The sequence below is a fragment of the Molothrus aeneus genome, chromosome 3, assembly GCF_037042795.1.
Source record: "Molothrus aeneus isolate 106 chromosome 3, BPBGC_Maene_1.0, whole genome shotgun sequence".
NCBI classification, from domain to species: Eukaryota; Metazoa; Chordata; class Aves; order Passeriformes; family Icteridae; genus Molothrus; species Molothrus aeneus.
Genome location: NC_089648.1, coordinates 50,837,685 through 50,981,863, shown reverse-complemented (window position 1 = coordinate 50,981,863; position 144,179 = coordinate 50,837,685). Strand labels below are relative to the sequence as shown.

The window sequence follows — 144,179 nt, the reverse complement described above, 5'->3', positions numbered from 1 at the left end:
CTCTTTGTTCACCTCATTCTTTGTTTCCATGGGCTTTGCAGGAACTCACGGGAGGGATACATGGTTAATACCCTGTGGGGCATTACAGGGCAGCTCAGGAGAAATGTTTCTAATAGATAAACAGCCAAGGATTTTTTTCATCCCAGTCACAGACATAAAAAAGATTGCACAAAGATTTTTTTATAAAAACAAATGGCTGTTCTAGATAGGTTATAGAGAGGCTGGACAGAAAGAATGAGCAGCAGGATACCTGGATGTCAGCATTATGACGTCCAAAGGCCCATCTGGTATCTATGCAGTGGAGTAAAAGGAGATGTCAGGTAATCAGGGTTTTGAGGTATATTCAGAAGGCAGAATATATATATTCAGAAAGCAGAAAGGAGATTCTGAGTTGGGATAGGGAACACAGAAGAATCACTCATGGAGGGAGAAGGAGGGGAAGGGCTAGTCAGAGACTTCTCTATCAGGAAATGGTTTAGCAGAGCTGTCTTTGTGAGGCAGAGCTTCTTTGCTGTCAGTGGGGAAGAAACAGCAAAAAGCCCAACCTCATTCTTACAGTTATTTTTTCTATTTCATCTGCTCATGTCTTCAATACTGAAAATGAGTTCACTCACTTGAATTAATTACAGAAAAAATAAAGAAACAAACTTTTATATATTTCTGATGTGTTTGACATGAATGTTTCTTCCTCCAGTTTTTCATTTGAGAGTAGAATCAGAAGTGGTAGAAATCTCAGCATAGGGTTGTCTTTGTAAGATTTCTAATGTCTTTTTCCCTTTTTCAAGAAATGAAATATGCAGGAAACTTGGATGATCTTTCAGCTGTTTGGATGGTTGCTTGAAGGAAATCCAGTCCCCAAACCTTTCAAGACTTCTTTGCTGCAAATGCATATTGACAAATAGACAGCCAAATGCCACAGAAATAGGCTCTGGTAATGCATGTAATTGAATTATTATACCAGAAGAGTGCTGAAAAAGAGGGCCAAATAAATAATGTAATCAGTCTGAAATGTGTAATCTGTTTTTAATCAAAATTACTCTACAAAAAGCCTATTCCTTCATCCTCATGTGAACCCCTACTAGTATGTTACTCCTACTCTTCCATATTCGTGGACACAAACTTTGTAAGTCAGAGTCAGATTTGTGGACTCAGATTCTTATTTGATCTACTTAGACTTGTCTGGCTAATTGAGTAATGCTCTTGAGATGGACAAACCTCAAATAGAAAAAGGAGGAAAGTTTAATACAGAAGATAACATTAACTTTCTATTAACAAAACCTACAGTACTCATAACACACCCACAGGACATGACAAAATGCCATTTTGTTCCTTCTTTTTACCCTGTCCAATCAAAACATATTTTAAGAGAGACCAGCAAAGAAAATGCAGAATTTCAAATTCCAGCACATTCACCTTGGCAGTGGAGGGAAGGGTTCCTTAATGCTTTGTTCTTACCAAACCATCCACTGCTGTGTCAGGTGGTTGAGAAGTTTTGCTTCCTGAATTCCAAAACCAATTATTCTTTGCTTTGAGACAAAAAGGTGGGATTTTATCTGACAATGAGTATTGTCAAAAAAGGGGGTTATTTTGCTCTTCTGTGACCAGACCTGAGTATTTAGATGGCTCTCTGCAAGTGAACATCCCAGTTAGTGTGTTTAATAAAACTGGTTTCAGGCCACTGTTTTCACTTTGTGTGATCAGAATCTGCCTACTGAAAAATGGCAGGAAATAGAAGAGACTGAGATATCATATTTTCTCTACATCCTTAGAATAAACTGGGTTTTTTTAGTTTACTGCAGACATTTTTTTATAAGTGTATCCTTCTTATTAGTATTTCTGGGGAAGTGTAAAATCAGCGAGATGAGATTAATTCCTCAAAATTAGAAAAGTCCACAGAACAAGATTACAGATTACCAACCCTTTGTACTGAGTATCAACTCATTAAAGGGTTCATAATCTCTAGATAGATTCCTACAACATATAGGCCCATTTTTTTTTTCTTTTCTGCTCCAATCTCTTTCAGGAGGGGGATGGATGAGGATGTTTTGATAACTGGCAATTATCAGTACAATGAAATAGGCTTCCAAAATATAATGAGGTTTCTGTGCTGGGGATAAGGCAAGATTCTTTAAGTGAAATGAAAGAACTCTACAATTACACACTGAAAAATCAATATATTGTTTCGCTTTGCTTGAAAAAACATCTTCATTTTTTAAGTCCCATGACCACAGCTGAAACACATAAACTGAAGAGCTATAAAGATACAAATCTTCGTAGAAATCATACCTTTTTCATGCCATTATTGCTGCTCCTTAGCAAAACCATGCAGTCATTTTCTATTCATTTAGAATTCAGTCAAGTAGGATCAATTCAGGCTTTGCTTGTCTGTATCCTGTGATGTAATTCCAGCTAATGAAGCTGCAAAGTATAAAATCTGGCTTCAGCCAGCAAGGCCATTACAATGCTCTTCCTTCTGTTCTGACCTTTCAGTGTCTAAGGCAGTGAGGGTTGCCTGTTACTAGCACTTGTGGCACCATGTTGAGTGCTAGTTCGGATGAAGGGTCTGCTGCTATGAATCATCTAGATGACAGTATCTAAGAAAATAATTTATTTCAAATGAGAAAACTTCATTAGGAACAGTAAGACTTCCATGCCAAGCATGCAAAATTTAGGAAATGAGGAAATGGTAGAACTAAGATGAACCATTCAGCTTCAGTTCAAGTCCCCAATATCTGACATGTCATGGTTGCTTTAGAAGGTTGTCAGAAGCTCATACAGGATTTTCCCATTGATGTGCTCTGCAATGGAATCCTAGTAAGTACCTAAGATTGTTCTCCCTCTGCTAAAGTGTATGCAAAGCTCATGAAGACACAATCTTAATGTCAGACTGTACATTTCCTGGTAGATTTCTGCTACATGCTAAGAAAATCAGTGTCTCAGAAAGACTGATGGACCTCTTGCCATTCACACACCTAGTCAGACATGCAGCCAGGTAAGAGCATTTGTAAGATTTGTAAGATGTGTGCTGTGATCATCACGTCTTTATAAGGCTCGTGCAAGGCAGAGACACCAATCTCCTTGTGCAGTTCCCATGGCATTCTCCTAGCCACAGAAATTGGGACACCCTGGTAGAAGTGGTCCTTTCACTTTGTCCAGCTTTGCAGTGCAACACGGTCAGTCCTCTTCAGGCTGCCTCCCGCGTAGCGCAGTCACTTCTGGAGAACTGATGTTAGGACCAAATTTGGGCCAGATTCTGGGGTCTACTTGATGTCTTCTCTATGTATTTTGTGTTACAGCAAAAAGGTGCTCAAAAATTCTAGACTGAACAGTGTGGCTGAGGACAAGATTTATTAGAAAAAGAAAAGGATGACGAAAACAAGTATGCCTCCCAAGTGTGATACAAACATCAAGCATTCCTTGGGACAAGCAGGGGTATAGAATAGGTGAAAATTGTTTCCTCTGCATTGCAAATAGAAAAGTCAAGGCCTGGAATGAAGAAATCTGCCAAAAATGATACAGAAATCCAAGGCCAAATGGGAATTAGGAGTTTTCATCTCTTATTTTCTGTGTTTATTCTTAACCAAGCTTCTTGTTGTTATTCACATATTGTCCTTTATTTTTCAGCATCAGTGCTCAGCCTTGACAGAGAGCTTTACAGAGACACTTTGCAGTCAGCTGGAATCTGTTGCGCACAAATAATTGCCTTGTGAATGTGTGGCATTTTCTGGCCCCTTTCAGTTCAGCACTGTAAATCAGAGCATCTGCACAGTGACCTGCTGTGTGTATTACTGTGGGCCAGGTCAAAATTCTGCATTAGTAGCTTGGTTTTATGCAGTTCTGTTTGCTAGTGCACTTTTTCAACTGGCTATGCAAAGATGGTAAAAACCTACTTTAGCAAGCAATAATGTAGGATGCACTTTCAATAAAAATGAAAGAATTTTTAAATGCAAATATTTTCCCATAAAAAAAAGAAGGAGCATAAAAAAAGAAGGAGCAACCAACTCAGATCAACCCAAAAAAAGCAAACTCAGCAGTAATCCAAACATCACTTCCAGGAAAAAATCACAATTACTTTGAAGTGAAGGTTATAACTTTGGTTGCATTTGATAGACAGAATTCTACCACTAGTATCTACATTTATGCAATGAATTTATTGGGAAGCTTGCCTGGAGTAAAGAGAAGAGAAAAGTGTGGCAGGTGAACATGAGAAATTGCTTGAGAACAGTTTGTTTTGTTCCAGCTCAAAACATGTTACTTGGTGCCACAGGACCCACATCAACTGCCACCCAACCCACATTTGTTGGGTGCCACCCAACCCACATTTGTTCCAGCTCAAAACATGTTACTCAGGACCCACATCAACTGCCCATTGCATAAATTCTCATCATGTTGAGTAATTTAATGATTTAGGCTGCCCATCTAACTTATTACAGATGAGGCAGCAGAAAATGCATTTCTGCTTTCTTTTCTCTGACTTAACACTCCACATTTACATCTGCTGGAAGACCAAAGAATCACCTGTTACTTAGATTTCACTTGCTTTTAACAGATATTAGAACCCAGCTGTATTTTCTAATCATCCCTTGGTCTGCATTATGTTATCTCAGGGCAATTTCCACTTCCTTCGGTGTTGTTTTTTCTTTAGTGTTTTTTTTTTTTTTTTTTACAATGCTCAGTGAGACACAGCAATCAATAATCTCATGGAAATTGCTCAGGAGATTAAAATGCTAAACAATTTTTCATACACAATCCCCTTCTGGAACAAACATCTTAAACCACAAAATTATCTCTCTGAAGCACCATGCCAGTAGGCTCAGATGGCTTCTCCTAGCATTTACATTTTTTAAAATCTGCAGTAACTCCAGGGAAATCAGAAGAGGCACTTTGCAGTGAGTAGGATTTTACACAGTGAAGTTAGACAGGAAGCTCTGGTATCCGGAGATACTCTTTGGTAGAGTACACCCAGAGAGGTTCAGCCAGCGGAAATTCCCACCATCCAGGTTTTCCATTGGCAGTGGCAAGTGTTTTTTTGGAAACCTGTGCTCAGTTTTTTTACATTCTCTTCCACTGAGCCAGCTCACTCAGAAAGTTGTTTGGAGGGAAATTGCAGTGGTACATGGTTGTTAAATATTGTTTTATCACATTTATGTGTCCCATGTGGCTTCTATGACTATGTCATCATTTGATAGTTCTATTGCGGGCTAATAAATAATTTTCATATCACTCCTTACTAGTCTCCTAATTTCTGAGAAGAAAAGAGAGATATGCGGATCCATCATCTTGGAAGTCTTAGATTTACTAAAGAATTTTCAAAACATCTCCTCCAAATAGACTCTGATGTCTTGATAGCAATCACTTCAAAAAACCCCAAACAAACCAAGACCACCCCAAAACCACTGAATCACACAGTTATTTATCAAATCAATTTTCCTCAAATAACCACAGATCAGGAATCACATGGCAGATTGTGATGTAGAAGACCAAATATAGGGACAGGTAAACATGTAATGTCATATTTTCTAAGTTTGAGGGGATGGATCAAATTTGTTTTTCTGGGTCTTTAGGCCTGGTCCTTTTCACTCATTCTGCTAAAACTTTATTCCTCTAGGATGAAATCTCCTCTAGAAAACTTTCTCTTGTGGTTCATCATTATTTTAAGTAGTTGGCCAAAAGGAGAGGGTTTTTTTTTTGTCCAAATGTGTATATTTTTTTTTCACCTAGGGAAACTCTGTGGCCTTGCAAGTACCTATCTCCATAGCAGAGTGCCTGAGGGCCCTGGCACTGCTGGTGATCCTAGTGACACAGGCCCTGGAAATTCTCTTTGCTTTCCCATCAGGTCCAGCTGTGGGACAGCATTACCTGCATAATATGATGACTTTCATTAGTGTCTTCCTAGAAGGAGATCTTTGGAAGTGAGGTCAAATAAATGTTCTGTGCACAAACACACAAGTGGCTTTTGGTACTGGTAAATTGATCTGCATAGTAAAGTGACCATTCAAACTGATAATAACTAAAATTATTCCAAACAGATAAAAATCAATTTACATTATGAGTGATCTTGCAAACCAGAAAAGGTCCAAGATTTTATTATTTGGCAACTTTACATCCAATTTTTCTATCTGTCTACAGACTTTTTAGCAGAGTGGGCATTTTCCTTTCTTTTAACATACTTATGCAACCATAACCCCGAATCTGTCCAAAATTGTAATGTCAATGTTCAAAATGTGATAGACATCTGCTCTTGAAGTAGAAAATTGCTGACAACTCTTTCTCTCAATTTTTGCAATCAGATATTTGACTCCAGTTCAGACAGTGAGATTCTGTATTGTTTATTCTTTTAATATTGATTAATATATTTCTAGTAGTTTGAAATTTTCAAGTGAAAAGAATCATAGGAAGCTAATATGATGTGAAAATATGATGCAAAAGCAAATATTTATTAATAGCATTTTTGTATTTTAATATTTTAAAAATCCCAGCAGAACCAAGTTATTGTACGCTTTTAAATCCTCAGTCTGTTATTTTTCAGTTGAATGAAGTCTTAGCTCTGAGGACCTCTATGATACTATTAAAGCTGATCCAATCTCCTATGCAGTCAGTGGAAGAACATCAACTCTGGATCAGTTTCCAAAAAAAATTACTTGGAAAAATATTGAATGCTAAATTTCTCTTTTGTACCTTGGACCCTTTATGTCAGTAGGACATTTCAGAATAAACCTTTATTATTTTTCCAACAGGGTTGGAAATCTATCATGGCCTATACTATAAAGCAGCACCTATGGTTATATTGAACTAAGCAGAAGCTCAAAGCATTAACCAGAAAGTTACTCATCTTCCTTGACTTTAGTTTAAGGATTATGTAATTTTAAGGATTTTATCTTTAAATTATCCTTGTTTGAAGGTTACTTTTAAGGATTACTTTGGTGTAGATTCATATTAGATCTATTGAATCAGCCATATTCCGTGGCAAACATAATTTCTAGAAACACCCCCGCCCCTTGCTTTTTTATCCAATTAATGTTAATTAATCAGTAGATTATGAAGGACAATGCATACAAAACAACACTGTTTGCCAGATAAAATTTAATACACAAGTCACTGGAAGATTTCTCTGTTTAATGGTGGTACTTATGACAACTAATAATTTAAAAAGCCAATATTCTAAAATAGATGATTTTCTTATTGAAACTGGCATGGATTCCTGTGTCTATTGATTCTTTAGGCTCTTACATAGAAAAGATTATGTTGAGATAAACCAAGTCTAATTATGATATGACATTTTGTGACGCTGTGACACTTCACAGTCAACTAAGATTGTGACTCAGAAACTAATGTTTCTGCATAGCTCAAAGTCTGGCATTCAGGAATTCCAGAGTTGTGCAGTCATAAATGGAAATTCAGTTTATGACTGGGGGTACAAATTCCTTTGGTTTAGAATTAGTTTTCAATGTGCAATGCCTGGAACTGACAAGTCCACCCTAGATCAGAGATGTCTTCAACCCATCCTCATTTTAGAACAGATGTTCCTGGACTATTTATTGAATAAGTAGGACTTGTAATTTTTTTACCTGAAATACTTCTAATTATTTAAATCATGAAAACCTGCCATTTTATAAAACATCATCAAATAAAACAAACTTCAAGTTGTTATTTTCATATATAATTCTGGTTTCTTATTATGCACTACTTATCATATAACTTATGGCTGGCTAAAATGGTCCAGATTCTACAGGCCTAAATAGCATCCAAACAGTTTAAACTTTGGCACATCAGGACTATCTGATTTTAAAGCTTATCCTATCTAAGACATTGCATGGGCTGTTTGAGTGAATGTCTGCATCTTATCTCTGTAAACTTACCAAAAGTTCTGTTTCTGCTTCACTGGAGAAGGCAAGCTGAAGGCTCTGAGCACTCCAGGTCAAGAGATATCCATGCTCTTCATACTTCCATATTTCCAACCTCTAACAGCAGTGTCAGTGTCATCTATCCATTTTGTGCTATGGTGCAGTGAAGGACTGTTTCTCTCTTTAGCTAAAATCATAGCATTTATTTCTTACTTTTGTTTTTGCAATATTTTTGTTTTGTAATTCCTTTAAGAAGGAAAGAAATTACTCTTCATTACATGAGTGCTAAACCTAGCAATAAAAACGATAACCCAAAATTTCTAACAAGTACCTATCATTATAATGATTATTAGAGTTGCATAGTTATGCATTGCTAGCAATAAGTATTTTTGTTCCTTTCCAGGAACTTGCTCCTCATGCAAGTTTTTTGCCATATGTTAGTGCACCATGCTTAATGATGTCTGGAACAATGAAGCATAGTGCAGTACAATAATAATGCTAAGTTCTCTTACAGATCAACCTCACATTAATTTTAAAAGAAACTTTAGCTATTTAGGGACTGCAGAATTAGGCTAACTATTTAATGAGCTTTGTTCCAAAGTCTGTCCTGATATCATCAGCAATCCTGGTTTATGGTTAAGGATGCAAATAAATAGAAGGGAAATATTTTTCCAGAGCCATTAAAAATAGTAGGTAAGAATAAAAAAATGCAGCAATGTGGGGAAATAAGGTGATTTTTTATCAAAGTATATTTTGTCAGATTTTCTCAGCTTTCATGCTACTGCAATAAGCATGAAGTTATATGAATTACTTAAAAATGTCATTTTGAAAGCTGACTTAACTTCAGTAGTACATTGCTTACCAATTTTTTTCCTCATTATAAGGCATTACATTTGCTGCTGTCCATTGCAATGGTGATCATCGCTGCTTGTGATTAAGTATATATTGTAACTAATTCATTGAAACATAAGCATTAGGTAAGACATTCTGGAATACTGTAAATATTGTACTAAGTGTATGAATTTACTCTCCAATGCCTTGGCGGACAATTTAAGAAGTGAGTGGGGAATTTTATTTCATTTCTAAAAGTACAAACAATGTGCAAGAAATCGTCATTGTGTTCTCATGACGCAAGTGGTGCTTACATTTTTGTGGGGGATGCAGAAGGAGTTAATCAAATTTAAAACCCAGTCAGGATATGAGTGCTAAATAAATGTAGACCATGGAAGTGGTGGTATGACATCATTGCTAGTGACGTCTTGCATCACGAAAACTGAAGTCTAAATAGGAACAGCAAATTCTCATCTTGCTTTCAGATGACATCAAAGGTCCATGGGAAATTTATTTTCATAAACATGTTCTTCACTGATGGCAGTAGGAAAAACATTACTTTGTCTAGAAAAGACAAATAAGCATTTTTTTAAAGTACAGAATATCCTTGAGTTTTTTAAATTTAAAACTTCTTCAATATATGCTTTGCATTCTGATGCATTGGAGACTTCAAAATCATTACATCACATCTTTTCATGCTTTCCTTACAGTGTTGTCACACAGCCTTCCCTCCCTGCCCCTTTGCTTGCATCTAACTGCAGCTGAGACCTCAGCTCCAACATCAAGCATGAGGTAAAGCCTTCACTGGGACTCTGTGGCCATCACAGAGTGTGAAAGATGTTCACAGGACCCTCAGTTTGTAAGTGAAAGCCTGAATATTATCTCAGCTCCCTGGCAGTCATTCCATTGGAGTGGATTTTCAGGACAAGGCCTAGAGGAATAGAAGTGACAATGGTAGGGCAGAGTGAGAAGAAAGCATGGACCAGACTGCTGACAGCAGCATCAGAGAACACCTCTGTCCCTCCTCATTCCCTGTCAGTCCTCATCTCTCTGTGCTGAAAATAAACCAGTGGTCATGAGTGGAGCTGCAACTCATGACAGTAGCCAGAGACTGAGAGAAGGCAAATGGAGCAAGGGAACAGATCTGAGAAAAAGAAAAAAGGACAGAGGCAGTGACACATGAACCACTTTGATAGGTTGGATGGAGCGGCTGTAGGATCAGATACAGGACCCTCAAACTTCCCAGCCCTGACCAACAGGAAGATAGCTCACATGGAAGCTGAATTCAGATGAAGAAAAATGGTCTTCACTTTGTCTAACCCAAGAGAACCTTGAAGCACGGCCGCATGTTTCCCATGTGCTTTAACTGCCAAACTGAATTTGCCTGCAGGATACCCATGGACAGAATTAGATTTTGTGGGCCCCAGGAGACCTGGGGATGGGGTGGGTGCTGCGAAGCTCAATAGACCAAGGTTTTGGGAGCATTGCATTGCCCAGAGGCAGATATTTAGAGGCTGTGGTGGTAACTAGCAAAAGCTAAGGAAATGCAACATGGCAGACTGAGCCTCTGCTTTTTCTCTATGTGTCTCACCTGTGCTCACTGCTACCTGCAAATCCTTCTTTTCTCAGAGGCAACTGAAAAAGATTTTTAGTGGTCTGTTTAGCATTTTCCTGCAGAAAAATGGAGGTATCCCTGATTTTCTCTTATTTAAATTTTTTACTTTATATTTTTTTATTAACTCTAAAAACACACCATAGAAGAATACAGTAACATTCAGGATTCTAAGTCACAAAGCAGGGTTTGGTCCTTCAAATCAGCTAAATGCTGTTATACAGTCTATCCTAACCATTCCTTTCTCTTCTCCAATGGAGTTTACTTCTCTTTTATGTGCAATGGGTAACAGAAACAGCACAAATATATCTCCTTCCAGTCTATTTTTCTCATTTTCTTCAAGTTGAGTCCCTCAGTGTTTGAAAATTCTTTTCAGGAGTGGATTTTTCATGATGTATGTTAAACATGTAGCAAATGTATCAATAGCCCTAGATTGAACTGCGGGGCATCAAAGAGAAGGATTTACTATCAAAGGGCCTAAAGTTATTATTATTATTATTGCCATTTTGGTGAAAGAGAAGCTCTGCTTATGCAAGTGTTTAAATTGACCAAGCAATTACTTTTAATGCCTTTATTCCTATTCCCCTCTCAAAAATATTTGCTGGAGACTGGTAGTTTCATTTCACTCAAATAAGCACCAATTCCTTCAGGGAAAAGACTGGCTCTAGGCAGATGCTCTGCTTAGCCAACTTCCTTTCTTTGGAGGGAAAAGAAAAAGATGTCAACATAAACACAAGTCTGTGATTGATGAGATGTTTTAGGGCATGGGGGAATATTTCCAAATTTAATGTTTTTCCCTTTAATGATGAAGAAAATAGGTGGATCCTGAAAGCTTATTTAACTTACATAAACTTACTTATTTGCTGGACTGCTAAGGGCTAGACCTTGGCCGAGGATAAAGCAAATTAAAAAAAATATTTCTTCTGTTGAGTTAGGGATATTTGACTTTTAACTTAGTTTTCAAAAGGCATTATTTGCATTAGTATAGAGATGGCCTTATAAATATGAAAAAGTGTGTGGGTAACGAGTCCTTGAACATAGTGCTTTTAGGGTTTTTTTGACCAGTTAGCTTAGCACAAAATTGACAGTTCCTGTGGGCAATGTCAGCTTGGAGACCAGTGGTCACCACAACTCAGTGGTGCCAGTGACCGAAGTCTTGTGTATTTTCTTAGAAAATCAGGAATAATTTCCTAGGAACAACTTTTAGGGGATAGGTCTCTCCTGTTAGACTTGTTTCCTTGTGATTAGTAAGGTTCATTAGAAAATGGATTTGAACCTTGAAAGCTGTCACTCATGTCAATTCAGATTTGTATAGATGAATTTATGACCTTGTCATAGAAAAAACACATTTTCCCTTAGAATTTACATGTGTAAAGAAGGAAAAAGGAAAGGATTTTATGTCATCCTAATACTGGTCTTTCTCATCTAGAGAATCCTCTGAAATCTTTCTCAGACGACTTTCCCAATTCTTAATAAACTACCTCCTTTTCCAGGTATTTGACTTATTTACTTGATCATCCCTTAGGAAAATATTATTTTTATGATTTTTTTTTCCATTTGATTTGCTAAAAAATTACAGCTGAAAAATTATTGGGGTTTTGCCTACCCTTTTGTGTTTAAAACCTCATTCAAAGGGAAATATTTTGGAAGGATCAAAAATTATTCCTCTACTGTATTTCCTGTCTGGGTTTTGATTTTATCTATGTTCTCTTTTTAATGTTGCAATAATTCTTATAGTACAGTATATTTCATTGGGAAGAAGAAAAAGAATAAAAAAAATGTTTTCTTTGCTCTGCATGTCTAGTGAATGATCTTGATTTTCATCTTTCTCATTTTTATCTCACTTATAGACCTGTAAGGTTTCTTCTGTTTCATGACAGGAAAGTGTCCTAAGGGGGCACATAAGGGATGCTGCCTTGGCTCATGGCAGTTACAGGAAGGAGAAGGAATGAGGAGGGATCATGCTGACAGGAGCACCTGTGACAAGCAGAGCTCCTAGTTTGTGCTATAACTCTTAGAACACTCTGGGCAAGTCGTTTTTCAGCTGTTGAGTCTGTGCTCCAAACAGTTTCTTTGAGAATAGGCAAGGTTCAGCTCAAGCCTAAAGATCCCAAAGTGGATGGATTGTCTAAGTCTGAAAGTACTTGATGTGTGAGACATGACAGGTCACATTCTACTACTTCCAGTCAAGCCCTGGATCATTGTGCTTGACTTCCAGCTGGAATCTCTTTGACTAACAGGAGAATAATTTCCTCATAACCACTTGTGGTATCATTGGGAATTGGATTTCTTGTTCTGTCAGTAACACCTTGCAGTCCCACCTTAGAAAAGATTGGTTTTACACTTTAGTGTCTCTTGCAATGCAGAATTGCCCCTTTCTTTTACAGAAGGGTATTCAGCAAAGGTGTCAGAAATTTGCAAAAGTCCTGTCTGTGGGCGCGGTTTCAGTAAACTCCCTTGTAAAATGTAGAGCTCTCCCTAGACACTTCTCTGCAGCCAAAGACTTAAATATTCAAATAAATATATTTAATGACTCGATGGTTCTCTTCTTCACTGGTGTGAATTTTCCTTTACATGCCAGAGAGCTAACAGGAGAGCCAAGTGGCTTGAATCATGATAACCATGTTGCCAGTAAAAGGCAAGCTCTATGTTTTGATTGGCAACAGCACTAAGGAACATAGCAGCTGTGAATTATTTATTCTCCCCAAGTAAGGGGGGTTTCAAGGCAGTAAAAAATAAAGCCAAATTGCTGTGCACTGGGGATGATAAGGAAGTTGAGGAAAATACTGAAAAGAGCTGAGGAAAGTCCAGAAGGAGCTCCCCTGTGTTGTTCAAAATTATGCATTTTTGTCATTTATAGTAAAGCTACAGACTACTCTACACACACCTCTGAGGAAGAAAGAGTGGGTGAACCTGAATGAGGACAAAGACTCAGGAAAACATGAATCCATTCTCCCAACATAGCCAATATTAGATTTTCTAAAGAAGAATGTGCATGTGGGGGAAAGTTGTGAATTAGCACTCCTAGAAAATCTTAGTTAAAGCATGGAAGCTGGAGCTAGAAAGATCCTGTTAATCCATCTAATTCAGACTTTTCACTCCAGGACAGCTCTCTGATGAGATTTCTAGTGACTCATCTAGCCATGCTTAAATTCATATCTATGAGGCTATTACTTCCTCTTGCTATTTAGGCATCATAATCATAGAAAGTGGGAATCCAGGCTTAATTGCTAAGAAATGGAAATTTATTGCAACAGAGTGCATAGTTCAGCTCCAGCAAAATACTCCCTTTTCCTTTGTAATTAAAAAATGAAATTTTTTTTCCTCCTGATCCTCAAATGTCTTCATTTTCCAATACTCTATAAAACATGCCTAGATCATGGTTTTTTCGGATAGGCTATTGCATGACTCCTTCAGTACCCAGTCAGGTGTGGGACACCTATGGGCCAGCACCAGTAGCTGACCTTGATAAGCACAGACTTCATGGGCATTACAGATAATGCTGAGGCTGGAGTGGCAGCATGTATTGATTATATATAGATTTTTAGGGGTGTGATGATAAATGGCTGGCTCTGCCTGGGGTGTCTTGTAGCCACAAACAAAAAGCAATTAGATTAGAATTGAGAAGGTCATTAAACCATTTTTCTCCTGATGCCATGAGGTAACAGCCATGGAGAGAAGGCTGGCCAGACACGGTGAAGGGCCCAGGGATGGACTGCTGCTGTGCATCCATTGGAGCCAGCTGCATGCTGGGTGATGCTGTCTGTGCATTGAGGCACAGCCTGAAGGAAGGGAGGATCCCAGAAAAAGACATAATGCCTTTTCCTTTCATAGGCTGGAGAATGCCTTAGACATAAACAATAAGACAGACTGTAAAAGCAGAAAACCCCACATTTTTTTCAGTTCAGGCTACTATGCAAAACATAACAGAATTTCTTGGAGTTATTTCCATTTAGGCTTTTGAGGGAAGAAGGACAGAATTTACAGATCACCAGGACTGGATACTGATGGTGCCATGAATTCTGAAGGATCTCAAACATAACATTACTAAACTATTGCACATGGGAATAATGTGTAGTTTAAATCTTCCACAATACCAAAGAAAGGAAAGCTGACAAAGATAACTTCAGTCACTGAAGAGTGGTCTTGGAATGTGTAGACAAGTGGGTCTAATTTTTCATTCTGGAAAATTAGTAAATAAGCTTCAAACAGATATTTGATAATAAATACATGATTTTGATAATACATTACAAACAGGAACAGGCAGTATGCATATTATCAAGGCAGTTATGCCTCACAGAGCAGTTAGAGTCCTTAATAAGCAATATATGTGGATCCATGTAGAATATATGGACTTTCTACAAGCTTTCAGCAAGACCATTAGCCAAGTTAAAAACCCTAAAAACTCTTAAAACTCCCTGCAACTAGGAAAGAAGCCCCTTTGGGGGAGATAACTGCTAAAAGATAGAGAATGAAAACTTTTAGCAATGGAATGAGGTTACTAATGCAGCCCCATGACAGACACATTACTGCAGGCTCTACTGTTAAATATATCCATACAAGATTTGTGAGCACAACAGAGATGGTGAAGCCTGAAGGTGATTTGGGATGCTCAGGGGAAAGATGACAGTAAGAAACTAGAGTGTGATATCACAGTATGGGACAACAGAGGAATAAAATTATAGATTAAATATAATGTAGAGTACTGCACAGAGAGTATGGGGAGGAGGGGGATACCAGCACTCACTTCCGATATGGCTTGTTTTATATTCTTTTTCCCAAAGTACCTGTACATGTCTTCTGTTGGCCAGACAACAGATGGATGAATAGTCAGTCTGGCATTTTGTTGTGATTAGAAATTTTAATGGAAAAATTGGGAAGAGATGCAGAATTCATGAAGCCACTTCAAATGTTTTCTGCTTGCTTAATCCCTCTGCACTGGTGAATTTAATCTTAAAATGTTTGAATCCTGGCTACTATAATAATGGCAATACATATAAATACAGGCCAATACCTATAAATTGTATCTTTCTCATCACGTAATCAAAAAAGCAGAGGAAACTCAGATATGTTGTAAAGGTAATAAGATTTGGAATAGAAGCATATATAAGTACTTTAATGCTTCTGTTTTACATAAGACAAAAAATCATGGTTTAAGTTTCTTGAGAATTCACTTCTGAACTTGTGAAACACAGGCAAAATATTATGTTTTGGAAAAGAAATGAATTTTAATACTGTCATGGCTAAATCTAGCATAAATTATTATATTTTATTTGTGCAAACATAAAGCTTTAACCTTTTCTCTTAGTCTTTTTTTTTTCCTCACAGTACTCTTTTGTATTTCTTTACAGATGCTGTATTACAGTTATATTTATTATATTCCCTTGCTGCTTTAAGAAGTTCCTTTCTGTGCTATTTGAGAAAGATCGAGGTTCTCTGGAGGGAAAGAGTGAAAAACATAATCATCAGTGTCTTGTTCAGGGCCTTTCAGTGTCGTGCTGTCAATTTGTCATACACCAAACCCCATCTGGTTGTGGTCTTTATGCACCAGCACTGACGGTGAAAGGAGAAGGAGTGTGGGAGGGACTGGCCACTCCAGGACCTCAGTCCTCCCTCAGGGCTGTCTTCTAGAAAAGTCCTAGCTTTCCCTTCCCCTCTGTTGTAGCCCCTGCACAGTGTTGTGTGGAAAGGTGACATCAAGGAGTTGTATCTACCCTCAGAGACAGAGAATTTCTAGCTTCTCCCTAGACCACGCTCCGCACATGAAAAGCCACAGTAGAAGAGATACTGTTTACTCTGGCTGGTAGTACCATGAAGTGACAGTCACCTTCTCTCCCATTTCTTTTATTTTTAGAGGAGATTTTTATTTCTCCTCCATGCTCTTCTCCTAAATAACATCAGTTCTATACTGGAATGTGCTGCACATGTTTGAAAAGCATTATCAGGAGCTGAAGTGCTGCCAGCATTTTGCGATCCTTGGGTGGCAGTGAGGGGAACCTGGTCTATTGCTGAAACAGAACCTCTGGAAAGGGATGAAGAATAAACCAGAAAATTGCTTCTGTCTGGTGAACTAGAAGAAAAAAATCTATGGAAAGAATTCCCCTTCATAAACTGTAAATTTTAGTTGTACTCTATTGAGCCCAGATATTCATGTTCTTTCTATTACAGCTCATGAACTCACAACTGGAATTTGGTTTTTATAAAAGAATAAAAGAAGAAGAAAAGATGTAATGAGCCAGCCCATAAAGCAGTTTTGGACTCTAAAATTATATTAAAATTGGAATTTTTAAACTTATGTAGGAGCATTACTGTGTTAAAATATCTGAAATGAGGTATTTTCAACATAGAAGTTAAACAAAAAGAAACACCAGTAGTTTAGGGCAGGAAATTACAAATTGAAGCACTCAGTTTAAAAGGTATTATGGCTAATGCAAAATAGGCCTTTCACTTAGCACTTCTTTGCTATTCTGTCAACCAGGCAGCAAGAGACAGTTACATTATTTGTGGCTATAAAATGCTATGAGCAATAAAGTCATGTTATAGGACTATCAAGCTGAGAAATCAAACCTTGTGAGGAGTTTGCTTATATCACTTAGACTTGCTCCTGCCCCAATAAATGTGATAGAGAAATGAAAACAAGAACAAACTCCCTAAAATGGGGGAAAAGCAGTGCCAAGACCACAAATTATCTTCAGTTCTTCCATTCTTGGGTCTAAGCTGGTTTGTTTGATGAGAGAAGAAGGAACAGGTCTGGACTCCAGCAAGAAAAGAGCACACAGAGTCCTCAAAATCTATTGAGAATGGTTGGGTCCAAACAGGGAAACATGAAAGGAGTCACAGCTTTCCCAGGCTGGGATCCAGCAGTGTCCCCCCAACCTTGGCCTCCCAAGTGACCCATAAAATAAAAGTAGCAAGTAGAGCGAGACAACCAAAATCAAGGCAGAATTAGCAGAGAGATAGAAATGGGTATGTTTGGACTCCTACAGCTGTGTTGGTTGCCCCATGTAGGTGCCTATCAGGTCACTGGAGCCTGTGGGGCTAATTTTGACCTAACCTGAGATCTTATGGCACTGCTGTTACACTGCAATCAGTTTGGTGTGTTGCAAGACCACAGTGAGACCCTAAGTTAACTTCTTAAGGGCTTAAGGTTTTGAGAATATTTGGTACAAGTAGTTATAAACACTAGAAGAGGACTACTTGCAGGGACAAATACTTTAGCCTGCAGCTGCATCAGTTATTGTTCAAGGCAAAGGGTTCAGGCTGAGGAAAAATGTAACTGTTGTTCTTTGCAACAATTCATACCTTAATTCTTTAGAATTTATTACAGGACTGGGAAGCAGCATGTGAGATTAATGAAGTGGGAAAGAGATGTATGGGAAGAACCTGTGATTATTAACTGAAACAGTTCAGCATAGACTAATTCTCCCAGTATGACTATGCTGATTTATGCCAACTGAAGCTGAGATTGTTTGTTTGCTTGTCTTAATTGCATTTAAAAAGTAAAGCATTCATTTCTAATCCTCATGTTTGCAGAGAAGTGCTTGAAAATGTAAGTGCATCTAATTGTTCAAAGAAGTATAATGCAATTAGAAGACAACCTAGTGGTACTATTTAATCTTGTGGTACTTAGAGAAAATTATTCCTATTTTTGATCAGACTATTTTGAGAATTTGATTGGAGTTTTTTATAATGGCAATTTCCCCTCATTTTTTTTTTGTGAGTCTCTCAGTGTCAAAAAGCAGTAAACATTACTTAAGGTAAGCAATCTTTAGCTTAAAAATTAGGCAAGTTTGACAGAATCAGATCGAGTGAATATAGTAAACAAATTATGCTCTGCTTATCTGGTGGAATTGATTGGTTGCATCCTGTGCAAGTTCCTAGGAATTTTTGACCCTAGAATTTGCAAATATATTTCTCAGAATTTCACACCAAAATATTTGAAACCTCTTTTGACCTAATGACCAGAAGGAAAAGAACTGAAATGCATGACCACATTGAAATTTATTGCAAACTTTTAATTCTTTTCAGGAGGAAGTTTATCCAAGCAATTTAAAGTTGTAGAATGTGCTGGTTTGGCCATACTAGAGACTGAATTCTCCATTCACCAGCCATATACAGGGCAAAAAGAAGCATGTACAGTCAACCAAACCTTTTCTTGCTTTTATGGCTTGTCTTAAGTGGTATTCTGCCAATGTTCAGTGAGTTATTGCTTTTGCTGCTGAGTCAGGCTATCACAAATATCTGTTTCCTATGGATGTTTTTTCTGGGCTCCTGTCCTGGTTTCAGCTAGGGTAGAGTTAATTTCTTCTCCGTAGCTGTTACAAAAGCTGTGTTTTGAGTTTGGAATGAGAATGGTGTTGATAAACACTATTAAGGAAGAGAAGCAATTATTTTCTCATCCTGCTCAAAGAATGTAAACCTAAAGAGGGTGAACTCAATGAAGAGCTTGGATGTGAGATGGGGGGCACAGCAGCTTTGCTCTGCACCTCTGTGCATCATGCTGTCATGAGAAGCCTATCTTCTGCACAGAGCAGTCTACCTGGTATGCTAAAACCCCCAGACACTATGCAAATACAGAAGAACAGTCAGTGAAGTGGCAAAAATTGTCACAGATGAGCAATAACATCAAAAAGACATCTAAAATTTATTTGCCTAATATTCTTAGAGAATTAAAGAAAAAAAAAAAGAAAAAGAAAAAGGCTAAAACTGACTCTGAGGTAGTTAGGACCCTTCAAATCACAGCCAGGTGCTCAAGAACTGGGGGACCTTGCAGTTGCAACTAATCAGGCATTTCTGGTGCAGCTATTTATTATTCAGTTGCTCCATATGGATTTCTTTTTCCCCTGCTTTTTCTTGAGGATGTTCCAATTTTTCTGAGCCCAACAGTTATCCAACAGGAGGTAGCAGCTAGAGGGTTGACTCCCACCCCTTCCCCCCAACACCAAACAGTAGTGCCCCAAGGAATGGCCTACAAGAAAAAGGTGTTTTGGGGTGACAAGTTTGAAGAGTAACTTGCAGGTCACACTGCTACAGGAGCTAGGTGGCATCCCTGCAGTCCTAGTGCTACGTGGGAATTAGATGCAGGCAGTGGTTTTACCGATGTGTTGGGAATTGAGTTTTGCATGTACAACACGTAAACCCAGTGACTCTGCAGATACTAGGTGAGACAAAATTCATGCAAGCAAAGAGCCATATGAAACCCTATACAATAGACAAGACTGCTCAGAAAGCTGCCTGAGGGGATGGCAGGAGGCAGAAGTAGCTCTGAGACTGACTACTGCAGCCTTACTTGTCCACTCAAAGGACAGTAAAATTATTATTTTGTATTCAGCCATAGACTCCAGCCTGCAATGCCCTCAGTTGTTGGATCTCTGCACTGAGTTCAGAAAAAAACTTCTGCTAGTGCCTTAAGTTATTAGATCCTCTGGTGGAAATTCTCATTTAAATAGATTTTCCCTCTATTAAGCAGGAAAAATTTCCAGAACAGGAAAAATGTGTTATCCCCAGCACTGTTTGCTGTCCAGCGGCACTGCTCAGGCACAGAAGGGCTTCTCTGAACTCAGGAGAGCACAGGCTTGAAATCAATGTGGAATAAATAGTGATTTCTGACAAAAAATTGTTGTTTTGATCACTATTTACCATACTAATCTTTTTTCAGAAGCATAAATATGTAAAAGTAAAACATCTGTCAGTGTCTGTGGGTTTTTGTATATACAGGTTTTGTTTGAAATTGAAAAGAGATGCTGAAGAATTAAAAATATAGAATTTGTTAACATATTCCAGTAAAAAAAATGAGACCTTTTCAGCGTTTTCTCTGGCTTTTTTTAGTGTCTTTTTTGCCCTATAGCTTATGCACCAATTTTACCTGGATTTGAAGCCAATTATACCAGAGGTCTTTCTCATTTGTTGTGTGACAGATTTCCTAGGAAAAGCTTTGGTCATGAGTTGGGATCTCTTTAGGGTCATGGGTGAATCTTAGTGACTTTTGCCTCGCTTTCCGTCTATTGTGTGTTTTCATGAACTGCTGCATGCAGAAGTTGAACTAGATTTATTGAGCCAAGCATGTGGCAGCCCTTTTCACAGAGATGAAACAAAGCAAAGAAAGATAAAATTTCCACTTTTTCATTTCTGACACTTCTGTGGCTACAGAAGGAAAATGAGCACAGCCAGAGCTACAGCTACAACCAGCAGCATGGCTTCTGGTGGAAAAGGCTTCCCACATGACTTTCACTATTTACTCCGCGGCTGCTTATCACTGACTATTCCTCTACGCTTCTAGATAGGATTTTTCCTAACTGTTTCAGTCCCCCGGGCCTGAGGTAGCTTATTTTTAATTATCCGCCCATGCCTGAGCATGCCCAGCTCCCCTCAGGCCTGGGCCTGCTCGGTGGGACGCGATGGCCACGCTCGGCCTCCTTCCCACGGGCAGCTTTGTGCCCATGGCCGCAGCTGCCGCCGGGGCAGGCTAAGAATAGAGCCCTGCTCCCGAGTCAGCTCTGAGGAGCATGGGGAGTGAGGGATGTGCTGAGGGTCAGGGATGGAGCCTGGGGCCGGGATAAAGAGCAGGAGGATCTGAGGGTGCCAGCGGGACGCTTGGAGAGCAGTGCGTCCTTTCTGCTTTCTGTCTGCCTCCAAGCACTGGTGTGCTCACGGGGAGATCCACGGGAAGTTTGAGGACAAGATGAGAGTTGGAATAATGATCTTGCAGAAACTGAGCTCTGCTTAGCGTGGCTGTCAGGAGGAACATTTTGTTTCAGTGGCATAGCAACCACGAGATGAAAAGGGCCAGGAATGAGAGGGAAAGGGGAGATGGTGTCCTGCTCTGTAATGCAGTTTCCTGGTGGGGAAATCCTGTGCTGCTCTAGGAAGGCTCCCACTGAGCAGGTTGAGCTGGGCTCACGGGACTCAGAATTTATCAGTGCTCTATTGCCCTGGTAATGCCGTGGCACCTGTCCTTTGTCAGGCCCCATTTGGTCCCAGCACAGAGTGCAGCAAGTCTCCCAAATCTCCAGTAAGGATTTACACAGTATCCACAAATCTGGCTACACATGAAATAACTCTCTTCTCCCTCACTTCCCATTTTTCAGGAGAAAGGTGGCTCAGAGCAGTGCACTGGCAGGTCCCTTCCTCAGAGGCCAGGCCATGTGCCAAGCCCCTCACCAATACAAATTGTCCCAGCAAGATCATGCTCCAGGCCTGGACATCTCACTGTAACTCTGATTAGTGAGATGCTAATAAGTGAGTCTGCCTGGTGCAATGTCACAGGAGTCACCTGCCCCCCTCCTGGGACAGCCTTTGGGATCAGATTTGAGATGGCTTTTACATCAGAGTTTCATGTTTTCAAGAGATAAATGATGTAACTTAAGGCTGCTCTTTGCCTTGATTTTTCAGTTTTGGCTAATACCTGAGTCCTTACTATAAATTTGCTATTGGTTTAAGGTATCTGACAGTTTCTTGCAACTGATGCATTAATCAGGACAAGTGGAGATGGTTGATTTCAGTAAGCGTACTTGCAGATGTTTCAATATCTCTCAGAAAGAGAAGTGCAAGATGTGCTGTTCATTCTCTCTTATGCTGTAACTGGTCAGATGCAATTCCCTTTTCTTTACTCAGGACTTTCATCTTAAACTCCACTGTCATAAACCTGGAAGCAGCATTCCATCTGTAGATAAAAGTATGATAAATCCCATATGATAAAGGAATTCTTTCTTTTTTTTCTCCTACAAAATATTCAGATATTTTTAAACACTACATATATATTATCCAATGGTCTTGTAAGTTGATGTTATGCCTTTTAAAATGATTATTTAATTTAAATTCAGAGCTAATTTAGCTATAAAGGGTGCAAATAGCAAATACTCTTTCCTCATTCATCTATTTAATAATTTATTCTTATGACCAAAATCATCACAAAAACAAGCAATCCTTTATTGTTTTTTATACCACAAGTACACCCAGATTCACAGGCACAAGAGGAAGCCATCAGTAGCATGTCACAATTGATAAATCAGTGCATTGAGATCCTGAGTACAATGCTCTGCTACAGCAATTCAGAGTGCATCAGCTGAGTGAGGGCTGGCAGCAGGGAGCTCAATTCTTAACTTGTCACAAGTGAAAGGTGAAACATTGTGGAGAAAAAGAGGTAGATGAAGAACCTTCACCTTGGCAGCCCTAATGACTCAGGAGGATAGGGCAAACTTCTTAAATGACAATAACTTCATCCTAAGTCTGAGACCCAAGATTTATGGAAAGGGCAGTCTGAGCGCTTGAGAAAAGTCCAACTTTGTGGATATGAGAGGCCAACCAAGAAGAATATATGTGGTGAAGCATCCACCCGTGGCTTTAAGCTTCTGCTATGTCTGCAGTGAAAATATATGCCATGTAACTACTCCAACTTAAAAGCTATCACTGTGTACCTGAACGGATCCTGACAAAATGTTAAAGTGGATAATCCGTAGTAATTGTTTGTGCTTTTTTGTTGCAATAGATGAGCAAGTTCTGGGGAACCACAGCACTAATGCCCCACCCATGGTAGAAACCCCAAAACTGTATCGTGAGGCCGTGCACAATACTGGCTCTGGCTGTACCAACATCTGGGGAAAGTAGGAGGGCTCTGATCAACCTGAGTGAAGCTGATGTTCCTCATCCTCTTACATAGTGTGGCTTAAGAAATAAACCGCAAGTGTAGTAGGGCAAAAGAGTTAAAGCATACTGGTCCTGATTTAGCTGATATGAAGAAAACGACCTCTGTGAGTTTCCTACCTTACGTGTGGGTGTTGGTTGGTTTAGTGGATCCTATCCATACCAAACCGGACAAATGAAACTGTACAAGGCAAAAAACCTTTGTTTTCCGGACTCAGGCACTTAGTCATCAATAATTAATTACTGCAGGTAAATGAGCCAAAACACTTCATAAAGCAATATTTTTTTTGTTTCTCAGCTACTGCATCTGCTGCTTTTCCACAACCACCTTAATATTAAAATGCTTCTCTTGGCATTGTGCCAGCCATGGGAGAAACAAGCTGGTTGAAGTAACCACATGCCAATCACAGTCGCAGGGTTGCTCTGCACACATTGAAATGTCTGGTTTATGGGAATAAGCTACTGCAGGTCCTATCATCAGGCAGCCAAATCTGTCATGATTTGTGTGCGCCAAGACAATTCAAGGTTTGTGTGCATGAAAGTCCTGTTAGGCAGCGATTGAGATCTAAGGAGGAAGGACTCTCTGCCAAAGGGAGATTTTTTTTCCTGTGGTATGAAAAATAAAAAAAAAAAATCAAGTAATTTAATTAAATGTCTCAGTGTGTGGAGCTGGGTTGATACACTTATTTGCAAATATCCTGGAAAACTATCTGTTAGTTTCTGTGGCTTGACTTTGGGACAATTCAAGCTAGTGTTTTGCTTTTGTGATGGATTGTGTACATAGTGGTTCAGGAAGAAAAGCAGAGAACAAACACACGGCCCATTTTTCAGAGCTGTCGGGGATGTGTATATGTGCTGTATGTGCAGTTTGTGTTGTTCCTTATATCCTTCCCATCCCATTGCCTGATGACTACCTGCTGAAATGGCTGCTTAAACAGGCTGCTTAAAACTGCTGCTTAAACTGCAGCAGACTCTGTGACTGCATGCTCAAGTGTTGAAAAAGTTAATTCTTGCCACCCCTGGCAAAGTCAACATTTGAGTCAACTCAATAGTTTAAGTCAAACGTCTTTGTGTGAACATTATCCCTGAAGCTTCTTTCTCACCTTCTTTTCTTAACCTAACCAAAAGAAAACACTGAAATGTCTTTTGCAGCATCTTCAGTAATGGATTTATTTCTTTTAACTGGGGAAAAAAAGGCCTGTTGATTTTCCTGGCAGAGTCAAAGGAGGTGACAGCTGCCATGCTCACAGAGGCAGCTGCATGAATTCGTTGCAAAGGTTAAAAAGTAAAACAAATACCTAAAGCCCTGGCACAGATTTAACCTGGTCCATAAAGCTGCCAGAGAGGAGCCCTGGTTTCTAGTGAAAACAGCCCACAAAAGCCTGTACTGGACATTAATCTAAAGGAAAATGGAACCAGAAAATTTCTCAGGGAGGTGTCTGTTATTCCTCCCTGTTAAAAATCTCTGTCAAAATCAACCCTGAGATACATACGCCCAAAAGCCTAACCCAGAGGTTTGCCAACCCACTTCTAAAAGGGACCAGGACTCAGGGGTGATGTGGCAATGGTGCCTGCACCTGCTCCTCCAGCACATGTGCAGGTCACAGCTGCACCACAGCACCGTGCCAATGCCAGGGTGCTTGAGAGCTGGGAGGTGTTGCTGTGTGGCCATCTCTGCTTTACCCTACAGAGGGTGTTTCTCCAAGTAAAGGGAGAAGGGCTGTTGCTGCAGTGGGGATAGGCTGGTGACTGGAGTGGTTATTGGCAGTGTGGGAGTGTGATGGGGTCCTGTGGGGTCCTTCTTCAAAGGGGTGAAGCTATTTGGAGGATGTTGTTACAGGCAAAAGGTTTGCAGCTAAAAAATTGAGGGGAGTGGATAAGACAGGAGAGAGGGTAGTGATGAATTTATTGTGGGAGCACCTTCCTCCCCAAATGGTGTACTGTGTGAGTAAAAATAGCTCCATGTAATTAAAGAGGATCATCACAGGGCAGGAGGTTGTCTCTCTGTCACCTGATACTGCTGTCAGTGTTGATGGTGGCATCCAAATGTGTGGGTTTAGGAAGCCCAGGTTCAGCCTGTTCTTAGACATCTCCAGTGACAGAGGTTCTTCTCCTGAAAGTCTTCTAGTGCTTCACTAGGATATATCCTTCATCCTTGCCTTGTTCAAGAGGCAATTCATAGATTGTCTTTGGATTAGTCCCCAAGTGATGTCCAGTCTGACTGCAGTGAAAGGATATCCTTTTATGAATATAGGAAACTTTATATACTACACGAGGTAGTATAAAATATGATTGGGGAATTGCCTATTTGCTTTGAACTATAGCATGCTTCAGTTTGGGAAAAGCAAGACAAAAAGTGAAAAAGACTCATCTTTGAAAGACACTGAAAAATCAACGAAAATAAAAGAGCGGGATGTGTTAAAATCAGCTGGCTGTAACCCAGCAGCAGTATCCAACAGTTGCACTCTCAGGGACAGGCTGCTTCTGCCTGTGCTGATCTTTTTCTGGTTGATCTTTTCTGAAATGAAATGTGCATTTGGCTTTTCTGTCAGTTCTGCCCAGCCACATCAGGAGTACCATGACAGACTCACATCACCATACTTCCATCTGAAACTGGTGCAAAAATCTGGAGGATCTAATCTAGCTAAAATAAACACAGGTTTATCACCTCTGGTAAAAACTACCACCTAACCATAGCAAGGGGTAGGGGCTGCTTTGGATGGCAATTTTAAGCCCCAGTCTGCCTGAAGCAATTTTAAGCCTCAGTCCTGCTAACATGTGAGAAGTATTAGCTGCACTGCTTCAAATCTTGCTCCATAGTTACCACCATCTCTAGGCTACACCAAAGAAAGGGTGGAAACGATACTCATGGGTTGAAGTCCATCAAGGCTGCTGGAACTCCATCCCCTTGATCTGTCCTTCCCACAGAGCTCAGCCTGGGCCTGTGCAAACAGAGAACTTCTCCGAGAGCTCTTTTAGTTGCACTCTGCATTGAAAACCACAGTATCTCAGCTTTACAAATGCTATTTTTCCATGCTTGTTCTCCTTTTTGGAGCATCCTCACTGTCCTATACAGTTGGTTGTGGTTCTGTGACCCATGCAGATCTTGGTCATAATCCCCAGATTACCCTGTACCTTGGTTAATTCTAGAAAATTATTGTATCTGAGCAATGAGATGTTTGCAGCTAGACTGAGGGGTATAGTGACATGTCTGCATTCCTGGGAAGTAAGCATTAGTTTTAGGGAGGACAGAGAAATTTTGGGGAGCTCATGCTGGCTCCTGCCTTGTTTAGAGCTGTGCTCTTGTAAGGACACCAAAAGATGATGCACCAGGAACGCAGCTGTGCTGTAACTCTGAACTTGTGCTACACCACAAGTCTTTGGAGAAATGATGGTGTAATGACATCTGTCACACTACTCTGCTCTGCTGTGTACACCAAGTCCTGACCCTTTGTGGGACTCCCTTCCCACTGCTCCTTCTTCCCACAGCCACAGCAGCCAAGCTCCAAAAAACGGAAGTGGAGCTAGACCAGGCCATGTCCTTCCCTGCCTTCCCTGCTCCATCTCCCCCAGGCAACTTCTCTCCCCTTAGCTTGGTGCTGGTACAGTGTGCATTCAGAGGGACATGCCAATGAGAGTCCAGGGACAAGCCAGAATTGCAGATGAGACATTTTAATTTTGACAGGGTGCCATTTTCCAATGGAGCAGCTTTCTGGTCAGTCCTGCCCTATGACAGAATGGCCTTGAGGCAGCTGGACAGCTGGGTCTGTAGCCCAGTAGTTCTGCACCTTTCTTGAGCTGACTGGGTAATATGTGCCATGGGGAAGGAGTACGTGAACAGAGGATCCAGCTGACAGCAGATCTGTTCCTATGTCCTTGATGGAAAAAGTGGTAGGGAGGTATGGATCTGTGTGCCACTGTCAACAGAGAGCTGCTGGAGTTTTTCCCTCCCTGGACAATTATGCATACAGTGAATTTCTGAGTCACAGGCTGACATTCCAGCAGATCAAATTGTTTGCCCAATAGTGGAATAAGTACAAATGTACCAGCCTGAAATGGTGAGCTGATTCTGTTTGCTCAGCTGACAGTAGTGTAGCAATTGCTAATTCCATTGCATCCCCTCAAAGCAAAAAAGGAGATGTAACAACCAATGAGAGAGAATTACAGAGAGACTCTGTATTGCTCTTTCCACTAAATATGCCCAAATGCAGGCAGACAGCTCTCTCCCTTCACTTCCCTGAGTGCAGAGTGTTTGCTTTATCTGGTGATGTAACTGATTGCTAAATAATAGACAAACCTGGTATGAACTCTCCTACTTATTTCTGCGTGGGTGCACATATGGAGGAATCTTTCTGCATTTTTCACTGGATTTTAACAGATTTATAACTAGAAATATGCCACTGCCCTCTGCTGGAAAAGCAGGAGCCAGACAAGAAGAAAAGAAAACCAGAGCAGAATCTTGTAAATGCATAATATTATTGCATTTACTGCATTTGGTGCTGGAGACACATGAAATGCAGCAGGACAGGGACAGTGGGAGTCTTCTGACCACTAGACAGAGCAGGATCCACTCCCCTACCATGGCTGTCTTATCCTCTCACTTTGGAGGGCACCCAGACTGGGAAAAACCTGGCAGTGGAAGAAAACATCACACCAGAGGTAGCAGCATTTGCTCTTTCATACACTTAATGTATGGAATACAGTTTGAATTTTTGAGAACCCTTTTCTACCTAAAGGTATGGTTTTTAAGAACTCCTACTAGAATAGTTGGGATAAAAAGTGCCCAGTTCAGACTATCTGTTACAAGCTAAAGAATCAAACTTGCATATATTTTGTAAGGTAAATCACTCAACACACCTTGAGAGAACTTTGTCACTAAAAGGGCTGTGGTTAAGCACAGATGGTTGTGGTTACGCAATCCGTATGGACAGCACCACAATGTGCACTCATCATGAGTACTAAAACTACTCTCTAGTGAGAACAACAGCAGCATCGGCTTTGAGTGAGCAGATGCATCTGGGGAAGGGTTATCCTTCCAGAAAACATTTCCATGGGATTTATTTAGCCATTTCTGGTGTGGTGCTTATCAGTCTGATTTCTCACCCTGAGAAGGATTATCTTCTTTATGAACTACAGAAATATTATTCTAGATAAGTCTCCAAGCACGGAAATGCTGCAATTGTTGCCTTGAAGAATCTTGAAAGATTTTCAACTTAAAGCTGGAGAATCAAAACCAGTAGTTTACATTGACAAATGCACCAATAGCCATGATGGTGTGTTCTACCTACTCCAATGGCCTTGTCCCCATTGTTGGCCAGGGCAACACAACCTGGGCAAGGGGCAAAAAATCATGTGAAAAGTATAAGATGAAAAGCAGGCCTTGGCAACTACCTTTTCCCTTCTTTCAGTTTCAGTTTCCCTTTCTCCTCTTTTTTTCCCCTCTCTTCCTTTCTCTAGCACTACAGTAAATGGTTGTCCCAAGGATGGAAGTGTCACCATGGTTCCAGGAGCTCTGACAAATAAATGGACTGAGTAACCAAAGACCAGCTAAGTGGAAGGTGAAGGGGAAAGCCTCCTTGGCACATCAGTAGCTGGAGTGCTGGGCATGAAAGCATGAAAGGTCTGCTCCACAGACTGGTTTGCATGATTGATTTCCCTGGCATTAACTTCCAAACCCTTTGCCTAAGTTGTTGACCCCAATGTGGGTTTACATCTTTATATACAGCAAATGCATAAAAACTTTTTATAATGAATCCATGAATGACAGATTGCTGCCCTGTAACTCGGTAGCTGTCCCTGAAGTTATATAGATGTGTCTGATTATAGCTCAGCCTTTCAAAAGTAATAAAATGAAGTGGCATTTTATGTAACTCAATGGGTTACAGTAGGAAGCTGTTAACAGTAGAGGATTAAAATAAAATTGTTCTTGGTATTTAAAAAGTGAAGAAATGAGGAGAAAAATAAATCCACCCCCAAATGCTGCAAATCACTCCTTACAAGTTTGGCATCTGCCAAGATTCTACTTGGGAAAAAAAACCCGGGCTCCTTCCCTTAGAGAGTCCTCCCACACTCTTTGAGGCATAAAGCCCAAGGGTAGTGTTCACTGTCCACAGACACAGACAGACAGATTGTACACAGGTGCACCCAGCAGCCTCATTATGAAATGCCACTTTTCCCAAAGGGTTTTTTTAATGCTTTCTAAAAGATATCACTTATATCAATCCTTGTATTCTGTGCATTTTCTGTGATGAGACTTAAATGCAGGGGAGCAGATCTGACACATTTCAGCATATTTCCATCTTCTTTAGAGGTAAGCAAGAAAAGGTAGGCCATTAGTGTGTGACATTTATTGTTTATACAGTAGTGTGTATTTATCAAGTGATTGGCTGAATCAAATTTTTCAGCGGTGATAAGAGTATTATAAGTTGAATGAAAATATTGATAATGAGGAACTACATCCAGCTGGAGAGAAACAAACAGAAAGGAATAACTCCTGAGTTTTAAATTATTCATTTGTATTACTTTAAAATACCATCCCGGCAGATTGTCAGTTGCCATGATTTTATTCTAATTTCTATGACATGACTGCCACCGTAAATAAATGAGATTGCATAACTTCCAGGTCATTCACTGAATGTGGCATTGAATAAATTACAAAAGGGAAAGGCATATTCTGCAAAATGTGTTCCCCTGATGAGATGGAGTTAGTCTTGCACATTTATTTCCAGCATTTTGTCTAGGCGTGTACCTGTCTCAAGTACTTAAAAAAACACAAGATTATTTTCCAGAGTTCCACTATGTAATTTTTGCCATTAAACACTAAAAAGGAGAAATAAAAGTCAACCATTCACTATTAAAAGACTTTAATTACTTGGAACACTAACATAAAAAATGTTTACTTGAAAAGGTTTCTTTCCATTTTAGTCCATCTTCAAACCTGTTACACTATATTTCACTGACTAGTATCACAAATTACACTGACAAGTTTCCTCAAAGTTGCAAAAGATAGAGCTACAGTAAACTGTTTCACAAGTTAGAAAAAGTATATAAGAAATTATTCTTTCCCTCTTCTTCTATGATGAAGCAGAAACTTAGCATTAAAGTAACAAGAACAGTCATTTTAGTGCTAAGTACATTTGACATATTTAACCTCACAAATAAATAAATATGTACAAGGGAGGTTACAGCATGTCAACTACAAAACAGAAAGCTTTACATTGTAGAATTGAGAGCATTCAAGAGCAGCTAAGTGACACAGACAGTTTAAGATTACTACATGGTAGTAAAAAAAGAGAAAAAAATCTTAATTCAGCAAAAATACAGGTAGATGTACATTAAACTGATAGGTTACAGCTCAGCTTCATTCAGGATGCTGTAGGGTTTTTTTATTTATATATTTTTTATCTGTTATATTTTATTGATTCCTCATTTTTTTCAGGAATGTTTGCTTTTCCTTCTCTTCACTTTTGAACATCTTAGTCAGGTAGAAATCTCACAGTAAGCTGCTATATGAACACTATTACCTACAGTAGTTAAGCAAGTGGGAAGATAAAATATAAGTTCAGTAAATGCTTGTACATAATCTCTCTGTAAATTATTTCAATTATTAAAGATATCTGACAACACTCCTCCCTGTTATTAATTACAGTTTGAGTGAATGGGGCTGACCTCCATTCATACACCACAAATGTATTTGCAGTTATGAGACTGAGGTTTTGCTCAGGTCTGTGTAGTGACAGCAGTGCTCCTGGGTGGGATCCATCGGGACATCCTCCTCCCACCAGGTGTTTGCAGCTAGGGGAAATGTGCCGTTTGTGCGGTCACAGCATTAAATGATCTCTGCACACAAAAGCACGTGCAAAGAGCAGAGAAAGCACAAACCCACATCCCTCATCACTGAGCATCCACCTGCTTGGCAACCAAAAAATCTCAGCACAACTTTATGCTCTCTGAATTCAAATAATTAAATACGTGGCTAAAAATATTTTGGTTAAAAAAAGGGATAATTAAAAAATTAAAACCTCCAATCGGAGACATTCTCCTCTGAATGTGGTACTTGAAAAAACCTTTTATGTTTCAGCACATGTCCTCAGAAACATGTGCAGCTACAATTTTTATAAAGCTTGTCATGGGGTGGAACATGGTTCATGAGGAGAGATGCCCTTTTGGCACTCAAGGTCACTTGCTAATATGTCACACATTTATAGAGAGTAAAACAAGTAAGCATTTTATGCTTTTGTCTATTCTCTGCACACACACCCCCCCACACACACCCCTCAGTGTCATGGAGACAGCATAGCAATATGAAATTCCTTAATATTGCCTGAAGATTTAAACTCTGTGCATCCAACAACCTCAATCATGTCATCCAACAGGGCAACAAAGGGATACTGATAATGTTATGTGCCCAGAAAAATGAAAAATGTTATTTATTTTTGGTAAACATATTCCAGGCTATCCTAATGTTGCAATGCCATCTGATGGAGGTGTCTATACATACAGTATATGTGAAGTACAGAGATTGACACTCATGGGTTTACAAAGAATTCATCTTGCATTTAAATATTTAGACTTAAATTTTAGCACCGTCCATAGTTTTTAGATTGTCTCTGGTATACACAATCATATTTACTGTGTGTATTGTTATAAAAAATATGTGTAGAGAGAGTTCTAGGTATATATTTGTATAACTATATATAGTTGAATGCCTTATTGTTATTTTGTTTTGTGAAAAAAGAACACTAAACACAGACTTGAGATGGAAGACACTGCATTTCATGCATACCAATCAATAAATGCTGAGACACAACTCTGTGAAGACTGTTTTTCTATGTATATGGATACAAATTTGCCTGCATTTACAGCATATGCTGTTTTGGTGAGTAAGGTTTGCATGATCAGGTATATTTAGGCAAAAATGTTTTAAAATAACCCTTTAAGTGGTGGTAGGGTTTTATTCACTCATGAATAAAGAGCACTAGACATTCAAGAAGCAAGAATCTAACAAGTGCCATAGGGAAAATCCATATTTTTCAAAACAAAAAGACCATCATAAAATTGCTCAATAAAAGCTTGTCTGTATTGCATGACATGTCTGCTATTTTCTCCAGGAGTCAAGACTTGCTTCTGTTTGGATTATATTATTTTAAGTTAGGCTTGTGGCTCTTCAGTCTTACAAGATTATAATTAGCTGTCCAGGCATCATGCTGGCTGGCACACATTTAAAAACAGCTCAATACCATGGTAAAAAACTGTCGTTTTCCACAACAGTAAAAACTTAAAAAAATCAGTCCTTAAGTGGAAGCTGTTTGCAGGAGAACACTATAAACTGGGAAAAAATAACTGAACAGATCACATTTTATGACATTCAATATTCTCAATTCCAGGCAGACATTTTGTATTCCTTTGATTTAAAAAACCAGCAAATCAGAAACCCAGTTAGAACTTTGTGCTGCGACTAAATGTGTCGGACACAATATTTTTATAGAAGCTGTCGGAGTGAGGATTGCAGTATCCTTTGACTTTGTCAATAACCTGATGGACAGGGATGATTGATGTCTGTTCTCCATCCTCCTGGGCAAATTTTGAAGATGGCTTGTCAAGAAAAACTTTCTCTAAGAGGAAGAAAAAGCAAGAAGAAGTAGTTAGGGCCTCTTAAGCAAATTTACAGTTTAAAAGATGTGTCACTCCCACATTGATATGCCTTCAATTGCCACTACTGCTGAACTAAATTACTGCCCTAAAATAAGTTTTTGACTTGAGATGGCTTCTTCTAAATTCTTTTGAGATGTCTGGTTTTGTGGGCAGATCTTTCAGGTATCTCTTGAAATTATCCCTCTATTATTTTGCCTAAAGTGTTACTGACTCCTATGACCTTTTGACATATTAATTTACTGCTGATGCTCTGAATCTTACAAACTAAAAATATTTTGATAGCACTGGATCTCCATAAATAGTATCTCCACATAATAAAGTACTGTAGAAAGATTGAATTATTTCAACAGTGGATACTTTGAGCTATGCACAGAAATAATATAATCTGTGCTGAATGTAGCAGAGGATGTCTTTCCTCCTAAAGCAGATAACCAGAGCCAAAACTTTGTGATTGCCTAGCCTCACCTTGTTTTTTCCATAATGTGCAGGCTGAAAACTAAGGAGGAAAGGATGTAACAACGGGGTCTCCCTTCAGAGTCCATGAGCTAGAGGACAAGGGTGAACTGAAGAGGTAAAGAAGCAAGGCAATTTCCAGCCAGACTGGGAAAGTCTGCTTCAGCGGCTCGCATTCCTGCTGTTCAGAGAACGGTCAGTAGGTAGAGCTAACGTAGCGAGAAATGAGAAGGAGAGAGCTTGTCTCTCATTTTCTCAAGCATGCTGTTCTAACCGAACTCTCTTTCTATCTCTTCCACGCAGTGAAGCTGGAATAAATTCCCTGAACCTGGGCAAAATCTCTACCACTGCAAGCCAGCAGTAAGGTGGAGCACCCAGGGAAGAAATGTCTTCTACAAGTGATATTTTTGATGGCTGTTTACAAGAGCTCGGTGAAGTCATCTCCTAAACTTCCTTGTTAAAGGATCATTTAAGAATTAAGCATACTACTTGAACCATGACTTCATAAAAAACTTTTCTTAGAAATAAACCAACTAGAAATAAAAAGTAACCCATCCCTGGAAGAGTCATGATGCCAAGCCATAAAAGAGCACAAAGGAGAAATGGATTGCAGACAGAGAAATCAAAACAGTTTCACTCATAAAAACAGAAACAGGCATGTTGAGGCTTATCAGGATGAATTTTCAAAGCCTGCAAGAATGTTCATGAATTACAGTGAGTAACTCCACGTCCAATGGCAAATTTCTGAGTACTGAGAGCCTTTCAAATGTATGCATTTACTAACCAATGGCTTCACATCTAAGTACAGGGTCAAAATCACGTATCCCTGAAGTGTGAGCTGTATGACCAAATTCTCTGCAGAGATCATCTTAAATTCTGATTCACTGAAGTGTTACAGAGGATATTTAAGTACTTTCTACAAGCAGTTTGGTTTGGGCTTGTAGACAGCTGGGACACAAGATGCCATAGTGACCTCTTTTGTTCACCCATGAGGGTTGATGCATTCTGTACTCAAGCAGCAGTTCATAGATTGCCTTTCAGGCATATATAATTCATCATTAGGAGTAATTTTGGGTGCTAATGGATATAAAAATCTCAATGTCTAGAAGACTAATCCAGTAATGGCCACATACCAAATATAAATATATTAAATTTTCTGTAATAACTTTGATAAATACTAAAGAATCATCTGGAACCCAATCAGATTGTTTTTGCTTTTTAATGTATACTTCATGTATGGGTAATTTCAGGATAATCTCCTTTCCCCATACTACTGCTCACAGGCATTAATTTCAGGACATTAACATCTATTTTCTAAAATGGTATCTTCTAAATGCTGTGTGCCCCATGCAGAGTGCAGACACCCAGAGTTTGAAGCATGCTTGTCCTTTGATTCAGCATCAGTGGTGCAAGATGTAATAGAAATAAGCAGCGTATCTGATTAGCAAAATCCTCTGCGTCAATGAGGACATCATGCAAGAAGCATCCCTCCACCCTGTTACAACCATGCATTCAACAAAAGCAATTCTCACTTTACCTGTAATGCTCCACCACTGATGAGGAAAGGGCCTTAGAAGACATTATCTACACCACAAACACATGAATGCTTGTGTCAATTCCAGGGAGCACATTATTACCATATGTATCAACAAGACTTGCCAAGACATGTAGCTATGGCATTCTTTGCCTGCAATTTAGCTAAGTTGGCAAACTGAGAAGTTCAGCTGTATTAACAATCAGAATCTGAATATTATTTTTTATTACTTTTATTATTTTTACACATGAGAAGATATGTCAGTATTTAAAAACCTAGTGTTATCAAAAATTCCCATAGAGTATCACAATAAGAAGTGTATTTTGGAGAACAAAGTGAAATGTATTAAAATTCCAAGAAATAAAAAGAAAACTCTTGTATTCTCTTAATGTCCAAAAATTCTTCATATTAAAAACTTTGATTGCATTAAGAACTGCAATCCTTTTAAGCAATAATTTATGCATGGGATTAAGCTAATAATTTTTGAAGAATATATATGAGCAAGTTTCTTTTAACTTTACTATTTCTTATCTGGAACAGTTTCTTTGTTTTACTTCAAGAATAACTTGCAAAAACTCCAGCACTAAGTCTTCTTAACTGATAGCCTGATATTAAAGATGCTGTTTGTGGAAGACTGCTGGCAGAAGTGTTCCTGCAGGGAGGAGATGAATGAACAGGGCAACCTGGGCGCACCGCACACTGAACATGACCTGGCAGCAGGGACAGGCAGCCCAGGGAGGCAGGCACCAGCCATGTGCTCCCAGTGCACTTGTGAACAGCAGTCCTGAGAGCAAGCTCAGGTGCTATCAGTCATCAGGAATTTCTAAGATACTTCTCATTTTTACTGTATTCAAAGCAGATGTACTTCCTGTATGTTCTCAATAAAGTTTTAAACCTTTAAAATGCCTGATGCACAATCCCTCATGCTAATGGATGCACTGAATCTTGGTCAGTGAGAAAACAACAGTGTAATTAATTTTAAAAAAAGAAGTGTTTGTGCCTAACTGAAGCAGGTAATGATCATCAATTAAAATAATAGAAGGTATTTCCTGGAAACTATGCCATACATCAAGAAAGGTGAGTGTCCCATCATAAATGAGACATTGGGGGCTTAACAAAAATAATTAATACTTAAGAAATAACATAACTTGCATTCTAGTGAAATCATCTACTTCATATCTGAACATTTTTTTCTGATAAATATTTTAAAACAAGTAAACACACCTTTGAGTTAAATATGGTCTCAGATTTTATTTCCACTATATTTGTAAAAGAGTATTGTATAATAATGCTATGTGACTTTACACAGGACAAAAACATGCAGTCACAAAATCAGAGTAACAAAAAAAATCTGAACTATATAACTGAATTTCTGAAATATTATCTCAGACACAACCAAACTTGCAAATCATTCCAGCTGCTCTCTTTCTCTGCTCCCTAATTTTAAAGTCTTAAAATTAGCACATTTTCATGGTATGAGTGGAATACAGATGATGCTTTTTATTACATATACCATTGATATCTAAATAAATAAGCAATAGATATGGCTATTTGTAGAAGGGCAAGACAATGCATACTCTGGGAACACAGTATCCATTTCCGAGTAGGCTCCATTTGTCGTTTTACCCATAAATGTTTTACAGTTAGATGAAAGGAGTTTAACCAAGACAATCAGCTGTGGACTTGGACTCTGAAGACTTGATTCCTATTTCCAGCTGTACTGCCAGCTTTCATGTTACCTTGGGTGAAGAACGCCATCTCTCTGTGCTTTGGCTACCCTGTGTTTACAATAGGATAATAAGCAAAATTTGCTTTCATCAAGCCTATTTCATTTAGTATGGGAACATACGGAGATCAGATCTATATATTGGATGTACTGCACATTAGGTAATGGTTCTTATTAAACAGTAACATATATTTAAACAATACTGGCACTATATGAATTGATGAAATTTTCTCTCTTTAACCTTGGGGTAGAAATGCTCGCTGTGCCTTTAACACAAACCTGTGTGCTCACAGATGCACTGGGTTGCAATGCAAGAACTCACCTGTATGGCTGTTTCGTTTGCAATATGTATTCGTTGTAGATTTTGATTTGGATGTTAGGTAAGTTGAATTGGAGCCAATGGAACTAGAGGATAAGGATTTCCCAAGATTATCGGAACTCTTCTTTATAATATTGGTTGCTGTTTTGCTCCAATCTAAAAATGATTGAGAAGTTTTACATTAATAACTACAGTAATAAATGCCTAATTTATTCAATTATGATTATTTCAAATATCTGATGCATTTCTTAGTACTGCTTTTAATAAATACCCCATCCTTTTCCTGTTAGGTATCCTCTTTGGTTCTTAAGAATGATAAAAGTATTCCAACTTGATTTACTCTACTAAAACAGTTGAAATTGTTTCAATTTGGTGGTGGCTCTAACATCTAACAATAGTTTGTCTGGACAGCAGAACTGCAAGTATGACTTGGCTTTCCAGAATGCAGAAGAGCAGAGGACCTGTGTAGCAGTATAGGGATACCAAACTTTCCTGGCCTGAAGAGCAAAATCCAAAGGTGATAGGATCATTTACAATGATCTTATCATCTGAGGGTTTGAACTGCAGCTGCTGCTGTGGAAGATACTACATACTAACAACTAGCTTGTTGTTTGGCATGTTGGTGCACAATTTACATAATAAAGTTTATTCAGTAGTTCATGTTTAAAGAATTTGGTCCAAACATTAACACAATAGGCTCCTATGCTGGAACTTCTAAAATGAAATTAAATAGCTAATACCAATAAACTGACTGAAGAAAACTAACACTTAAAACCTCACCACAAATGTCCCAATACCAGTAGAATAAAAGTAGCTAACTACTTTTGTACCATGCAATTTTGGTAAGTGCAGGAGGTTTCACAATTTAGTCATCTTGCTGTTATTCACTGTTATTTCACTTCAATTAAATTCACAAAATGAAAGAGAAGTCCAAGCCAAAGACATGTGGGCCACTTTAGTCTTGATTTAAATCAAACCAAATTATAGTAAATTATTGCTAGAGTGTTTAGGTATGCAAGTTCACATTTGATTTCTATTTCACTGTTCTGCCTGAAAACAGTGTCAGGTTCATGGAGATTAAAACCAACCCATGGAGATAAACTCGTTTACGCCAGACATAATGACATCACATTAACTATGCCACCGAAATATTTAAATCCTTCATGTTTTTATTTCTACCATATTCATATTTATTTCTACCTTATTCACAAGCTGTCCAACAGCAGCACAAAAAAAAAAAAGTAAATAATTTGATCTATCTTTGTTTATCAGTTCAGGAGTTATAGGATTAATCACATGGAAACTGAACATATGAAATAAATTGGATGTCTGATCAGAATGAAAATGATTTTCCTAGTTTGTATTAACCCTTTGAAATAATGAATGAAGTTTTTTTACTACAAAATGAAAGCTTACCATAGAAAGCAATGAGCTTATGTCACCTTACACCAGCTGTAGATTTAACACTGGTCATTGAACAAGAACCATATGAGAAAGAATTATATGGTCCAAATCACCACATCAGACAGCAAAGGAAGAGCCAGTTGCCTGAACAAAGCAGTTTCATGCCATCCAAGATGGCCAAAGGTGCAGGAAACTATAAGTATAGTGGCCCAAGCATTAGACTTCTCATGTGTCCAAACCAACGTCTCTCCTTTCACTCTGATTGTTCCAGATGAAGGTTCATTTCTAGAACCTAATAGGCTTCTGTTAAGGGAATTTTCTACATTTCTGAGTCTCTAATAGTCTCTGAATTCAATGGCAAAGGACAGGACAGTTTAAAAAAGGCAAAAATAAAAGCAAAAGAAGTAATATTTCTATGCAACTTTTTAGAATTGCTCGTACATCAGCTTAACCATCCACGCAATTCAAAGTCAACATACTTTATTATAGGAGAAAATGAGTAAGACTGGGCTTGGAATGACAAAGTTTGAATCTCTGGATTTTTTTATTTTTTATTTTATTTTTAGGGTCTGATGGGCCTTCCAAAACCATCACCCATATATCTCGCTTACCTTGTATTATATTAAAATAACATAGCAAGCTGTTTGCCTGGACTTTTATAGACAAATGCAGCACCTAAGGAGGGGAGCTGTGAACTGCCTTTACCTGAATTGTCTGCCAGTCGGAATCTGCCACAACAGAGATGTCTCCTCCACTGTTTCTGCACATTTTCTTTCATAGCACAATGGAATACAAATATAAACAAACCTGTGACAAAAGCAAATAAACACCAAATGAAGCATGTGTTTATAAACTGAAAATTTCAGATTAACTGAAATTTGTAATCAGAAGACTATGGAGTACAAACAAAAAAAAAATCTTAATATTTTGTTATTGGTATCCATGCATCATTTAAGAGGTATGGAAATTAACTAAAGTTTTCCTATCCTCTAGCTGCTATGTAAGTGTCTGGGATATCAGAATACAGAGATTAGGATGCCTTTTATTGGCATTGTTGATTTAGCTCAGTGTTCATATTTTTCTTTCCTTTTTTTTTTCTTTTTTGCTTAGAGGGAAATGATTGAAAGGCCTTTTCTTTGAAGCAAATGACTAATTCTGCACCCAACAGGACTGCAAGAGAGAGACTGCAAAATAAATACCAACATTATTATATTAGCAAGGAGATATTTTATCTCCTGGATATGGTTCTGTATGTACAGAACTGTGAGCTGTATTCTTTTAAAACCAGACATCTTGTAAATGGCACTTAGGGGTGTCCTAATGTAGTGGGTTGAGTGCTGGCCAAGTGCTGAAAAAGCACACATGGATTTATGTGCATCCCATGCATGTACTTGAATGATTATGAAAATGAATATGCTCACGAGTTCTAATTAGGAATCCAGCTTCTTGCTCCCAAAGAAAACTAACAGATTTTCATACTCAATTGTAATAAAGGTGTATAAGAATGTTTTTGTGGAGTTGATTTTTCTCATGGAATTTTAGAGTTTTTATTTTCAAGACAGGAGATAAGCATCCTACCACATGATAAGGTAGGTCTTAACAGGGTGTATGATATGTTTTCATCACCTACAGATGTACTTTGGAGCTAAATATAGTAGTTGGAAATGCTCTTGAATCTTCTCAGGCTGGCACTGGCTGTGGAATCTTTGGTTGTTCTGTGGCTTAGCCTGCTTCTTGTTTTACTTGTACTGTCTGTGAGAGAGCCAACCTGAGGCTGAACACCTGACAGCAAAATGCTATTGCAAGATCCCTAACGATTTTATCTTAGATGTGAATAAATGCTACATAATGCAGGCAAACATGGTCAAGTGGCTTCCTCTAAAACCATTCCTTTATGATCATCATGACTAGTTCTGAATACTAATGTCTACTATGTTTCAGCTGTCAGAACACAATGACAGGGTATAGCTCAGATTATAATGTTTTGGAGAATCAAATTATCTTCTCTCCTCCAGACTGCTGAGGCCTAATTTTTAGTAATGCATGTCATTGAATTGGACTTGTATTTGCTTATCAGGCCAGGTTGAGACCTCTGAATTCAGTTAACTTCTGGTAGGGGTTGGGTCATGAGACACAATCTTTCCAAAGTTTTTCAAGAGCTGATGGGGAAAAAAAGAAAAAGCACATTTTAAAAAAGGCATGACCTAATGCATCTCAAATGTAACCTCTCTTGGATCATGGTTACTGCATTTGCATTTAGTAAAATATTTTTCTATATGATTTGTTTAAAGCACAGAGCAAGTCCGATGCAACCACTATCAGCTCTTATAGGGCTGGAGATATGAAGCTGTTTGCGGCCCAAAGTTCTTCTTAGGGCTTTTACACAGCTTACAAACTTAGTAAATTGATGCTTAATTAAATTGCAGTGAATGTTCTGAATATTTAAAAAGAAAATGCATATTCCACAGTAATGCAAAACAAATGTACTGCATTAAGTTCTTTGCCTTTGCCCTGTCTGGGCTTGGTCTCCAGAATTTTTTTCTCTGTGTTTCATTATTCATTAAGTTTACAATGTGCTTTTAGTAGTACAGCTTTCATTTTGGTTCCCAGAGACAAATCAGATCCTAGGCTTGGTTCTAACTTGGCTCTGACTTGAAAGTATTTGGCTTGCCCAGGCATATATATAAAATGAGCAGCCAAAAAAGAAATGTTCCCATATTTTTTACTCTGAGTGTCAAGGAGAGAGTGTCAAGAATTTCCTTTGTAGATGAAACAGCAAAGTACAGTAACACTAACAGTTGCTGCAATTTGCTTTTTCATTGCCAGTGCACAGAAAACTGCTGCTGGAGGCTGCTGGTATGGCTTGAAATACTCATGCAGCTTTCAAAAACATGAGAAAGAACAGATGTATTTACCAACATCTCCATAATTAAGCTGCTAATACTGATGAAAGACTTGCCATATTGAAATGCTTTTTGCTGCTAGGGAATGCTTTTTGGTACAGATTTGCACCATTCCATCTCCTTACTGCTACATGAACACTGCACCAGTTATATAGGATGTTAAACATCCTCTTCCTTTATTCTTTAACTTTGTCTAGCTCTTTCTGACACAGCAATAAGTACCTTCAGAGAGAAGATTTTTATCTCCTATTGCTTGATCTGACGTACCAGAGCAGAGACTGCATCGTCATTGCTACCACCATCCATGAAAATCTCATCACTCTTCTTTTTACATTTACTTCTCGTCTTTTTCAGTTTCATCTTCTGACTTAACTGTGTTCCAAATATTCATCTTCCTTTAAATAGTGCCATTACCCCTCTTAGGCAGTGTTGATCAACCTTGCATGCACTCTGCACATACAAGCTTAATTGATTGCACTGGAAATTCTGGTTACAGAGAACTTGTTCAATTTGACCCTTGGCAAGGTTTTCAGAATTTAAGTCTTTTTTCATGTTCTTTCCATACTTCTGATCTCTCTAGGCCTGTCTGAATTTCTAACACAGACACAATGCTGTAAATACTTCATTAGGCTGCTAGGGGAGTATCAGAATATGTCCTTTGGAAAAAACAGTCTCTAGTAAGAACACCACATACAAATATTTTTTGTGATTTTGCTTAGCATTTTAGGTTGAAACTGACCCAAACAAAAACCCACAACATGATTCTCTTTCCATGAAAGCTCAGTAAATCTTTCAGCACAGTAAATGCATCTCAACTGTATCAGATAAAATCGGCACAGAGAGATATTAAGTACTTTTTCCGTAAAGAGAAGATATTTTGCTGACCCTAAGAAAATTTCATTTTTATCTCAATATTTGTGTTGCATAACACATTTCCTTCAATGACATTCTTGAGCTTGCTTTTTGGGGTTTTTCTGGGTTCCCATCCCCCTCCCCCCCTGGCAAGTTTAATTTTTATGTCAATATGTGTATGGCATAACACATGGACTTCCAACATCCTCAAGGTTTTCTCTTCATTGCATATTTAGTTGTTCTTTATAGGTGGATAGGGCAAGCACTAGTAGAGAATTTTATGGCAATTGAGACATATGCAAATTTTAGCTCTGAGTTAAATTTTTATAAATATTGAAAACTTGAGTAACAGAAAGAAAAATAATCTGACTGTAACAGTCACTGGATTTTTCTTAAGCAAAGAATATCCCATATATCTCTGCTATCTCTCCACAATGAGACAGACTGAATTTTATTTTATGAGTTTCTCACGCCTTAATAAAATATTTATGAGTTTCACAGATTCCCTACAGAAATAAAGTAAGGAAAAAGGCTTCCTATATTTGTTATAATCAGTGAAAGGAAATGCTGAAGGTCATATAGCATGTATCTCAACAGAGAACACTGCCAACTGTTAGCTAGGGAGAGCTCTATTTATAATATAGCTCATTTTATGGAAAAAGACATTGAAACCATAATTAATTTACATAAGATATTCAAACCACCTGTAGTTGATATTATTATTCCACATAAGGGGAAACTAATGATGGTTTAATATCAAAGGAAAACCTGGAGAGACTGGATATGAGTTTCCTGGTCCAATCACTGGGCATAGCATGCCCCAGAACAGCAACAGATCAAATATTATTCGTTCACAGAACAAAAATTCAGCTTACCTTGCAAAGAATTGAAAATTGAGAAGAGGTACAGGAAAGCAAGAGTTAAGGGACCCCAGGCAAAAAAGGCAAAGCCCCATGTCATGCCCAGGAGGAAGGTCAGGCTGACCACGCTGCGGAGGTTCCTCAGGATCTCTTCCTTGAGGCTCCGGTTGGTTCTTTTCCCATTCCTCCCACAGATTTGCACCATCACCACGATAAACATGGCGACATTCATTAGAAACATGATTCCAAAGTAGCCGGCACAAGTCACGTAAAAGACAACTTCGTTCTTGATCCAGCAGCTGTAAAAAAATTAAAATAAAATAAAGGATCATTTTTGATTAATGGAAACTATCCTTCCATTAATCATACAACCAAAGGAAAATGAGCCAATTTCTGATACCACTGATGCAAAAATATAGTGTAGAATGAAACATTTGTCCATTTTCTGTTTGGAAACAGGATGAAGCCCAGAAGCATCTTAAGTGACTATGGCCTATAGTACTAAAATGTGAGAAATCTGAGGGTTGTATCACATTTTAGTTAAAACTAGTTAGAAAAAATGGGAAATGGTGGGAACTGCAATCCCATCATGAAAAAAGTTCAGACTCAGTACGTAAAAATTCACTGCTGTCATCTGTGTGAAGCACTTGAGTGCTTTAGAAAAGGAATGGGCAAACTTAGATCTTCACTGTCAAAATCTCAAGTTTCTGCCACTGGAGCTAAGGAAGAACTTGAACATGACTGGAGAAGAAGCAGGACTTGTGAGGTAGCCATTTGACAGTCAGCCATATGAGAGTTCTAACTAATTCCTCTTGCAGCAAATGGCCTGAATGCTCAGCATGATACTATTATAAAATTCAAAAAATTAAAGTTTTATTTATCATAATGAGGCTTTGCCAGGCAAGGAAAAGAGCACTCACATAAAAATTTTGGCATTTGCAGTTATTATGTGGACATCATGAGAAGAACATAGAGGACTATTGAACTACATTGGCAAAAGGCTGCTTGATTTACAAAGGAAACTATTTTTATACAAATTCTTTCTTTGCTCTTACCTAGAAAATATACTTTTTATTTAAGACAAACCAAAACAAGTATTTTTATTTTATTTTCATGAAAAACTTTTGCCAGAGGCATGTTTGTTCCTAGCACTGGGTAATGCAGATTTCCCTCCAATTTTTCTAACAGCCTTCTTCAGGTTACAGATTCTAATCATTCAGGGTTTTGCCCCTTTTTGCTTGTTTAATGCACCATTGACTTTTCCAAAGCAACTATAAATGCTAAATTTCAAGAGATCTAAAGAAATACTCACAAGTCATCTCCTCCTTGCCCGCTTGCATCTCTGCCATATAACTGCTTGCCATAAATACGACTTGCATTTGTATTAGCACTTGCTAAAACAATTGCTATCACCAGAGCTGGCAAACCTGTAACACAAGAAAACTCACGAGCTGTCAAATCTCCTAAACTTTCAAATTCACCGGGCTAAGCTGAATTACTGATATCTCTATCCCTATTATTTTAGTGCACAGCATCCTGAGAAAACTGCACTGAGAAGGTAGAAGGAAACAATTTTCCAAACAGTACAAATATATAGAACTATCAAAACAATTAACAGGCATTAATGAATAAGCCTTGTAATGTTCTGTAAGGTAGGAGAAGTTTGGTATGTGATAAGGAAATTAAAGTAAAATAATTAACTAAAGTAAAATAATATCCCTTAATTGCCCAAAGTTAAATTTGCAGCTGCACACAGGCTCTCATTATACAATGAAAAGATTAACAAATTATTCCAAAAATGGGATCTAGTGGAGGAATGGTAGTAGGAATTTTTTGAGGTGTTTTTTTGTGCTAATGTGAATTCATAAAGTTGCATAACTGGGGAACATGAACTTAAATCTGTAATTTCTCCACTGCTTCTCTCAACCACATTATATTATCTACACCATATTAGATATCTTCTACAGCACTATACATATTATATGTGGTCCCCTTGCTTCCATAAAGCAAACTATGTATTTCTTAATAAAAAAGTAGAGGGTGTATTTGGGAAAATGGACAACTATGCAGAAGAAAACTCTGCAGAAAGGTACAGCTCACACAAAAGAAATGCATGTTTCCTGATATGCCTTATTTACATGTCTTATCCTTGCTATAACAGAATAGATTCAAAGGGGAAGAGGTTAATTTGCTTTTCCGACCACTCAGTCCTTGTCCTCTGCTGAGGTTGCCAAGAGGATGCTAGTTGCCAATGGAAAGACATCAATTATCAGCTGCACTGAGGTCAGTGTTCTAGCCTAAGGTTAATGGCTTTGCATTGTGTTGTATGATTTCAAACACAATATGTGCATTCAGGGAGAAACCACAGATTCCTGATACAGACAAAAATGAAGAATAAGTCTTGCTGCCTGAGCCTTGTAGTTATTTTTCAGTATTACTTTTTCCATTTCTGTCCTGCTGTGTACATTGCTTAGGGCAGCCAGAATCTCTTGGTGGTTTAAACACAGTGCTGAATCTCAGAAAATTTTGGTTGTTTGTGATTCCACAATAGGCTTTGTGCTTGTTGGCAAGAAAATTTAAGCTGGAATTAAAGTTTTTGAAAGTCGATGCAAAACCTCCATATGCTTTGCAGTAACTACAAAAGTTTCTGCATTCATTGTGTGACACAGTCCTCCATCTCTGACACAGCACTCACATTTCCCCTCTCCCACTCTGGCCTCTTTGGAAAACAAGACCAGTTTATCTGGTCTCTCCACTCATTCTGGGGCTGGGAGCTGCCCTGGGTGGGGAGTGCCAGTGAGAGTGTATTTACACAGAAGCACAGGGGGGAACTCGGTGACAGAGAGGGCTGGCTGCATGCCGGCACTGCTGCAGGCTGGGGAAGGAAACCACACACTGATATAAATTCTACTCTGTATTCCTGATAGAGAGCTTTTATATAGCAGCATTTACGAAAAACATTTTATACAACAGCATCCATCCTATGTAAATATTGCATCTAGTGAACTCACCCCAGCCAATGATGCAAAACTTCAGTATGTATCGCCGTATGTACGTGTTGAACACCTTCACTAGAGCAATGTACATGTGAACAGCTTCCAGTCCCATCCATGTAAAGGTGGCCAGAAGAAAAAAGTGCAAAAGTGCAGCCACAGCTATGCAGAGGCCATCAATATCAAAGGATGCAATCCAGCCATCAAGCAAAAAAATCAGGTTAAGAAAGAGCAGGGCTGTGCTCAGATTCATCAGGATTTTGGATGGATAATCTCGTCGTAGCTTCCTAATGAGAGAAGCACACGTGCACATGATTAACTTGCTGCAATCACATGAACCACCTCCTGCAGCTGGGCTTACCCCTTCACAAAGTCAATAAAAGCGCAAGGAACCCCTTCCAGCTCAGTTTGTGCAATAAGACATAGTGGTGTGTATCTCTGTGTGGGATTGTTGAAGGTTTCAGCTGTGTGTGGGGGTAAGCTACCAGTTCTTTGGGTCCATGATGAGCTAATTAACTGCTACAATATTTTAACAACTGATTTTTTTATTAAAAAAACCCCAAACCTTTAAATTAAATATAAACCAGTACTTTTTATTTTAAATGAAAACAAAAAAAAGTATAGCTGACCAGAAGGTCCTCTGTGTTCTATTCATATTTGGCCTTATATGTTAGCTTAGTTTTTGGAATATATTGTCCAGTGGATGTGGTGTTCTGTTTGTTTTTAAATAGTCTCTTAGGAAGAGCGGAAATTGTAATTTTTTTAAACTGATCCCCACTGAAATCTGCATAATAAGGGGCAGCAAACAATTTCTACCAACTTGAACCAGAACACCATACCATAGGTAACGTAATAGGAATGCAATCACTGAAGATATTTAAAACTTGAAAAGTCCCTTCTTCAGCCCCCTTCCCCCTCCTGTCCCCAGAAAATTATCCTCCTTTAGCAGCTACTATGTCCTGCCCTGTTACTGGCATAATGCTTTCTTTGTGTTGACATGACTTCATTTTCTCTTTTCACTGTTCACAGAACTGTAACACTTCAAAATTTTTGCTTTCTCTTGAGTCACTTTCACACTTCAGCAGGACTTCTGTTGAAACTGTTTTAACACTTGAAATTTATGTTCATTTTATCTCTTCTGACTTCTGTCTTAAGGGCTATAGAATGTAATTGCTCTAGTTGGAAATTTCTCTTTTTAAATTTGGAAATTGTTATGCTCACATAGGCAAGCTTTGGGGTTTTTTTTAATAAAAAGCCTGTTTGACAATTTTAGAATAATATCCATCTGTTCAAAATCTAGAGGATTCTGTCTTGCCAGAAGGAACATTTTGATACACATTCCTCTTATTCCCTGGTCTGAGCAGCACAACACATTAGAAACTGGAAGAAAGACTCTGAACTTCTGTCCCCTTGAAAAAGTTTCCACTTTACAACACTGTGACCCTGATTTTGCAGGTTTGATTTTTTTCTTCTGCCATGGACTTCCCCTCCTAGGGAAATAAACCACGCTAACCACGTAACTAACTTATTTTATTCTGCACATACAGGTACTTCTTTGTGATGTTCTTCACAGAATTAGTACTTACTCAAACGCAATGTATGTCAGAAGAGTTGCAGCTGAAAATATAGCAGATATTCCACAGCCTATGTAAGTGATAAAGGTCAGGACCTTGGTGTTCTGTGGGTCGATTTGCGTCACGGCTCTCTGCAGGTCCTGTGAGAGAGAAGGAAGAGACATTGGCTGTAGGCAGCACTTCTGCTGTGAGCACAGCACTCTTTCTTGGTAATGGGTCGAGTAAAACTGAAAAGCACTCTGGCAATACCACTGTAACCTTGACACTGGGGTTCATTTTTGCTGCGTGTTCTCGGTCTATAGTTGTTACACCTCTCACTTCCTTCCCACAGCTCTCCAAAACATTGTGCTCTAAGTATTATAACTTCTGGGAACAGCAGATAGAGTCTGATTCTGATCCTTATAATTCAGTACTAGGAATTGAAATGTCCTTCTCAGGAAAAGTCTCCAGTGTCCAAATTTTAATTCTGTTGCTTGTATACAACTCTTTTTCAGAAGATGTAAGATTTAGAAAAATGTAACTTAAAAGTATTCACACTGAAATGTGCAACATTGTAGGGAATTTTTGGCCTTTTTGTTATAGGAATCGATGCAACTAATCATGTACAGGTGAAACCAAGGGCAAACTATTGCATTTTGGATTTAGAGTCTGTTTTGATATAAGAACTACACTTTTAAATATAATTGGTCAGAAAAGTAGTGATAAAGACAACAGGAAAAAAAAACTGGAAATGAAGCAGGATTCTGCTTCACAAAATTCTAAGGATTTTCTTTTTTTTTTCTAACTGTAACTGTCACATGGTACCATCTGAGAATGAATGTCAGTGTTATTTCCTTTTTTTAAGAGTGTTTGGATTTATATCACTGTGGAGAAAATGTGTGCAAACACTAAGATTTGGTTATGTCAATTCTACAGTCATTTTCATTGTTGTCTCTAGCAAAAAGAAACATTAAATGCTATAAAACTTTGCATGTTTTGTAGGAAAAGGCAGGAGCAGGTTTTTCTTACTATCCATACCAGCCTTATATGACAGTTTATTTATACATAAGGAGATTGTTTTTTGGAAATAACTTAGTATCTAAATTAAAGTCAGAAAAAATTATTGAAATGGAAAAGCAACTAGAATGGTCAAAACTACGTAAAAATCTATTGGAATGCAGCCCAAATTCAAAGACCTTCTGCCTTATTTCCTACTGCCACTGAAGCATTCAGGGAAGAGAAGGGGCTCATTGAATATATCCTAAAGAAAGCCTTTTCTTAATCCCTTTGGGGATGAAAAGTGGAACAAGACCATAATTTAGCTTGCAAGAAGACAAAATTTGTGGCTTTTCCATATCTACATCTCAGCATGATGTGACGAGAGCAGTTCTATTAAGAAGGGTCTGGAAGGCCAAAGCTGAAAAAGTCAGGGTATGTGGCTCCCTTGTGTGGTTTAAGTCCTATTTGACACTGCCACATGTTACTTCTAACCCCAAATACTTCCACTTAGGAATTATTCCTGCTGTGACCAGGAGCCAACATCTTTTCTGCAGCTATGTTTTACAGGCCAAAGAATGTTAATTTCAGCTGGAAAAAAAATGTATCAGCCCATTATTGAGCATAAACAACAACCAAAAGTTCAGAAAAGATAGCACTATTCCATTTTTTCCTGTTGGGATTTTTTTTTCTTCTGGAAAACACAAGTGGAAATTGCTGGAGGCAGCTGAAGGCTGGAGGCTATGCTGCTGAGGTTGAAGTGCCTCATATGATTCCCTCTTTCATCTCCTGGACAGACACTGCTCTGCCAGCCACCCAGTCAGGAGACTTTGCTTAAGGCTCTGACAGAACATGGGCTACGTGTTCTGTACCAGTGCTCTGGGAGCAGTCTTTTTCCGAGAGAAGGCCTTTAACATTAGGGATCCCCAAAACTGAGTAAAGCCAAGTAAGAAAACAGCCAATATGGGTTTACACATTGTGCAAAAGGTGCCACTTCACAGTTGATGACATTAGATAAATCTTGTCAAGTTTGAGAACCAGATTTGCAAGGGACAAGTCAGCCTTTCTATCTAAGGATGAAAGAGAATTATTGTGCTCCCTTGACTTTTCATCCTCATTACTATTTCGGCTGTCTGGAGGATGTTTTTCTTTCCCTGTTTTTCCCTACAATGAAAGTCGCTTTTCTTTTTGTTCTGAAAACAGCATTTCTAACTATTTCTCATGCTTTTTTTTTCCCTTTTTCTCCTGCAAGCAACTTCTCACTTTCTCACTCTGGGAATTTCAAATAGACTTTCTAATTCACTTCCCTCATGTTCCACACCTCCTTCCTCAGTTGCAGGTCATTTTGTCAGATTATACTGTTAAGGGATATGTCAGAGATACCCTGAAACTTAGGACTCATTAAGATCACTTTTTTCTCCTGTCTCTCTAGTAGAAATATTAGTACTGGGCCTTAGTTATATTAAGCTGGATGTTATAATATGTTATTTGTATTTTGGTATCACTCAGAAGTCTCAATCTCAGGTCTTTTGTGGCACAGTATTTTTGAAACATAGAAAAATCTCATGGGTATGTTTTAATTATTTAAAAAATAATATTTAGCCACTTTTAAAGAATTTAATAGTGATAATAATAACAACAACAATAATATTCTTCCAATGCTAACTTTATTCATTATCTCATTCCTGAATCCTTATCACTAGCTACTTTGTTATGACAAGATAACTCATGATAATAAGGGGGAAGTAATGTATTATTATTATTATTTTAAATTATATGCAAAAGAAAGAACCCAAGTAACAAAAATGAGAGTTGTCTTGCCACCAGATAAAAGCTGTGTTGCTGTTCCTGGGAAAAGTAACATGGTGAGTAGTGAGCTTGCCTACCATTAGGACCCCAAAATGTGTGAGGTGGTTGCATAAGCACACAGTTTCATTTTCATTGGACTCTGCATCCACCAGGCAGCCCGCAGGGTTCCAGCCACCACTGCCACCTGTGGAAATGAAACATGAGAAACTGACATCCAACAAACACATGTCAACCTCTCTTTTAGAAGATTTCTCACTTCATCCTGTGCAAATGCAGAAGTGCTTTCTCAAATTGAATGAGCCAGATTAAAAACAACTGCAAGAGAAGCAGGTGTCAGATTTCCTAGTTTCTGCAAAGAATCACCCCAGATGAGTGCCCAGAAATGGACTACTGAGCAGAAGCAACAGATGAAGATGTATAATAAAGGTAGGGATCTTTTTTGGTTAGTGAGTGAGACATGGGTCGCGCATTAAGACACGCCTTAGTTTTACCCAATAATAAGATGGTTTTAGAACTCCTCTTCCCCCCTCTGATGTGATGACTACACCTGCCTGCCTCCCACTCATCTATCCTCAGGCACATGAAAGCTTTTACAGCCCAGGAGCACAGGGTCCCACCCTTCCTCTCTGCAGCATGTAATGCAGAAGCTCAGAATGGGTAATCCCAATGATCTCTGGCGGCCTTACAGAAAAACATGAAGTGAACTATTCCCAACCCACCCCACATGAAAAAGCCATTCTGAAAAACAAGTAGAAAGATTTTAGTTTTAAAAATTAAATGTTGAAAAATAAAAAGTGTTTCTTTATTCATTTTTTCCCTGCCAAAATACAAGTTAGTTTTGTGAAATCGTTCTTATTCTCTGACTCTTAAAGACATTTTTCTCATGGCTCTTGAAAAAATCCAGCCTAATTTGCTCTGTAACTTCAAGACAATCAAACACTCAAATTCAAGACATTCTCCCAAAATACTGTGAAGATGTTCCGAAACCACTTAAAACTCTTCTCCACTCAAGCAGCCACTGTGAATAGTTTCTTCCCTCCCTGTTTCTCCTTTAATGTGATTCTTAAGTTCAGTTTCCTAACTAGTTTTTATGATTTTTTGCTCGTTTTAATCCTCCTGAATTCTCCTCAGTTGCTCAGTCTGTATTTCCTACTTTGAATTACAAATTTGGATGTTAAATTTTATTTCTTGCAAGACTCTGTGTACTGAACCTCTCCATTCAAAATCCTCAGCTCTTTTTCATTGTAAGGAAGAGAAACTTCTCAGCAGTGATCTCTAAAACAGAGACATCTGGAAATTCATCCCAGAGAACGACTTTGTGCAAAGGATTAAGAGCTTGAATAAAACACCACACACAGGTTTGGCAGTAGTGACCAGTCTTTGATGAAGAATGGTCTAAAAATGTTGCTTTATGTTGCTTGTGTCTCCATATGTGACCATAAAAGCTTATAATCTGTAACAGTGCCAATCTTACACCTATATAACCAAGTTCTTTAAAAAATGAGCAGTTAAAAGTGTGCTAAGAACCATTCATGTGTCTGAGTAGCATTATAATTTAATTTGCTCATACAGACAGAGCAGAGAAAAACTGCAGCTACGGGAAAAATTTGGAAAAGCTTAATGGAAAATTTCTAAATGTTAAAAACATTTACATTAAAAACAAATTTTAAAAAGGAGCATTTAAAATTTGCTGTTACAAGTAACTATGTTACCCAGAAAAAATGATACACTTCATTGAGTGGACTTTATTGAATCCTGAAAGGATTGATTTGTGAGCAAAATAGCCAATACTGTGACCAATTTTAAGACTCAGACATATTATTCCCCTCATGAAAGAAATTACAGTACTTTCAAACTTACCATTTTTGTTCATATCCCAGAAGACACAGGTAGGTTTAGGATCTTCCTAAGAACAGATGCAAAAGTAGACTTTGTATATCTCTTCAGACATAAATCTCATAATTTACAACAGATGTTGCAATGCATATATTTTCATTTAATGAGCTGAAGAATCCATATAATTTGATTGTTGAAAATTTGCCTAGTGTCAAATTAGAGTTTTTTCCTGCTAGAAAAATGGATTTGTCCAAATTGCAAAATCCAGAGCACTGCTTCTATGTACTGTTCAAGAGTTCCCTTTGCACATCCTCAGAATAATGATGTTTTCTCGTTACTGAAGTTATCCATGAATATCATGTCTTTATATAATCTAAATACTTTTACCTGTTTACTGCCTTAGGGCTTCTTCATGAATCCTCTACGTAAAGCTTGAAAATGTACAAATGACTGCTGAACCGATGTGTAGGTTGTTTTGCCTCACCTTAAAATATTCATTGTAATGCAATGCAAGACAAAGTCAATTGAGCTGTGACAATTACAAACCAGTTTCTCATTACATAAACAATTTACTTAGGTATTTCATTTTAACATTTTCTTTAATGTTTCAAGTGCTAGTGCCTCTTTTGAATTAGATACTGAGAACAGAGTCAAGCTCACACATTTTCTAACTGGAACAGTGTGTGCCAAAAGGTTGCATTTGTTCTGTATTTCCCTAAATTTACTGTAGTCATCTTTTATAAGTGTGTTTCTGTCCATTCCTCTGATGAAAACCACATAAAATAATTCTGGGAACAATTAACAGTGCAAATAATGTTTGGTCAAAGAATTTAAGTAATCATGAAGTTACAGTGTAATAAATTATGTCATGAATATGGTCATTAACAAAGGTTTCACCAACAGTTATTGGCACAAAATTGCTTCTGAGGGGTAGAATCAATTGTCTTGCAGATAAATATTAGGTCATGAATGGAGTGTGAATGTATGAGGATGGGAGAGATTATTTGTTTCTGTGTTGTGCTTGCATGCTTTTGTCCTAGACTTCTTCATTTTGATTTGAGTTAGATCTTACTCAAAATCCATCCATATAAATCAGATTATAATCTTAGCTTTTGCCATATATAATCTGCATTCCTCTTCCTCTGAATAAACAGTCTTGTTTTACCTGAATTTTGGTATGCTTGATTGTAACCTTCACATAATCCTGAAGATCCTGAATGGTTAAGTTTCCAATACTGCATGCTACCACGAAACTGGTCAAATTGGCAGGATTTTCTGCATCCTTCAAGAGATTAAGAAAAATATACTAAGTGCTTACATGGCACATAACATAAAAGCCAGAGTACACAGTTTCCTTTTTGCAGCGTGCCAGAATAAGTAAGTTGTCAGCATTTCTGTACTTTTGATCACACAATATAAGAATGTTATGTTTATAAAATCAAATTATGGGTTAGCCTCATGGAAGCTTTCCTATTTTTCTTGTAGCCATAAAGCATAGGCACAATTATAGAGAGAGGCTAGAAGGCAAACAAAATTATAACTATAATGTGGCAGATAACAACCCGTGATATGATTAGCTCATTTCCCTAAACAAGCATGAACGAGCTCACTTATCTTATTGTTGATACTGTCCTTTAGTAAATGCAAAGTTTTTAGAGAATAAACCATTTTCTGGACATAGTTGCTAAATCACCCTCAATCTTACAATGAATGACTATGAAGTAGTAAACAAATTCAAAGCAATGTTACATACTGAAGGGGATAGCGTTTTCTGTAAGGTCTTATTTGATAGGAATTGAAATAGAATTCTGACATTATCATTGACCAGTAGGATTTTTAACCTGCAGCTGACAATTTTCCAGAAGAGGTGGTTTTCTTGGAAATTAATTATTTATTGAAATGGGAGTGTATTAGCAGTGCTTTTTTCTTTTGATAGGCTTCTATTGGAACCTGCACATTTACATGCCTGGTTGGAAAGCTAGGTTACTGCCTGTGGCAGATCTTAGGTAAAATAAAGTCTTCTATTGCCACTCACTTTCCCTCCCAAAATCTGGTCTGCCAAACTCCTGAACCCTTGATTCCTTCCATTTAGGAGTTTTGTTAACATAACAAGACATCAGGTTTCAGCTCAGCACTGGGCTTGTGAGATCCCACCACTCATGAGAGACACAATAGCTTCTGTTATTAGGTGGATATTATCCTGAGAAGAGTATTTTATTTCCCAAGAACCATATCCAAGAATTTTCAGACACAGTATTTCAGATTATACTGGAGCTTTGTGGCAAAATTTCCTAAAACCTTAAAAACTGAAGAGGAAAGAAAATGCAAATCTCTAGGCAGTTCTTTAGTACTCAGACAAGAAAAAGTCTCTTGGCTACCACCTAAATTTGAGCATCCAACAAAGTCTATGAAAGTCCTTGGACATATTTCCACAGGTTTCAATGCATTCTGTCTGTAGCAGATAAGAAAAATGAGACACAGTTGGTCCCTTTAGTGAAGGCAATTTAATGTATTCTTATATGTGCTTTAAAGGAAAATACAGATTTCTACTTATTTAGCCATAAGGCTGTGTTCAGCTGAAGTTCAACAGCTCAGGCACAGATGTTTACACTGAACACACCTGTGTTTGGTGAAGTGAATCCCACCCTGAACAGCTTTTATATAGCCCTCTAAGTAAGGGAACCATCTATAATGAATTACAAGCCAAAACTTAATGGAATTTTCTCAGCTGCAATACAATAATGCCCACTTCCAATACTTCAAAGTATGCTTCACTGTTATGTTGAATACTTTTAAGGAAGACAACTAATAGCATTGAGATATTCGTAATTGCACATGGAAGAAATATGAACTGCAATACAAATAAAATGCTCTTATACTTAATGGATAAAGTTATTTGGTTTGAGATGGCATGTGGAGTTTATTTGTAAGCCTTATTTTAATCCCCTTTTTCTTTAACTTCCTTTATTTTTAGACTTCCTAAAAATGTAAGGATTGCACATTTTTAATTCCTTGTGTTAAAGACATCACCCATGAAGACTTTGAAAAACACATAAAAAATGAAAGGCATTTTAGTTGCAAATTAAGGTGCAATTTTTATGGTCTTTGTTTTTCAATGGCTTATTAAGTACCACTTAGAAATGCATTCTGGCACCATTAAGGGACACATTCTGACTTCATATGATTTTATGCCATTATGACCAGCCTTCATCTGTATTCTTCTGGGTTTTTTTTTTTATTAAAGATATTCATCCTGTTTTTCTCAAAAGCAGGCTTAAAACGAATACAATTTAAAATAAAAATACTTTGGGGTGTATTTCAGAAGGCAACTGTGGGTCATGGGTATTTTCTTGCCTAGATTATCTGAAGAATCTGGATACACTGCCAATAAAAACGATAATATAGGGACAATACAATACTATGGAGTTCTGCGGATGCACAAGAGCCAAAGGTCACTTGAAATACTGATGGGAAAACAAACTCAAGTCTTCTGAGACACGTTCTACAGTTCACCATGAAACAATGTTTCCTTCTTAATTAACTCTTTTTTTTTCCCCAATAACTGTGGTTTTGGTTTTCTTTTTCCAAGCTGCAAACTCTTCCAAACATTTTTGGCACCTACCATGCAGGCACTATTTACAATTACCATTTGATAAGACACGAAAAATAAAACATCAAATCTACCTGAGCATGTTTAGGTTTCAGGTACAAGTATTGTTCTCCTTATTCCTATTAAAATATGGTATGCTTATGAGAACACAGATATGAAAAGAACAGTGTGTATATATATATACACGTATGAACAAAAATCCTCTGGCTCCTAACCATCAGCCTGGGGTTCCCAACTGAATACAGGGCAGTCAGCTGGATATGACTGCTAACCAGCTCTTAAAAGGAAAGGAGAGTACTTGGCAGTGTTATATGCCAAATTCCCTCCTGATAGAAAAGAACCTGTCTCCACTGAAAATCAAGGAGTTATATTAATGCATTTTAACAGAATTAAAGGCTTTTTTAAATGCTTTTGCTGCTTTCCTCTATTTTAAGCAATTGGGATACAGTTTTCCATAGATTACCCTGAGAAAAGTTTTATTTCACATGTGAGAGGAATTTGCAGTTAAACCACTGACTTCAACTCAACTTGGGCACTTCAACTATTTTGCTGCTCTGAACATATGACTGTCTTTAGTGCCTACATTTGCTGTCATCTTTTAATTCCTGTAACTCATGAAATACTGTGAAAGGATTACACTACAGGAAACTTTTAGCAGCTGGCTTTGATTCACTCTATCTGTAGTGACTTCAAGTACATTAATGCTTACCTGAAAAAGACCATTTTTATTGAAGAAAGTAAACTGAGCCCTGGATATAACTTCAAACTCATCTTGACTTAAATTCTTCAGTAAACTTGGTGGCAGAACAACAGAAGCGATGGCACTTGTCTGATCCTTGTCAAAATCTATCTGTTAAATAAAAACAACAGGAGAACATCTTCAAACAGTAAAGAAACCATCTGTTGTCCACAACTGAGTTCACACTCTTAAACAGAAATATCTAGATATGGGACTAGAACCAATCAACACTAAAATGCTAAAATGACTATGTTAGAGTTGATGCAATAAATAAACTTTTTAAAGGCTAGGGAGGTTTCCCACTTTTCCAGCATGAGATCAGCCTTCTGCTACAAAAAGATATTAGATAAAACCAACAAAGAAACAAACTCCTCCACTGCTATAATGATGATTTGGAAACAATGAAATGGTAATTACAACAGTCAGAACCATTTCTAGCAGCATTCAAAATACTTTTCCTCATAGCAAACAATGTTGAGAACTAAAAGATATGCTCTGAATCTTTCTTTATTAAATTGTATTAGTTGCCTTGATCTGCACATCTGAAATAATTTTCTTATGAGCTTTTATAGTTTCTCTGGAAAGCAGATTTAAAAATTATTATTGTCAGTTTTCCATATTTATTGTGCTCTGTAACACAAAAAAAGACACTTTCTGACATCATATAAATCTAATCTTTATTGGCAATGTATCAGAAATCTAAAAGCGCTCTGTGGCCCAGGAATATAACAAGTGAGTAGGAAATAAGAGGATGCAACCCTGCATTTTATTAGCAATTCTGTGACTGATCACTTTCCACCATGGCCTACTCAAGGTGTGCCACCATATCCATTGAAGGAAGGGGAACAAGCCAGCTCACAGTATAGTAAAGTCAGCTCACTCTATAGTAAAAGCACTTCAGAATTTACTGTGAGATATGGGAACTCCCACTACTGACTTCCCCAGAGGCATCCTGGCCATGTACTTATGCCTCTCATGGACAATTGTGTCATTCTAAAAGCATCATTAGCATAGAAAGTTAAAAGTCATAGGCTACTGACAGATTATTCACCCTTGGAAATCAGTAAGAAGTAGCTCACAGACATCTCCTGACAGGGATAAATGCAGTTCAAGACCAGGTTTTCAGAGGTTGATTCTGCCACAGTAAACAGAAAGTGTGTACGTGATAAAGATGTCCCATTAGGCACTGTCTGCAAACAGGGTAGAAGAGGCTTCTCCAAAGAAGCATGGATATATTACAGGAACAATTTAATAATATGAATCACCAAAACCTAACTTAGTCAAAGTTTTGGCAAGAAACATAAAGACACAGGGGACTGAAATAGAATCTTTCCAAATTGCCATGGATAAATTTGCTTGGTATCTACTTTAAGAAAAAAATACAAGAAAAAAAATATCTGGAAACATTCTGACATACAGCTTGAAGAGTTTAATGTTCCCTGATGAGCCTAGGATAGATCATCACTACAGTGGTGAAAAACGTGGGCTTTCACAAGGGAATCTCCCTTCAGCAGGGACAGAAAGTATCTTTCTGACAGGCATGGAAAATATAAATGGTGCCCACAGCTGCTGCAACTTTTCTGGTAGGAAGGATGCTAAGAATTCTCAATCAGCTGTTGGAAATGTGAAAGTCTGAAAAGAAGCTCATGTTCCAATAGGAACAGTATAAATAATTTGACGAAGTTTGGATTTTATGATTATTTAGACAGTGCTGTAATAAATGATTCCTGGACGAGAAAATTCCTGGATGTCCTCAAGCCACAGATGGTAATTCCTGTTCTATGTATGATCATCTAAAACCTGGCTTCAGAATTTTCCTTTCCTCTTTCCATAAATAAAGGATGAAATCTGCAGGAGAAACATTCCTTTGATAACAAAGAACTATTCAGCTTCACAAACAGCTATTAAGCTTCATTAATATGAGAGTTAAACAAAAGTAGATTTACAATCACCAAAAATTTCTGATAAAATTGATTCAAAGGAATTTTAACTAAAATATCTAGGAATATAGATATGTGAAAACTCAAGTACATTAAATCTATTTTTATCTATTTAAAAAAGCATTTGAGTTTTGATCCAGAGTTTACATATATGCACAAGTCCTAAAGACTATTATATTACTACTACTTCTTCTAGGAAGTAGACATTTTCCTGTCTTCATTCTTGTTTTGATTTTTACAGTATATCATGTTTTATAAAATGATCAGACATTTATTAGGATTGTTGTGTTGCCAGTTTGCAGCAGGAATTATTTTGTTTCCATACAATACTTATACTCTAGTGATTAGTCTTTAACTGTTTATATAAAGCCATATTTTGTTGAATTCAGTTTTAGTTCCTCTGGCCCAAATGATAGCAGATTTTTTTCTCTTTCCGTGTAATATTTTCTATGTGTTTCTCCAAGTAAGACTCACTGTACTTGAATGGTTAAACACCCAGGAAACTGACATTACATTACCTCAGTCACAGACTTCCTATTTAACTGAAAAAAATTAAAATGTACTGCATTTTTAAAAGCTTTTAGGTGTCTTAAGATGTAGTGAAATTTATAAATTTTTGGCACCTCATCACTACTGGTTTCAAAAGGACCTTTGGAAAATCCTGTTGGTGCTCATGTGCTTCTCAAGCGGTATTTCAAATATTAAGATGTCTGTTTTTTTTCTATTTATGGGAAAAAAAGGAAAGAAAAAATATTTTTGAGGTGATGATAAATATCTTAACTATAGTACCCTGTCTAGATCCTGTAGCACTGGAGACCTTCCTAAATTTTGCGTGATCTCTGTTCATTTTATTTTTTATATCTAGGCAGGTAAAGCTCCACATGAATGACTTGAATGCCTCAGATATCCTAAATGGTACAAGCCAATCAACCTATATGTGGACAACTGGATTAGACTTAGGTTTCTTTTAGCACTTAATATTTAAACTACTGGAAAGCTGAAGAACTTTTATATCTGCAGAAATCTATATGTAGATACCTATATATAGGTGTTTTATTTTAAAGCTGAAAGACATCAGAAGAGTTGTTAGATATTGTACAGTGGTCAGTACCGCAGATTGTTAAAGGTTATTTTCCTTTTTCACTAGAAAAAAACCCCCACAAAACTAAAAAAAAAGGTCAAGTGTGTTGTGGATTTATAAGCCAAATTACTTTTTATCTGCATGGAATGTGAGTTTATCTGTGTTTCCTGTCACTCAAGGAAATACTACATTAATCTGTTATCTGTTTGGATGATTGTAGGAAAAAGGAAATAGAAAGTAGGGGGAGAACTGGGAGTTGTAAGTGGATTTATAGGAACCACAGTAAACACACTTGGAACAACAAAACATTTCATGTCCAAATACAGCTGCTTGTTCTGTACCTGGAAATCAGATGCATTATTCTGTGGACTGACGCTGAAAGCACCACCTTTGAATGAAGTTGAATTTATAGAAGACACTCCAAGTGCGAGATTTCGTGTTGAAATACTCATGGATGGTCCAGCAAAATGGATCTTTAAAGCCAAGGCATCAATAGTTTTTAGAGCTCTAAAAACAGAAATAAAAATTACTCTGAAAACTGAATACAGAAAAACCCCCACCTATGCTCTGCATGCCCCTCACATAACAAGATGATCCTCTTGTTACTATGCTTCTATTACCATCTGTGTATTCACAAGGAGACTGTTGGACTGTAAATTTATGCATGTCTCTTGAAAACAAAAGCTTTTGACTGACAGAAACTGTGTGACTACATATTACTGGTCCTGAAATAATTTTCCAACAATACTTATATCTATGCTGTGTCATGTATCAAAAGACTTCTTTTCCATCCAAATACTTTGTCAAGCACACTAAAAGAAGAAATATTTGTGTATCTGTTTTGAAAAATTGTTTTTGATGGAAATCAGAAAACTTTGATTTTCTTGTTTGTCTATACATGTAAGAATGAATCCTTACAGCCTTACAGGTTGCTCTTAAAAGCTTTTCTCAAATGCAGAAATACTTACTCTGAAGATGAGGCTGCCAATACACTGTCTGAACTGGCTAGAATATTGGAAAAAATTGTCACCACGGTAGAACCCAGAGATTCATCAATTTCTTCATCATTCACAATTTTTTTGAGCTTCTGCACAACGTCATTTACTTTGTCTGAGGTCAGCTGCTGCCCCTCACCAGTGAGATTCAGAAGCTGATTGGCAATATCTGCTGCATTTTCTGTGAGCATACAGAATCAAGCAAAAAGCAAAAATAATGCATTACAGTCCTGAAGTAGTCTAGAAATACAAATTTTTATCATCACTATTGAAAGCTAGGGTATGCTCTATGGTATATGTAATGAACATAGGATTTCATCATTTTGTCAAACTTAAATTTTTTTTAAAAAAGTATACAGAATGTGCTGATTATATACTATCCGCATTGGCTGTGCCTTTCTTTTCTTTGTTTTGATTTGAGTTTGTAAATCAGAACTATTTTAGAAAGGGAGGATTGAATGAAAAAGAGAGGAATACAATGGATAGTATCTCTTTTTTTCCCCCCCCTTATGCTATCCTTTCTTTTCCACTGGGAAAAAGTTTCACTCTTGAAGTGAAAGAACTGCATCCAAAGTCTCTATTACTGAAAAAGTGTTCACTCTTTTAAGCTTTCTGAAGAAAGTCTGACCCCCTTGCAAATGCTTCACTTCTTTCAGAGGATGCTACTCTTACTTGTCAGAGTCCTGGCAAGCACAACACAAGCAAATTTCATGAGAAGAATCTTCCTGATAAGGAAAGTTTGATAGCATGTCCAATGGCAAAACATGTTAAACTGTAATTTCAATGCCACCTGGAAAGAAAACTAATATAAACCCTAACCTATAACAACACCAAAACATTTAAAGTTTAATGGAATTTGCAAATAACATTTTGAAAGATCATCCTTTTTAGTTTCTCAACTGTGGGTTGTTTTTTATAATACATTTTTCTGATATACTTACTTTGGAATGTTCATTTTACATCTTACATGACATGATGTTTTTCATATAATTTGAGTGCAAGTACCCAATTGACTGAGTTAGGCAGCCAGGCTCCCTAGCACACCAAAAGAGGCTTCTCCAAGACAGGAATTCAGAGCAAGAGCTTACTGTAGGTGCTCTGCATATTATACATGTGACTGTATAATTCTCTTCACTAGCTTTGGCACTAAAAAAAGGGACCATAACATTGTTATATTTTTATTTTATTACTCTTTTATGGCCAAAATGACATAAAAGGGTATTTTAGAAAGAGAGAATAAATCTGCAAATATCTGATTGTAAGTCCAGTGAAGAGAGCAGGAGCCTTTCCCCTAGCAGGCATTCAAAATATTTAAAAATTTTCCGAACTTGAATATCAAATAGAGGTAAGATACCACCTTCCTTTTCTCTTGATTAAATTGCCTGAAGAGTTTGATTTAATTCAGTAATTGCTTTCTAGAGCTCTAAATGGGTGAGTTGAATTGAACTTGGGTGCACTTCTGCAGAGTTTAATTATTTACTTTGCACTGATTTTTAGAAATATTTTTAAACAACTTAGCATAAAGAGAAAACATATTCTTCCAAAGACCAACACTAATATACCCACCTGTGCAATTTCTAAGATCAGGTTGACCCCAGTATGATGTATAATTCTGCAGACCCAAATAGCTAAAGAGGGAGAATGAGAAAATTCACATGAAATATCATAACAAAATTATATAAATATTTCATAATTCTTATGTAGGTTTCACAGTGGTCCACTCTTCTCAATTCCCAATATTCATAGCAACATGGCCCCTAGTGAAACACAATATATATACTTGACAGTGAAGTATATGATTGATTACAAGATAGTGCTTGTTGTTACAAGGTAGTGCTTGATAGTTTTTCAGTGGAAATTCTGGCTTTGTGTTTCAGGAAAGACCCAAATATTGACACAAACTATTATGCCCCTATTATGGTCTAGGCATATGCTGTTTCTATAATTTCTCCTTGATATAAATGGATTTGATCTAGCCCATAGCAAGACATACTGCCTCTCATAAGAACATGCACAGGAGCCATGTGAAGGTATAAATTTATTCCACCAATGAAAACTAGGGTAGGTAACTATTGGATCCAGGTCCAAAGTTAGGGGCAGATATAAAGATTCCTTTTTTGTGGTTGTTTTCTAAAGCCTTACCATAGCAAAATACAGAATCACAGAATGGGTCAGGTTGGAAGGGACCACAGTGGTCATCTGGTCTGACTGCCCAACTCAAGCAGGGTCATCCCAGAGCACATGGCACAGGATTGTGTCCAGACTGTTCTTGAGTAACTCCAGTGAGGGAGACTCCACACCCTCTCCAGGTAATCTATTCTGGTCCTTATCCACACAGTAAATAAGATCTTCACATTCAGGTGGAACTTCCTGTGCATCAGTTTCTGCTCACTGCCCCTTGTCCTGTTGCTGGGCACCACTGAACTGAGCCTGGACCCATCCTCTTGGCACCCTCCCTTCAGATACTCATAGACATTGATGAGGTCCCCTCAGTCATCTCTTCTCAAGGCTGAACAGGCCAAGCTCCCTCAGCCTTTGCCACCCTATAAAAATGGCTCCAAAACTGAAAACACTTTTGCCTCAGTTTTCTTTAAAGACAATCATGCTATCACAGCATGGAAAAAGGAAGGATGGTAAAGGGGAAAACTTTATCCCTTTACTCAGCACATGATAAAATAACATTATTCCTCAGCTGATCACATTTATTGCAACAGCACAGGTAATCATCTACTGTGGAATGCAGATGACTAGAAGAGACTTTTAAAAGAGCTTCCTCTTCTCTCCAAACAAATCCCACCAGTGTTCCATATTGGCAAAAGCTTGTGGAGGCACAGGAAGGCACAACACAGGGCAGAACACAGGAATTTTTTTTTTTTAAATGAGAAGTGCTGTACACAATCATTTGTAGACCACGAATGAATAATAAAGATAAGCAATACTTGAACAGCAAGGCCAGAAACCTAAATTTTTATTGATTCTGAGGCTGTGACATAAAAACAACTTGATTTCTGCACTACTCACTCTACAACAAAAGTTGGTCAGTCAGAATCAGTTCTTGTACAAGATTAGGAGGCTGAGGAAGTGAGTTATTTAAGTATAATGTGGGTTGCTTTCCTGTTTGGCACTGAAACTCAAAGCTGATTCATATCCATGTTACCATACTATTTGGAAAAAGTAAGAGATCTGGTCTTCTCAGAACATGTTCCAGATGCAATGTGGGTGGATAAGACTAATATATTGCATTTAATAAGTAATCTTCCTAAATACTGAAGCAATTAATTAATATTGCATCATCATTAGCATGTTTAAGACACTCAAAGGAGATCAAAGCCATAATACTTTGGTAATATATAAACAGAAGCAATAATATTCCCCTTTTACAAATGGGAAATGGACATACAGAGTCAAAGTCTTTTGTAGATGTTTGCAAAAAACCCCTTATATTAGGGAAAATTTCTTAAACCTTAAAAACTCAAGTTCAAATCTTTAAGCATAAGATTATCCCCACCTTCAGTTATGACTAACTACTGGCAAAATATTTGTTACACAATTTCTTTTACTTTTCCCCTAATGAGATGAGGTGTTTTGCATTAAACCAAATACACGTCTCATCTTCATAGAATTTTAGTCTAATTCTTGCACAAGTTAGATAGTAGTGGTGGAGTGGTAGCAAATTTGAAGCTTTGGGTACGGTAACATAAAGGTCACGGCCAAGTGCAAGGTCCTGCATGCGAGTCAGGGCAATCTCAAGCACAATTGGAGACCTGGGAGGAAAAGGGATTAAACGCAGCCCTGAAGAGAAGGACTTGGGGATGTTGGTGGAAGATGCAGCCCAGAAAGCCAACCACATCCTGGTTGCATGCAGCTGCATACATCTCTGGGGCCTGCAAGATAAGAAAAATGTGTACTTGCTGGATCAAGTCCAAAGGAGGTCCACAAAAATGATCAGAGGGCTGGAGCACCTCTCCTGTAAAGAACCTGAGAGAGTTGGGGTTGTTCATCCTGGAGAAGAGAAAGCTCTGGGGCATTTCCAGCACCTAAAGGGGGCTACAAGAGATCTGGACAGGGACTTTTTACAAGAGCATGTAGTGACCAGAAAATGGAAAATGGTTTTAAACTGAAAGAGATTAGGTTTCAACTAGATATTAGAAAGAAATTTTTTTACTTTGAGGGAAGTGAGGTACTGGCACAGGTTGTCCAGAGAGGTTGTGGATGCCCCATGCTTGGAAGCATTCCAGGCCAGGATGGATGGGGCTCTGAGTAACTTGGTCTAGTGGGAAGTGTCCCTGCCCATGGCAGGGGGGTTTGGAACTAGTAGATATTTATGCTCCCTTCCAACCTGAACCCATTCTATGATTCTGTGACTTGAGTAAAACAGTTTCATTCTGTAAGAAGACTTCATTTTTATAGTCATGTTGAACATGTATTAATTGTGGGCCCCAATATGCCCTACAGAAGTGGTAGATGAGATTTTTTCTTATCAATGAAATACAAAATATTACTGCACCTCCCTAATCTCTCATGGTATAGAAAAAATCTTCCTGAAATACAATACTAGCCAACAACAACCATTATATATAACAAAATAATACCTATATATAACAAGAAAGTTGCATGAGAAACAACTCAGCTTCTCAGATATTTGAACACCTACCAGGTTCTTGATGCAGTCTGAACTGAGCTCCCGTGGCAAAATGTGAAGTTGGTCACAGTAGGCCTGGTATCTGGCCAAAAATAGTTTGGAGGGTTTTCTTCAGCTAAACATTTTTCTGTAAAAATTAGTATATCAGTGTTAATAGCAAATTTCTTCACCTAATCATCTTCCATTTCTTGTCCTCAGCTCATCAACCAGCCTACAGCACAAAATTGTCTTAAAATGAAATTCTTGGTTGTTGCAATAGAGTGGCAGTAGAGGGGTGCACAATAGGGAATCATCCCCGCTGCTGCTGCTCAAAGGCAAGACTTAAATGTGTCTGCTGCATCCATCTGCACTCCAGCAGCCTCCACCTCCTCCCTTCCAAAGGAAGGGCAATCTTTGCTACAAGCTGAATGGGAAGAGATTAGAGCTAAAAGAAGATTGATTAAGGGCAACTGTAGCCCAAAATACAAACACCATTGAGAAGTGGGGATGAGGGGCCTTAGAGGTCCAAAATGTCTCATTTTAGCTCTGGCTGTAACGCATATTTTGTTATCCTCAAACCACCAGAGGAGCTGTCAGGAACCTCCAAGCCTCTTTTAACCAGACAGCAAGACATTGACTAAAGCAATTTGGACAACTTTGTTTGCATTAAAAGTGGTATTTTGAGCATGGCTCTTTGAGATTAGTGGAACAACTAGGTTTATAGGGACAATTTAAAATCTGAAACCATCATACTGTTTGGAAATGTGTAATTATTTTAACATAGAAGACGTTTATTTATGAACAAGCAAAAAAAAAAATTTGTTGTGTAACAAAGCTGAACGCTACTCACCCACTGGATCAACATCCACAGTATGAAGTTGATATCCCTCTTCCATGGTTCGATTATTACTTATGAGCTTCTGTCGGATGTCCTCCTCTTCTAAATTGATATTGTTGGTAGAATTATAAACCAGAAGAGCCAAAGCACTGAAACTGCAAAGAAAATTATCCAAGTGTTTCAGTCAGGAGAGCAGAGGCCAAATGTGTGGAAATAAAAATATCTTACAAACCCTGGTTTTCTGAGTATGGAACAGTGTCACCAAAACAGTGTTGCTCATTATCTGTAAATTAATAGTTTTGTATATATAGGACCATGACAAGAAAATATGGCTGGGAAATTTCATCTCCTAGTTACCTTTAAAAAGCATCTCATCAAAAGAGCTAAAAAATGTTTTCAGAAGAGTTCAGTAGATGAAACCATAGAGTTGTAAATTCTAAATGGGCTCTAATTAATTTTAAACATCTGGTTGCTAATGGCTTAGGAACTTAAGAGCTGATTCAGCCCACCTCACAAAACTTGTCAGGGTGGGACAAGTCATCTTCCAGAGGATACACCTCTGGAATACAGAGAAAGACTAGGAGATTAACAAAGAACAGATGACTAACATTTAAATCTCTTAAGTTTTTTTAAGGAGTGAAAAACACCTGACATACTTCTGAAGCTTTTAGTCATAATTAGGAAAGTCGAGTTCCTCAGATGACTAATCGAAGTTTGAGCACTAATAGCTGTTTCTGTATTGTAGCCCACTGCTACTTTCTTGGACATCAGAAGTAGTTCAAAGTGCCCAAGACTCTTTCCTGCAAACAAAATAAAACAGGTCCCACCCTTGTCCAAAAACATTGCTTTTCTGGAAGGGAAATAATGAACAGCAAACCAGTTCTAGCAGGACACAGGAAATAAGCTCAGAGTGGAAGGCACAGAAATTTCCTCCTGGGACAAAAGGAACTGTTGGAGATGAGAATATGTTGGTACCCAAGAGCATTACTTGGCTCTGGCTAGCAGGAGGTAAGCCTCTAAAGCATGGAACATTGGATGTCCATGGAAGCCAAAATGTGGAAAAAAGGAAAAAGCAAACATGCTTTGGGCTGTCTTCATCTTAGCCTTGCCTTTGGATACCCATCAGCCTGAATAAAGACAGACCTTTGGAGTGTGTGAGCTGTTCCTGGCAGCCTGGGGAGCAGTGGCACTGCCAGCACACATACAGTGAGCAGGGCACACACCCATCAGGGGTGCTTTCACCTGTGGCCCCCTGTGCCACAAGAAAGCAACAGCGAGCTAAAGGGGCTTGTGGACTATGGGAAGAAGAATAGCAGAAAAAAATCTGTAGAGGTGCTGAAGAGGGCCAGTAGGGTTTTCAGGTAGTCCTTCCTAGACAGACCAGGACTTCAACTAAAAAAGTCTTTCAGAAAGACATCCCCATGATGACAGCTCAGAACTTCACTTTACAGATGTGTCTAATTTTCTTGACATATTCACTGCTTTACTGGTTACATGTTGCTGGAGAAGAAAGATAAAAATGTGACCACCTGCAGGCTTGGCTTTCTCCTTTCCCAGTGGATGTATTTTAGCAGAGAAATTCCAGCTATCTCAGGCCAGGTCTCTCCTTTCATGCTCCCAGAGATACTGAGTTCCTCCTAACATTCCTTTGGTCTCTGTGGGGTGTTTAACATCTATATGGCAAATAGCCTCAGTAGGGTGGATATGCATTAGCAGGCTTTTTCTTTATACCTCAGATATGTTACAAGCACAAATTTATTACAACATTTATTTTTAGAAGTATGGAAATTGCCTACAGGACTGCCAATTCCTTCAGCCCTCCAGTACTTCAGCCCCAGAGTCTCCTGGCATTTAACCATCTTTCCTAAAAGATTCTGGCTTCAGTCATCTATTCCTTTTACTTCAGGAGAGGAAAACTTAATATACTGATGCCACTCCCTACCTCAGCACTCTGGCTGCAGAACAGACATTCTGAACAGTCACCACTACTGCTTAGCTGCCTGTTTCAGGATTCCCAACTAACCAAAATGATATTTAGTATCCATACCTGTGAGGAAGGACAATGCCAACAAAATAGAAGGGATAATGATAGATGAGGTAGAACTGGTTGCAGTTATATTGAAAAATTACAGAGAAAAGTATTGATTGTGAAGCACTGGCAAAAAGAATCTCTTAAACCAATCTGTTGTTTTCTGAGAAACTCTTAAAGCACAGGTCGTGTATACCGTATAATAAGAGCCTACTCCATAATATGATGAAAACAATTTCCACAAACTTTTCAGAATGACTCATGCTAGCTTCCTAGACTAAATAAATACTTTGTAACTTGACAGCTGACACAACATGAAATTCAGTGCTTCCTTCCACTTTTGTCACACTCAGATCCCAGAGAGAAAACATTATAAAGGTGAAGACCAAATTCTCAAGGCCAGCATTCAAATAAATGGCAACACTGCCATGCTCTGCTCGTGTCACTGGATTAGCTACACCCAACTTTAAATCTTTCATTGTGTGACATATAAAGGCAGATAGATTCTCACAGCAGTAATCAATTACAAATTCCACACCCTCTATAGTAACCTGCACTGCCAACATTACTGCCATCAATATAATTTTAAAAAATGAACAGTGGTGTAGTTAAACACAACAGGGATTAGTATGTTTCTCTTCTCTTTGACTGAAATGGTGACAGCTGGAGCAAGCAGGAAAGCTTGGGAAGACCAGTGTCTATCCCGCTTTGTCCTGGTCTGTTAAGCTATGCTGGCTCAGAGAGCAATTTATGAAGCTGCATCCTCATCAGAGGCACAGGAGGCGGTGGTGGAGCCTGAGCTGCCATGGCCCGGGCCACAAAGCCAGCTTTCTTCTCCGGCAGCGTGACTCAGAGCTATTCCAGGACAGTGTGCCTACACACGGGCTGTGGTTACGCTGCTGCGCCCTGCGAGGAGCCCGGAGGAAGGATTAACAAACCACACGAGCCCTGCAGCACAGGCTGCCTTGCACCTGGAGAGATGCAGCGGATAATTAGCAATGCACATTTGTCCTTTCTGTTGTACTAGATGGGCTGAACTAATACGGAATTACTGTTGTTGAAGTGTTTCACAAGTCACTGTTAATTTCCTTCAGAGTTAGTATAACTTGATTTAAAGAATATAAACAACTACTTTTAAAGAAACTAAATACTTGCAGAATCTTAATTTCCATTAAAAGTCCTGGGAATTTCAGAGCTGACTACCCTGGCATATTTTAAATAGTTTTCAAATGTCAACATTAAATTCTTTACTAATCTCATGGTTATGTTGTCTCTGAAGATAAGTGGTGATGGATAGCTATAACTGAAGACTGGCCACACAGGTAGGCCTGCAGAGTCACTTGTGAGGTTTTATTTCATATTTGTGGGGTTTTTTAGATAGAGAAAGGAAATTATGAATTTGACTTTATGTTTTTAGAAGGTTAATTTATTATTTTATGATACTATATTATATTAAAGAATATTATATTAAACTATACTAAACAATAGAGAAAGGATATTTACAGAAAGTTAAAAGACAATAATGAAAACTCATGACTCTTTCTAGAGTTTGGACACAGCTTGACTGTGGTTGGTTATTAAATTAAAACAATTCACGTGAAACTAATGAAACAACCACCTGTTGGATAAACAATCTCCAAATACATTTTAAAGCAGCAAAACACAGGCAAAGCAATGAGATAATTATCATTTTCTTTTTTATCTGAGGCTTCCCAGCTTCCCAGGAGAGAAATCCCGAGCAAAGGAACTTTTCCAGAAAATATGACAGTAACAGTTTTAACTGCTTCACATTAACTGGACAGACAAAAAAGAGCTGACTGTTCCATAAGTCACTCAGTGAAGATGCAATACAAAGAGCAGATGAAATGTTAGAAAACTCACAGAGTAAGACAGAAATAAGTTTGAAAGCAGAGGAAAACTAAAAGAATTCCACAGAAGCATCTATGTTGCAAATAATCTTTTACTTGAGGTGATTTTGACTGCAACACATTAAAGTGTTCAAAACAGAGAGCAAAAAAAATATGACTTAACAGACACATTCAAAGAAATGTCAAGGATAAAGAGTTTCCTTTCTCTGGAGAAGGTGATGTTATAGTTAGAATATAAAATCTGAGACTTCATGACACAAAACTAAAAATTGCAGCTACTTTTTGGACTACTAAAAATAAAAGCATCCTAAGCCTTCCTTTTAAGTTAATGACCATTGTAGCAGAAGAATTTTGCAAGCACCATGGTCACGCCGCATGCCTTGGCTTGTGTCTCTGGGTCTTGCTCCTCCTTGCAGATCTGGTGTGGGAATACAATCAACTACAGCCTTTCAACAGAAAGCACTTTTAATATGTGATAATTTGGTATGAAGGCTATTCATTACAAGAGAATGTTGCAAAGTCAAACCAGAAAGGACTGGAATCCCTCACATGGAACAGCTGGTCTTTGCTGAAATGGGTTTTTGGCTACACTTGCACTATGTTCTGGAACAATGAAGAAAACCCTATTCCCCAATACACTGCTTTTCTAAAAATGGCATCTAACGATGTCAGATCTTCACTAAATCTAGTTAAAGTCAGTGGAAAGACAAAATAAGTCATTGGAAGCTGGAAAAGGGCAGGGAGCTTCAGCAGGAGACTAAGAAGGTATCATTCTTCAGTCACTCAAAAGGAAATCCCAAATTCTTGAATCTGTGATGAAGGCTTTCTTCACAGGTCATGGACAAAAGATGCCAACGGGGCACTGTGGAGAAACCTGAGGATTTTCACTTGTTCTTTTTTGGTTGGTTTTTCAAACAGAAATATTACATATAATACACATGTCATGCAGCATTTTAAAATATTTCTCAGCCCGAGTTAAGACTGTCCCTTACTACCTTCAGTAACACTGAAGTTGAAGTTGTGTGGAGTAGAGGAGGGCCAGGTCCAAATCCTTCATAAAACCTCACCGGTAGAAACCCAGAAAACTTTTGAAATAGGAACAGACATCACAGATATATTCATTTATAACAAGAATAGCAAAGTTATTTAATAAAAAATAAATAGAAGTAATCTACAAAGAATGCAAAAAGCCCAGTACTTTACTTAGGACTAGAGAACCAAAAGTTATGCTGTTCTAGTATTGCTACCTCTTGTCTAAAACTATTACACAATCTAATTAACATTTTATCCAAGTGCATTACACTTTCCATTAAGCAAAACAAGACCCAAGAACACAGCATGCAGGAGCCTGAATATGCCTCACTAACATTGGTGGCAAAACTCCCACAGACTTCAAAAGAGCAAGACTGGGCATGGATAGCTCTGATTAACTGCTTTCCTCTCTATTTTCATTTCCAAGACAAGGGATTTCTGTTTAGATTTAGTAGTTTTTACGCAGATGGCTACCACTGTGGTTTTTAATTTGGATGAGATGTTTAACAGTACTAACATTAATAACGTTTCCCATAGAAGGAGCAACCCAACACTGGAAATAGGCCAAAATTATGACAATCAAGCAGTGATATTGGAACAAGCATAAACTTACTGTATGTTAAGTGGAGAAAAATTCATAAATTAATTAGGGCCTGAATTCTCAAAACTGCTTGCAAAATAAGAGAAGAAAGGAGAAGCAAGGGAGCTGAACTCTTTAATAAAGACCATTTCCCCTACTGTGAGGCAGCCCTATGTAGTCATCTGACAAAACCTAGGATCAGTAGGACTTTTCTGAGAAAAGCAGCAGCAACAGTCACAGGAAGTTTTGACAAAGTTGCAGAGTCATAAAAGGCAAAGAATTAATGAAAGAAACAAACACATTTATAGTTTATCTACAAAATTGGTTCACTTGGATAAAATCCACAAATTGGTTTAATTTTCAAAGGTTTGTGCAAACTTAATGGGGACAAAGAAATAGCTATATCCATAGCTCATGCTGATCTCCTGTCTATTTTGAACAGCTGCCCTTTCATTAAGAGGCAGAAACTGTACAACCAGGGGAAAAATTGAACGTTGACATAAAGTCAAATATAGCTTTTATAAGACTCTGTCTATTAAAGTAGTTAATAATTTACCAAAGTATTAGCTTGATACATACTGCTGTCATCCAGAGATGTCACAGTATTAGAGGTGCTGATAATAATATGCACTTTTGGACTCTGGGCACACACTGGGCACATAAACACCTAGCAAGCATGGTGTACTTTGGATTTCTGCAGCTCATACAACACAGCAATGAAAGAGCAACAATCCACTTCAATAATTTTGTTTTGTTTTGCTCTTCTCCAGAATGCAGTAGGTTAAAATATTTTTTTCGGAAAACACCTATTTTTAATGTGACAAAAAAAGCCAGCTTCCTACCTCCCACTTCCAGCTACTATTTCTTCTCTGAATCATTCTCACTAACGATTTTTCCTCTTTCACATGCAAGAACACTAGGTGGGGAGAGTGACAGCTCTCCCAGCTTTATGGATCTCAGCTCTCTCAGCTTTATGGATCTTCCTTGATGAGGAAGCAGTGTGGTAAATACGGGTGGAGCAAAGCAAAATGCATAGAACAGGCTTGGGGATGTTGTTTTGTTGGTTTTGGGGTTTTTTTAAACTGCTGTATAAAATACTAATCCAATACATATGCAAAAAATATGTGATCTGAATTACAAGAATATGAATTCATGTAAAGAGAGGAAAAACCTTCTCAAAGAACAATTTTAAGAATTCTTATACTGCCTTGGAAAAAAGAAGGCTATGATCTTGTAGAAAATTCAGAAAAGAGAAATAAGGCTTAGTGAGTTAAGAGTTAAGACCAAAATATTCACTTCTGTAAAAGATAAAGTTAAGGCCATAATATTTCTCTGTTAAGTCTTAAATTTTAACTGTGGAGTGAATTTCTGTTTAGATGAACATGAAGGTAAATAGAACAAGAAGTACTTAAAAACTAAGGGAAGTAATAGAATGTCTAAGACTGCAACAGACTTATCCTTGACTATCCAAAAGAAGAAATAAGAAAATATTTGGGCAACTTTCCGCAGAAAAAATTTATAGGAGCATTAAATTAATAGTAACTGCATGAAATCACACTGTGAGTGAGTTACATTCAAGAATTCAGCCATAACATTTCAGTGAATCCCCTAGGCAGTCAGGAATTACCATTACTTCCACCAGGTATTTAGAATTTCTACCCTCTATACTGCTAATCTTCTACACTCTCAAGTGTGACCCTAGCATCTTATAGGGTTTCCTAAGAATCCTATCCAGGAAAAATTCAAGGAAAGTCTAACAAAGAATCTTGACAAGAATTATCCGGAAGCAGTAGGAAAAAAGGTTTGCTTTATGGATCTTCAAAATTTCAACGTATTTCTTCCCCACAAAATTCAGAAACAGATGTGTGAGCCTCAGAGAAGCAAGGAACCAGTAACTAAACCCAGGAACACTGAAGACTACTGGGAAGCTAATCCTTTTTTGGTTTCAGAAGGGAGGGATGTACAATCACAGATATATACACAGAAAACCTAAAGATGCTTCAACCAATTTTTTTCAAATGTTTCTTCTGTAAGAGGTAAATGATGCATGAAAATGTGTTCAAGACATGAAAGCTATATGAAAAAAGGCAGAAAATCATGTGTACATATATTTCTATATATGTGTGAGTACATACACAGTGTGTAAAAAATGTAATTTTTTTTAGTCATGTATCATGTACCTCACTTAAATTTTTAAATAACCTTGCTTTATCCCATCTGCATTTCTAGGCTGAGCAGGATCCTGACTTGTCTTTTTATTTTGTTTTATTTTGTTTTGTTTTGTTTTCTTAACATGACATTCACAGCATGACACTCCTGATTATTTGGAGAACATTAAAATTTGGTGTGACATGACCAGCATTTATACTAAATTATTCAGAATGATGAAAAAATGCCATTTGACCTTGACACAAATTGCGCTAGAGCCCATGAGAAGACTAGTTTCTCATTAGACGAGGCCTTGCTTGAAAAATGACATATTATTCCATTGCCTCTGAAATTACGTATAATGAACAAAAGAAATAGAGATGGGGCTACTTCCCCATAAGAGTAATACATAATGAGAAGTAATTTAGTGGCATATTCACTGTATGTCATGAAGGGAGGGAAAGGGGAAGGGAAGGGAAGGGAAGGGAAGGGAAGGGAAGGGAAGGGAAGGGAAGGGAAGGGAAGGGAAGGGAAGGGAAGGGAAGGGAAGGGAAGGGAAGGGAAGGGAAGGGAAGGGAAGGGAAGGGAAGGGAAGGGAAGGGAAGGGAAGGGAAGGGAAGGGAAGGGAAGGGAAGGGAAGGGAAGGGAAGGGAAGGGAAGGGAAGGGAAGGGAGGGGAGGGGAGGGGAGGGGAGGGGAGGAAAGGAAAGGAAAGGAAAGGAAAGGAAAGGAAAGGAAAGGAAAGGAAAGGAAAGGAAAGGAAAGGAAAGGAAAGGAAAGGAAAGGAAAGGAAAGGAAAGGAAAGGAAAGGAAAGGAAAGGAAAGGAAAGGAAAGGAAAGGAAAGGAAAGGAAAGGAAAGGAAAGGAAAGGAAAGGAAAGGAAATTACTAAAATAGTTTCTGTTTCTTCAATGTTTCTTTTTGAGTAGACTAGAGAGAAGAAAAAAAAACAGAGGTCAGGATGGGGGGAAAGTGAGACAAGAAGAAATCAGGTGTACAGCTCAGCTGCTAGACTCATAAAAAGATACAGGAATAAGGATGGGAAAGCTTTACATTCCTCAGTAGTCTTAGATTGTTGGTAAGACCCGAGGTGTGGTCTCCACTTGAAAGGCCTTGCTGGCATAACCATATCATTTAGAAGTGTGAAAAAAAATCCTACCCACATCACTACACCCTACTGTAAATGTAGGTCAAGCAGCAAAATAGCCCATTCAGAGACTGGGCTTACAGTGTACCAGTTAAAAGGTTTTGCCAATAAAAGCTGTCTTTCTGCTGTGGCTATGTGGGAAGGAGATACTACCTTGCTACAGATATTTTCATGTCTAGGCAAACTCTTGCAAACTAGAAGCACCACTAACTACTTCCTGATGGTAAATTGGGAATATTGGTCTGATATTAAAATGATATTATCATGGCAGTTCTCAAGAGTCAGCAGTTAAAATTCTTAACAGGATTTTTGCCTACACTTCAAACACATACATCCCATACCCACTTATTGCCCCATCCTCAGAAGACTAATTATATTTTGGTTTCCTCTCCTTAATTAGGTCCTAAGATTCCCTCCCTCTCCAGACATCCCTCAGAAATCAGCCTGCTGCTTTCAAAGAAGCCCATGGAGTCCAAATTTTCAGGGGGTTGACCCATCTCACTTTCTCTGGCTGCCTTTGAGGTCGTTCCAACTCCAGCGCCTCCAAGCCCAGCAGTAGTCAGGAAATGAGAGCATATGGTAAATAGTTTAACTCACACTCGTTTAGCTTTCAATTCTAGCATGATTTTTCAATGTTTTCCATCTAGTAAGATGTCTATTAACTCAAGAGTGTCTGGTTCAAGAGAACAAATGCAGAGACAGTGGACAGATACCAGTGTACCGTTGCTTGTTGCTAAAGAAAGCTGGGTGTGTTGTACAACTTAAATATCCTGTATCAATTCAGTTTTGTGACAGATGAAACCTGAGTTCTGAACAAATTATCTGTTAGGGTTTAAAGTGTGATAGGTTTAAACCAAAACAAACATGATAACCACTATTAGGTTTCTAAGAGCCTTCAGAACACTGAGATTGCCAGCAGTCATGTATTTAGAGACCTGCAGTGTCTGCCAAATAATAGACAACAAATCCAATAATAGACAATAAAGCCTGTTGTAAAGCCACTTGCAAAAGCAGCTGTTGCCTTTATTGAGAAAATGTCTTTCAAAATATTACCTTTTAATACTTCTTTTTTGTCTTGCTCCCTCTCTTATGGAGGCAGGGTGGATGCTATAAAAGAAATAGACATTAATTAGGGTGGAATAATTCTCCAAAGGAATACGGCATAAATATCTTTCTCCTTAATTTACCTGATATTGACGACATACACAGTGTAATTCCAGTTCTGGAAAGTACGGTTCAGCTGAAAAACAGGAAGACATTGATCACATGAATGGTGAGATGTTAATGGGGCTCTTTGTTGCTTAAAGCTGTGTTAGAATTTCACCCTTCTGCCCCTTGAGAAATCCCCTTCAGTTTTGCAAAGCAACGAGAACACTCACTTTTCAGTGAGGTGACTGTTGTACAACTGATAGTGAGAGATGCGGCTTTTTTTTGGACAGGAGGAAATCTGCATGAGGTCATGACAGAGTGAACAGGTGAGTGCACAGGATCCTGACCTTTTCCTTCTCTCCCGCTTTTCCACATCTTAAATCCTCAGATTTATACACTTTGAATAGAACAGATTTACTGAAAAAGCTATTGGCTAAATCTTCACCTGAAAGTCTTCAAACTTACAATGATGTTCTTTTCAGACCTTTGTACTCTTTATTCTGAATGTTCAACAGCTGCTCTGTTTTCCTCCAAGAGACACCTTTGCATGCTCTTACACCTTTCTAGTTTCTTTGGCTCAGGCACCTATGTACTTTGCCTGGATACTGCTGCTAAGGGAACAGCCTCGGCAGGTGTGCATGACTGCAATTCTGTTCTGTAGATTATTTTATATATATATATATATATATATATATATATATATTCGGATTTATGGGTTCCTTAGCTTCTGATAGCTGAAATCTCCAGGTTTTTTAAATGAAAAAAAAAAAGAATAGTTGTTATATTTAATGATGTTGTATATTCACGCTAGTAGTTGGTATAAAGGTTTTACAAACTGTGTGAGTGGGACTGTGTGAACTGCCAAAAAGGACAGAGAATATTCAGACAAGAAGAACTTCTAGAGGCAACAACATCAAAAATCCCTCACCCAGAGACAAGCTTATATCTGCTAAAATGGGCTGAAAAACCAGGGACTACTAGATACCTCAGCAGCTGACTTATGGCAGAAACCTTTTGATGTAGCAAACATAAGGATAAATTGGAAAAGTTTATTGCTTCACACAAATCAACACTGCCGGGTGTTTCTATGATTTCAGCCATAATATAGCTTCAAAACCATATTAGCACTTGGGGAGAAAGTTTTTGTCCTGTATAGTGATGTTTGAACCCAGACATGTACCTCTTTTTGTGGACAATTCTGATTTCTCCATACTTGCCAAAATCTCACTTACTATCTACATTTCTTAGGAAGCTAGCTAGTATCATGCAGACATTTTAAATTTAATCCATAGTGCTGAAGAGCCCCAGCTAGACCTGAATTTATTACTGCACAAATAAATAAAAGAAAGATATTTGGAGAACACATGTGAAGAGGTTTTTTGGTAGTCTCTTTTTTCTTTTTTTTTCCCAACTGATAACAGTGATGGGACAGATTCATATATGAAATCACATAGGAAAGAAAACTTAACTTACCCATTCTGCAACGACATCATGTACTTTTGCCACTGAGTTGGGGTTGGAACTAGAGACAACTATTGATATCCTGTAGAATAGCCCACCTGTCCATTAAAAACAGCACCATAATGTCAGAAACTGAGCAAATGTAGCTTTTTAATAATGAGATTTTAGCTTCATGATTAATATAAAAATTGTGCTGAACCCTAGGTACAAGGCCACCTCACACTCTCGTTGGCATTTAATCTCTGAAATGAATAAGCCCTGCAGGTTTGGGCCCATTCTTGCTAGTCCTGTTGATTTTGACAAGAATTCCTTTCCCCTCCATATTTTCAGAGGCACTTGAAAAGTGACATGGAAACTCACTGACAACATACATCTGAATAGCATTTTGCATATGCCTCTAATGTGGTGTGTAAAATTAAGTTCATGACAGCGTCAGGAATTTTAACAACTATTATAATTAATGAAGTCTGTAAACACAGATAAATTCTGCTCCTAGGCATATTGTTATAATATTGTTATATGTTCCAGAATTGAACCACTGCAGATTGGAGTTTAAATATTGTGAGAGCAAATAAAGCTCATCAATTAAATGTAGCAAGGTACCGAGGACAGAATTAGGTGTGAGAAGGGATATAGAGCTCTTGTTTCCAAAGTACAGGCTTGCTCTGGGGCCTGGCAATGGCCAGACAGTAGAAGAACCCATATTAGCTTTACAAAACTGGCAGCTGAACAAACCATCTTTCAGTCACAAAATGTGTAACACTTGGCTTGGTGCAATTTTATTTTCAGAAAACTGTTTTGAAATGGCACAGTGTAAATATAAAGTCTCTTTAAGCTCATGAGTGGGTAGGCAGCATTACAAGATTTCACATCTAATAAATAACATCAATTCATTTCATAGTTATGCTCTGTGTTAAAAGTCTGTACTTTCCACAAGCCTATTTTTTTTCATTAAGCTACTAAATATTCTGTAAGCTCTAGTTGGGTGAAAGTTCCCAGGATGTGGGGGAGGTTTAAGAACTTCTGGATCAATTCACTTGCATTTATGTGCATTTGTGGCATTGCTTGGTTTTGGGCTGTTACCAAGGCTGTGGGTCTTGATCACAGATGCATGCATTTATATAATCTTATGTAAATCTTACAGAGACACTACATAGGACAGAGCAGGACATGAAAATAATTATACAGAAATCCCTTTCTGTCTCAGATTGAAAAGGAATTGCTCTATCTTTTGGAAACTAAATAAAAGACCTTTTATTCTAAGTAGAGCAAATGTCGTAATTTTACAACTTCATAGATAATTACTGTACAAGAGCTTGAAGTAAAGGCACCTGGAAAAAATTTGACATGAGTATTTTCCAATTTAAGTGTGCATGCATTGGTTACTATTCATGAAATGGTTGGAGAATTGTTCTTTCTTTACAATATGGAATTAATTATATGAATATTAAGATTGGTAAAAAAATTCCTTTACAATAAACAGTAAAGAAGATGGTTTACTAGACACCTTCTTTGGTAAGCTATGATTAAATTTATGATATGAGCAGAACAAACTTTGTTTTGATTTACTGTCTTTTTTAACTCTCCTGAGGAGGCACACAAATTTGGTGCAAAGTTTAATCTGAAAATGTACTTTATTATTAGTGATAGTTTAAAAAAACAAGATTAAAAATTATATCTTTGGAAGTAGAAATTTGGACTTTGGGCAAATTGAAAACACTGGCGATACCTAGATGTCCTTTGTGTGTTTTTATCTCTGTTTAAACACATATTCAATTTTAAATCTATAATGTAACTTTTATATGTGCCATACAGATACATACATACTGAAAATGTGCATTAGATACTTAGATACTTAAAAACTCATATGTAATTATATATCTAATTATAATCTTAGATAATTATGTATAGTGATAAAATCACCTTAATATAGGAATATGCAAAGTATTTTAAAAATCATACACAGTAACTACAAACTAGGCGATAGGTTTAAGATCTCCCCCAGATGGTGACCCAAAGCATGTTTTAATGAGGCCAAAAAAAAAGAACAAGAAGTAATCTGCATTTTAAAATACTCTCAGGAGACTGTAAAGTAGATAGTAAAAACTAAAACTTATTTATCCCTCTTCAAATTAAACAGTTGAAATCCCTCCCCAAAATGCTGAATGAAAACAAAAAAAAAAAAGATAATATAAAATTGGTGAAAAGTAGCCAAGAAAATTTGAAAAAACAGGAAAAAATAGCCTGGAAAAAATGCTCCTACACCCACCACCAACTACAAAAATATAATGATCAATCAAATGTGAGTATTTTAAAGAATTCTAATAGGAAAATTATTCAAACACTTAGTTTTGAAAAATCTTCTATTTTTGAAAGTAAAATCCTCAAAAATATGTCAGTAAAAAACATTCATATACTCCCAAAAAATAAATTGTCATTAAGTCATATAAAATACATGGAAACCAGTAGATTATCCTCACAGTCTCATGAGAGCTGTCTTAGAGAAGAACACAATTATGAGAAATCACACATTAATGACATTTACTATCACTAAGATATTACAAATTCCCTTCTACTGTAATTATATTATTATTCCAAAACATCTTCATATGCTAAATGATCCTACATCTAAAGGACAAAAGACAGCTACTTCTACATTCACTCTACAGACTGAATATCTAATAGATAAGATGATCTGGGGTTTTTTCTACATCTAATTTAACAGCTTGACATACTGTATTGGAACTCAGGTCGACACAGGCAGCCCAGCTCAGTGAAGAAGTCACACAAACAAGGCAAAAGGACTGCAGCAGAGCTAGTAAGTTGTTTCAGTGGTGGATAAGAGGTGCTGTTTTGGCTTGTCCCAGATGGTAAATTGGCCAAGGAATAAACTTGGGCTGAAACTGATGACTCATGGTATGTCACAGAAGAAAGTGATGTTTGGAGAGAGTGATGGATGGCTGCTGCAGCTCTTGTCAGAGTGCCTGTCAAGATGGTCTCTTTGTGCTGAATAAAAACTGTGCTATAGGAAGATGACAAAGGTACCACATCATTCATTATTGCAGGTCTTGATGACTCCAGAACAGAAGAGAGATTTGCAAGATGTTCATAATCAGCATTTTCAAAAGCCGAGGCTTTAGCAGTAATGATAGATATTGCTTCTCTGCTCCAGCTAAAGGGTCCATACACCTCCCCCTCTGAATTCCATTCAGAAAGCCTCAGTATGTTTGTTGATGTCAGAACAGCAAAATCCCTTATGTCTTTATCATTGTCAATGATTTCTTGTTCTACTGCCCAGAGAGAGTATTTTGGACTGTCTGCTTGATTTTCAATGGACTTTTGTCCTAAAACAGTTGGATAATTTCTCGGTGTTTCTGTTGTTGGCAAGTTTAACTCTTCGACATCCCACTGAGGGAACAAGCTTGGAGAAATTGTGTGAAGATGATTCTGAAAACTTTGTGGGAGTGGAGGTGTGGAATAGGTGTTAGGAGTTACGCTGTCTCTGAATTCGGACTCTGAATGAAGAAATTGCCTTAATTCCAAAGACACTGAAAAAAATTCAGAACTCATTGAACTGACGCTTTTTAAAAAAATACCTGCATCTTTTTGAACTTTACTTGGTTTATCGATGGTATTTGTTATAGCATCATTCTCCAGAAGACTTTGAGACTGCTGTGTTTTGTGTGTTCTTGTACTGCTTGTTGAACTCTTAACTCTCCAAGTAACCTGAGTCCCAGATGTACTGATCAAGAAAGGAGCTTGGCTATCCCTTGAACCAGAAGGCTGAGTTCCTGAATATGTTGGCAAGACAGGAAGAGGCTGATGCCTATTGTTTAGGAAAGTCATGTCAGTTTGATCACTTACTATGTCAGTTTGAATTTGCATGTGCAAACTATCTGCAGAGTTTTCAAGTACCTGATCAAAAGGGCTTACCTGTGCCCATACAGAGGATTGAATGGAAGGTGCTTCCAGGGAAGGAAAAGGAAAATCAAAATAAAATTCACTGTTGGAAGTCACAGTTAGGTTTGCAAAGCTCATTGTTGACTGCAATTGTGATATTGACCAACCATTACTTTCTGAAATTCTCTTTGAAAAGCCTGGAATAAATGAACTAAAGATTTGCGTTTCCAAAATTGATACATGACTAGAAAAATTAATTTCTTCAGCTCTGTGACCTAAAAATCTAATGGCAGATGTTTGTTCAGAGATACTGTCAGAGTTAGCATGTAAACTAATGGACAGCAGCCTCTCTGTTGGGGAAGAAAGCTGTTTATTAAATGAGAGCCAGAAATTTTCTGATGGCTCCCCAGAAAACAATTGAGATGCTTCTTTCAAGTGATGGGAAACAGTCCAGAAACTTGCTCTTAAAGAGGGGGATATATCTACATATTTTGTTGGAAAATCCAAATAATCTGAGTCCCAGGAGTCAGCAACTGGATTCATGTTCTCTGGCTCCAATATGGAAAAAGCTGACTCTTCATTTTCATTACTACCATGAAATGCGTCCAAATTGTTCTCCAGTGCTCCATTCGTGAGGGTCTCACTTGGATTTTGAAAATATAATGAATGCTGTAAATAATGAGACCAGTAATTACTACTAATTATAAATATGCTGTCACTTTTCAAATATGTGTCAGTCAACAGCTGTTGATAAACAGCCAGGGTTGTTACAACATGCTTAAATGCTGAGCTTGTCCAGCCTGGTTCTACCAGAAATGATGAAAATTTTAATACTTCTCTACTGTGTCCTCGGACTGAATTTGTCAGTTGGCTGTCATGCATAAATTTTGTGTATGATTTTTTCATGTTCTGAAAAAAACTTGTTGGTTTTGCATGTAGAATATCCACAGAGGTTAAATTTGTAACGCCTCCTGAGTGATGGTCCTTAATGTGCACAGATTTTCTAAACTGAAAGTCACTGTTTGCTGATAGTGTAGAAAACGTTTTCCTGTCAGCACTGCCTTCTATCATTTCCAGGTAAAAATTTTCAGGTGTCAAGTCTAGCAAATCTAACCTACTTTTTTGGAATGGTGGCTTCTCTGTAGGTGGTACAGACATGCTAGAAAGAAAATGATGTCTGCCTTGAATATCAGAGGTGATATGATGATGAAATACAGGCTCATTCCACCAGTTCACAGGCTCCAAGACATTGCTTGTATGCATGAAATTGCTTGTGTCGCTGTTGGAGGATGAAGTCCACAGAGCTCCTTTTTTGTGTTCATAAGCAGTGCTGCTGCTGCTGCTAACAGGAGAGTGGAACGGTGGCTCAGAGTCAGAAAGATGGAGCCTACTTGCCAAAGTTCTTGCTAGCTCTGCATTGGGATTTCTGCTGTGAAGAAGAGGAACTGCTGCATTCACAAGCAGCTCTGTAGCTGCATCAGCTGCACCAGAAGTACCATGGAATGGACTTCTAGAATAATTCAAAATATTTTCGTTCGGCAACTGATTCATTACAGTATAACCTAGGCTGATGTTTTCTGTATAGGCAGACAAAGTTTTGTTGCTGGTCTCCTCAGAAGAAGATGGTGTGGACAAAGTTGGAAGGAACAAGCTGTATGGGCTTTTTCTCTCTGGGTTATCATCTGCTGAATTTTTACTGAAATTCAGGGACCTTTGCTTCACTGGCCAAATAATTGGGGTTGAGATAATTCCTATTGTTTTGATCCCTTCTATCTTAGATTCTTGCTGCCTCTGTGGTCGTGAATGGGAAAATTCAGGTGAATTTCTCTTCATTCTGAAGATAACTGTTGCAGGAAGTCTGAATTCCTGCAGGTCTGTGTGTAGCAAGCCACATAGTTAATGGATTAAAGAAAATATATGTAACTTAACTCTCTGTTCTTGGTCTAAAAATCAACTTACCAAGAGTGGAAAATGATGCCTGTTAGCTGAGTGAAAGTTTAATTTGCTTCTACCATAAGTGAACTTGGCTTATTTTCATAGTCCTCCTACTTTTTCTCTGGACTTTCAAAGCTAGACAAAGGACTTAATTGTCAATTTTTTATTCATACTATTAATAAGATTGAGTTCATTCTGTCATTAAAAAAAACAGAATTAACTGCTTATGGTGAACACTTGTGAGTGGCTCCACAAAGAAGAAGCAAACACTACTTGGAAGAAATTTTCAATATTTTCTTCTTACTTCTACAGCTTATTAAAACCAAACAGTCTGGATTCAGATAAATTCTTTCACATTATGCACTGCACTGCCTGATTGCCAGCGTACAATAAATATCTGCCAAGAGAAAAAATACTTCAAGAGTTTTAAATCCTGCAGTAACAACTGATGGATTGGGGAAAAAAAAAACACCCAACCAAAAAAAAGAGCAACCCAAAAACCAAACCACAAACCCCACCCAGATTCAAATTTATTTCTGTGGAGTACACTGAAAAAATAAATCTTAAAAAAATATACATTTAAGCCTGTGATGAAAATTGGCAAAATCTATCTCTGTGTTTAACAACCCGCTTTAACAAACCAATAAATATTTTAGCAGCACTTCACAAAATGATGCTCAGTCTTTAGGAGACAGTGATATCACAGAATTTGAGAAAGCTTTAAAAGAAATCCTGGCTTTATTCCTGTGCTAATAATAGGTTCATTTACTACCTTATTTTTTCCCTTAATCTTTCTAAATGAAAAGTAAACGATATCTGATACTGTCAACATTTTCCCTAGTAAAGTCCAATCCAGCTCTTCTTTAAGTCAGTGGAAAGATTTCTGTTGACTCAGTGGAAGTGGCTTTGCTCCATAGGAATGGTTCCACTTGGCTCCTGCGCCTGAGGAACGGCGAGGAACTAGTGAGGAACAGGCAATCCGAGCCTACTACCACCCTGGCTGCACAGGCAGGAGCTGCACAATGTCTGACAATCTGCAGCCTTGAAAGCCTTCAACAGCACGGTTCTTTTTGGACCGTTTCCAAACATCCCTCTCCCTTCCCTTGTTCTTTGCATCCTTAAATGCAGTGGGTGACACAAAGTTAGTCCCTTTCACAGAAGACCCAGGTAAACACGAAACAAATAAACACTGAGTTTGGTTCTGTTCTCATTTACACCATTCTGACATGGTCCAGAGATTTAATCCTGATTTATTCGGTGTAAATGAGATCAGAACTGAGACATGACCCTTGACATTATGATGGTAGGAAAAACACACCTAAAAATACAACAAATTTTCTTTAGACACAGTACAAGGAAAAATGTAACACAGGATTTCTTACCATTGTTTGGCTTATCGTTTCTATTAGTATCGGGCATGTTAGTGGTGACAGTGGGTGGTGTAGGAGTAGTAGCATTTACAGTAGCTGGTAATAAAGATGAGAAAGAGGTGAACTTGAATGAAATATGAATGTTAATAAGGTAAGACAAAATGGGAACAATGCAAGACAATGTAAAATGAAACCATCTACACACAATGCCATAAATGTTAAAAAAACACATTATTTTTTTCTGTACAAAGTGATGAATAGATATGAACTGAGGCCCCAGTCCTGCAATCCTTACTTGCACTCACTTCAGTGGGAATTTTGCCAGTGTAAATTTTGCAGGATCAGTCCTGCACTCCTTTCATAAACTCAAAATCCTCTCATTAGAGCCTTGGTTGTGTAAAGACCAGAAAATGGGGAAGTTCTAAGATGCGTGCACTTAGAATGCTGCTTGTGAAAAGAATCTTTGCCCCTCCTCAAAGACTGAATATGACAAACAAATGAGAAACTAAAACACTCATGTAAGGATTCAATTAACTCCACTGAACTCAAAACAATGAAGAGAATTGAGATCAGGCTTGGAACAGGTGAAGTAAAATACCTATTTTGAAAGCTTTATGTAGAAACTCAGCTCCACTCTTCCCACTGACACCAACAGGAGTCACTCCACAAAATCCTGGAGAACCAGCTGAACACTTTCCAAAATTAGAAGGAGGAGCCAAACCTGCAAATTTCCCCCACGATGGACTCAGAGGGTATATGTGCTAGAAGAATTCAAAGATCACACCACTAAATATTCAAATAATGGTTTGGAAAATAATTTAGTTTTGTTCAATAACTCCCATGGAATGCAAGTCCATTCACTGATAGATTTTTTTCCTGAAAACCCTTATTTAAAATCTGAAGGTTGGTATGGTAAAATCTCCCAGTGTTACATGGCTTTGGAAGATTTTGGAAGAATCAACCTAGGAAGTTTAAGCAGTTATATTTTGGACAAAAAATCACATTCTTTTATGTTTTGCTAGGTTGATTTATCTAGCTTTTGAGTCCAAAATTCACAAACTTGTCACAGCTTAGGGAGCGGGTTCATGTTCAGGTTTTAAAAAAATTAGAAAGAGAAGGAAAAGCTGGACATTGGAACAAACAGATTCTAACTGGGAAAGTAGGCATATGAAGTAACACCTTGACATATAAAAAAAAAGCTCTTCCATGAAACTTCAGAGCTATTGTCTGAGGAATAATTTACAAAGTTTCTTACAGATTGTGTCGTACAGCCAGTGCTGCTGAAGGAGGCATCTAATGACCAAAATGTTTACTGAGCATAATGGAGAAATCAGTTCTTTCATCAGACATAGCTGACATAACCTGGCATCCACAAACTATTTTAATGTTATTGCACAACACCCAACAAACAAAGGAATCCAAACTGGCCTCTCAGTTTAGACAAAGTCTGAAACTTTGAGAGACATATTTTTATGATTTTCATTATTATGAAAATAATTATGATGGTGCTCAGAGGGATAAATCTGATCTGGCATTTTATTCCAAAGTGACAAACTGAACACAACAGACACTTTACCAAATACTTTTTAGAGAAGGAAAGAGTATTACCTTCATGAAAATACTCATAGTCTTTATTGAAGTCTTTATTGATGGTCTAAGAAGTTACGAAGGCAAGTTTGAAAGGCAGCATCTTTTATCAGAGGCAATATCTACCAGACAAGTTAATAAAGCTGGGACAAAGGATGAGGTTTTTAGAAAAGCAGGCTTGTTCGGCTGAAAATGTGTCCATTTCTGCAGCCACATTCACTGATGTTATGAAAGATATTTTCTCCCTTCCATACCATACTATTTTAATGGACAAAAACACTCAGAGATATTCCAAAAGAATGGACAAGGATATTTATACAGCGATACCCTTTACATACAAAAAGACTAATATTGAATAATTGTGGATGCCTCATTTACCCAAACTATTTGAGTTGCAGTATTTATATTGTACTCTGCTTTGTGAATATGATGCCTGAAAATTACTGTTTAAAATCTGATTATGGACATTAATGGCATTTCACTTTCCCTAAGGAGACAAGTACAATATGTTCCAAGAACCTGAACCAAATTACCTCAGGAAAATCTGGGAAAAGTACACTGAAAACTGACATAGATGTCTTACTTGCTTTCCAAGTAGAGTGCATTTCCCCTTTTACTTTTAAGCCAAATCTGATTTACTTTAAAATATTGATTTTGAAAGAGTTCTAAGACTTCTTGTTCTCCTCTTATATTTTATTTTCTCCTGTCTCTTTCTTCCACCATTCACCTGGAAAGAGGTTACAAAGCTAGATATTTTTGGTGCAGTTGCTGCTGTAATTAAAGTTTAACATAGCATGCCAACACATTGTAAGGCCGGGGTTCATGAAGGCATCGTGGAAATGGGTTAACGTTTTATGGAAATTCAGCATCTGAGCAGAACCATCCTTGCATGCCCATTGATTCATGTGACATGGAAATCTATAGGATTCACCTATTCCTTGCATTCAACTGAGCTGACCTTTAAAAACACATAATGAATTTTTATATATGGTCATTTTTTCATTACTAATCCATCACTAAGTGCTGTAGCATGTGTTTCTTTCTCTAAAAGCTGCTGAATTTTTCAGTCTGATGGTAATTTTCTTATACTTGCTAATCTCAAGGTATCTAGCCTCAAAATAAAATATCTTACTAAAAAAAAAAGCTAGTTCCTTTATTTACTTTTTTTTTTTTTTTTTTTTTTTTTTACAGATTTACCTACTACTTATACTGGTTAATATTTCACTGTGAAAATATTTTACTGTGAAAATTTCCTCCTTACTCTGCAGGAGGAAAAGAAGTGGAGAAAGAAATGAAAGCAGTCAGTTAATTCAGCTTTGAAATAATTGAGACTATTTGGAAAATGTATTATCATGGGAGTGATCACATTTTTTCCACATATTGTACGAACAGGACACCCACATACTTGATGAGACTAAAGAATTCCTTTCCTTGCTATTTTTTATTGCCACTCACCCTCTTATAAACAATAATAAAAAAGAAATGGAATAAAACCCTTAGGCAAATAAAGATTTCCCGAAGATGAAACTGTGGAAAGGATCTGGGTTTCTTACCTTGGCAAAGGCTTCCTAGGTTTGCACAACTGGTTGGTTCAATTGAAGAAGAGGGAATTAGATATGAGCCTTTAAAAGGAGAAATAAAATAATTTAGAAAGGGTTAGTTACTGGGCCTAAAACACATTATATCTCACAGCGACACATTCCTCTTCCTAATTTCTCTCAGTTGCAAAACTGACACTGCCATTTGCCTATAAGACTTACAAGTTTTCAGTATCTGTTGCAGCTCAGGAATCCTTGAAAACCCTGCTGACTCGCAAGTCACTCACATATCCTCCCGCAGTTTTCTCAGCTTTCACTGAATAACATCACATTAAAGGAATGCAGCTTGTGTGTGCTCTGTGAAATGGGTTTAAGCAAAGGGGTCAGTATGGCCACGGGATTTATGTGATTTTCATAACAACGTGTGCCTTGGAGGAGTGACCACGCTCTGCTGCTGCAGCACAGGCTACCCAGCACACACTTGTGAGTAATCTGCCTGGGACAGACACCAGCCAGATAAAAGGTGATTAAACTTGCTCCTCTGCCCTGGGCAAGGGTGTGATTATTATGCTGGTATGCATGACTTATAAACAGATAATGTTATAAGTCTGTACCTCTACAGAATTATTCATAACAACAAGCATTACACTTTGATGATGATCTGGAGACAAAACCAGGGCACCCAAGAATGGCTACAGAAAAAGAACTGGTGGAACTGCATTAATTACACTCCACGTATCCCAGAGGTTCAGCTGCAGATACAGCTGCCTTTGCACACTGTGTTGAACACAATGGGACCATAGAGCTCTGGCAAAATGTGAACCCGCTAGGAGTTTTGCCCTTTTGGCTTTTGCTTTGCCACTTCAGAATCATATTGAGTCAATGAGATTCTCTCATGAAACACACTATCCTTCCACAAAATTAAACAGCCACCACCCATCGGCTTGTAAAGCTAGCTAAGAAAATATTTCCTATGATGCAAGAACAAATGAAGCGTGGAGCTTTGACACAGAAATTGTATCATGACCCAGATAACATTACATGTGTTGCCAACAAATATAGAGTGTAATTAAAACAACAAATATTAAATTTCACTGATTTTTTTTAATGGATTAAGAGAGAGAGGCAAATTCACTTTCTCAGTACAATTCTTATGAACTCCAGGAAGGATGTTCTAAATAAGTGTACTATACCCTCCATGAGGTGGGTTTTTTCTCCCAAAATAATTTTGTCAATATTAAACAGTCAATATCAAAACCTACTCTGTTTTACCCTTGTCATGTAACAGAGAAAGATGACCTGGGAGTTGGATGGAAATACTGTGGGTGTTCATATTTTCTTCACTGAGTATTTTAAAAAAGATTGTGATTTTATTTGGTGAAACTAAAAAAAAATCAAATCCAAATTTACAAAACATTTAAGTCAGAAGACTATTGCATTGATTTTGCATGGCAAGTGTTTGGCAGCAAGGAAGTACCAGGGGAAGTTCTCTGAGAAGATTCTCACAGACTCTTTCCCTATGTTCAATGGAGCCAATGCCAGCCGGCTCCAAGATGGATGCATTGGCCAAGGCTGAGCCTGTAAGCAGCAATGGTAGTGCCTCTGGGATAATGGATTTTAAAAGGGGGAAAAGTTATTGCCCAACAGCAATTGCAGCCAAGAGAGGAGTGAGGATGTGTCAGAGCAAAATCCCACAGACACCAAGGCCAGTGAGGAAGGAGGGGCAGGAGGTGCTCCAGGTGCCTGAGCTCAGATTCCCCTGCAGCCCATGGAGCAGACCATGGGGAAGCAGCTGTGCCTCTGCAGCCCATGAAGTCCGTGGTGGAGCAGAGATCCACCTGCAGCCACCACATGCTAGAGCAGGGGGATGCCTGAAGGAGGCTGTTGCTCCATGGAAAACTGGAACTGGAGAAGACTCCTGGCAGGAGCTGTGTACCCATGAAGACAGGAACCCATTCTGGAGCAGATTTGCTGACAGGATTTGTGACCCCATGAACCCGTATTACAGACACATTGTGTGATACATCTCAGTTCAAATGTCTAAAACTCAGACATCCATTTCTGCTTGTCATGCTAGACTTTATAGCCAGTGGAGAGGAACAGGCGCTCCCACAGCAAAAGAACTTTGACTTCACTGAGACATCTTTCCAGCATGCGATGCACTGACCTGTGGAATAGCCTTTTTGATTCTACTATTCATAAACAGCACTGAGGGCAATTATCTTAGCCTGAAACATTGGCCAGCTGCCTAAGTCAGACACATCCCACACTGAGTTAAATCTGAGAGCAAAATTAAGGATTCCTTTGGCCTTTGGGAATGAAGAACCCATGAAATGCACATGAAAAAACAAACAATTGCAGGCATGGACAGATATGTGGCCATGTTACCTTTAAAATGAGTAGATCCTATCCTGCTATAGCTCTGGCCAGTGCAGACTTCAGAATCAGAACCAGAAGTTGATTAAATGCTCCTCAGTTTGCCGGCACCGAACTCTGAACTGGTGGGCAGTAGCCATACTTCTATCATTACCTAGGTTACTTGTTTTAAGATAATCTGGATACCTAGGCTGTGTATGCATACCTTTACATGCCATCTGCACAAAAGTATGGCAATAAAACCATAATTCTGTCAAGTCTTATGCAAACACCCCACCACAACTGCACAGCTGTGAAAACATTAGTCTGAGGAATAAACTAATAAAAGGCAAAACTATGAAAAGATTATCTGAAACAATTTGCTGGTGTTTTATGCCCCATAAATCTACTTGTAAAAGTTTTGTCTGAAAAACTATAAAAATAATACCCCTTGAAAATGTAAGCACTGTTCAGGCAAAGATATGTTGAGATCACTGCTAAATGCTTGGGCTTTTTTTAAGTTACAGGCCACTTCCTGGTGAAGCATTACTGGAGCTGTGTGAAAAACTCTTTTCTGCATAAATCCTTTCACTGCTTTTAAATGAAGCCTAATCAGAGTCAGCTCCCCAATGTCAGTGGTTTATTCATGGTTGATAGCCTGACTCATCAACTCTCCTGTTGAAGGCTGATTTTACAAAGAAGGCTTTTACTTGAGAGGAGGAATGGAAGACAATTCTAACAATTTCATCTCTGGGATTAGTAATGATCTTTGAAATGGCTCTGCACCCAGAATTTTCTTTCAGGAATACTATGGCTCAGGAAAGCCTGTATCATAGAGGGTGATTTCATGTCAAGGAAAGAAAAAGACTGGCTAGTGAGTCAGTTGCCTCATAGCATGATTTTCTGGGAAGTTATTCTCTATCAGGTCAGTTTATACAAATGAAATAGAAACAGGGTTTTTTTTGTCAAAAAAAAACCTCCACAACATTATCCAGAAAAAATGTTTTTGTTCATCACTCATGGTCAGATCAGCCTTTTCTTTGTTCTGGTAGAAAAGCAAAGGTACCTAGTTGCTTGGGGTTTCATAGAGGTGTTGCTTAATTTTTTTTAGCAGAGGCATGTTAAGATCTTTCTTAGTAGTTCTAGCTGTGATTGAGCATCACCCACTTTGATATGAGTACAATAAAGCAAGTAAGGCAGCTTTTTTAGCCACCTTAATCCCTCAAGAACTACTAGATACAGAAGCTAGAATGCCTTAGCGATGGCAGCTTCTCTTCTAAACTAAGGATTCTCAGAATGCTGACAGATGCTCTATCAAATGTACAAAAAACACTCCAGGACATTTATGTGAATCAAGTGTCTGAGACATAAAATGAGAATAGGTTGTTAAATGTATTGATATTTATCTTCTGGAGTAATCTCCAGGAAAAAACACCTTCAGTAAGTACCAGCTAAAAAAGGACTGATAATATGTCATCATGAAGAAAAAATATCATGATTTTTATCTCTAACTCTTCCTTCCTGTCCATCTCTTCTAATTTCATATTTTATTCTAGCTTCCTGTCACCTCTGCACTGCTTTTGTCAATGCTTTTGCTGCCTCTGCATATACAGCATGAGGCTAGCATGGGCTCCACTGGCTAGTCAAAGGGCCAAAGGGCAGGTTCAAAAACATTTAGTAATTAATTAGCTAACATACATTTTTTTCTCCAGAGACCACAGTAATCTTATCTGAGGCTAGTAGGTACTCGCCATTATTCCCTTTTTGAATGAGCCAATATGGAGTGTTTAGGAAATCTTTGATCTGCAGATCATTTCATGTAGCTCAATAAACTTAGGGGAGTTGTCCTTTTCCTTTAAGGACTCAACTCCATACCCTTTCAAAGCCTCTGTTTATGGTAAGAGTTGAGCTAAACTCTAATAAAGGTAAGAGCTTGCTATTTTTCTTTCATGGGAATGCTCTCATTTTTTTCTATCTTGGTATGTGGTATGTTCAGCACAATACAGAAGTGTGGGGGGGAGGATAAGCAAAAAAGTTTTGGCAAGGCATACTCACCACAACTCAAATTGTTTTCTGCTTTCAGCGCTGAAGTTGGAATACTCCAGAATTCATTTTCCCAGTCTACAATGTTTCCTTTCACATCGCAGCTGAGGTTGGCCAGTGTTTGCGCATTCATGGTGAAATTCCAGAGGCGGAAGTTGTAAATGTCCCCATTTAGAGAGCTCACTTCATTGCTGTTGGAGCCCAGCACCAGCCTCCCATTTCCAGGGATAACTTTGTCATAGATCTCTGGACAGTCCACCACGTGATAGGTGTTTTTGGCATATATACCTATAGTGCCCGAGAAGCTGTCCCATACAACACACAGCTGTTGAAAGGTTCCTGTGAAAAACTCTGCATTTCGGGGCAATGCATTCTTAAGGATGCACTGTGTGCCTGAGATGGACAGAAAATGGCCTTTTGTGGTCTTCCCGAAGCTGAAGAGCTCTCTCAACAATGCATCAGTGTAGGAGAAAACCTTCCAGTCGTCGTTGTCATCACTGTTGCCCTTGGTTGCCTCAAAGCACAGTGTAAACTGTCTGAGCTCTGGCACTGAGACGGTCTCTGCCACAGACACAGCATCAATGTCAGGAACCTGGGGAATGATGACTTTCTGATTCCTCAGGGACACGGCAACTAGAACCAAGAGCAGATGTGTAAACTATCAAAAAAAAAAATTTCATCATATAGGAATAAAGGCAGACTGGCAGCAGGGGTTAAAGTAACATTCATTAAATCAAACATTCATCAGGTCGTTTTTATCACTGTAATACACCAGCAGCACACACCAAGGGGAATTTGACTTGGGAGTGAACTCAGCTGAAAATATGCAGCAATCCTTTCAATGGCACAGAGAATCCTGTGTAACACCGAGTTAACAACCCCCTAAGTTGTTTAAGAGCAATATTAGGACATATTACCTACTGACCTCCAACTCTGCTTCAGCTCATTTAATAAAAATTACTTCTCATTCATCTAGTAAGGATGCATTAAGCAATGGAATAAACCAGTTATTTGAAAAACACAGTATGACGTGCTTTTAAAATATATTATTTTAATTAGTTGTCTGCATGCATTACACCAGTGAAGTTTGGGCCTTCCTTCTTTTAAATATCGCAATAGAAGAAAGGCCCCATTACATTCCTTGGCAAACTGAAGCCTTTTGTTGCTGAATTCAGCTAATGGGAATTTCTGCACAGCATTAGGCATCTTCTCATTTTGTCCCCAGCAGCTTTCTGGTCGAATACTGAAATTGTGTGCTTATGAATATTTCTATCCAAGCTGTTCCCTATTTACTAACAGTTGGATCAGCAGTTTTGGACTTTGCACAAGTGTCTAGAAATTTCTAGTCCTACAGCAATTTATATATTGCTGTAAGGGTATATAGGCAGAATTGCTTTAATTGTTGTTATGTATACTCATTTGCATGGGCAAAATTACAACCACTAAACAAGAAAGTATCACATGACATACTTTTTCTCCATGAGTAAATGAATGAAAATTCTGTTCACTATATTTCAGAGAACATTATTTTTCAAAAGAGAATATCACTATGCTCAGTTTTATTGTCACATTTATGGCAGCAAAACTCTTACAGCAAATTTCTCCTCAGAAAAGTTTCTGGTTACCATTCATGCAAAGGTGTCTGGTACAGAATGCAACAGCCCTCAGTTTTACTTCTGACTCCTCAGTTCTGCCTCAGACCCGTATCTCCTGCAAATGTCTACTACCTCTTACACGTTTTCACAGTGTATATGCTGGAAATGAAACTGTTTCTTGCAGAACATGAAGAATAACTGCCACAGTAGTTAATTCCCAGTCTCCTCTGGGATTTATCAGTGATGTCATGAGATACTAATTACGACACCTATTCTCTTCTCAGATTGAAATAAAACCCTTTCAAACATGAGAGTGTGAGACCTGAGGGAAGGGTGACTGTCACGCCATACCCAGGAAAAGACACAGATACATGGTGTATAAGGATTCTGTGTTGTCTGTGGTACTGCAAATTCTCTGCCAGCTGCTTGCAAAGACTCTGAGCTCCAAACTACCATATTTGGATATACATAAGAACATAATTTGACCAATATATTACATAGTAAAATAACATAAAGCATTGCGCATTATCTGCCAACCCAGCAACTGCATAATAGGAGGGAAGAGAGAAAAATACTGGGCTTTTATAGTTACTGGATTTACTTCATAGATTTATTTTTTTTCCCAAGGGAAAAAGCATGCTGTAACAATTTTATAGATAGAAAATGCGTTCAACTCTCCATTGAAAACAGGGGCATTTTTTTAGCGGGTTAATTATACTGCAAGCTCCTTTACGTAACATGGAAAGTGTTCCAGAAGAAGTGTAAGGATTCAAGACGAGAAAAAGAAGAAAGCTTATTCACATGAGCACTATCCAGACCAGGTGGTCAGAAAAGTTATGGACCACCTGGTCACATTTAAACAGTGCAGAAAGAGAAATAAATGGGAAGGACTTTGCTCGCGTACTGAAGAAGTCTACTCCATTTTCCTGTATTCATCGTACAGATTTAACCACTGGCAGCTTCCCCATATACTGAAAAGACAAAGGTGACAAGTATTTTGTCCACATGGAGAAAACTGAATCCTGCCATCAATATTAAGTGCAGATCACTTTCCTGGTTGCTGTGGCACAGTCAGTCATCACAACGATGAATTTAAATGTTAGTATCAGAGAAACTGGTTATTCTCTGAGGAAGAATATACATATACTCTTGGAATACTCATCCAGGTGTTTCAGAATGCTTTCAGAATGATGCTAAATTTTTTTCTCTTAAGAAGATCCTGAGATGAGCTCAGCTGGTTAGAGGATGGTGTGAATAATGCCAGGGTTGTGGGTTTGATCCCTGTATGGGTCATTCACACCATAGCTGGAGATGATTCTTCTGGGTCCCTTCCAACTTAGACTGTTCTGTGATAACTGGATTACAATGGGCATGGAGTTTTTTGACACATTTTCTTATGAAGAATGTACAAACATCTACCTTACTTGCATCTCACTGTCTCACATCTCATACACCCCCTAATGCATGAACAAGCCAGGAGTCCTTTGGCTCTACTTTGTAATCCCTTGCAGGGAGCACTGGTCTCCTGCCAGTTGATGGGCTTTTCAGTATAGTTTGGTGCTTAAGGGGTGCCTTCTGCTGTTTCTAGCTCCCCAGCTTTCATCTTCCCTGTCTCTGAGGCTGGAAGAAATGTGCCAAACTTTAATGAGGTCTGCAAATGTCTACATACACAGTATATTTGGAGGTGTTTTGTTACTACCTCAGTGAATTGTGCTTTTCATTTGCGCTAATGCAGTCCTACTTAACTGTATGCTAAATTGCCTCAAGCATTTCTGTACTAACACAGGTCTGTTGGCTCTCCTTCCTCCCCTTTTTGTGACTGACTTCTACTTACTGGTGGAGTTATTACTTACAGTTAAGTGTTACTAGGAAATTATTTACCATGACATCTCTTCATGTGGTGTAAATTGAGATAATTCCTGTAAGACTGGCAAAGCTAGATTGGTTTACTGCAGCTGAGGATATGGCCTGTCCATCTGCTACTGGTGTGTTGCAGGAGGTGGCAGGCAGGAAACAAACATTTTTGTGGGTAGCCAATTTGATATGGACAACAGGACTCTGGAAAACTCAGTTTGAAACTTAAATAAAACTGAGCAGTCACACAAAACTTGTTTTATTCCCCAACTAATTCCCTCCCACAACTCACTCTCTTGTCTGTCTTTCCCCACATGTATTTTGTCTTGTGTACATGCTGCATATTAGGATGTTTGTATCACTAATGTCTTTTTAAACTTCATTTCTAGATAGCAAATTGTGTGTCTTTGAATGGCCTTTTACGTTCCAATTTTGCATTACTTTTTGAAATTCAAAGTGGAACAAACTAGTTAATTTTATTATTATATATAAAATGTAATTTCTTAGAAATGGAAAAAAACATAACAGCATTCCCCTAGTTCTGGGTGAAATTAATGCTTTTGCTGCCATGTCATATTTTTGGTAGTTAAAGATGGTGTCAGCTTGAACTACAAGCTTTGAAACTTCATGTGAAGTGAGGGGGTGTGCAATTTTTCACATGATGTGAAGTGAAGGGGTGTGCAATCTTTTGGATGCCTGTGGAAACTCTTTGCAAGCATAGCACAGGCATCTGCCATGTGGATGCATTGTCATTTCAGTGTGTGTGCACATTGATGTGCTATTTTCCACATGCTTTTATAACTTGAAAGGAAAGCAGTACATTATGATCCCTTTCCCCAGACTCCTTTCTGTATCCATTTCCAGGTTAAGTTTAACTATGATCTTTGTCTGTAACTATGTTCTGAAAGTAACACAATTGCACAACTGTGAGCAATAAGTAGAATACAATAGTAGAATAGAATAGTTATAATTTGCCCTAGAAGAATGCAGACAGCTCTCCCAGCATCCACAGTCAAAATCAAGATGTCAGGTGAAAGTTACATATTTGGAATAATGAAACCAAATGAAGCCAGTCTCAACCTAGGTGCTTAACAGCAAGACTTAACACAGAGCTTCTGAACTAATATATTTGTGAAACATTAAAATATAAGCCACTGGTGAAGGTCTTTGGTACTTTTACTGGCACTGGAGAATAGCCTTCTTTTTCAACATAAAAGGCTATCTTCCAAGACTATTAATTTTGATGGTCCTATCCATGAGTATAAGGTACTACTCAATTTGGAGGTAATATTCTTGCTTCCATTATAATACATTAGTCTAGGTATATATACACAAAGAGTTCTCTGCCTATGTTTGTAGACTTTTCTTCTCCTTATTAAACACAGCTGAGGTCAACATTGCATCTTTTATTTCCAATTGTAACTCATCTCTTACAGTGATATTTAAACATTAAAATATTAAATATTTTGTATAATCTGACTGCATATAATTTTTTATGATCCACTTGATTTTACAACTTCTTACAATACAGCAAGAGTTTTGTTAATTTCAAATAGAAAGCCTCTTCAAATAGAAGCCTTTCAGAAAATTTGCTTTGACTCTAATAAGAAAACAGGTGCTCCTACAGTTATTACTACATTATTTTGTCAGCATGAAAGGACCTAGAGAGAAGTAGACCCATTTCGTCAGCATGAAAGGACTTAATAGAGAGAAGTATTTTTAGCTTCCCTGTGATGTTACCTTTCTTCTTTTCAGGACTGCACAAAGATTTTGATGACATAATTATGCCTACTTTTGTCTTATGATTCCTGGGATTTACTATCTTAATTATTTTAAAATATATGAAATGTGTAATAAATATTTTTAAATAATCATGAGGAAGATGTGCTTGTGACTGAAGAGAGAATTGCCAAACTTCCCTGCTCTGTGTTTTTACAGCAAGCCAACCTGCAGCACATTACTGTGCTACAATAATATAAAGGCTAAATGCAGTACTAGTGCTCAGTTTAAGGTGTGCAACCACTACAAAAAGAAAGTCTACTGAGACCAGGCCACTGGAAACCATAACCCTGAAGTGGAATGAACAGTGAGCCAACATGGGGCCTGGCAGTGACTGTCCTAATGCCCTTTGTTACCTCACTGCCCTTTACTGTCTAATTAATTCTAATTAATGCTCCAATCAGAAATTATTTGTACACTTATCTTCTAGGGAAAAAAGCATGAGTGTCTTTTAAAAATCTTTAAAACCATTGTTACATATTTAGGGAAGGGAAAGAAAGGTCAAGGAACTGGGATGACAGGTAGCCATTTTGCAACGTCAGCTCATCCCTGGGAGTTTGTTCCAGAGGCTGGATGAAATCTGAGAAGTTCTGCTTTCTGCACAAACTTCTCCCCACTGCTGGGAGTTACACTGGGCCACAGGTCTTTCTCTGATCTTTCTGGCTCAACTAAGTTGTCTCTCATGCTCTCCATTTAGGTTTCTCTGTCCTTCTGCAGGTGTGCTGACCTGAAAGACACCTATCCTGCTTCCAAATCCTCCAGCAAAACTTGGCAGGGAGAGAACTGTCAGGCCTAAAATCTTTGCATGTGAAAGGGTTTTCTAACACACTTCTTGTCATGTCCTGGAATAAAATAATTTTGATCCACAGAAAAATAAATTAGCTAATAAAAGACACAAGATAACCCTATAAAGTGCAGCCTCACCCATCCGTTCTCTTCTTATGGAGGACTTGATTCCTTTGGGAAGTCATTCTAATCCTTATAGGACATTTCCTTATAACATCTATAATGGGATGAAATGCTTTGGACTTACTTACTTCGTACATAGCTGGCATTAAAACCTTTCTTTTGGATACTGAAGTCACTTTTAAATGACACAATCATTTCATTTCCTGTAGAATTATAGGATAATCCTTTGGCAGTGATGCCACAAAGGCTCATTGGGCTTTCTCCATTGTCTAATGTCAGTGAATCATAAATGCAGCCTGGAGCTTCTTCAATGTCGAAATCAATAAATGTTAGCTGGATGATAAATCCATGAGGTGCTCGGATGATCCACTTGCAGGCTTGGCTGTTGGGATAGTCACTGGGGAAGCATGGCGAAGTGAAAACTCCAGAGGGGTCAGTCAGCACAGTCCTACAGTCATAGCATCCATGAGCTGACAATGAAAACAGAGAAAAGCTGGAGGTCAGGAAGAGATGTAACTTAAGAGTAAAGTAACCATCAACACAAGAACTAAATGTATGTCTATACGGAAAAATAGAGGTGAGAGGAAGAAAGGCAGAAAAAGGCCTTGGTTCTAGTGGGGAAAATGTTGGAGGGATAGCATAGGAAAAGCATATTTTATGTAAGAAATCCTACAGCAAAGAAATATAAATTATATTGCTAAACAATAATTTGTACACATGACATACATATATATTTACCATGTATTTGGCCTGATAAAGGCAAAGCAAAATCAATGTTTTTCAATTCAGAAAGGCTAATAGTAAAACTGCAAGTTCTAAAAAGATGACTGGTATCATTTACATTTTTTGGCTGCTGGTCTGATTGTAGGCCATCCCAACAGCTATATGACATGCTGTTGTTTTCAGAGATGTGTCCCTGGAAAGGAGCAGCACAAGAGTTGGGCTGAAGAGCAGCAGAAGCAGCAGTCCCTCAAGGTTAGTCATCTGCATTTCCAGCTGATGCATTCCACATCACCCAGAAGCCTAGCAGTGAGCTACTGGCTTTTGAATCAACAGTAAATTACTGTGTCCTTCCCATGCTGATTCAGCTCCATTGACATACTTGTGGCAGTCAGGCTTTAAGAAATTCTTACCCTATTTGTCATACTCTTTTGCTCACCTGCTGTGTTTACCCAGGAGAACTTCAAGCCCAGTTAGTGCCCAGGGTTGCATTTCTTGTTTGGTTAACATTTGCTGATTTATCATTTATTTACTTGGTGTATTATAGGATATAATTACCGTGAACTGACTGCTGCTGAAATCTGTAACAGTTTGCCAAAGCAGCACTGAAAAAATAGGTGGGAGCTGAATATCACCAAGAGATAACCAAAGAAACTAACTGGCCTATTTATGCTGAATTACTTTGCAAACATTTCATCAAGCCACAATCCCGTGTCAAATCCTACAAGGATGAAAAACCATGAATTATTAGTTGCTCAAAATAAAAATAACCTAAAAAGTTGTTGAGTGCAAATTACATACAGAACAATTATAAAATAGGAATAAATGCAACTAATTCCTCCAAAGAGCCAATTGAGAGGTATATTTTACGTAGTTTTTATAATTTTTATTTGCAAAGCACAAATTCATATGGCCCCAATGAGGTAAAGAGACTGTTTGGGCTCTCAGAGCCAAACGCAGGCTGGTTCCACTGGGAAAGCTCAGTGGAACACCTTTGTTCAAGTGAGAAAAATATGTTGTCTGAAAGATTTACAGGTAGCAGTGGGAAGCAGAGGTGCTCCTGGAATTCAAAAACTTGATCTGTGAAGTACAAACAAAAGCCTGCCCATTTTTAATTTCCCTGCAAATCTTTACAGTCAGAGGACTATGCTCACCTGCCCTGCAGTCCTGGCGTTCCATTTATTAACCAGAGAGGGAATATTTACTTATTAGTGAATATAAATCCTGCAGTTGTACAAACAGGTGACAGCTTCATCCAGTGGATTTTGCACAGATAGGTATCAGCTTTCAGAGAAGCACCTTAGACTGAGAGGAGGAGGGGCAGGAAAAGCATGCTGTGTGTCACAAGCCACTGCAGGCAGTCTCCCAGCCCAGGGCAGTGAGCCCCTACAGGGCAGAACCCCTGTAAGAGGGCTCTGTCTGGAGCTGTAAGGCTCTGTGATCCAGGATCCTGATTGCCAGGATGAAGGTTTACAGGGGCTGGGGATTTGGCAGCACACCTCACTCACTCTCCTTCTCATTCCTGCCAGAGAAACAAATGACACAGAGCTCTCTGGGCAGTTGAGAAATTTCCTTGGGCACTCACACAGGCCTGAAGCCAGGGACTAAGGTGTTAAGTGATGTAAATACATACAGGAACATGGGTGTTAATGTACACTGGTTAATGTACACTTGTGTTAATGTACACTGTTAATGTACACTTGTGTTAAAGCACACTGATTAATGTACACTTGTGTTAATGCACACTGGTTCATCCCAGGACACCTAAAGTAATCTTAAGGGCATTATAAGATATTGCCAAAACAGAGAAAATATGCAACTTGTCAGTAAAAGTGTATGTCCCTAATTGGTAGAATATTACACTCAACCTGAGACTTTGAAAAATCAAATTTGTCCATCAGAGAGAACTCCGATGTTCTTTGTGTTTATTAATTCTATTGATCATCAGCAACCAAAACCAGGACTCAGCTTTTCTATTTATCTCTCTCTCCTGAGTATTTATCATTGTTTCTGGGCTATGTAAAAAGAAAAAGCCAGCACATATAACAAAATATACTCTTATCCCTGACATCATGTAAATATTAAATATAAAAATGTAAATATTAAAACATAAATGTTATTTATGAACTTTTAATAATTTAATCTTTGCAGAAATGTATTCTCACTTTATTACATCCATATGGTTTTGTTGATTTTACAGAGCTAATGCAAAAAAAACCAGCCCCTAAATTTAGGTAGGAAAATAAGTGCTCAAAACTTTGCATGCACAGAAGAAACAGATTTGGTAAGTAAAATGGTTGGGTTTTTGTTTTAAGTGGGTTGGCTCCATTTTGGTATAGTAGCTATTCTGTCCATGACTGCAATTTGAAGGAGAAATATCCTGTTTTCATGCAAATGTCCACAGTAGTAAGTAAAAAGAAAAGAAAACAAACAACGAAACTATATATAAACAGAATGGCTTAAAATGGAACGTTTTGCACAGCTTCTCATGAGACAGTTATTTTTCTATAAACATCACCTATTTTACTCATTAAAGAGAAAAATTGCTGTGGCAACGTTAGGCTGTCAGCCAAAGTTGACAGATATTTTGCAATCCCATTGGCCAAGAGCAGTTCTCAACTGTGGAGAATGAATACTTGTTGCAATACACACCACAAACATTTCTAGAAGCAATCCAAGATATTTTATTGATTTTAATGGGAACAAATTTAGCTATGATATTCCTGGTTAGGAGCCCCACATATCCATAATCTGCCTGTCAAGTAATTTTCACCACCATAGACAAAAGGAAATTCACTTTCTAAATATATTTTATACAATAAAGGCCTTTCTCTTTTTCCCCTTCAATTCTTTCCCAAACCAAATTGAACACCCCTTTCAAACAGTGAAATCAAGCACTTAATTTCAACACTTCCTAAACTGAAAGCTTCACTGGGCAATTAATTTGTTTCCATCATAAGAATACACTGGAGTATGGTATCAATTTTTTTTCTGCATCATACTCATACCTCCCATAGTAAAGAATATTGAACTATTTAGTGTGATACTTCAACACTAAACTGAAAAGGGAAATTAACAAATTCCTCTGGAGCTAGTTAGAGCTTTCACCAAAGTTATCTAAGTGATTCAAAAATGTTAATTGACTTCAGAAGTGGAATAGACTGTAGGGGAAATGGCTTTTTCCTATCATGGCATGGAGATAATGGGCAAAAATGGAAAAACTTTCCACAGATATTTGGTTCCTCACAAATGAAATAAAACTACTGATTTTCCTTAACCACTTTGTATTTGTACAGGGTTTTATATGGGCAAAGCACACTACCAACGACTTTAAACTGTAGCTGGGAGAGCACTTTGACAATCTGGCCCACTGTAGAAAATCCAAAAATGAGTATTTAGTGCCCAACAGAAAATTTTGGTCAAAGCAATTTGACCACTTTTAATAAGAACTTATCAGTAAAAGCAGGAATAGTATCCCATTTTCACAATTGCCAATTTTCCTAACCATGAAACCATTCCCTCTCTTCTAGTATTTTCCTGACTATTTTACATATATATCTTTTAACTTGTGTGAGAAATACCCTATCCTAGTCTTTCCTACACTATGTTCAATCATCTGACGACTGCCCTAAAACTCAGGGGCTAAGGAAAACATATCTGACTCATTAATGATTGCACCACACAAACAGTCATGTGTATATGCAAACTTCATATCCTATGAAACAAAATTAATTGTCCAGCTTGTTCTGTCCACTGATTTTTCCTCTTTAGAGTCCCAGCACTGAATTCCACCATATGAACTCATTAAGACAATTGCAAGTACTGATATACACAATTTCAAAAGCGACTTTCATGAGTCATTTTTGGAAAGCTAGAGCCACAGCCAGCCACAGAGCTACAATGTCTAACTGTGGATTTGGGAAGGAAACAGTCTTAATATAGTCTTATCCCATACGTATGTACTTCTCTTTTAAATTTTTTTTTCTTGAATGACTAATACATTCCAGCATTCGCCTCCAAAATCTGTGCTAATATTCATTCATATTTTTCTCTAATTTCTCGCACTTCTCTCCATTGTCATCGTTTACGCCTAAAACCTGTATTTTGTCCGATTATACTTAGCATTTCTTTCTCAGGCATGAGTTTTGACCTCTACCTCTCCATCTACTTTCATTTCTGCACTTATCCAACCTCGGTGAAGTGCTGGACAACAAATTTTGTTCAGCCAAGAATTTTTACATGAGCGCAAAAGCAATCCAGTTTGGAACACTGTCTATTTCAGCCTTAAAGACCCAAATTTTGTGAAGGTTAGGATCAAATGAAAACAAGGTCACTGTGGGGAAAAAAGCCTGTACTTGCAGTTCGTGCATTATCCAGGGTTTTTTTACACTAAGTTACACTTTGCACTGGAACTTTCTTTTCACAGCTGAAGCACACAGAGTTTCCCACCTGACAGCAGTGTTAATGGCTACTCCACATGCTTAGGCAGTAGCACAGGATACCAATGACAGCTGGGGTGGGTTGTATTAACACTACCAGTATTTTTTTAAAATACATTAAAGGGTTCCCTCATAAAACAAAATGCTTCTGGATTTCATTCTGGCATAAAAATTAAATCTACTTCTCTCCATGGATGATACAATTTTTATAGGAAAACATCCTAAAATAAATCTAGGTAGCTCTGGAATTGAATTTTCAGAGAGAAAACCCAAATATTTTATGTTAACTCTAGTCATATTCAAGTGAACAACAAAATCTCCCCTGCCTGACAGAATTAGGCCAATTCTAAGCCACAGAAAATCTTAGCTAGAGTGCCTAGCACTTTAGACATACAAAAGCAGTACAGAATTAATTATAATTTGCTTTCATGTTGACATCTGAAAACTTTTAAGCACTTTACATATATTTTAAAAGGAAGTACTAACAAAGATGGTCATTTGAACTGAGAAAGAACAGGCAGGTGACACAGCAGAGGTACTTCCAAGTGTGTGGTGATGCCCAAAATAAAAGAGAAAATTTACAATCATTTCGTGCCACAGCTAAAAAAACACCTAGTTTGATGAACACTGGGTGGGAAAAAGTTTTCCTTTGTAAGAAGCAATTAATTGTTCAGGGTTTTTTCTATTTCAAGGATATCACAACACAAATATGGCCAAACATTAGGTTAGATGTATTTATGACTGCAAATAGATGGTTGAATGAGGTCAGCAATGGGCACACCTGCAGACAAGCAGAAGGGCCAAACCACCAAGATGTGGGTGGGCTGGAATGGCTACAGAACAAACAAACCCATGTTATTCCAACAAGACACAAACACCAAACCAAAAACAGCTATCCTATGGCATAGGCTTGGACAACAGCTTATCTTCGCCTCAAAAATAATTTTGAGCAGAAAGGCAATCTGTGGCTCTAGAAAAATGTCCATATGCAAAGTGGGAGCATATTAACTGCAAAGAAATGTCCCATCATTCACTCTGAACATAAAGTAATACACTGCTCTGCTTACTCACATTTAAGCTAGTAATGAGATAAAACCTTTTCAATTTGTTTATGCAAAACAGGAAGCCTAGCACTCTTCTGGAGCCTCTGCAGACCAAACCACGTACTCTGCTCTCTGTGCAACCCACACTTTGATTAAGCTCAGTCTGGGAAAGTTCAAATGAGGAGATGTGGCAGGTTTATTTTTGCTTCTTTATTTACTTTCCAAATTGTAGAAGCTGTATGATCTCTCAAAAAGATCTTTATTCTGCTACACTATGCTGATAAAAATTACTGTGCACCACACCTAATTTAATATTTGCCGCTATTGTAATTGTCAAATTAAACAAAAAATCCTAATTCTATTTAAACATTCAGTTTTAAAAATAAAATAAAGGATTATCTCTGTAATAAACAGAAAGGTAGTATACCCATTCTGATGTGTACAAAATTTTGTCCTTTCACAAACAATGTTACCAGGTTGAGGTCTACTGCTTGGAAATATGACTGTGATTGTGTTTAAATGCAGGTACCCCCGGATTTGTAATCATCATATGGAACAATATCTACAACATTTCTACAAGATTCCTACAACATTACTAAAGTTTCTAAAACATTTCTACAACAGCTCTGAATTTCCAAAAGCATTGAGCAAATCTTATAACCTCACAGATATGCTTTGAATTTAAGCACAGACTTAAAATTCAGCAACTGTTTAAAGTCCTTTTCCGCACAATGGTGTCTTTGAGTTCTGTATTTGAAGCTTTGCAGTCCTGTCTTCAGCCTTGCAGCCCCCTCAAGGCTGAATGGGGGAGCATGAGTCCCTAACTGCTCTGTCTGAAAACCACATGGGAGGCACCGCACAGACCCGAGCAGAGAGGAAGGCTGTGCCATCCTCTCTAGGTCTGACCATTTTCTTTTCCTTTCATTGAAAGTAATAACCACTGGACCAACATTGGTAAACATCCATTCAGGGAGAGAGATCCATTCTCAAACACAGAGGATGCTTATGGAAATGTGGTTTCGATGTAACTAAGTAATGTGGATTGAATTTAGTGAGAGAAGGAGGTTGGTTTTTTTACACCAAACTGCAATGAAATAGTTCCTTCCAGACTTTGAATTTCCTTACCAAATTACTTTATGCCTAAAGATCAGGAAAGGTAAGGTTTAATTCTAAGTCAGCCATGAACTTCCTAAAAATGTCCTTTTATTCCCTGGCTTCCCCACTTAAAAATATAAGCATTATTCCTCTGTGTAGGGTTCAAACTCATCCCACCACCCTTTGTTAGTAGGATGTTACACTAACTTTCAGCTCTGCAAAGGCATTGGTAGCAGGCTTTCATGCTGGACAGTTTGGGTGAGGAGAAATATATTTCAATTCACCCTTGAGTTTTTTTTAATTTCTCCAAACACTGAACATTAAAAATGCAGGTCATAAAAATCCTAGGCAGTGTAGTGTGGGTCATCAAAAAATAGAACTCAGTGAAATTTAAAAAATTTTTAAAAACATCCCTAAATATTTTTTATTAGTAGTAATAGCTGTAGAATACAAAGAATTCCCAACAGGACAAATATTAAAAGTTTTTCTGTGAAATCACTTGCATAGACTCATCAGTAATATAACCAGCATATTTTATAAAATAAAATTTTACAAGCCTTATATGAGTGAAACTTTACATTATTCTTCTGCAACACATAATCAGATATATTTTGCAGAGCACAAGTACAATAAAGTTGTAGTTAACAAGAATCTTTTGCATCTGTGTTATTCTTCATTTGCAAATGTATCTCTTTTGGTTGATTTGTAAGGAATCACTATTTTAAGCACTATTAAAATCTCCGTCCAGACTCTTATTCTGCGTCATTCCCATTGCCTCATCTTCACAGTACTCCTTGTACCCAGCAAGAATTTAAAGCCTCCATATTCCTGACTGGAAATAGCACATAACCCTGGCAGAGTCTTTTATAATTCAATGAAAGACAAGATTGTGCTCTCACAAAATAATTCAACAATTTGGTTTTGGCCACTGAAGCCAGGAGACAAAGAGTGTACTATGCCCTGGCCAGTCCTATCAGCTTGCCTTGCATCATCGTTTGCTGATGCATTATGTCCTGCAACATATGCTTTGAATGGATGAACTGGTTGGCACACCTAGGAATAATAAAACGTAAGGAAATAAAAAATCTCCTTACAGGCTAGTATAGAGACTTATATGAAAGTGTAATTGTTGTCTATGAATTCACTTATTATTTCTGCTTCCTGCTGCTGTAGCCCATATTGTTTATCAGGTTATTAGCAAATTATATTTGTCATCACATGGAATTAGAACTGATTATTTTCTCTCTTTTGTAAGACAAGAACAAAGCACTTAATTAATGAAATGATATGTGGCAAATTGAAAACTGATAAAAGACAATATTTTCTCTTACATAACAATGCCAGCCTGTGAAACTCAGACCTGAAAACTATGAAAGCAGGGACTATAAAACTCAGAAAGTGCACAGACATTTTCCCAAGTATCTAATAGGATCTCTGAATCCCTCCAGATATAAAATAATTGACGTGACATAACTATAAGAAATTGTAAACCTCATGGCTTATGTTTAAAATTAATCTTAACTAACTACCCAGGAAGAGCATTACTAGCTCCACCTTGGTTGTGGACACAGTTCCAGTCTCCTACCCACATGGCTGCAGCTCAAGGCCAGCCTAGGTCTTCTCCAAACCCTTCCACGGTATGGATGAGCAGCAAGCACAGGTCAGAGGCCATTCCCAGCATGCAACCTGGATGCAGCTACCCCAGTTTTTGGAACTGTGTGCACTTGAGACAGAGCATGAGCTGGCCTCTGAGGCAGAGAGCAGCCCTAGGCATATCCCTTTCACTGGAGTAAAAGTGGCCACGGCACTGAAGGAGAGCAGACAAAGCCATGTGGGGCTGAGCACAAGGCTCTATCTTGTGTATCTTTCATAGGAGCCAATTGAGCAGTTCTCATTATTTTTGATGTTCCAACACTACACAGAAATCTGGGAGAAACAGGTGGTATTACATCCTGTTTCTAACATGATAATCAAAATTATCTTTCAGGATACACTTGAGGTCAGTAGCAGTAATAATGTAACAAAAAAATCAGGAAGAGCAAAGCTTAATTTTCAAATCAGGTTAAGATTAGAAAAGCAGACATGAGAATAGTAAACTTGGGAAGCATTTACCATGAACACAGGCAGTAACTAGCTACTACTAAATCCAGGAGCAGGTTTTTCACTAAAACCAGAAATCAGAAGAAGCTAATTTGCAATTCCTCTTGACACAACTGTGTAACATAGTCCTACACTGAGACAGATTATGTTATTTATTTTTTTCATAAATAAATATGTAAGTAACAGCTTGACTTCGAATCTTTTCATTAAGCACACAGATGGACTGGAACTTTACACAGGTTTAAGGTGTATCATTCATTCATATGCGGGCTGTTGACACTTTGGACAGGACATTTCAGGGAACTGACATCTGGACTTCTCAAGATTAGCATCCTATCGAGTCCTCAAAGGAGTCACCCAAGTACTGACATTATCAGTATTTGTTATGTGCTGGATCTCTAAAACTTTATGAAAGTCTTGAAGAGGTAAGAGCTGAAACTCTTGAGTGGGATGCCAGCACAATATGGAGACTATTAGAGATTCAGTGTGTTTCAAGATATTCTGTATTGCCCCCAGGTCCCATTTTATCTGGAATTCAGTAGGTATTTATTTCTGTAGGGCTATCATTACCAGTAAAAAAGCTCTGAGCCCTCTTGATCACTCTAGCACAGATATCCTACTCCCTGACAGCAGCTGACTTTATCACAGCAGTGACTCCAGCAGGTTTTGATTGATCTGGGAAATTGAGGGAACCAGCTACAATAGAAGAAAATACGTTCAGAGCCAGGGTGGGGGCCCTGCACTGCCTGTTTCCCCTTAGTTGTTTGGGTTTGTGCCAATGAAAATGGAAGTGGAAACAAACACACTGACTGGGTAAATCAGCCCTGACCCACATGAGTGGAGTTCACAGTGTAGACAAAGTTATGGATTTCCCCCAGAGGGAGGGGGTAATGTGAAAATCCTGTGTTACACCCATTGTAACTTAAGAATATTTTCATTGGCATTCCTGTGATAATCTTATAAAAATAACAGAATTGACTTGCTAGTTTTGGCTTGAGTTGGACATTTTTTTCCACAGAGTAGCAGAAGTTTGGGACAAAGAAAGGTATTGACAGTTCAGTTTAGATATGCTGGTTTAAAAGGCATTAACTAGTAAATATACAGGTGAGTGCATTAAGCACATAAGCTAGCATACCTGCAAGTAAAAAGAAAATTAAGTCAGGGAAGGAACAGGCTGGGAACAAGTGAGAGTTTTTTTGTGAGGTTGCTGCATGTAACCTAATGTTTTTCAATCTGGGATCCACATATCATGATCCATCACAAAACGTGCTAAGATTGACAGGAGGAATGGTCATCAAGAATGTTGTACTTTTGTCTGCTCCAGCCAGAAGATCTGGCTGCTGGCTCCTAGCTGTTCTGTTGCTCTGCTACAATGAGGATCACATCTTCAGCTGGAGTAAATCGATGGGTGCAGTTAGATCTAATACCAGGCTGCACAAACTGAAGAGCTGTATGGCTAAATACATTCTCAAGTACCACTTGTGCAAACACATGTCACACTTCTCTGGGAAGTAGTTCAAAAAATGAGTGGGAAAACAGCTGACAATCTTTTAATGAGAAAGAGTGGTTTGTAGGAGCTTGAGTTCCCACCAAACTGCACAGACATGGGTTAAAATAATGTTACGACTAGGCACAGGTGATCTTGGTAAACTCCGGTCATACAGATGCACACATTTCTTTCACACATACACTGGAAACAGACTAAGGAAGTTGTTAGGATTAAATTCTTGGGTAACAGAATATTCTGTGCAGTGAAAGACAAAAACTTTGCATTTTCACCAGCTGCTTTACCCAGCAAATCCAACACACACCCAATATCCAAAGCAGTTTCCATTTGATCCACGATACATTCAAAATCTTTTATTGTTTATAAGAGGATAGGTCAATTGCAGAGTTTTCTTTCTGAGGCTTCAATGTTGGAATGCCTTTTCTGGCTGCTACTATCACTATTCTATATAGCCATCTTTTTTAAGTCCCATGAATACCTCTAGAAAATACATGGTAGCAGGGTTATTGTATGGTTTGTCAATTATATTCTTCAAGCTTTGTCTGCTTACAGGTCAAATTTTGTGTCTAGATTTTTAAAATAATTTTTTTAGCTATTTCAGAAAATCTGGTATTGGTTACATGGATCTCTTTCAGTAGATGTTGAAACTACATTTTGCTGTTGTTTAACAAATTACAGAAACTATGAAAAATTACTTTACATTGGAATTCACTATTATAATAAAATATCAAGGCATTCTAGACATACTGGGAAACACCAACTCATAACTGATTTCATACAGAGTCTTTAAACACTTTAAGCATTTTATTACTTGTCCTCTCTGTGAATTTTCAAAGTAACAATTTCAGTATTATTTGGGCTACTTATATTTCAGTACTTTAGTGTTTTCTGGGTCCTTTTATTAAGTTATTAAAAATAGACACTGCTTGTAATATATTTGTCTCATCTGATCTGCAAGACATAGGAATCTAAGTCAAAAACTTCAGGGTTTTTAACATTACAAATTTATAAAGAGCTTTTCCTATTACACACAGAAATATTCTGTTCTGCCCCATCACAGAAAATCAGCCATTCTTTCACCTTCCACAAACAATAACATATTCAGTGTTAACACATATTATTCAATGAGTTCTGCCCAGACCAAACTGAAAAGATGTTCTGAATAAGGATATCAGGTATTTTCTTGTACACTTTCAATGGAGGGGTGAGGAGACTGGAAAAGGTTAGAGCCTCTTTGCTAAGCCAAGATTTCAACTTTCCTACTTCATTTAGGCAGTTTCAGGAAGTAGTCCAGCTACACAAGTAAAAGTGAGATCAGAAATTATTTCCCAGTATTTTTCATTGATGAGAACAGAATAATGCCATGTACAATATGGCAGACTAATATGTATCGTGGTAGGGAAGTGTGTGAATTTTGGACATTTAATGCTACTCTGATATCTCTAATGCTGTTTTTTGCTCTATATTCTCAAACAAACCAATTCAATTGTAATTCAATCTCAATTCATTGTAATTTTGAATAATTTCAGTTATACAACATCTAAAACTGCTTTCCTATCATACTGTTTTTATCAGACGTAAAGATGGAAGGGATTGGCATACCAAAGTTAAAAGAGTAATTCTTTCACTGATTTATTATTAGTTTCCACCCCTGGTATGTTGGTGTATTTCTCCTCACATAAGTCTGAAAAGAAAACTTTGTGAACACAGACTGCAAAGTCTTCTGCTGAACAGCCAAGTGTCTCCTTACTGCTTCCATTAAGCTTACAGTGACTGATCTTTGTGTGACTATACCTGAACCTTTTATTTTTCATCAGTCTGGGCAATGTGATTTATTTTTCTAACCTCCATCCAGTACTGCAACTGCTCTAGACACTGAACTCCCACTGCAATCAATCAAAAATTCTCCCCACACATTCCAGCGCTTTTTCCAACACTAAAGCCTTTTTCTACAAGTTCCCTAAAGAAAAATATTCCATGGATGAATGGACTTCAAAATTTGGAATTTGATTCTGATCAAACTGCATACATTTAACTCCTTGAGTATGGATACTGTGTGCCCTATTTCCCTGTTTGCATCTTGCTTCTTTACTGAAAGAAACCCCCAAATTTACAGGGATCAGATCAGAAAGAAAAGATTAACTGTGTCCTTTTTTTTTTCAACTATGACTGCTTACCACATAAAACCTGAAAATATTCTCTCCTTAATCAAGAAAAACTACAATAAGTTTGACTAAGTTTGGCTTTAAAACCTCTCTGCTAGTTTCTAAAATGCTTTGTCTTGTTTTTAGTATTTGTCTACTCTAAATCTTAAAGAGGTTTACAGATATTGGTGTGATGTTTTTTAAACATGTCTACAAAATGTTAAACTGATCTCTGTGTTAAAAACGTGTACAGCACTTAGTTACACAGTACTCTTCAATCTCAAATACCATGAGAAAACAATTCTTAACTGAAAGAGGAATTCTGAAAATAGACTACTTCTTTGTTTGGGGAAACTTCTTGTTTCACCAAATCAAAATCAGCAAGTTATTCAGCTTAATATAAGACCAAGAGTGTTTTCTTAGTCTTAAGAAAACTTGCTTCATGGGAAGGAATTTATTTTCTGTAATGGTTCTGCAGTCATCAGCATTATTTGAAAACAACATCTAAAGCACTTGCCATTTAATGGAAACTGCAGTTTTACAATTGACTTGCTCTGCAATTTCTGAAACCAAACCAAGCCAATCAAGCAAAGGAAACCTCTTTCATGAATCTGTTATTTACATATAAAGCAGACAGGAAAAAGGTATTTTGTTAGCTCTGGAGACACTGTTTAAGGAGGTTTTAAAAGATTAGGAAGTATAATGACAGGTGCACAGTGTTCCTTAAAATGAGACGGGAAGTGAGTATGAGAAAATTTTATGGCATCATCCTTCTATAAAACTAAGTGGACAAACTGTTCTCTCTTCAAAATGACTATACAGTCACATTTACAACCAAGTATTGTCCCTTCACTTGACCCTTAACACATTGTACTGCATTAATTGCCTTAACTATTCAATTAAGAAAGCCAAGTACTGGGTAGCTTCCATATTCCTTCTGTGTGAGGTTATTTTTAAAAATATTTTCCCAAAATATTAAACTCTGCTGTTGTTTCGTGTTCAAAAAAGCTCTGAAGTTCAAGCAAGCCAACATGTGTCATCATCTCAAAACTTAACATCCTCACTGTGCAACTTTTCAGCTGATCTCTCTAGCAAAACCTACCTCCACACACACCAGTGAATGTGGCACTCTCCTTCCTAACACCATTTCCAACACCACTTAATATTACATTTCAACTGTTTTCAAGGAAAGCCTATTTCAAAGCCACAATGAAAAAGATACCTTCTTATTTAGAGTTGGAGTCCATTTATCAATTTTCTGTCTCTGCACCCTAAATATGAACTAATAACAATATGAAAATAATTTGATTATCTAGACAGATTATCTGGACACCTCTGAGAATTGAAGCCCACTTTGACTGCAAGTTTTCTATTGCTGAAATTCTCAAACCCACAAAGATTTACTCCTTCAGGATAATAAGCCCTGGGATTATCATCTTCCAGTGATGAAGCCTGGCAGAGATCAAAACTAAACTGGACCTAATAAAAGGAGTAAATATGGAAGAGACACTAATCAAATTCTAATATTGAAGAGACACTAATCAAATTCTAATATTGAAACTCTGACTCTGAAGTTCCAAGAGACCTTAGAATTCCCACTGCTTTCACATTACTTACCTTTTACTATAGTTGATTCTGCAGATACTGAAAATTTTAACATTCGCAATACTGTAGTTTTTGAGATATCATTTGAACAAACAATGTTGCAAGCCCAAAGATGGAAACATAACAGCATGGAGAGTATAAGCCTACTTCTCTTAGAGAGGGAGGGGGTTTTGTCTCCTGAATGTACATTTACTTGGCAATAACAGTCAATAAGGAAAGTAAGGAGCAAATAGTTAAAAGTGAGTATATTTTTACCCATGACCACAGGTTGATTATTATGAAGAGTTAACGGAAAGGTTTGGAGGGAGAATCAGAGAGAAATATCTCAGTGTTACATAACAAAGTGATTAACAGAAAAGCAATTTGCCATGTGTGACAATTAATAAAAATGCAGCAAAATATAAAGCATATGCCCATTGCTATGGTACATGCCGTGTTGTTACCACTATGACTCTTCAAAATGCACCAAGTAGAGCTGCAAGGTGTTTAACTCACCTCCTGCAAGAATAGAATAAAGCAGTGTTCTTGGGATTCTCTTTTATATTTATTTTTCCTTGCTGTGTAAACTCTTAAACTGCAAACTGTAAACTTGAGTTCATAAATGAACCCATCCATGACTTCAATCTCCGCTCTTTTAGTGTTTATCTCAGTGACCACTTCCCTGTATTGAAGATTTACTTCTCGGGCTATTGAAGCGTATCAGTGCAGTGTTCAAAAGTGGTCTGAGGAGAGTGGTGGGAACAGTGGCTATCTCCCACATCTGCATCCTATCAGACTGTCAAGTAGAAAGTTACCATGAACACCGTTCACTGTTGTTCACCCAGATATTTTAGATATTTTATCAGAAGTGCAGAGGAACACTTAAAAATAGGAATTAGGGGCAATAAGTTTAAAAGTTTTGAAGAAGCAGATTTATTTAAACATATTAAACAAATAACACATCAAATACATCTAATTCTCCTTATTTTAGTTCAACATTTAATTCTTAATAAAAGCTTTTTTCCTTTCATCATCCTTGGCCAGACCATCTAGTTTTAGGCTTCATTCAAAACTCAATAGAAATGCTCTCACAGCAGGATTTGGACCACAGCCTTTAGACTCAAACATGAAAAACAATAATTGACAATAACAAAACCTCATCAAGTGACCTGAGTGCTGGTACTACATAGTTTCTGTCACAGAAACAAATTACCTACCTTAGGATCCTGACACACAAAGTTCAACAGAAATATAAAAGTTGCTTAAAGTGAACACCTAAAGCATGGGTTTAGCAAGTTTTATATGGAAAGCATACTACCTATGAGTAACTACAATATCTGACCAGAAAACAGCAGAAACAGAGTGGAGAAAGCTGTGTTTAGTCCTTTGCATTAATAAATCTACAGTGTTGGTTTTGAATCATTATTCAAGGTGGTCCCTACCAGGCATACACAATGAGGAAAAAACCTGCAGAAACAAGAAGTAATCTGAAAAATTATTCCAACATCAGCTCCCTGTGTCCCTCTAACATATATTTTAATGCAGGAAGTAATAAAAACTGTAAGACAATGAAGCAGATCACAGTATTTTTATAGAGGGAAAGAAAAACATTAGTAGAAGACCTCTTTTGGGCAGTGTGTTACCTTTATAGAGGTAGTCTCAGAAAAGGCAAGACGTGGTCTAAAAACATATAACTGAGTTTTGGATCTAATACAGAGTTCCAAAAGGAAAACTACAGACACTGAAAAGACTGCAGCAAAACACCACTCTACTTGCTAAGTCATTGTATCATGGTACTCACAGAAGAATGGATCAAAAAAAAGCAGAAAAAAGCGGACTTTATTCCCTAGTAGGGAAAAAAGTGAGGGCTGTATCTGACTCTCCCTGTCTCCTAATAGTGTTTCCTTCTGAATATGATATACTATGTCCTGATAGGAATTAGGAAGAAGCATATTAATGCTGTACTGTGTAGGTTGGAACTTGCTTTATAGACCTGCTATAACACAACTCAGCATACTTAACAAGTTGGTAAGTGTTCCTTGCCATACCATGAGGGTTTTTTTACAGGGCATATTTTACTCATGGAAGCAAGAGAAGAATGAGTCATGAGTGATTTCATAACAGCTCTGCAGAAATTAGTCCAATGCCATGGCTGTAGGAGAACTAAGCTCGAGAGACTGTCAAAGCACAGAGGAACAAGGAGAAAGAGTCTAAAACCATGAGCAAGAAGCACAGAGTAAAAAGGATAAAGCCTGTATAAACAGGAAATAAAGGAAGTATTGCATTTCAACCTGACCATGGTGTCTAATTGCTATGGATATGAAAACCTGAAAAATTCCTTTCACATTATGTATGTGTATAACCAAATAGTCATTTTCCTCTACAGTCATGTTCATCTAAATCCACCTTGCTATTGCCCTGTAATAGCATTATTTCTTCCATAAAAGCCAGTGACTAAGCCCAGAACTATGGTAGACTCCCATGGTAACAATGGCAGAATTTTTAGGCAGGTCATCTGACTTTGGTCAGGAGTTCAGTCAATAAAACTTACTGATTGCTCTCTTCAGGGTTTTTCTATTAAGGACTCTCAACTGTTAGGTCATTTAAGCTACAGTCAATATAAAGAGTTCCTTAGGGAAAGTATTTCTTATTCTCATTACTTCAGTTGATCCTAGTGCTGAGGTCTGCAAAACTGCTGGTCTAGAGTTAAAAATTTATTGTACCTACTTCCTTAAGAGACAGGCTATTCCAGATCTTCTAGTTCTTATGAAATCTATAATTCTATTTTAGTAGCTGTGTGGTTGGTACTAGCATCAATCATTGCAAGTTTTTCAGCAAAAGTTGCTGAGCAGTGCGTGCAAACCAACAGGGAACTCTTCAGTATGGTTCAGGATAGTTTCAGTACAGCTCTCCTACAGTGTGCATGGAAAAGCTGAAAAATGTTTTAATACCTGCAAGTGTTAAGCCTAATATGAATCTTATACCTGGTCAGCTGATCCAGACATTAATTTGGTGCAGCAAAGAAAAAACTGAAAAAACTAAAAAAATGATAGGTGTAATCAGCCTTCTGAAAATAAGTAGTAGAGGAATAATTAGATTTGAAGGCTTTTTTTCAAAAAAAAAGGAAAAAAAGAAATCTCCTTCAAAAAATATTCCGCAAAGTAATTTCTCATAAGTGTCAAAACATTTGATTATTATTGCCTTTAAAACTTTTAGAAAACCTTTTTTTTAAATACTGAAGAAAATTCAAAACAATTATTTAAAATTTTGATTTTCATTTGATTCAAAATTTTAATTTTCAGAGCAATTTTTTTCTCCATCATTAAAACACTTAAGCCAGAATTTTTGTCCTGTTGCTTGTCTTAAAAATTAATACGCCTTCAAGTTTCAACAAAAATAATATATTTTTGGGAGAAAAATCAATCTTATTTAATAACAGCAACTCAATTCCTCATCCAAATAGCTTTCCAGTAACTGACATTTTCTTTCTCTTAGTAGTTTTTCTTAAGTGTAATTATGCAGCACATTCTGCGGTGAGACAGAGTGCTGGAGATCCATTTGTAGTATGAAAAGCTTTTGGGTGTGCTAGACAGCTCTCCTGTGACTCCCATGACTGCTGGCTTTTCTCCATCCAGGCAGTTCAGATCACCTCCTGTAGTCAGACTCAAAACTATTCAGCCAGAACAGCCAAAACAGGCTCTGACAGTATGTAGGACTAACAGCAATTACAACATTTTGTAGCATGTGGTAATTGAGTCATTATGATCAGGCTGCAACAACTGCATGAAGGAAAAGTTCTTATAATAGCTCTGATGGTAACTGCTTGCATATTTTCTTCAGTCTGGACCAGTTATGAAAGCTGCAGAGCAGAGCTTAATGGTTGGCTGGAATGTGTTCCTTCCGAAAGAACCACTCTGGTACCACCTGCCATGTCTGCAAGGTCATATAAACAAAAAGGTGATGTCAGCCTGGTCTAAATGCCTCTGAAACTGTGGCCACTGTTCCACCACTGAAGATACTACACTGCACTACAGAGTAGTAATGGTGGCAGTCTTACAACTCTTTTCAGATTGTCTGGTAAGTCTGCTCCAGCCTGAACTCTAAACATAACTACAGTGTAGAGCCAGCAGCAATTTTAAGCAGTTTTTAGTTATGGAAATGGCAGAGGGTTGTTTGTAAGTAATCAGGCAACTCCTAGATTCTTCACCAACTATGACTTGCAAACATTTGTAGAAGTGCTTTCATTTATAACTAGACAGAGAATTGCACCTTTTCTTTCAAGCTTCCTGACTCTACACAAGTGCTACCTCTGAGGCAACTGATGAAACAAATGCAAAATAATAACAGAGGCAAAAATATAAATAATTCAGCCTAAAAGAGCTCATCATACAAAACCTTCCAAGTAGGATAAATCAACAAAAATAAATACCACCATGCTTATATTCAAACCTTATCAATAGGGTAAGAATGGTCTTTCTTTGCCTGTCTATAGAAAAAGGGTTGTGAGAAAGGTGCTTCAGCAAAGTATAAGGGAAGAGCGGGCTGAGTGATACAGGCATGATGCAGAGTTATCACCAGAGCTCTGGATAGCCAGCCTTGCAGCACCTACTGCTTTTAGCACCACAAGGTGATAAAAGTGTGAACCATACATTCACATCCCTTACCTAATGGCAGCAAGGCAACCCTACACCTTATGTAGCAGGACTGCAGCAGGTCTGCTACCCACAGCAGAATTCTGCTCAAAGCAACTCTCTGCTCTGCCTGAAGATCATCCTTCTCCAAGGACTGTATCCCCAACACTACCTGAAGGTCCAGTTTCATTTCAAAAGCCAAAGCTGCAGCTATAATGGGACATCGCCTTATTCTGGTTGCAATCTGTGACTCTAAGCACAGATGCAATGTGAAATGTTATTATTTAATGAAAAATGATGACAATAAAAATCCCATTTCCAGTACACAAATATTTAACTTTATTTTGTCTCATAGTTAAATCTCCTTTAAGCCAATTTTGGTTTTCCCTGCACATGAAAACATTGCTACTTCATTTACAAGCAACAAGCTGCCCTGTACTGAGAAAGCAATTACTTTATAGAAGTAATAGCATCAGAAGTTTCTTGCCATTTGGATTACTAAAAACCAGAACTAGCACAACAGTGTTATCTTCTGCTTAGAGCTGACATCTGCATGGTCTTTCAAACTGAGGGGTCTAAAAACCTCTAGTGTCAGAACCAGCTGATTGCTGAACTGCCCACCAATAAGAAATTATCCTTATATATGAGGATATGAGGAAGTGCTCTGTCCTTTTAGGGAGAGGTAGGACCATTATTCCTATGGCTACCAGATCTGCACTGTGCAGAATAACAGGTTAGCTCCCTCATTTCTGAGAAAGAACTTATAGCATATATAGTGCATTGCAGACTATCTCGGTTCCTTCTGCATCGCAGTTTCTTTCTGACTCTTCTGCATTTCAGAAGAAAGAAGAAATTAATCCATTCCTTCTGGAGTGATGGCACTTTTTCCCCCTTCACAGTCTGAGGGAAAAACAGTCATTTGACACTTTCAACAGGGTGTGAGAGGTTGGTTTAGCTATTTGTTTCAACTGAAATGGTTGTTCTGCTAATGCTCACAGTTGTGAGGAATTACCACTCCAGTGAGCTGCTCAAAGCTTTCATTACATTTTAATAGAGGACCTGAAGTACCACTCAGTCCTTTCCACTGCTTGTCAACATGATCAAATACATGTTATTATTTTCGGGCGCATTTTTACCAGATGCAGTCTTAGTCTAGAGCACTGCAACAGGAGTGTAATTACAAATCATACATCCTAAAGATTTGCTAATAATGTTAACACCTGTACAGTTTGCTGGTAACAGGCAGTCAAGTAAAACCAGCTCACCACAATTTTTCCCTCTGACCAGACCAGTGCCTTGGCTACCACAAAGGATCTGTGGTACAAGAAATACTAGAATTAGTGGACACCTGGATAAATAAAATCTATTTGGGGAGTCAACATGACTTCTGTAAAGTGACATTTTGTCTTATAAACTTCTTGGAGCTCTCTGCAGGCTTCAGTTGTGCTATATGGGTTAATATGACCCAGTTGACATATTTTCCTTGGATATCCAGAAGATTTCTGGCAAAAACTTTCACCATAAGCTTTAAAGGCCATTAAGAAGCCATTGTATAAAAAGCAAAGTTTTGGCACAGGTAAGTAACTGGTTAAGAAGTAGGGCATTGGAGCAAATGGGAAGGCGTAAAAACACAAAAAAATCACCAGCAGAGTCCCACAGTGGTCTTTGCTAATCTACACTAATTAGTGTATCCAGAAAGTATCTGGAAAAGCAGTAGAGGAGTACAGACAAAGTTTGCTGATGATGGAAAGCTGCTCCAGACAGTAGATACCTTGAAGGCAAGCTGTAAAGAAGGGAAAAAGGAGTCTCCTATAAGACAGAAGGACAAGGCAATAAAATGACAAAATTCAACACAGATAAGCATGACAGTGCCCTGAGTGCACTAAAAGCCCTTAATTTGCTTTCAGTTTTTGCTGGACATATGCTGTAGGTGTATCTGTCTCTGGCCTTTGTCTCTGGCTGCTCCTAACAAGACTCTCTGGATGCACCCTGGACCTGCTTCTTTACCTCAGCCTGTCTATTAACCCAGCCCAGACATGGTGAGACTATATCCAGCCAGTGAAGACCCTGTCTGTGCTGGGTCAGCCTGGCTTCCAGATCCTCCTCCACCATGGGCAACCAAGCACCCGCTGCTCCCAGCCAGGTGACAGCCCAGGGCATTTGTGGATGTCCCAGTCTGGGTTTAGTGAAGCTGTGGAGCCCAGGAAGAGGATGCATTGGTGTGGGTCCAGGGTGGAGATGGCCAGGGCAAAAGAGGGAGTAGCCAGGTACTCTCAAGATGGGAAAGAGACAATGTAATGGAGAACAGACAAAGGTCTACAAAAGGTCTGCAGGTGACAGGGAAAAGAGAGATAAGGAGTGCCTGCTCACTGTCATCACTTAGTGATCCTTTGTAATAGAAGCCAGGTTCAAAGTAAGGAGGACAAGGTGGTCCTCCATACAGCAGGAAATGGACACTTGGCACTCCCTGCCTGAGGACAACTGTGGATGTGTGAATTCAAAGGGAGTGGGCAACTAGTTGGCAGAAATCCATTGCAGACCAAACAAGCAAGCCACGGCAGCCTCAGTTAGATTTGCATTCCCAAAATGAAAAGAGTTGGAGACTGGGAATTTTGAGGAAAAGTATCAAGTACACAGGCTTTGCTTTAACTCTTCTATTCCAGATGCCCAGGTATGAACACTGGGCTGGTTTGACCCCACCTTAAAGTAACAGACCCACATCTCTTCCAAGGGCAAATGGATATCAAGACTTGTCCACAGTTACAGGAAAAAAATGATTTCATACAATCTGTAATCTGAAAACTGACACAGTTATTAGACATTTCATAATTTCTGGAAGACTCATTTGTCTTACAACTAGCTACATGTCTGGAGAGTAAGAAAAACAACCTCAGCTCTAAAGGAAATACTTTTTCAATCTGCTGTCTTAAGGATTAGGATCCTTGTTCTTTTTGAGGATGTTGGCACCAAAGGCACTAAGGAAGCAGGGGGTGCTTGGCACTGCATGCCAGTTCCAGTCTTTCATCTAACAGACTATCTTAACATCAAAGATATCCTACCCTTTACTAACTGTATTTCTTTATTTACTTTATTTATTGCTGAAGAAGTAGAAATCTCTCCACAAAGCTCTGGGCACCCTGCCATTAACACAGATACACAGAAAGATTGTATGCATTTCAGAGAACCCCATTTCCTAGAAAAATGCCACCTCCCCTCAAACCTCAGTCCACACTGAACCTGCTCATCCAGCCTAAAACACTCCCCAGGTGCTCCTTCAGAAACTAACACTGCAGAAGTAAAAGCCTTAACATCTTTTCCCTAGATAGATATTCTCTTGTCACTCTTTTACTAAAGAGTAACATTGAATCCTCTATTCCTAATGCCAAGTGGCTTTTTTTTTCCTATTTCCAACAGGACAACACAAACCAATCACCAATAATCTAAAATTACATTGCCTTAAAAACAAACACAAAAAGCAAACAAGCAAGCTAAACTCCCCCCCCCAAACCCAAACCAAACTGCACCCATGTATCACCCTAGAGAAACTACCACAGAAGATGAAGAAATCATATTTTTTAAAGTGTGTAACCAGAAATTCCCCTGAAGTTATACATAGAATACAAATATGAAGTGAAAAAAAAATCTTTCGGGTGATAGAAGCATGCTGGAGATACAACAATAAAATATCTCTCTGTTCCTTTTTTCCTTTTTATTATGAAATACCGTGTTTCGGTGTTACCTAGGTTGTACTGAACCAGGTTGCAGTTGTTTTAACAAGGCTGCAGTAAATAATTAAATGAAAAAGGAAGTTCTAGACCTAAGCAGATTGCTTCACAGGGAAATAGTTTCATTGCTCCAATCACGGTCATCTTCAGCTTCCTTAAAATGTCACAAAAATATAGTGGAGAAAATCTTGATTAAGTGGGAATGCATGAAACAAGAAAAATAAGTAAGTTACATTTTGTTAAGAGGACTTTCTGCTCTTCATATGGAATACATTAGAATTCTAACTAAATATCTCTAAGAGTAATTATAGTTTTATCTACATATACACAGACATCTCAACAATATAAACCCCTCCCAGAAACAGACACCATTAGGGTTACACAATCAAGGACAACTGAAGTTAGGAAATGCCAGAGTTAACCTTCCTCTGGCCCTTGTGCACAGATAATTGAAAAAAAATCTTCAATTACATAATCACATACTACTGTTTTTGCAGGATCTCATTCAATGCACAGGAAGGACAAACCCCATGAAATAAGCAACTTTGCAGTATCCTGCTTTACTTCTGTTCTTCGATGTGCTACCCTCAGCCTTGAAGCGATTCCAGTTCTCTCCTGAGGCATTATCACTGACTTCCTCATGAGCTCTTCTGTGGTGTTCATTAGCATAACATCTGAACCTTTCTCCAACAGTTATTTTATTAAAAAACTTACAATATGGCGGTGATGGAAGAAGTATTCTTAAACCCATTTTACAGAAGTATTTCTGGGGAATATCAAGTTCAGAAAAATCTTCTGATGTCAGGTGTTTCAGACATGCAAGATCTAACTTACTTGTGATTTGCAGCATTTTATAGATGTTAATATAGTCAAAGACAGTTCCTATTCACCTCAGCTGCAATCAGAGATGCAAATCATTCTATCAGTGTAAATTAGTAACAGAAACTGAGACACATTAAAGACAGACATGAAATTCATTTGCTGAGCCACCCATAACAGAAAATAGAGACAGACTTCAGTTTTCTAGCACAGCCTTCACCCACCCTTGCCATGAGATCTCTTTGCAATCCAGTTCCTCATTCAGTGTACGTATTTTACCTCTGGCCACACTTTAGGCAAAGACCTCAAAAAACATATTAGTTTTCTTTTTACCTCCTGGCACGTATACTTTGTACAAAACTGATGGCCAGACACAAAAAGCAGGTGGCTTTGTAATACACCCTGCATGATCACCATGGATGTGAAAATGGAAAAATCCATAGGCAAGCTGAATTCTTAAGGTCTGTTGTTTCCTAATTACTGGGTTGACAACTTTCTAGACTTCTTTTATCTATTTTCTTACTAAAGCTTTATTCTATTATTTACAATAAGTCAAATTTGAAAACTACAATTTTGTGACAATCAAAGGACACCTTCCCCGCTGGTCTACCACACAGGTTTCTGACATATCAACTAAACTAGCAACTGCTGATTCTATATTATAATTCTCTATTTCACTAGCTGAATCCCAAGCTTTTCCTCGCCTCCACATAAGACAGGAAATTACTACAAAGTAAAAATACATGAACGTCTTACTCTTTGTCAGAATTGGTGTGATTAAAAGGTTGCGTTACTTTAAAGCAGTAACAGACAAGTAAGAGCCATTTAATAGCATGTGGCATTTCAGAAATAAACATACTGTGTCATAATTAGAAAAGATAGATCACAAGGATATGGCATTACCCACCTATAATTGGGAGCCTGGATATTTACTCAAACCTCTCTTATTGCTGCTGATAAAGAGGTCCTCACAATGAAAGCCATTATTCGTTCAAGTCTCATAAGATATATTTTTCCATGACCAAAGCAGCCTATACTCAATAACATAATTTACTTAAAGTGTGGACAAAGTCTTTGTGCTCTGTGGCTGGATTTACAAATCTGTCAGTGCACACAGGAGATCCACCTGCACAATCCAAATAAACATAATACCGTGTTTCCGTATGGACATTTGTCCTTAAACTTATACAAAATGTTAGTTCAACATGTGCTTCTGTTAAAGTTTAAGTTGTATCATAAACATACAATGTTCTAGGATAATTTTATCCTAATTTTTATAATTTATAGTGATTGCATATTTTAAAGTAACATCAAAGAACAAGTAGCTTGATTTACAGCAATACACAAGCACAGGGTAATGGCTGATGCTACCTCCAGACTATATATCTCCAGCAGTGATAATGCCAATTAGTACTTGTTTACTTAAGAAAGCTCATGTTACATGGAGAAAAGTAATAAAATACCACCATTATTATTATTTCATATTTATCTTATGACTTTAGGGGGGCAATCCTCTTTGAGTTATATTTGCTTTATAGCTTTAAAAATATAACAGGCAAATTGTTAATCTTACTGAAGGCTTCATATGTGTAATACATAGCATAACCCCAAGAAAGGTCCATAAGGGAACATATTTCCCAGATCAATGTTTAGACTGGGCATATTGGCCTTGGTGGTTTTCATAATTGATGACAAATTGGTAAGTACAGCCCAACAGTGGTAGATTTTAATAGAGATAATAGTGCAGAGTATCTCCCTGCTTCCCAAGTAACTGGTTCCTGAATGTATACAGCACCTCGGCCATACAAAATCTACTTGCACAGCCTTTGACTGTCATATTTGTTACCATCAGTATTTGTAGGCACACTTCTCAGTTTACACACCGACACCATAATTACTATCAGGAATGATATAAGAGGAATAAACGGGGACTGTTGTGAGGGCCAGAATAAAAAACTGAACCACAAACATGAAGAAAATTAAATTATGACAAAGTATAAAGAACAAATTGCAAGTACCACAGAAGAGCTTCCTGACAAGAAAAAAAAAAGGTTTCATCAACTGCTATTAAGTAATTTATGTTTGTGACTCACAATGGTCACATTTTGATGACCAGATTCTAGTTTAAGACCTTTTTGTTATTACAGTATATGACATTATTTTTCCATTCTGCTGTCCTTGTATAATTTCTTATATTGAATTCTGCAAAGGGAAACTAATCAAAATCTAATGTGAAATACCACAAATTGCTAGTAGACCTGATTTTTCCTTTTTTTTTAAGTTTGGCTTGATCCCTGCTAATAAAAGATGTTTCTTTGGATTTTCACGTATTTCAAGTGAATAAACACAGTAGCTGACTAAGATAAGAGGCATTGTAGACCTCACCCTAAAGATTAAAACTCTGGCCAGGCTGAGCTGTCTTCTCACTAGAAACACATGCAATAAAGTAAAACAAGAGGAAAACTGAAAAAATCATGTCACTATAACCAAAAGCAATTCACTTCAAAAGGAAAAACAAAGCTTTCTTTTATGATTTAGGATTAAACACCAGAGTGGATGCCTGGATTCTTATCATATTTTAACTGACTCTGACAGTTACTGAACAATCTCCAATCTGATGTATTAAATCTAGCTGAAAAAGAGAGTGATAGAGCAAAAATGCTGGCTTCTCCTTTGCTCAGTTTTTGAGAGTGCTGAGAATATTCATTCAACACTGAATCTCAGGGAATCTGAGGTGCTCTGACTCTCACAAATGGTACCATGTCCCCAAAAAAAGCAGGAACATTGATGGAAGAAAAAGTCTTTCAGTATCAATCCTTCCAGATGATTTTGTGCATCTGAATTTTTTTCTGGAGCTTAAGTAAATTCTTAAGTACCAAGAAAGGATTCACATGACATGGGGATTACACAGACAAAAAACAGAATACAAAACCCTCTTCCATTTCACTGGGTGAGATCACAGTAATCTGCAGACAAAACACACAAGTTACAACATATAATCATTGCCAAGTGTACACAGCAACTTTTCTTTCCTTCTTTAAGCCTTTTTCCTTTCTGAACACTGAACAGTGATGAGGCACCATGCAAATGAAACTTTTTAAAGCCATGGGGCAGAACTTTGGCTTCCTCTGAAACAGGAGAACTGCTTGTTCAAGACACCAACTTCCACATAGTTTCTGTTTGGATATTTGGGGAGGGATTTTCCAAAGAGCTCCACAGTGATGTAACTCCGCTCTTATTCAAGGATAGTCAAACCTGCAATGACTTTGGTGGGACCCAGTAAAATGAATATTATACAGTCCATGGAGGAACCACCAGAACATATACAGCTGAGCATCCACTTAAGAATTTCCTTATATTTTAGTCCAGAAGTTGTGCAAAAACTATTTGAAGATTAAAATAGATTTGTCTCAATTTCCCCACTCCTAAGCATAAAAAAGCACAGCACAGACTTTCTATGAAATTATGTCATTATTTTCTCAATCATATTACTAGTAAGTTATTTTCCTTTACTTTCTTGAAAAGAATACTTATTTAAGAAAAATTATCCTTTTAAGAGAACATGGCTAAATTTTTAAATTAATGTTGTAATTTTCTCCTTCTGATTCAGAATACTCATTATACCAGAAAAATTATTAGGATGATAAGGCAAGATAAATGTTTTGAAAACAATAGCTTTAAAAACTGGACTCTTCTCAGCTACATTTCTGGCATCTGCTACATTCCATTGCTATGATGTGCTATTCAGAAAAGATTTATGCAGCCAAGCATTTTTTTCCTAAGATCTTGAGTTCAGCTATTGATTCTATGATTAAATGGCCAGTAATTAAATTTTGTTAAGCTCTAAAAAAAAGAACAACTTCAAACAGTTTTGTTGAAGGTAATAGCCAAAGGAGCCATTAAGCACAGGAGTTGTGTAAAACAGAATACTTGTATCACATACATCAACATTGCCAATAAAGAAGGAAAGAAACCTACCCAAAACTAAAGACAACTATATCAGATATTATTTGCAGGTAGCTTCTAAGTTACTAGATCTTGGCCAGAGATTTAGAAACTTACTATTTGTTATTACCCACATGAAAAATGCGTGTATATTTTATTAGAGAGAGGGAGTGTATACATAGAAAGACGTTTGCCTTTTTAATCCTCAGTAGTATCTTTTGATTGCCATGTGCCACCAGAAGGAGAAACTTATTATTCTATCAATGCTACTTCTGCCTTTTAGAGTTCCCCAGAGACCTTTCCAGGAATGAAGAAGTTCCCCAGAGACCTTTCCAGGAATGAAGAAGTGTTAAATGCAATTCATTTGTATAGTAGTGAAATAATCACTCAACAGTGGAGCAATTCCTTATATGCAGAGACAGACAGAGGGAAGGCCTGACTGGTGGCATTTCTGATATACTGAAAAAAATGCCTTTGCCAGTTCCAATGGCAAGAAGCATAGCCAGTTCCATTAGCAGAAGCATAGCCAATTCAAAATATTATCAAAATACCAGACATCACAGAAATGTTATATGGCCAAAATCTGACTGGTCAAAGAAAAAAACCCCCACACTTTATAAACCAGTTATATAATAAACTGTAACCAGAGCAGCTAGTGCACATCTGATGTACCAGGCTTACCCATGTGAGAGAGGGGGCACATTATTGGTATTGTTCCACTTCCTTTAAGTGCCTTTATCAGCCAAACAATTTTTTTTAAAGACCCACAACTTCTAACCCATTATATAGTTTTCCAGCACCAGCATTTTGCCCTTTCATTTTTGTGTGTATATTACATACTTACGTGAAATATAATGGTTCTTTAAACCAAAGTTAAAGCCCAAGATAAGTTAACACCACTTGGGTGATTTGTTATTCAAAATATTGGATGGGTGGGCACCCATACCAGAATAAAACCTCAGTTATTTTAGATTTCATTGCAAAAGACTGTTCCTTTCTGTACTTTTAACAACTCATCAGACAAGTGATTTCAGGATTCTCTGTACACTTTCAGTTTCTATAAAGTGCAGTATAATATGTAACTATCATACTTTGGATAGGGAAGATATTTAGACAGAATCAGAAGAAAAAAAATTCAAAATTTAAACCCAATTATAGACTTTTCCTGTAAATTCAAGACAATGAGAAAAAACAGTTGCCCTCACACTTAAAAAAAAGGCACAGAGGACTGGGTCACTTGTACAAATGCCTCTGTGATAGCTTCAACCATGAGGTCTTTCTCTCCACCTAAAAGGCAAGTTCTGATTAAAAAATGCCTTGAGTTTCATAGTATGGATTTGTCACTGCACAGTTCTTAATTAAAAGAGCTCTGAGAAGTCAGGGCATGCATCTGAACAAAACAAACTCTGTTCAAGACAGGGAGTTGCAGCTTTCTGTCTGACACCCGTTAAGAAGCATATTCATGAATGAAAAAAGATGGAACTATAAAAAATCTGATTGCATTGTAGCCTTTCAAAAATTACATTAGCTGTGTGACAATCCTTTCATGGATCTACCCTGTGTTCATGGATCTACCCTGCAAGCTCTAGCAGATATTTAGCTCTGGAAAAAAACTGTACTGGGAGACAGTTGGCCTGCTTTGGGGAAATCCAAAAGAAAAATGGTTTCAAAAATAGGAACTTTTTGTCACTCTTTGAGTAAATTATTTTACAACACACACTTTTTCAATCTAGAATAACTTTTCAAACATTAATTTCTTTGAAAATAGGCCATGCTGACACTTCCATACAATATTAACTATCTTAACATCTTAATTAATACAGCAGTAGTTTTAGAGGATTATGCAATCTGAGTTACCACTGTAGTGGCCTCTATTGTCAAAATTGACTATTTGCTACAATGGAATTTGGACAAACCAGTAAATAACTGAAAAGATGTTCATAAATTACTGAAAAGGAAATTTACAGAATGGGAATTAGTAAATATCTTTGGGAGCTGAAATCTTGGGAACAATTAGCAAAATCGTTTCCAACTAACAAATTGAAAACAGTTAACACACTGTTCAAGCAGCTGTAGCCCCAGAGAATAGGGGGAAAAATAAACCAAAAAACTACACAAAATCTACAACATGAAAGATCATAAAAGAAGAGCACAAGTTCATAGTGGTACCAAAAATGTAGGAGTGGAGTTGGGTTTAAAGTGGAAAGTGGCGTGATCTTTTCAGAGACAGCAATTAAAATAGACTTATGTGAAAGATATCTGGAGGCCAGACTACATAGGCAGACTTCTAACTCTGAATTATACACTTAATTTTCCTGCACTGCAGCAAGAGTTAGAGCTTAGTCTGTCATTTACAGGAACTGAGCAGACCAGCAAGCACTGAACCCAGACAAAACAAGAGGGGTTTCTGGAAACCCTCCCTTCCCTTGATATGCATGCTTATAGAATTATAGATGTCCTCATGGCTTTATTAAAATAAATTATATTATCATATCTAGGGCAGGAAAAGTAGTTTTGGTTCAATGTATCACAGCAAGGGATGTACTTCTCTGATGTAACTTATCATTATTACTTTAATAGTTTTGTTAACTTTGTAGAAAATGTTCAGTCTATAGCTAAAACACTTTTTTTTTCCTCCCAAAGCAGAGATATTTTTCTCTTCCATGATGAGAGAAAGAAATTCAGACTTAGTACATGTGAATAATTAAATCAGATGTTTTTCATACACAGTCACAATTCCCTCACTTTTTCTCAGATTCTTGAAAAATAAACATCATATATGTTTTTCTTCATTTTAGTATTGTATATCTATCTCAGACATCTCTGTATTGTGGTTGCATGCAAATGCAAATTTGAACATTTCTTTATCAGAAAGTGATAACTGAGGCCTTGCTCTAGTAAGCATTACATGTTACACCTTGTGGAAAAAGCTTAAGCAATCTCGCTAAGTAAACAAATACTATGTTCTAGCAAAAGTAATCATGGACATTAAAATAGGCATCTAAAATCTGCAAGATCAGCTCTTCTGATTAATTTTGAAATGCTGACTTTACAGTGGTAATTACTCACTTCTATCCATTAGGATATTAAATGAACCAATTTAATTACACAGTATTAATTGTGATACCTATTGAAATGCACATCACACAATTTCTAGATTTGTATGTTAGGAACTTCTACCTGGAAAACTTCTATTTCTAGTTAACACCTTCACTTCACGATACAATGCTTCTCACATTAGTAATCCACAGGAGAAAAAAAGTGGTACTCACAAAGACTCAGTTTTTTGATAAAACAGAAACGCATCTTGTTCTAAAATTTTCGTTCACTTTATTGAGAGCAAGTGACAAATAGATAAAAAATTAATTTTTTCACATAATAACCCCTTATCAGGGCAGGCTTTTGTAAAGCACAGTCCAGATGGCAACAAATCATCTTGAGCCTATTTTTGGAGATACTTCTAAGGTAGGTACTTTTATTATGTGTTGTGATAAACAGTATTGACAAATATTCAAGCATCTCTTGGTTATATTTTTTAATTTCTAACAGTGAACAGAGAAAATGAGGCAAAAAAAATTTATAAACAGATTCTAAAATACTATAGGTTGTAAAGATTGGACCTTCTGTGACAGGTTGCTCTTTCTTTCAAGGTATAGTGTTTATAGAGAGGTACATTATTTAGCCTTTGTTCCAATAAAGGAGTGCAGAGACCCTGTACAATGAGGTCGTAGTCAGCTTAGAAATGCCTGAGCACATTCCTTATCGGTTTGGCTGCAAGGGCATATCAGAGGAGGGGGAAAAATCACTGTGCTTTTAAGGCAGTATTGTCTTGGTTAATGCAAAGAGGTTGAAACATTTAAGGAAGGGAAAAGAATTATTGACACCATCAAAAGATTATAGCTAAAAAAAGTAAACAGAAGTAATGAAAGGCAGGTTCCTGTGAAATTCATTTCAATAGTAATTTACTTTTATATTAACAAACTGTCAACTAGGGGAAATACAAGAAAGACAACTAGCAACTTTTTCTCTGCAAGACTTGCATGAACAGAAATTCTAAACACATGTCTCAAGCCAGCAAAAATTTAGATATTAAACAGAACATAAAAGAGATAGCTTATGATATGTTTTGTTTAAGCTAAATTAAAATATATGAAAAAACCCTGACAGAGAAAGAGGAAAGAATAAAAAAAACCTTGGAGCAGTTCATTAAATACATAGATTCCTTCTGACTAATCTCTCAATTACTCATGATTTATGTATGCCTCTGTAAGGAAAGACTGCCAAACTGAATATTTTTTCCAAACTTTTTAAATTTCCTGATGTTTTCCATAACTTTCAGAAATAAGAATTTCCATGCCTGAGTCAGGGACAGAACTATCAGTCACATTTACCCTGCTCAGCAATAAATGCACACCCGCTCCCACCCCTGGGATGCCATGAGAGGAGTTCGACAAAGCACCAGTAGCAACTTTATCAAATCACCCCTGCTGTACGTGAGGATTGTGCCAGCTGACTGGGTTACTGCCTTGGCACTTGGGTTCTTGCTTTGCACATGGTAAGGAGGAAGATAAGGGAATGTGCTGACAACCATTTCATTATTTGCCCAGTGATAGGATCTTCGGCCCTTGTCTGGGGTAGGCAGCTTGAGATCTGTGGTGAAAAAACCACACTTCCTGACTTGTCTGTGCCAGATAAAGCCCAATCCATTTTCACAGTGTCACTAACTCTTGCTGCTAGTGCTGGTGGCATGAGCAATACTTCCCACCATACTGACTTCCCATCTCTTATTAGGCTTCTGAACCCACAGACTCACCCTGAAATCCTCCCATAAACAAGGGAGGACTTTATTCCCTCCTTTATCTAAGCAGACACAACTAAGGACCATAACAGACAAAGATGATCTTATATTGTGGATCATCATCAGACGTGGGTGAATGACCTGCCTTCAGATTTTTTTTTCTTGATGAATTAAATACAGAAATTTTTCTTTGAATCACCACTAAAATTTAGATTCCCGGGGCTGTAACAGAATTGAAATTTACACTTTGGTGAGCTGCTGAGAATTGATTAAACTCTCTCTGAGGACATGGAAATGTGACACCAGTGCACTTTACTGATGGATAACCAAAGGACAAAGGTTCATTCTAGCACCAGCTACAGCCACAGTAATTTTGTGGTAACATCAGCATGGGGCTAATGCAGATATAGTGTAGTAAGAATTACAGATGTCCTCATGGCTTTATTAAAATAAATTTTTTCACATTCTGAATAAAACTAAATATGGCTGCACAGCAGTCAAAACATAAAATATCTATTGACCCTTATAAGTCAATGTATATATATATTGACTATAAGTCTACTAATGACATAAGAAGGTGAAAACTCTTATGAGGATGTTGCTATCTCAAATGTTCAAGTGTTCAAAACTCCGGAATTCCAGTGCTGACAAGACACTCAATAACTAGACTGGAAAATAATTATGCAAACTGCAATCTGCATTTGAGGTCCCTGAGAAAACTGCAGTTCTGCTCCTGAGTTACCATAGAGAGCGCAGACAACTCCAAAAGACAGCACAATATTGAAACAATAGACATTTTATTATGACAGCAGAAAAGCAAAAAAGCAAGGGGGGAATAAACTGAATATTTTTGTGAGGTTACACACACCTGAAGCGACTGATTTTCCTTTCCATACTGAACTGCTCCTTCTTTATGTCAGATAAAATGAAGCCATTGTGACAGGACAAGCAGCAAAACAATTTTTTAGACACATCAAAAGCACTGTCATATTCCAAGACGTGCAATTTCCAATGGGTCTTTTAATTTCCCAGATTTTTAACCAAAATAGATTCTACAGGACAATGATTAAGAAGGAACTATAGATATTAGGGAAGTTTGGAAATTATATAATGTATTTCTCAGCCCCAGGGAAAGAGGACTGTAGATTTAAGCCATTTCTGGTAGATATTACTATACATTTCCAGGGACTGGGATTTCCCAGTCTTTCTTGACATCTATTTCACTGCTATCTAAATCTTTTGATGAGATGTCCTCCCCTCATTTATCTTCTTGTAATTTAAGCCCATTTCTTTGTGCCCTTTCAACTTGAAAAGATCAGTCTATCCCTTCCCACTGCACCTACCTCCTGAAATATTCTCAGTTCTTATGCATTCCCTCTTTTGTCTATTAAAGACCAAAAAAATCTTAGTTCTTTCTCTCTGCCTTCATTAGTTACATTTTCTAGAACTTTGTTCACTCCATTTGTTCTCTCCTGGGCTCTCTGAAATGAATGAAATGTACAAACAAACAAAAAGTTAGGAATATCTGAGTCTCCTATAAAAGCAGATTTAACTAATTCTGTTTAAAACACCCCCATTCCAACATCTGAGCTGCCATGCAGCCCTTTCACTGGAAGACAGGCAAGCTGTTTACAAGGGAGGTGAGACATACACTCATCACAGGGAAACTGAGGCACAGCTAAATGACCCACATAAGACTATCATGGACATCTACCTCAGACAGGAATGGAACAAGTTACTAACTGAGCTGTGCAGTAACTTCCCCCTGACTCACAACACATAACTTGAAGCCAGTGTGCCCAGACTTTGTGGCTGCTGAGTTCTTAACTAAATAGTACATGCTATATTTTTATCATTTTTTTGGTGTTAATAATTTCTTTCTGTTTCAAGTGTCACAATCCACCCATTGATTCATTTGAGGTACCAGACCAGAACTGCACTCCACTTGTGCACCTGCTTGTCAGTACCTTACCAATCTGTGGCTGAATATACTTTCCACAGACCATCTCACTCCTGTTCTAAATTTTCTGCTCTGTAATCCCTCTCCTAATCTTTGTTTCTGAAAGCAGGCCCAGTATTGTAGTTTTCCTCAAACTAAACTATAAAATTATTACTTTTGCATTTTCCGTGTCACAGTGTGACTGATATCTTTATCCTTATGAATAGCCCCTTAAATAATCCATAAAACCTGGACCTAATGATCTTAATCCCTTGCTTGTATGTAACCTCCTCTGGGCAAAGCTTAATAAGCACCAATAGCTTTCTAAGCTTACAGCTCACTAGAGAATCTGGATGAATGTCAGGCTTTTATGAGATTTCTACTGTAAATTCAGTCAAGCTTAAGCTGCCAGAGAGATTATGAATACCATATGAATCCACAGCCAAAGTGACCAATACCTTTTAAGAACACTAAATAAAAAATGCAGGAGCAGCAGCGTTTCCTGCTTTGTCTGTCTTGCTCTATTAGAAAAGCCAGACAAAAAGATTCTATTTTGCAGGATAACCTATGCTTTTACATCAACATAAAAAGAAATATGAACCCTGAGGGTCTACAGGCAAGTACTGCCAAATGACAGGTTCCTGTAAAGGTAAATGTCTCATTTTCATTTCAGTTGAGTGTTAGCAGCAGACTGCCCATCATCTCTTTCACTACTGAACAGCAAACATCTTTCTATTGAACCTGGGCATTTCCAGTGTACCTTATTTATCTACTTATTATTCAGACTGACAGGGAAATATTTTTTCCATTATTGACAGTTTTGAAGATTTCAAATCTCTTCCTGTGGAGGCAACAAAGGAAAAGCCCCCATAGGGATCCACTTGAGATTGGAACACTTTGGCTGCTTTTACAATTCAATGGCACCAATCATTTTATTGCTGAAGAGGTTAGCCAGGGACATATATGATTTTATAGAAGCGTATCCTGGAGTTTGGCACCGGGCTTTTGACCTTACTTGTTCAGCAGCAGCACAGGTAGCCATGGTGCGATGAGCTGAATGTATGGGTCAGTTTGTGGTTGGCTTTCCCTGTCCTCACAGCACTGACTGGGACCTTCTGGCTCACAGGGCTTAGGTTGCTGTCACCTACACTTTCAGTTATCAATTTTTTGTTATGAAGAGGAATTAGCAAAGGATAACAATTTTGACATCCTAGTGTTCTAGCCACCAGGAAACAGCACACAGCAGATGTACGTTAGAGGAGGTTTTGCTGATTTATTTTGTGCTAAGAATGGCAGCAGCATGGCCCAAGATCAAGTATGGAACAGGAACACGAAGACACAAAATCCATCAGTCAATGGAACCACAGTGAGAGCAGATCCTAAATGCATTTCTGGCTACAGTTTAATGGATATGGAAAACACCTATTAAAGTGATATGAATATGGAAAGTGCTACTGCACAGTGACAACACTGTTTTGTCTCTAAAAAAATTGTAGGTTTAAAAATTTTAAAAAGCACTTTTTTAAAAAGGAAAAACATTACCAAAGAAGGTAGAAGCCCTTTCTATATATAAACAATCTTTTTTTCCAATGGCAAGCCTGTCAAAGCAAAACTACCCATCTGATACAGAATTAGCTGGGCACCACAAGCTGCTCCAAAATTTTCATATGCTCCAGAATAAACTCCAGACATCTTTTTTCCAGCAAAGCAGCTGGATCTCCTAAAATACTTTGCACTTCAGTGGTTAGGACAAGACATTTACTGAATGAAATCTCTCATTCATATGTTTAAAGAAAACAGTCAAAATGTTACATTATGCTGTGCTGAAGTGCCACACAGATCAAGATGATGTAAAGTTTAAACTGATGGTTTTTTACAGTGTACAGTTATCTTACATATAACTTGCATATACTTTGCTGTAGAATGTTTCTATTATTTGAGTCATAAAAGCTTTTAAAAATAATAAGCACACTCCAGGTGTTTTACCACTTTGAGCTACAGTGAAGGGTTATTAAATACACAATCTGCAGGCACAAACAGTACTGTGGAAAATGGAAGAACTACATGATTACCCACAGAATTTCAACAACCAGAAGAAATTCACAAGAGGCAGGCATTAACAATGTAAACACAAAGAAAGAGCAAAATTAAAGAATTCAAAGAAGAGATTCAAAGGAAAAAAATAGTTACAATTAATAACAGCACAACTGTAAAAAATGGCAAAAATAAAGTTCAGCAGTAGCAGAACACAGGACCCAAGCTATAAAATCACAAATAGTGATCATCATGCATCCTTTCATCAAAGTGTTATATTGTACAGAATTCAGCCATATATAAGCATAATCCCCGGTCATTAAAATTTTGCTCCTGGACAATTTATTTATGCAAGAAGATAAATTGCTGACTTACCTGCTTGCTGCATGCATATAATATATGTGGTAAACAAGTAGAGACAGTGATGCAGCTTCCATTTCCAGTGATAGCACCACATTTCACTTCCATGAGACATCCTGTGGGAAAAAAGAAAAGCAACCTAGAATTCAGGGAGTTTTACAAGACAAGAAAATGAGGAAGACTCTGTTGTTAGTCAAACTAGTAGCCTGCAGTAAATAAAGTAGTGAAAATTATGGATGGCCCTAGTATTGCTTAAATGGAGACAAAAATCTGCTAAAAAGGGTCAGAAATTATGTTGTCTGGTTCTTAGTAGACAGCAAAATGGAAGGCTGGTCAGCCTTGGGCTTCTAAGCAGATAGATGTGGGTGTTATTTCAGTAAAAGAAACAAGAAGCACAGTCTGAAAAAGTTAAGTTGTAGGGGTTTTTTTGAAATATGAAATTTTACACGTATATTTACATGTACATTTATTCTATTTAATTATACATAATAATTACATATTTGTTATTAACTTAATAAAGACGGTAGATTATAATTTGCCTCTGCCCTTAACAAAGCTTTCCATTTTTCTGTTCTAATGTTTTGACAGCTATGATATCTTCTGCTGACAACTTTTATGAAAATCCTGAAACTTTCCTTGCCAAAATCTAGGAGCTCACCTGTGCTGCCAGAGGAGTCAGGGACATACTGATTATTTCATAAAATAAATGCAGTTATAGAAAAGCCTCTACCAGTTAAAGCTTGAAGTTAGTTTCCTTTCCCTTGCAGGCTAGAGGATATTTAACGGCTAAACCAAAATGCTTCCTCCACTGTGGGCAAAAAAGGAAGCAAAAGTCTTAATAAACTTCTTCACACCTTTATTCATGCATCCAAAATGAATGGTGCTCCACTACATTCACGTCTCATTTTATTCAACAAGTTAGCAGCAAGCAAAAGGAAGTAACAAGTAACGAAATACAACTGCATTATTTTGACCAACTCCTTCCTCTCCTATTTGGTGATGATAATTGCCTTTTGTTCAGTAAGATATTATCTCCCTCAATTGAGGTAAATAAGGAAAAAACTCTTCCTTCTTCTCCATAGATATTGCTGTGAACCCACCAGTAAAAGCTAGGGCAAATGTAAAACCTTTTCCAGTGTAAGCGTCTGTTTATTCCCCAAGTGGAAACCAATGCAGCAAGATAAACCACTGTAAAGGAACAAGTAATATTTCAGCTTTAAAAGTAGTAATTCATCAAAGCACTCCTGTGGGCTAGATGCCAATGGGCCCAGGTAAATGACACTTCAGCAGACTGCTGCTATCAGTTAGGCTTCCATTGAGTTGAGTGTTACACAGCACAGGTATCTGATTACAAAAGAAGTTCAGTTCTTTGTGGGTAGTTGTATCAAATTAGGAATCTGAAGCAGATTTATTTTTTCTGAGATACTGCAAAGTCAAACCTAACAAGTGTTGAAGACAAGCTCAGAAAACATGGGGCTCCGAAATACAAGAATCTCTTTGATGAAGCCAGACATACAAAACTGGATTATCAAACAATAGAATTATTGTCCTTCCACTTAGTGATCCAAAAATCCTATTAAATCTCAACAGCAGAAAGCTGAGGTTTTGGAGCAGTTGCTTTCCAATGTATATAATTCATAATCCACAATAACTTTAATATTAATTTAGAAAATTGAATTTGAACAGAAGTCCTTTGAAGACATGAACACAGTTGCACACACACCCAAACACATACGGCATACATATATACTCACAGAGTGGGGAAATGGAAATGTTGGGGCTAACAGCATGACACACCAGAGATACAAAAGAATTTTCCTGTGCCTACAGAAGAGTTTGCAGATGAGATACATGGCATCCTGCTGCTTAATCTACCAATGCAAACCTGTAGAAGTGGTTGCATTACTGGTTTTTGTTGCTGGTTTGTTTTGAGCAAGCACATTAAACAGTTATTAGACTAGGAAACAAACAATTATTAATTCAGAATAATTCTGTGTTAAATTCCATCAAACTGATAAATTGTCTGTATCATCACTTTTGATATCTCTGTGAGCTCAGACAAAGATTTTGCTCATTTAATAATGGGAGAATCTGAAACAACACATTTGAGATACACAGGGAAAAATAACATGACAAGTTTCTGCTGCTTAGGTCTGGTGTGAATGAAATTCTATGTTAGTCTGAAAGAAGTATTTAATCTGGCCAATTTCTATTTGTTACTGTTTTACTTGCATTGCAGTAATGCTTACAAGCCAGTACTCCGTGGGACGCCAGAATGATAGTTTATAGTCTGTTTCCTCACCCTCACCCATGTAAAAAGTGCTAGTCAAGAAAGATTTCAAGAACATGGATAAGCAACAACAGAGCCGAGCATAAATAAGTGCAAACAATAAGGCAGAAAGGAGTAGCTATAAAGACTTTCCCCCAGAGTAAAAAGCTAGATAACTACATAACTGCTATTAAAAATACACAATTCTCCACCAAAATAAATAAAACAAAACAAATATATAAAAAAGAGCAAACTATCTCCTCCCCTTCTCCACCATTGAAGGACAAAACAATTATCTTTATACCAAATTGTCTCAGTTGACAAGAAAAAGGTTTATCAAACTCTGACAAGAACGAACACAGAAGCGCACGCTACCAAAACACTCCACTAATGTGGGCACCATGAGTCAGATCTGTTTCTTTTGGAGAAGATTGCTGAAAAACTGTTTTACAAAGCATAACCACCAGCTGAGTGCTATAAATTAGTGAGGAAATCAGTTATTTATATGTTCCTAGGATCTTGCAGACCCAAAAATTCAAAATTCAGAAAGCCTTACACTGTGATGTGTAACACTCCTGTTCACACAAGAAAAAAGTTGTCAGGGATGGAAGTCAGATACTGCCAACAAAAAGGCTGCATCCACAACAAAATCAATCCCTGATATTTTTATAATTTGACATTTCAGACAATTATGATAAGGTGTTGCAATAACTGATAAATACTTCCAAGGCTTTAAGAAAACACAACTTAGTTGCAGATATTATTCACCTCTTAGTAGCCACCATATTTATTTTAAGGTTCTTTTTCTTGGTTACTAGTGTTAATCAACATCTAGAAATGAATACAAACAGCATATGAATAATTCAATGGAAAAATCAGCAAACAATAATTCAATAATATTCAATAGAAAAATCAGCAAGTTCTGAGCTTGTTTATAGCTTATCAAGGAATGATATGGTCCCCTGACAGCACTGATTTGATGACCCAAGAGACAAACCTCTTTGGTCTTGTGTTCTTATTTTAAATACTATTAAAAAGATGTGTTCTGTCATTTAATATTCATTAACAGCACAGGGATGATATCAGAATAGCAATGTAGTAAAACACACCAGGAGTTTAGGTAAGCAAAGGGATGGACCCTGTAACAAAGAGATGGATCTGTAACAAAGATCTCAGACATGGAGACATGGATTATTTCAGCCTTTGTCTTTGGTTACATAGAAAATTGTTCATAGTGAGTTTTCTTCTGTATTTTGTATCAGTTTAAATGAAAAAGCCCTGTTCTGTCCCCAGCTGGTAACACACTAGCAGCTCTAAAGAAATCACTCTAGATTGTCACAGAACCAAACATTTCACCCAACATATTTGGGAATTATTAGGACACCTACAGTAGGAGTACATCTACTACAGATGGATATAGTCTAGAAACAGGAATCCCTCTCAACTTTTGGGGATTTTTTGACGGTTTTGGCCTTCTGTGGAGTCTGATTTTTCTAAAGTCTGAAGTACTAATTTTTCTATGGACTTGCATTTCCCAGGGCAGACACTGTGTGACATGACCATCTATGCACTCTAGCTACCAATTCAGTCCAGTCTAGTCCATAGCTACTTTCATTTCCTATAACATAGGGAGACAATAAGCTTATTCACAATTCATTTCAGAAGAGCAAAATAGACATGTAAATTATCTAAACCATAAATGGATAGTAACTTGACACAGTTCAAGATGGACTTACTGGGAATTTTGCTACATCCAACTACTAAATCTTACTCTACATGCCAGCAGCCAGCTAGCAGACAAAACAGCATTGCCTTTTAGGGAATATACAGCTCTGCAGGACAACATACACAAAATGTGAATAATGCTGGAGTATTTCATTTGTAGACTGTACCAACCCAAACCAGGCAATACAAATTTGAATACACCATCTTCTGTGTTCAAAAGTTTGTCAAAATTCCCTGGAGTAGGATGTGAATTCTGCCTCAGGCATGCTGACATGACTTTTTTTGGTCTTTGACATGTCTAAAGCTATTAAGGAAAAATGTTGCTGACACTTTAAAATTAAAAGAAAGATAATATCAATTTCACAATTTTTTTTCTCACACAGATTGTAAACAAAAATATTTTAAGCTTAATCACTCCCAAGTAGAACTGCAAGTGAAAGATGATTGTAACTCACAGTTTAATTCCCCAAGATTAATAGAGAAGTTGATTTTAACTCTGAAACCATCGCTTTAAACTGTAGTACATTAATATCTTGAAAGATTAATTACACAATACCCCTTAAAACTTTCATTTTGTTAAGCACTACCTGTTCCTAATTATTCTTACAGCCAGCTTTGAAAACACCCTCTTGCTCATCAAAAGAGATGAAAAAAAAAATAAGACGCTGCCTTTTAATTTAAACAGTATCAGCTCTATCAGATCCATCTAAGTCCCTTGGCTTTTCTTTCAAAGGGAACCTTTCCCACTTGCAGGCAACAAATCTGCTGGTTGTTTCCAACCCGGTAGCACCGCAACACTAAATCTTTAGGAACTCCCGATTTCTGCCTTAACTTGACGGCGCTGTGTGAGACCCCCCTGCCCTTTTCACTTGTACCGATTCCCTCGGGCGCATCCCCAGGATCTCGCTCCTGGCTGTGATCGCACCGGCGGAAAAACCTCAAAACCTCAGTACCTCGCCTTACCTTCGGCGAGGGACGGTCAGTAAAGGACAAATATCCCGGGGAAGGCGTCCGGAGGCCAGGGCAGTGTCCGGCCCGGGGCTGGTGCGGTCCGGCAGGAGGGGGAGCCCCCGCCCGCCCCTCGCCCCCGAGGCTGGCGGAGCCCCCGCTCTGTGCGCCGCCGAGAGTCGCGGCGCGGATGCGAATGCTTTGTGAAGCCCGCTCTGCCCTCCCTCTCCCTTCCCCTACTTTTCCCCTACTTGTGCTGGAGCCTCACCTGGAGGGCTGCCTGCGGTGCCAGGGCTCCTCGACGTGAGCGGCCGCGGCCCCGAGCCAAGAGGCCGGGGCCGAGAGGGTGCGGGGGCACCGCCGCCCAGGCAGGCGGCCAGCGGGGCCAAGTGTTTTCGCTACTTGCCCGCAAGCACGGGGAAATCCACCAGAGCGGTCCCAAGGATGGGGTTAGGGCGCCCTGGAAAGACAGCGGCCGCCCGGGAGCCGGCAGGGCAGCCGCCGACGGACACGCAGCCCGGACGGGGCAGAGCCCTGCCAGCCCTGCCCTCCGAGCTCCCGGCTTGAAAGTTCCCCGTTTCCCCATTCCTTCAGCCCTACCTACCTGCACTAGGGCTCAGCCCTGACATTACTCACCACCTACCGTGGGTGGTGGGAAGCCCTGCCGAGCCGCCCGGGGCTCCGATCCCCCTCGGGCGATGCAGCCCGCGGGGCGATCCGCGCCCCCCCAGCGCCCCGGGCGGCAGCCGCAGCCCTCGCCCCAGAGCCCGGAGAAGGGACTTACATGGTGACATTACGGGGCGGCTCTGCTCCGGGTCTCAGCAAGCATCCCCCCGCGCTGCCGCTCGCTCTGCCTCTGCCCCGCTCCCGCGCCGGCTCCTCGCAAAGGTCATCGCTCCTTGCCCACCTCTCTTCCACGCCCGCGCCGATCCGCTCCTCCTCCGCCGCGATGCTTCTCCCACCCCGCGCCGCAGCGGGACCTGCCTCTCTCTTTGCACAAGTCGGGGGAACTTCGGCGCGGAGCGGAGCCGCCCCGCCCGCTGCCCGCGCCCCGCAGTCAGGTGGCGGCCCCGGCGCGGCCCCGCGGCTGGCCCGGCCCACCGCGCTCCGGGGGCAGGACGCGCCTGGCGAGCCGCCGCCACCGGGGCCCCGAGCAGCCCTCCGGGGAGCTGCTCCGCGGGACCGGAGCGCCGCTCTGGGGACAGGGATGCCCACCCCCGCCCGGGAAAGGCGCTCCCCCGGCGGCACCGCACGGCGCCCTCCGGCTGACCCGGCTCACTGGTGAGGGGCTAGGCCAGGCTGTGCAGCCCCCAGGCACCCCTCAGGAGATGATAGCCGCAGGCACAAAGCCACCCGCAAAGGACATGGGGCACTTCTGAGAAGATTCCATACTGGGGACATTGCCCTTGCCGATCACAGCGCCCTGAGCGTGTAGCACCTCGCAGCATCCCGGTGGCAGCACACCCACCTGGGGACAAGCACACCCTGCACACCCACCACAGTGAGCACTGCAGAGGGAAGCGCACATCTGCCCACCTGCTTGCCTTAAGACAAAAAAACTGTCCCAGAGCTGTGTCCCAGAGTTGCCGGCACAGACTCCAAGGCACTTAAAGTGTGTCAGTTTCCTTTGAAGCACCGAACACACTAGGGACATGAGATGGGTGGGTGGAGGTGGCGCAGCTCTGACCCACTTTAAAGTGTGCAAGGCAGTGTGCTGCACCCACAAAATGCTGGCCCACACCTCAGTCCTGAGTTGCGCTCTTGGAGGATGGTAGTTTGCACCATTCGCTAATGATCCTGAGCTCCTTTGCTCAATTAAAATCTGTAGGACGTGGGACTGCACTACAGGTAGGTAGGAAAGCATTGAAATGATAAAAAGAGAGAAACAAAAGGTCATCAGAGAAATCCAAAGTTTTCACGTACTCCATGGGTCTGAGCAGGCAGGATTAGGAAGGATGGGGAAATAAAAGACCTGGCGCAGTGAACCATTCAATGAAGTTATCAGCATGCAATGACAGTTAAAAGCAAACAGTCCCCATTAAAAAAAAAAAAAAGAAAGAACACATCGATAAATTTTTCATGAACTTTATACTGAACAATAATATTCACTTATTCTGGTCAATTTTTATTCTCTGTCCTTAAAACAAATCTATAGGCTTGTTTTCATTGTAAATTCCTGGCACTGAACATGGGCACAAGAGCTGCTGGGACAGGGTTAGCCAAATCCACATGGGCAATGGTGCAGGCTTGGACAGTGTCAACCTACAAGTTCTTGCCGCTGGGTTTATTGTACACCTGCAGATTATTGCGTTTACCTTCTGTGAACAGCAAAGTCTGTGCTTCTAGAATGCACTGGACTCACTGTACATGAGCTCACTATCTCCTGGGCATATTGAACCCACCTGGTATGAGATGTACACAGTAAATCAAGAGCATCTGGAAGAAATCAATCTGCCATTCATGCCCAGATTAGTGATACATGTGTAATGTTTATCTGCTGTCGTTGGAAACTTACATCTTCTTCTCCTACTTGGAAGGCATCAGAGGTGACTGCAATTCCAGAACCTGGCAGTCAAGCCAAAAAAAAAAAAAAAAGGAAAAAAGAAAAAAAGAAAGAAATAATGGGATTTTCCCCCTGTCCTATTTTTGTTCATCTATTTCTTGGTTAATTCTCCTGTTCTGATTTTGCTGTCAAACACTTTTGCAAACATCAATCTGCTTACCCCTCCACAGCAGGAGCACTGCTGCTTCTGGATCCCAAACTGAACACTGCCGAGCAAGAAATGCCTGTGATGTCCAGTGGGGATGATGTGCAGTGCAGATTTTCTGGACAATGAAGTAGCACGTTTCTGAAGACAGTCTCAGAGCTGCACAGCAGCGAAGGGAACCCAATCACTAATGAGAAAATGCTGATCATTATCTGGCAGCAGCTCACTGTGCCACATCTGCCTTTAATCAATAGCGAAACAACTTGGCATGGTGTGGGTAGTTGGAGAGGGCTGCATTTCTGGCTGCTGCTTAGCAAGAGTGAGAGTTTCTCTGTAGATCACAGTGATTTTAAGATCTGTGTCTCAGCATGAGAAACCACAGGCTACATTACAACACTCAACTCAGGTCAACATTGCAGGCTGTATTTTGCACAATGTGATTAAGAGGGAAAAAATTACAGAAGTCTGGGAAGCAGCACTATAACTAGAAGAGTTCTTTATATTGATATCTAGTGAGCAGCACCCACAGAAAGTCAAGCAGCTCTTTTTATTCTTTTCTTACCACATCTGTAGTCACAATGTTGCTTTACATTTATTTTTATTACACCTCAAGCAAGTGGGGTCTGAATATTCCTAGGTACAGGGGTAGCATATTCTTCAAATATTGCAGAGTATTTAATGAATATTCTGAGATGATTAGTGAAATATTTTGCATGAGTTTATAGGCCCTGATTTTTTATGGTTTTGTTCATGTGTTTCTGTAAACTTACTAGGCTAGTGTGATTTCCTGATATTTTGTGCAACTTTGCATCGACTCATTTAAATATCTTATAAGAATGTTAAAGAATGCTTCATGAAATAATAGTATTAAATAATATTTTATATCTGGATATTTCATTTTAATATTTGAGACACATGATTTGTCAATGAACTTTTGTTTTGAAAGTCTCTTCTATATTATATCAATTGCATTTAGGAAATTCTGTGTTTATTTTCTAGAGAAGTGCAAATACTGAAACTTTATTGCCTGTAACAGTGTAAAAGCAAAAACAACCTGAAACAATAAAAAGGAAGCTGAAAATATTAGTGCATTTAAAGTGCTATAAGCTCATGAAGAAACTTCAAGATCATATGCATTCTCAAAAATTCCAAGGGAAAAAAAAATTGGATTTATATTCTACAACTGTTCCTGGCTTTCTATCTCATCATTCTCATATTTTGAAGAAAAATATTACAGCTGAGTCCAAAAGTTTAAAGGGGAGCTCCCAAATGCTGGTTTTGAGGATAGAGGTTTGGGCATCAGTATATAAAAGGTGAAGCAGCAGAATTTATGTGAATTGTTGGTAACAACAGTTCACATCAATTAAAGGATTCAAGAATTCACATCAATCCAAGGATTACTTCAGACTTTTGATGTAAAGCTCTGTTACATGATGCTTTTACATAAACTGATCTCATAAATTACATAAAGTAATCTCTCTTGCATCTTTTCCTTTCTGAGAATCTTTTGTCCCTCTAAAGACAACTTAACTAGCTCCCAGATTTCCCAGCACCAATCAGCCTTGTTTGCCCCTTCCTGGGCCACAGCTGTATCCACTTTTCACAGTCCAGAGGACAATCTGACCAGACCTTTTCTACTTTCAGAAGGTCTCTAAGCAGCTCATGTTTCCTTATTTTCCCTTATCTGAGAGAGTAAGGGCCTTACCTTTCTGTTTTATGTGTAA

At 38.1% G+C, this 144,179-nt stretch overlaps 1 protein-coding gene across 1 annotated transcript; it reads right to left on the bottom strand.

Moving 5' to 3' along the window:
- Window positions 1–29,775: 29,775 nt before the first annotated feature.
- On the bottom strand, window positions 29,776–140,640 carry ADGRG6 (adhesion G protein-coupled receptor G6). Its single transcript, XM_066546899.1, has 24 exons — window positions 140,532–140,640; window positions 134,821–134,921; window positions 98,051–98,392; window positions 91,798–92,418; window positions 87,403–87,471; window positions 77,070–77,155; window positions 75,635–75,687; window positions 75,501–75,554; window positions 65,658–65,800; window positions 64,841–64,955; window positions 61,753–61,814; window positions 60,160–60,367; window positions 59,533–59,698; window positions 56,141–56,281; window positions 52,987–53,103; window positions 51,846–51,891; window positions 50,063–50,169; window positions 47,214–47,341; window positions 45,646–45,914; window positions 43,947–44,061; window positions 42,650–42,933; window positions 38,725–38,826; window positions 36,619–36,771; window positions 29,776–32,543 (listed from the first exon to the last, which is right to left on the bottom strand). Coding segments are annotated over exons 1-24 (3,660 nt in total). The 5' UTR covers window positions 140,534–140,640; the 3' UTR covers window positions 29,776–32,367.
- Between the last annotated feature and the right edge of the window lie 3,539 nt (window positions 140,641–144,179).

Excerpts from the sequence above, each read along its gene's own strand:
- ADGRG6 (XM_066546899.1), bottom strand. Across the intron at positions 87,472-91,797 it reads AGAAAACAATTTGAGTTGTG|GCTCATATCTAATTCCCTCT; the intron begins GTGAGTATGCCT and ends CTCCTTTTAAAG. Across the intron at positions 56,282-59,532 it reads ATAATGCATCTGATTTCCAG|ATAGATTTTGACAAGGATCA; the intron begins GTACAGAACAAG and ends TTTATTTAACAG.